This window comes from Scyliorhinus torazame, unplaced genomic scaffold (genome assembly GCF_047496885.1).
Source record: "Scyliorhinus torazame isolate Kashiwa2021f unplaced genomic scaffold, sScyTor2.1 scaffold_510, whole genome shotgun sequence".
Taxonomy (NCBI): domain Eukaryota; kingdom Metazoa; phylum Chordata; class Chondrichthyes; order Carcharhiniformes; family Scyliorhinidae; genus Scyliorhinus; species Scyliorhinus torazame.
Window position 1 is genome coordinate 27,137 of NW_027308237.1, and position 123,145 is coordinate 150,281.

At 49.2% G+C, this 123,145-nt stretch overlaps 1 protein-coding gene across 1 annotated transcript; it reads right to left on the reverse strand.

Annotated features, from left to right (window-relative positions):
- Positions 1 to 31,346: 31,346 nt before the first annotated feature.
- LOC140406370 (transient receptor potential cation channel subfamily V member 5-like) lies at positions 31,347 to 121,363 on the reverse strand (the record flags this gene model as incomplete). The annotated part of the gene is made up of 12 exons (XM_072494457.1): positions 31,347 to 32,224; positions 33,152 to 33,258; positions 81,282 to 81,550; positions 84,901 to 84,967; positions 100,615 to 100,780; positions 101,461 to 101,537; positions 104,812 to 104,898; positions 107,003 to 107,215; positions 107,308 to 107,457; positions 117,384 to 117,550; positions 119,723 to 119,821; positions 121,293 to 121,363. Coding segments are annotated over 12 exons (1,714 nt in total), but the record flags the coding sequence as incomplete, so codon positions are not given.
- Positions 121,364 to 123,145: the final 1,782 nt, after the last annotated feature.

Sequence of the window (123,145 nt, forward strand, 5' to 3'; positions counted from 1 at the left end):
CGTCAGGGGATTCAACGGCCCAGTGAAAAGCTCCAGAGTCTTCACCCATCTGAAAAGTATGAAAGCCAACATAGTCGTTTATGGTGATATGCCTGTGACAGTTCTACATATAGTTAGCAATGCAGCCTCCAACCAGCTGGTGGCAATAGAGATCCATCATGTGACTTAAGACATCTGCAGGTTGATAGTAAGTCATAGAAGAAGATAGTTGCACTTAGAGTAGCTCCAGGAGAATTCATTGAATTAATTTAGTAGCCATTGTCTGTATTATAGTTCGTTAGTTATCTTTCCACGTGTTTGCTAATAAATCATCTTCATAGTTAAACAACTAGATATTCTGTGCACATTAATAAAGTGGTTATATCACAGAACACAACATGGTATCAGGAGTCCAGAACACTAAAAGATAACAATGGAAAAGTCAGAGGCTGAAGAACGAAAAGAGAAGATTTTTCCGCCGACCTGGTGAACTACGGCCATCTGCAACTCAATGCAACAAAAGACTTGAAGTTCGAGATGGAAGGTTTGAAGGCACTCCACCAGCTTCAAGTCTCGGGTAACATAGATAAAATTGTCATGTGTTCAAGCAGCACTTTTGACTCTAGGTTGCAACCCTTGGCCTGCACACATAGCCTGACGAGAGGCGCATTACATTGCTGCTCACAGTAGCAGGTCCTCAAGCATTAGAAATCTACAATACCTTTGCTTTCAACAGTGAAGAGGGAAGCAAGAGATGCCATGAGGCGATAAAGTACGTCGATCGGCATTGCTCTCCGAAGAAAAACAAAACATTTGAACGTTATATGTTTCGCACGTGTTCCACAAAAGCAGGTGAATCTTTTGATAGCTTTGTAAACAACTTGTGCTTGAAGGCACAGTCATGCAGTTTTAGTACTCTGAAGTCATCGATGATCCATGACCAGATAGTGTTTGGGATATCAAATGATAAAGTACGTGAGAGGTTATTACGGGAAGAAATCCTCAAATTAGAAAATACTATCAAGGGGGAAAAAACTGAAAAGTGACGTCACAGGAAAGCTCTGACCTGATTGGCTGGTAGGGAATCTGCACTAAATTTAAAAATTAAACAGTGTTAAACTAATTAAACATAATTAATTAATTACTTAATCATAATTTAGAGGGGTATCTAAGCCAGAGACCGGAGGGTGCTCTATTTAGCATTTACATTTATAGTAGAAATCTACTGCTAGGAAACCTATAGTTTTTTTTTAATTTCATTTATTAATTAGTTAACGCAATGTCAGTTAGAGGGGTGCAGTGCTCTGACTGTGAGAAATGGCAGGTCCGGGAGGCTTCCAGCGTCCCGGATGGCTACATCTGCAGAAAATGCACCCAACTGCGGCTCCTCACAGACCGCATGGATTGGTTGGAGCAGCAGTTGGATGCATTTAGGAGCATGCAGGTGGCGGACAGCGTCATAGATAACAGTTATAGTGATGTGGTCACACCCAAGGTGCATGCAGAGAGATGGGTGACTACCAGGAGGGGCAGGCAGTCAGTGCAGGAATCTTCTGTGGTTGTCCCTCTCTCGAACAGGTATACCATTTTGGATACTGTTGGGGGGAATAGCCTATCAGGGCAAAACAGCAGCAGCCAGAGCAGTGGCACCACGGCTGGCTCTGATGTTCAACAGGGACGGTCAAAGCGCAGAAGAGAAATAGTCATAGGGGGCTCTATAGTCAGGGGCACAGATAGGCGCTTCTGTGGACATGAAAGAGACTCCAGGATGGTATGTTGCCTCCCTGGTGCAAGAGTCTAGGATGTCTCAGAACGAGTAGCAGGTATCGTGAAGGGGGAGGGCAAACAGGCAGAGATCGTGGCACATATTGGTACTAACGACATAGGTAGGAAGGGGCATAAGGTCCTGCAGCAGGAGTTCAGGGAGCTAGGCAGAAAGTTAAAAGACAGGACCTCTAGGGTTGTAATCTCGGGATTACTCCCTGTGCCACGTGCCAGTGAGGCTAGAAATAGGAAGATAGAGCAGCTAAACACGTCGCTAAACAGCTGGTGTAGGAGGGAGGCTTTCAGTTATCTGGACCACTGGGAGTTCTTCCGGGGCAGGTGTGACCTGTATAAGAAGGACGGGTTGCATCTAAACTGGAGAGGCATAAATATCCTGGCCGTGAGGTTTGCTAGTGTCACACGGGAGGGTTTAAACTAGTATGGCAGGGATGTGGGTACCGGAGCAATAGGTCAGAAGGTGAAAAAATTGAGGGAGAACTAGGGAATAGGGACAGTGTGGCTCTGAGGAAGACCAGACAGGGAGATGTTGCTGAGAACAGGCGGGCCTGTTTTAATGCAAGAAGTATAACAGGTAAGGCAGATGAACTTAGATCTTGGATTAGTACTTGGAACTATGATGTTGTTGCCACTCCAGAGACCTTGTTCAGGGAAGGACAGGATTGGCAGCTAAACATTCCAGAATTTAGATGTTTCAGGCGGGATAGAGGGGGATATAAAAGGGGTGGAGAAGTTGTGCTACTGGTTAGGGAGAATATCACAGCTGTACTGCAGGAGGACACCTCTGAGGGCAGCGAGGCTATATGGGTAGAGATCAGGAATAAGAAGGATGCAGTCACAATGTTGGGGGTTTACTACAGGCCTCCCAACAGCCAGCAGGAGATAGAGGAGCAAATAGGTAGACAGATTTTGGAAAGGAGTAAAAGGAACAGGGTTGTTGTGATGGGGGACTTCAACTTCGCCAATATTGACTGGGGCTCATTTAGTGCTAGGGGCTTGGATGGGGCAGAGTTTGTAAGGAGCATCCAGGAGGACTTCTCAAAACAATATGTAGATAGTCTAACTGGGGAAGGGACTGTACTGGACCTGGTATTGCGGAATGAGCCCAGCCGGGTGGTAGAATTTCAGTAGGGGAGCATTTTGGGAACAGTGACCACAATTCAGTAAGTTTTAAAGTGCTGGTGGACAAGGTCCTAGGGTGAATGTGCTAAATTGGGGGAAGACTAATTCTAACAATATTAGGCAGGAACTGATGAACCTAGATTGGGGGCGGAACTGACATCTGACATGTGGGAGGTTTCAAATGTCAGTTGAAAGGAATTCAGGACCAGCATATTCCTGTGAGGAAGAAGGATAAATATGGAAAATTTCGGGAACTTTGGATAACGAGAGATATTGTAGGCCTCATCAAGACAAAAAAGGAGGCATTTGTCAGGGCTAAAAGGCTGGGAACAGACGAAGCCTGTGTGGAATATAAGGAAAGTAGGAAGGAACTTAAGCCAGGAGTCAGGAGGGCTAAAAGGGGTCATTGGCAAATAGGGTTAAGGAAAATCGCAAGGCTTTTTACATGTGAATAAAAAGCAAGAGTGTAGCAAGGGAAAGAGTTGGCTCACTGAAGGACAGGGCAGGGAATCTATGTGTGGAGCCAGAGGAAATGGGCGAGGTACTAAATGAATACTTTGCATCAGTATTCACCAAAGCGAGGGAATTGGTGGATGTTGAGTCTGAAGAAGGGTGTGTAGATAGCCTGGGTTACATTGAGATCCAAAAAGAAGAGGTGTTGGGCGTCATGAAAAATATTAAGGTGGATAAGTCCCCAGGGCCTGAAGGGATCTACCCCAGAATACTGAACATAGAACATAGAACATACAGTGCAGAAGGAGGCCATTCGGCCCATCGAGTCTGCACCGGCCCACTTAAGCCCTCACTTCCACCCTATCCCTGCAACCCAACAACCCCTACTAACCTTTTTGGTCACTAAGGGCAATTTATCATGGTCAACCCACCTAACCTGCACGTCTTTGGACTGTTGGAGGAAACCGGAGCACCCGGAGGAAACCCACGCAGACACAGGGAGAATGTGCAGATTCCGCACAGACAGTGACCCAGCGGGGAATCGAACCTGGGACCCTGGCGCTGTGAAGGCACAGTGCTACAGTGCTTGCCTAAGGAGGCAAGAGAGAAAATTGCTGAGGCCTTGACAGAAAGCTTTGGATCCTCACTGTCTTCAGGTGATGTCCCGGAGGACTGGAGAATAGCCAATGTTGTTCCTTTGTTTAAGAAGGGTAGCAAGGATGATCCAGTGAACTACAGGCCGATGAGCCTTACGTCAGTGGTAGGGAATTTACCGGAGAGAATTCTTCGAGACAGGATCTACTCCCATTTGGAAGAAAGTGAACGTATTAGCGAGAGGCAGCACGGTTTTGTGAATGGGAGGTCGTGTCTCACTAACTTGATAGAGTTTTTCGAGGAGGTCATAAAGATGATTGATGCAGGTAGGGCAGTGGATGTTGTCTATATGGACTTCAGTAAGGCCTTTGACAAAGTCCCTCATGGCAGACTAGTACAAAATGTGAAGTCACACGGTATCAGAGGTGAGCTGGCAAGATGGATACAGAACTGGCTAGGTCATAGAAGGCAGAGAGTAGCAATGGAAGGGTGCTTTTCTGAATGGAGGGTTAGGGTTGTGACTAGTGGTGTTCCGCAGGGATCAGTGCTGGGACCTTTGCTGTTCGTAGTATATATAAATGATTTGGAGGGAAATGTAACTGGTCTGATTAGTAAGTTTGCGGACGACACAAAGGTTGGTGGAATTGCGGATAACGATGAGGACTGTCAGAGGATACAGCAGGATTTAGATCATTTGGAGACTTGGGCGGAGAGATGGCAGATGGAGTTTAATCCGGACAAATGTGAAGTAATGCATTTTGGAAGGTCTAATGCAGGGAGGGACTACACAGTAAATGTTAGAACCCTCAAGAGTATTGAAAGTCAGAGAGATCTATGTGTACAGATCCACAGGTCACTGAAAGGGGCAACACAGGTGGAGAAGGTAGTCAAGAAGGCATACGGCATGCTTGCCTTCATTGGCCGGGGCATTGAGTATAAGAATAGGCAAGTCATGTTGTAGCTGTGTAGAACCTTAGTTAGGCCACACTTGGAGTATAGTGTTCAATTCTGGTCGCCACACTACCAGAAGGATGTGGAGGCTTTAGAGAGGGTGCAGAAGAGATTTACCAGGATGTTGCCTGGTAAGGAGGGCATTAGCTATGTGTTCAGCATCACTGGAATTGTCCATCTGTTTTCGATGGTATCAGCTTCATCAGCACTATTGTCACAACTGGTAAGTGAGACTTCTTCACTTTTCATAAACTCGGTTTGTTCTCAGTATAACGATGGAGGTTGATGGGAAACCTGATAGAGGTCTACAAAATTATGAGGGGCATTGACAGAGTGAATAGTCAGAGACTTTTTCCCAGGGTAGAGGGGTCAATTACTAGGGGTCCTAGGTTTAAGGTGCAAGGGGCAAGGTTTAGAGGCGATGTACGAGGCAAGTTTTTTACACTGATGTTAGTGGATGCCTGGAACTCGCTGCCGGAGGAGGTGGTAGAAGCAGGGATGATAGTGACGTTTAAGGGACATCTTGACAAATACATGAATGGGATGGGAATAGTGTGATACGGAGCCCGGTAATGTAGAAGATATTAAGTTTAGACGGGCAGTATGGTCGGCGCAGGCTTGGAGGGCCAAAGGGCTTGTTCCTGTGCTGTACTTTTCTTTGTTCTTTGTTCTTTGTTCTAAGATCTGTCATGCAAGTGAGCTGGCTGAACAGCAAATCAGTACGCTCAACCTAAAAACCTTTGGCACCAATCTAGAAGAAGACGTTAGCGCCATCAGCACTGTGACGCAGTTCAATAAAAACGTGGTCTCAGTGCGGGCAGCCATTTTAAGCAGTCGACCAAGTCTGCCATCTTATGCCTGTGATAGAACAAAGAACAAAGAAATGTACAGCACAGGAACAGGCCCTTCGGCCCTCCAAGCCCGTGCCGACCATGCTGCCCGACTAACCTACAATCTTCTACACTTCCTGGGTCCGTATCCCTCTATTCCCATCCTATTCATGTATTTGTCAAGATGCCCCTTAAATGTCACTATCGTCCCTGCTTCCACCACCTCCTCCGGTAGTGAGTTCCAGGCACCCACTACCCTCTGCGTCAATAACTTGCCTCGTACATCTACTCGAAATCTTGCCCCTCTCACCTTAAACCTATGCCCCCTAGTAATTCACCCCTCTACCCTGGGGAAAAGCCTCTGACTATCCACTCTGTCTATGCCCCTCATAATTTTGTAGACCTCTATCAGGTCTCCCCTTAACTCCCCTTAATCCTACCAACTGTCCTGGCTTGATGTAATTCACACCTCTTTAACCTGGGGTTACCCCATTTCTGCATCTGTAAAGATTTAATCACCTGCTAATGGTCGCATTCCAAGCATTGTTTGGCATCTTTGAATTTGTCGATATATGTGTTTCTGGAACATACCTCTTCATTCACCTGACGAAGGAGCAGCGCTCCGAAAGCTAGTGACATCGAAACAAACCTGTTGGACTTTAACCTGGTGTTGTAAGACTTCGTACTGTGCTCACCCCAGTCCAACGCCGGCATCTCCACATCAGGTCTCCCCTCAACCTCCTTCGTTCCAGTGAGAACAAACCAAGTTTATTCAACCGCTCCTCATAGCTAATGCCCTCCATACCAGGCAACATTCTGGTAAATCTCTTCTGCACCCTCTCTAAAGCCTGTGTGGCCTAACTAAGGTTCTATACAGCTGCAACATGACTTGCCAATTCTTATACTCAATGCCCCGGCCAATGAAGGCAAGCATGCCGGATGCCTTCTTGACTACCTTCTCCACCTTTGTTGCCCCTTTCAATGACCTGTGGACCTGTACTCCTAGATCTCTTTGACTTTCAATACTCTTGAGGGTTCTACCATGCACTGTATATTCCCTACCTGCACTAGACCTTCCAAAATGCATTATCTCACATTTGTCCGGATTAAACTCCATTTGCCATCTCTCCGCCCAAGTCTCCAAACAATCGAAATCCTGCTGTATCCTCTGACAGTCCTCATCGCTGTCCGCAATTCCACCAACCTTTGTGTCGTCTGCAAACTTACTAATCAGACCAGTTACATTTTCCTCCAAATCATTTATATATACTACAAAGAGCAAAGGTCCCAGCACTAATCCCTGTGGAACACCACTGGTCACAGCCCTCCAATTAGAAAAGCATCCTTCCATTGCTACTCTCTGCCTTCTATGACCTAGCCAGTTCTGTATCCACCTTGCCAGCTCACCCCGATCCCGTGTGACTTCACCTTTTGTACTAGTCTACCATGAGGGACCTTGTCAAAGGCCGTACTGAAGTCCATATAGACAACATCCACTGCCCTACCTGCATCAATCATCTTAGCGACCTCCTCGAAAAACTCTATCAAGTTAGTGAGACACGACCTCCCCTTCACAAAACCATGCTGCCTCTCACTAATACGTCCATTTGCTTCCAAATGGGAGTAGATCCTGTCTCGAAGAATTCTCTCCAGTAATTTCCCAACCACTGAAGTAAGGCTCACCGGCCTGTAGTTCCCTGGATTATCCTTGCTACCCTTCTTAAACAGAGGAACAACATTGGCTATTCTCCAGTCCTCCGGGACATCCCCTGAAGACAGTGAGGATCCAAAGATTTCTGTCAAGGCCTCAGCAATTTCCTCTCCAGCCTCCTTCAGTATTCTGGGGTAGATCCCATCAGGCCCTGGGGACTTATCTACCTTAATATTTTTTAAGACACCCAACACCTCTTCTTTTTGGATCTCAATGTGACCCAGGCTATCGACACACCCTTTTCCAGACTCAACATCTACCAATTTCTTCTCTTTGGTGAATACTGATGCAAAGTATTCATTTAGTACCTCGCCCATTTCCTCTGGCTCCACACATAGATTCCCTTGCCTATCCTTCAGTGGGCCAACCCTTTCCCTGGCTACCCTCTTGCTTTTTATGTACGTGTAAAAAGCCTTGGGATTTTCCTTAACCCTATTTACCAATGACTTTTCGTGACCCCTTCTAGCCCTCCTGACTCCTTGCTTAAGTTCCTTCCTACTTTCCTTATATTCCACGCAGGTTTCATCTGTTCCCAGCCTTTTAGCCCTGACAAATGCCTCCTTTTTCTTTTTGACAAGGCCTACAATACCTCTCGTTATCCAAGGTTCCTGAAAATTGCCGTATTTATCCTTCTTCCTCACAGGAACATGCCGGTCCTGAATTCCTTTCAACTGACACTTGAAAGCCTCCCACATGTCAGATGTTGATTTGCCCTCAAACATCCGCCCCCAATCTATGTTCTTCAGTTCCCGCCTAATATTGTTATAATTAGCCTTCCCCCAATTTAGCACATTCATCCTAGGACCACTCTTATCCTTGTCCACCAGTACTTTAAAACTTACTGAATTGTGGTCACTGTTACCGAAATGCTCCCCTACTGAAACATCTACCACCTGGCCGGGCTCATTCCCCAATACCAGGTCGAGTACCGCCCCTTCCCTAGTTGGACTGTCTACATAAGAAGCCCTCCTGGATGCTCCTTACAAACTCCGCCCCGTCTAAGCCCCTGGCACTAAGTGAGTCCCAGTCAATATTGGGGAAGTTGAAGTCTCCCATCACCACAACCCTGTTGTTTTTACTCTTTTCCAAAATCTGTCTACCTATCTGCTCCTCTATCTCCCGCTGGCTGTTGGGAGGCCTGTAGTAAACCCCCAACATTGTGACTGCACCCTTCTTATTCCTGATCTCTACCCATATAGCCTCACTGCCCTCTGAGGTGTCCTCCCGCAGTACAGCTGTGATATTTTCCCGAACCAGTAGCGCAACTCCGCCTCCCCTTTTACATCCCCCTCTATCTCGCCTGAAACATCTAAATCCTGGAACGTTTAGCTGCCAATCCTGCCCTTCCCTCAACCAGGTCTCTGTAATGGCAACAACATCATAGTTCCAAGTACTAATCCAAGCTCTAAGTTCATCTGCCTTACCCGTAATACTTCTTGCATTAAAACATATGCACTTCAGGCCACCAGACCCGCTGTGTTCAGCAACTTCTCCCTGTCTGCTCTGCCTCAGAGCCCCACTGTCTCTATTCCCTAGTTCTCCCTCAATGCTCTCACCTTCTGACCTATTGCTCCCGTGCCCACCCCTCTGCCATACTAGTTTATACCCTCCCGTGTGACACTAGCAAACCTCGCGGCCAGGATATTTATGCCTCTCCGGTTTAGATGCAACCCGTCCTTCTTATATAGGTCACACCTGCCCCGGAAGAGCTCCCAGTGGTCCAGATAACAGAAACCCTCCCTCCTACACCAGCTGTTTAGCCACGTGTTTAGCTGCTCTATCTTCCTATTTCTAGCCTCACTGGCACGTGGCACAGGGAGTAATCCCGAGATTACAACCCTCGAGGTCCTGTCTTTTAACTTTCTGCCTAGCTCCCTGAACTCCTGCTGCAGGACCTCATGTCCCTTCCTGCCTATGTCGTTAGTACCAATATGTACAACGACCTCTGCCTGTTTGCCCTCCCCCTTCAGGATGCCCTCTACCCGTTCGGAGACATCCTGGACCCTGGCACCAGGGAGGTAACATACCATCCTGGAGTCTCTTTCATGTCCACAGAAGCGCCTATCTGTGCCCCTGACTATAGAGTCCCCTATTACTATTGCTCTTCTGCGCTTTGACCCTCCCTTCAGAACATCAGAGCCAGCCGTGGTGCCACTGCTCTGGCTGTTGCTGTTTTCCCCTGATAGGCTATCCCCCCCGACAGTATCCAAAGGGGTATACCTGTTCAAGAGGGGGACAACCACAGGGGATTCCTGCACTGACTGCCTGCCCTTTCTGGTGGTCACCCATTTCTCTGCCTGCACCTTGGGTGTGACCACATTTACATAACTGCGATCTATGATGCTTTCCGCCACCTGCATGCTCCTAAGTGCATCCAATTGCTGCTCCAACCGAACCATGCGGTCTGTGAGGAGCTCCAGTTGGGTGCACTTTCTGCAGATGAAGCCATCCGGGACGCTGGAAGCCTCCCGGACCTGCCACATCTCACAGTCAGAGCACTGCACCCCTCTAACTGACATTGCGTCAATTAATTTAAAAAAAAATTTTTTTAATTTTTTAATTTTTAAATATATATATTTTTAAATTTCAAAGTTACTGCTAACTATCTGTTTCCTAGCACTAGATTTCTAATAGAAATGCGAAAGCTAAATATAGTACTCTCCGATCCCTGGCTTAGATACCCCTCTAAATTATAATTAAGTAATTATGTTTAATTAGTTACCAATGCTTAATTTTTTTAATTTAATTAGATTCCCAACCAGCCACTCAGGTCACAGCTTTTCTGTGATGTCACTTCAGTTTCCCCCCCACACACACAATTTGAAAAAGGTATAAAAGTAAAAATGAGTAAAAATCACTTACTTACCTTCTTACCTTCTGAGTGTCTTAGATGTTCTCATGCTCTCTCCCTGACAGTGACTGCTCCTCCACCTCCGAACCTTGACCTGCACAATGCTAATAATATAATATAATAATAATATAATATGGCACTTACCTCACACCAATGGGTCTTATTATTAGGTTAGAGGAGGAGGGCGGGTGGGAGACACTACACGTGTAGTGTCTCGGGTTTCCTCTCCACCAGAATTTATTGGTTGGGGGGGGGGGGGGGCGGGTCTTCCCAGAAGTCCGCGGGTCGAAAAAAATAAAACAGAGAGGAAGTGTTTTTTTTAAAAGGATACACTTACCTCCCAGAAATCACTTGCGCACCGCTCCCGCTGAAATCGACTGGCCTGCTCCTGTGAAGGTAAGTGTTTTTAAAGGATACACTTACTTCCCTGAAATCACTTGCGCACTGCTCCCGCTGAAATCGACTGGCCTGCTCCTGTGAAGGTAAGAGATTTTAAAGGATACACTTAACTCCCAGAAATCACTTGCGCACCGTTCCCGCTGAAATCGACTGGCCTGCTCCTGTGAAGGTAAGTGTTTTTAAAGGATACACTTACCTCCCTGAAATCACTTGCGCACCGCTCCCGCTGAAACCCCGCAGCAATCATTATGGGCATGGCAATGTCCAGCATTTGGGAAAGTATGTTCCAAGTGTGGCCTAACAAATCATTTTGCGAAGAAATGTTTTTCATGTCCTACAGTGAACCAAACAGAGTCAATCAACGCAGTTGATGAGATGCCCTTTCATTGATTTGATTTCAACCAAGGACACGATGAGTCCGATTATGAAAAGTGAAGAAGTCTTATCGACCAGTTGTGACAATAGTGCTGATGAAGCTGATACCATCAAAGAACAAAGAACAAAGAACAAAGAAATGTACAGCACAGGAACAGGCCCTTCGGCCCTCCAAGCCTGTGCCGACCATGCTGCCCGACTAAACTACAATCTTCTACACTTCCTGGGTCCGTATCTCTCTATTCCCATCCTATTCATGTATTTGTCAAGATGCCCCTTAAATGTCACTATCGTCCCTGCTTCCACCACCTCCCCAGCCAGCGACTTCCAGGCACCCACTACCCTCTGCGTAAAAAACTTGCCTCGTACATCTACTCTAAACCTTGCCCCTCTCACCTTAAACCTATGCCCCCTAGTAATTCACCCCTCTACCCTGGGGAAAAGCCTCTGACTATCCACTCTGTCTATGCCCCTCATAATTTTGTAGACCTCTATCAGGTCGCCCCTCAACCTCCATCGTTCCAGTGAGAACAAACCGAGTTTATTCAACCGCTCCTCATAGCTAATGCCCTTCATACCAGGCAACATTCTGGTCAATCTCTTCTGCACCCTCTCTAAAGCCTCCACATCCTTCTGGTAGTGTGGCGACCAGAATTGAACACTATACTCCAAGTGTGGCCTAACTAAGGTTCTATACAGCTGCAACATGACTTGCTAATTTTTATACTCAATGCCCCGGCCAATGAAGGCAAGCATGCCGTATGCCTTCTTGACTACCTTCTCCACCTGTGTTGCCCCTTTCAGTGACCTGTGGACCTGTACCCCTAGATCTCTCTGACTTTCAATACTCTTGAGGGTTCTACCATTCACTGTATATTCCCTACCTGCATTAGACCTTCCAAAATGCATTACCTCACACTTGTCCGGATTAAATTCCATCTGCCATCTCTCCGCCCAAGTCTCCAAACAATCTAAATCCTGCTGCATCCTCTGACAGTCCTCATCACTATCGTCTGCAAACTTACTAATCAGACCAGTTACATTTTCCTCCAAATCATTTATATATACTACAAACAGCAAAGGTCCCAGCACTGATCCCTGTGGAACACCACTGGTCACAGCCCTCCAATTAGAAAAGCATCCATCCATTGCTACTCCCTGCCTTCTATGACCTAGCCAGTTCTGTATCCACCTTGCCAGCTCACCCCTGATCCCGTGTGACTTCACCTTTTGTACTAGTCTACCATGAGGGACCTTGTCAAAGGCCTTACTGAAGTCCATATAGACAACATCCACTGCCCTACCTGCATCAATCATCTTTGTGACCTCCTCGAAAAACTCTATCAAGTTAGTGAGACACGACCTCCCATTCACAAAACCATGCTGCCTCTCGCTAATACGTTCACTTTCTTCCAAATGGGAGTAGATCATGTCTCGAAGAATTCTCTCCAGTAATTTCCCTATCACTGAAGTAAGGCTCACCGGCCTGTAGTTCCCTGGATTATCCTTGCTACCCTTCTTAAACAGAGGAACAACATTGGCTATTCTCCAGTCCTCCGGGACATCACCTGAAGACAGTGAGGATCCAAAGATTTCTGTCAAGGCCTCAGCAATTTCCTCTCCAGCCTCCTTCAGTATTCTGGGGTAGATCCCATCAGGCCCTGGGGACTTATCTACCTTAATATTTTTTAAGACACCCAATACCTCATCTTTTTGGATCTCAATGTGACCCAGGCTATCTACACACTCTTCTCCAGACTCAACATCTACCAATTCCTTCTCTTTGGTGAATACTGATGCAAAGTATTCATTTAGTACCTCGCCCATTTCCTCTGGCTCCACACATAGATTCCCTTGCCTATCCTTCAGTGGGCCAACCCTTTCCCTGGCTACCCTCTTGCTTTTTATGTACGTGTAAAAAGCCTTGGGATTTTCCTTAACCCTATTTGCCAATGACTTTTCGTGACCCCTTCTAGCCCTCCTGACTCCTTGCTTACGTTCCTTCCTACTTTCCTTATATTCCACACAGGCTTCGTCTGTTCCCAGCCTTTTAGCCCTGACAAATGTCTCCTTTTTCTTTTTGACAAGGCCTACAATACCTCTCGTTATCCAAGGTTCCCGAAAATTGCCGTACTTATCCTTCTTCCTCATAGGAACATGCCGGTCCTGAATTCCTTTCAGCTGACAATTGAAAGCCTCCCACATGTCAGATGTTGATTTGCCCTCAAATATCCGCCCCCAATCTATATTCTTCAGTTCCCTAATATTGTTATAATTAGCCTTCCCCCAATTTAGCACATTCATCCTAGGACCACTCTTATCCTTGTCCACGAGCACTTTAAAACTTACTGAATTGTGGTCACTGTTCCCGAAATGCTCCCCTACTGAAACTTCTACCACCTGGCTGGGCTCATTCCCCAATACCAGGTCCAGTACCGCCCCTTCCCTAGTTGGACTGTCTACATATTGTTCTAAGAAGCCCTCCTGGATGCTCCTTACAAACTCCGCCCCGTCTAAGCCCCTGGCACTAAGTGAGTCCCAGTCAATATTGGGGAAGTTGAAGTCTCCCATCACCACAACACTGTTGTTTTTACTCTTTTCCAAAATCTGTCTACCTATCTGCTCCTCTATCTCCCGCTGGCTGTTGGGAGGCCTGTAGTAAACCCCCAACATTGTGACTGCACCCTTCTTATTCCTGATCTCTACCCATATAGCCTCACTGCCCTCTGAGGTGTCCTCCCGCAGTACAGCTGTGATATTTTCCCGAACCAGTAGCGCAACTCCGCCACTCCTTTTACATCCCCCTCTATCCCGCCTGAAACATCTAAATCCTGGAACGTTTAGCTGCCAATCCTGCCCTTCCCTCAACCAGGTCTCTGTAATGGCAACAACATCATAGTTCCAAGTACTAATCCAAGCTCTAAGTTCATCTGCCTTACCCGTAATACTTCTTGCATTAAAACATATGCACTTCAGGCCACCAGACCCGCTGTGTTCAGCAACTTCTCCCTGTCTGCTCTGCCTCAGAGCCCCACTGTCCCTATTCCCTAGTTCTCCCTCAATGCTCTCACCTTCTGACCTATTGCTCCCGTGCCCACCCCCCTGCCATACTAGTTTAAACCCTCCCGTGTGACACTAGCAAATCTCGCGGACAGGATATTTATGCCTCTCCAGTTCAGATGCAACCCGTCTTTCCTATATAGGTCACACCTGCCCCGGAAGAGCTCCCAGTGGTCCAGATAACGGAAACCCTCCCTCCTACACCAGCTGTTTAGCCACGTGTTTAGCTGCTCTATCTTCCTATTTCTAGCCTCACTGGCACATGGCACAGGGAGTAATCCCGAGATTACAACCCTAGAGGTCCTGTCTTTTAACTTTCTGCCTAGCTCCCTGAACTCCTGCTGCAGGACCTCATGTCCCTTCCTGCCTATGTCGTTAGTACCAATATGTACAACGACCTCTGCCTGTTTGCCCTCCCCCTTCAGGATGCCCTCTACCCGTTCGGAGACATCCTGGACCCTGGCACCAGGGAGGCAACATACCATCCTGGAGTCTCTTTCACATTCACAGAAGCGCCTATCTGTGCCCCTGACTATAGAATCCCCTATGACTATTTCTCTTCTGCGCTTTGACCCTCCCTTCAGAACATCAGAGCCAGCCGTGGTGCCACTGCTCTGGCTGCTGCTGTTTTCCCCTGATAGGCTATCCCCCCCGACAGTATCCAAAGGGGTATACCTGTTTGAGAGGGGGACAACCTCAGGGGATTCCTGCACTGACAGCCTGCCCTTTCTGGTGGTCACCCATTTCTCTGCCTGCACCTTGGGTGTGACCACATTTACATAACTGCGATCTATGATGCTTTCCGCCACCTGCATGCTCCTAAGTGCATCCAATTGCTGCTCCAACCGAACCATGCGGTCTGTGAGGAGCTCCAGTTGGGTGCACTTTCTGCAGATGAAGTCATCCGGGACGCTGAAAGCCTCCCGGACCTGCCACATCTCACAGTCAGAGCACTGCACCCCTCTAACTGTCATTGCGTCAATTAATTAGTAAATTAAAATTAAAAGTAAAAATATATATATATTTTTTTTTTTAAGTTACCGTTAACTATCTGTTTCCTAGCACTAGATTTCTAATATAAATGTAAAAGCTAAATATAGTACTCTCCGATCTCTGGCTTAGATACCCCTCTAAATTATAATTAAGTAATTATGTTTAATTAGTTACCAATGCTTAATTTTTTTAATTTAGTGTAGATTCCCAACCAGCCACTCAGGTCACAGCTTTTCTGTGATGTCACTTCAGTTTCCCCCCCCACACACACAATTTGAAAAAGGTATAAAAGTAAAAATGAGTAAAAATCACTTACTTACCTTCTTAGGGTCTGAGATGTTCTCCTCCCCCGAACGGCTCCCAAAACTAGGCCGCGATCTTTTTAAATCTCCGCTCCGACTCGCAGCTCCTGCTCTTTTTAAATCTCCGCTCCGACTCGCAGCTCCTGCTCTTTTTAAATCTCTGCTCCGACTCGCAGCTCCCGCGCTTTTTAAATCTCCTGCGCTTTTTAAATCTCCCGGCTCTCTCTCCTCTCGCGCTGTTTTCACTGTCCCGGCACTCTCTCCTCTCGCTCTGTTTTCAATGTCCCGGCTCTCTCTCCTCTCGCGCTGTTTTCACTGTCCTGGCACTCTCTCCTCTCGCGCTGTTTTCAATGTTCCGGCTCTCTCTCCTCTCGCGCTGTATTCACTGTCCTGGCTCTCTCTCCTCCCGCGCTGTTTTCACTGTGCCGGCTGTCTCTCCTCTCCCGCTGTTTTCACTGTCCCGGCTCTCTCTCCTCTCGCGCTGTTTTCAATGTCCCGGCTCTCTCTCCTCCCGCGCTGTTTTCAATGTCCCGGCTCTCTCTCCTCCCGCGCTGTTTTCACTGTCCCGGCTCTCTCTCCTCTCGCGCTGTTTTCAATGTCCCGGCTCTCTCTCCTCCCGCGCTGTTTTCACTGTCCCGGCTCTCTCTCCTCCCGCGCTGTTTTCACTGTCCCGGCTCTCTCTCCTCCCGCGCTGTTTTCAATCCAAAACAGATGGACAATTCCAGTGATGCTGAACACATTGATAAAATGCAAGCTCGACAAGGGAGTGAGGGCCAACCTCCTCAGTCTGTCCGATTTGCAAGGGCTGCGGGTTAAACTGAAAGTTGTCAATCAAATGAGACTACTGATGGACTACAGTGGGAATGAGATTGAGACGCTGGGTGCAAGTGAACTCAAAGCATGGTACACAACAGAAGTCACATCATACCATTCTCCATTGTGGACACAGAAGACGAGTCCATCATAGGCGCGGACGCATGTGAGGCCCTGAACCTAGTTGAGTGGCTGTACATTCCAGGCAGCGCGGCGATGGAAGATCGTTGTGACTGGCAATGAGAAATAATGACGCAGTTATCCGGATGAGATACAAGCAAAAGTCAAAGTGGAGGAAGATAAACCAGATGTAAAGATGGAGGAGCCAAAGGGAATTCTAGAATTCTGGTAGTCAGTCTTCAAAATTGTGGATTTGTTCAGTGGCATGATACAGGAGCATGATGAGTATCTACAAGATGTGAACGTTAAATGTTCAGAGCTTGAACAGCCAACAAGCTTCACTCTGGAGTTTACATTTCAGCCAAATGAATATTTCACAAACGAGGTAGTCATGAAAGCATACCAGATGGAATCCCGGCTGTTGTGTTATGTAATCTGGAATAACACAAGCTGCCACTTGATGCAGTTTTGAGTAAAAGATGCTCCAGACTTTGAAGTGAGTTCAATGTGTTTCATTGAACTATTAGCACCGTTCTCAATGAGTTCGACTCTCTGCTAATCTAAATGGAGTAACTCAGTCTAACTGAACCAGCCTTGCTCTAAGCCACGTGCTGGGGTGTGATGCTGAGGATACACCCTGTCTCACTCTGTAGATGTTGGTCTGTGGAAAGAGGCGGGGTGTGAGTGCCTCATTCCTTTTATAGTGAGATACCACCCCTGAGTGTCCTGACTGCTCATTGGTCATGTACTATTCTATGTGTTCATTAGCTGCATGTTTGCATATCATGACACCGGCCTGACGAGTTTGACTTTTTATTCTTTGACGAACCAGAAATCACATGATGCACAGGGTGCCAGATCGACTGGAAGAAAGGAAAATATGTCACACTGAAAATCATTAAAACGAAGCAGAAACATAAGGGTCAGGATCCTCGTGAAACAGTTACGAAAACTGTACCAAATGACTCTTTCTTCAATTTCTTCAGTCCTCCTGAAGTTCCAGAGCAGGGAGAGCTGGATGAAGGTTCTGCAGCAAGACTCGCTGCTGACTTTGAAATTGGTACCTCTTTTGTGAACACATAATTCCCTGTGCAATGTTCTACTTTCCAGGAGAAGCCATTGCGGGTGATACTGACTCCGAGGACGTTTACGACAGTGATATTTACAAAGACCGTGATTACAATGAGGTAGTGGAGACTCAGGTGGTGAACTAATGAAGATGACTATGAAACTCTGGAGGGAGTGACGAGGTGATCACAAGGGATGCCCAGTCTGCACAGCAAACCGAAAAGTGTGAAAGCTCAAAGATGGCATGTGCAGAGGCTGAAAGTGAGATTGCAGTAACAGACACATCAGATGACAGCAACGCAACTGCGAACAGACTGATAACTGAAGAAATAATCCCCATTTTGGAGAAACTGGCTCCAGAGGAAGATGAAGACAAATCTCATGCACACAAAATGGTTCCTGCAGATTATTCCCCAATACTCAAGGCCACTCCACCGAGAACATGCTAGAAGATGCATCTGCGTGCAGTTCTACAATGAAAGCTGAAACATATTGATGCACGATCAATTACACTCAAGACAAAGTGATTCCATAACTGAAGGCTTTAATCTGCTAGAACTCTTTCCCAGCAGCTTCGATACAGAAAGTGAAGGCTGCTGGGAAGGCACCGGTTCTTATACTCCACCTCTCAACCAATGGTAGACTCCTGGGTCTAAACAATGGTCATCCATCTCTTAGGTACCGCAATACCTGGTACTACCACATTCACCCCCTGTTCCAAAAAGAGCCCGGCGGAGGTGGTGGCCAGCATTAATAGTCGCCTTTTGCATGGTATGACCAGGTATGGAGGTACCATGATATCGAGGGTATTTACAAAGTGTTCATAGTGCAGAAATCAGTCGATCGGGTGGCCTGGTCGTCCTTCTGGAGCGTCTGGGCCTCGGCGATGATTCTGATGGGGGTCCCGGCGGTTGCGACTCCGGGAGCGTGATGTCGTCCTCCCTGCAGCTTCGTCATCCCTAGGCGGCGCTGTTGGGGCAAAAAGGTTGACAGGGGGGGAAAGCGCCTGTAGGGGGCGTCGGTGTGTGGTCGGGCCTAGACAGGAGCGGCAGGACTACTGACTCTCCAGTGAGGTGCTGTGGGGAGGGTGGGGGTGGGGGCAATGGTTCGGGTACGCGTGGGGATCCGACGGGCGCCAGGTCCCGAAGGGAGACTGTGCCCTGCCGGCCGTCAGGGAACGCTACGTAGGCGTACTGGGGGTTGGCGTGCAGCAGGTGGACCCTCTCAACCAACGGGTCTGACTTTTGCGCCCTCACATGTTTCCGAAGCAGGATGGGTCCGGGTGTCGCTAGCCAGGTTGGGAGCGAGGTCACGGAGGAGGACTTCCTGGGGAAAACAAGGAGACGTTCGTGAGGTGTCTGGTTTGTGGTAGTACAGAGCAGCGACCGGATGGCGTGGAGGGCCACCTGGCGGACCTCTTGCCAGCGGGAGACCGGGAGATTCCTGGACCGTAGGGCCAGTAGAACGGTCTTCCAGACCGCTCCGTTCTCCATCTCTACCTGCCGTTTCCCCGGGGGTTGTAACTTGTCTTCCTGCTCGAGGCGATGCCCTTGCTGAGCAGTTCGTCGCTCATAAAGGAGGACCCCCTATCACTGTGTGTGTACGTGGGGAAACCGAACAATGTAAAGATACCCTGGAGTGCCTTGATGACGGTAGTTGTGGTCATGTCTGGGCAGGGGATGGCGAATGGGAACCGGGAGGATTCGTCAATCACGTTCAGGAAGTACGTGTTGAGGTCGGTGGAGGGGAGGGGGCCTTTGAAGTCCATGCTGAGGCGTTCAAAGGGACGGGAAGCCTTTATCAGTTGCGCCCTCTCTGGCCGGTAGAAGTGCGGTTTGCACTCCGCGCAGATTTGGCAGTCTCTGGTGACGGTCCTGACCTCCTCGATGGAGTAGGGCAGGTTGCGGGCCTTGATAAAATGGAAAAAGCGAGTGACCCCCGGGTGGCAGAGGTCCTCGTGGAGGGATCGGAGGCGGTCCACTTGTGCGGTGGCACATGTCCCACGGGACAGGGCATCAGGAGGCTCGTTTAGGTTCCCCGGACGGTACAAGATCTCGTAATTGAAGGTGGAGAGTTCTATCCTCCACCGCATGATCTTGTCATTCTTAATCTTGCCCCACTGTGCATTATCGAACATGAAGGCAACCGACCGTTGGTCCGTGAGGAGAGTGAATCTCCTGCCGGCCAGATAATGCCTCCAGTGTCGCACAGCTTCTACTATGGCCTGGGCCTCCTTTTCGACCGAGGAGTGGCGAATTTTGGAAGCATGGAGGGTACGGGTGAAGAAAGCCACAGGCCTGCCTGCTTGATTTAGGGTGGCCGCCAGAGCTACGTCGGACGCATCGCTTTCGACCTGGAAGGGGAGGGACTCGTCGATGGCACGCATCGTGACCTTAGCAATGTCTGCTTTGAGGCGGCTGAAGGCCTGGTGGGCCTCCGTCGACAGGGAGAAGGTTGTGGACCTGATCAGGGGTCGGGCTTTGTCTGCGTAATTAGGGACCCATTGTGCATAATAGCTGAAGAACCCGAGGCAGCGCTTCAGGGCCTTGGGGCAGTGAGGGAGGCGGGACTCCATAAGGGGGCGCATGCGCTCAGGGTCGGGGCCTATGACTCCACTTCGCACTACGTAGCCTAGAATGGCTAGACGGTCGGTGCTAAACCCGCATTTATCCTTATTGTATGTCAGATTAAGGATTTTCGCGGTATGGAGGAATTTGCGGAGGTTGGTGTCATGGTCCTGCTGGTTATGGCCGCAGATGGTGACATTATCCAGATACGGGAACGTTGCGCGTAAGCCGTACCGGTCAACCATTCGGTCCATCTCTCGCTGGAAGACCGAGACCCCATTAGTGACACCAAAGGGAACTCTTAAAAATTGATAGAGCCGCCCATCTGCTTTGAAGGCAGTGTACTTACGGTCACTAGTGCTGGTGGTAGGTGGACTTGAGGTCCACCTTGGAGAAGACCTTGTATTGTGCGATCCTGTTTACCAGGTCGGCTATACGGGGGAGAGGGTACGCATCCAGCTGCGTAAACCTGTTGACAGTCTGGCTGTAGTCTATGACCATCCTATGCTTCTCCCCGGTCTTTACCACCACTACTTGAGCTCTCCAGGGACTGTTGCTCGCTTCGATAACCCCTTCCCCCAGCAGCCTTTGGACCTCAGACCTGATGAAGGTCCTGTCCTGGGCACTGTACCGTCTGCTCCTGGTGGTGACGGGTTTGCAATCCGGGGTGAGGTTCGCAAACAGGGAAGGCGGGCCGACCTTAAGGGTCGCGAGGCCGCAGACAGTAAGGGGGATATAGGGCCGCCGAATTTAAAAGTCAGGCTTTGCAAATGGCACTGGAAATCCAGCCCCAGGAGTGTAGCCGCGCAGAGGTGCGGCAGGACGTACAGGCGGAAATTGTTGAATTTCCTGCCTTGGACAGTGAGGTTCGCTAGGCAGAACCCCTGTATCTCCACTGAGTGTGACCCGGAGGCCAGGGAGATCCTTTGATTTACAGGGTGGGTTACAAGTGAACAGCGCCTTATCGTGTCGGGGTGAACAAATCTTTCCGTGCTCGCAGAGTCAATCAGGCGCGACGTCTCGTGGCCGTTGATGAGGACCATCGTTGTAGCCGTTGCGAGTGTCCGAGGTCGACTTTGTCCAGTGTTACCGAGGCCAGGTGAAGCAGTTGCGAATTCTGATCGGGCAACGTGTAGTCGACCGAGCTGGTGGCCTGGGGCCCCATCCAAGATGGCGTCACCCATGGGTCGCACATGGTGTCCGAGGATGAAGAAGATGGCGTCGGTGATGGACAAAATGGCGCCGCCCACCCGTCCAGCGTGGAGTCCGGGGGGCAAGATGGCCACGCCCGTGGGTCACATGTGGCGTTAGGATAGGGGGGGCAGTGAGCGCTGGCCAGTCGGGGCCTGAAGGGAGGGTTGCTGCGGCGGTCCATAGTCACTGGAGACCGCGGCCACGGCGCAGGCCTGGCAGACCCCCACAAAGTGGCCCTTCTTGCCGCACCCTTTGCAGGTGGTGGTGCGGGCCGGGCAGCGCGGGCCGGGATGATTCGCCTGCCCGCAGAAGAAACAGCGGGGTCCGGCGGCGTTAGCGGGCCATCTCACCGCGCAGGCTTGCAGGGACAGGGGGAAGGTCTGAGGGGCTGCCGCTGCGGGGTGCCACGCAGCCCAGGGGGCCGCCGCGCGATCGGATGCAAAGGACAGCGCGTTTTTATAGGCAACGTCCATGGACCCTGCCAGGGCCCGTGCCTCTGTAAGTCCCAGAGTGTCGCTTTCTAGGAGCCTTCGGCGGATATCGGGGGAGGTCATACCTGCAACGAAAGCCTCCCTGATTAAAAGTTCCGTGTGCTTGCTCCCCGAAACTTGCGGGCAGCCACGTTTCGGCCCAGCACCAGTAGCGCCTGGTAGAAATCTTCCAACGTTTCCTCGGGGCTTTGCCGCCTAGTCGCAAGCAGTTGACAAATGTAGACCTGGTTTACTGGGTGGGTGTAATATCCTTCCAGCAGTTTGATAGCAGCAGCATAGTTCTCCGCCTCCTCCATAAGGGGGTAGATCCCAGGGCTGACTGGGGAGCGCAGGAGATGCATCTTCTGTCCTTCCGTGGGGGTGCCTACGGCCCTGTCGAGGTAGCCCTTAAAGCACGCCAGCCAGTGTTTAAAAATAGCAGTGGGGGCTGAGCTGGAGGCACTCCGGTTTGATGCGGAGATCCATCCTTCCAACTGAAGTTGTAGCAGATTAAATTGATGCGCAATCAATTACACTCAAGACAAAGTGATTCCATAACTGAAGGCTTTAATCTGCTAGAACTCTTCCCCAGCAGCTTCGATACAGAAAGTGAAGGCTGCTGGGATGGCACCGGTTCTTATACTCCACCTCTCAGGGCGGAGCTATGTACAACAGCCAATGGTAGACTCCTGGGTCTAACCAATGGTCATCCACCTCTTAGGTACCGCAATACCTGGTACTACCACACATATATCATCCTATCAGATGAGGTTGAGCCACTAATCGGCTCCTCAGCAAAAGATGACCACAAGTGAGGATGAGTCACCAATTGGGGCTCAAACACAAGATGAAGGAGCAGCACCTAACGTTGGGGAAATTGATCCAGTGCAGACACCAGAGAGCGAGGCTTTGCAGACTGCTCCTGAAGTTGCAGACTTGACTGCAATCGTACAATCATCCAAAATTACACCGACACTGGCCGTTTCACAAGGTGATGGGCATGCAACTCAACGTGTGGACCCAACATGGATCGACCAAAACTCATCGGTCCAACTAGGCTCTCAAATCAACAATGATGGCTAAAACACGGCAAGCAAACAGTCCCATTCCGCAGTCCAGCGGGTGCCACCAAAGCAAAAAAGTAAAAGAGGCGCAGTCAAAAGACCCCTCCTATGAAAAGGAAGAGGAAGAAAAAGAGAGTGGAGGATACTGTAGGTCGCACCCGCAGTACTGAAGAAGAAGACATTGGCAATGTGGCCGCCAGGCAAGAAAGCACACGACAACACAGCAAGAAGCATTGTGTTAGAAAATTGAAAAGCTAGTCACGTAGAGAAGACCAGCAAGAAAACTGGTGTTTAGGATGCATCGCGTCAAAAGGCCAAACAAAGTGATAAGACAAAAAAGATCTGCCTGAAAACCAGTCTTCCAGAAGTTAAAGCGGCATCGAGCAGTGGACAAAAGTTCAGAAGACTAACAGGGCGATGTCGTTGTGAATATCCAATAAGCTGTGCATCAGGGACACGTTCATCAGGCGTATCATGTTGTGTGAAGCACAGTTGCATCTGTACATATGACATGTTTAAAATGACAATACAGATCATGTTTTGTTAGACACAGTTATACTTGAATGTAAATGTTAACACTTCCAGACGAAGGGGAATGTGATGATATGCCTGTGCACAGTTCTGTATATTGTTCGCAATGGTGGCGATAGAGATCTATCACATGACTTAAGACACCCACGAGTTGGTAGTAAGTCATAAAAGAAGATAGTCGCACTTAGAGTAGCTCCAGGAGAATTCACTGAATTCATTTAATAGCCATTGTCTGTATTAAAGTTCATTAGTTATCTTTCCATATGTTTATTAATAAATCATCTTTATATTTAAACAACTATATGTTCTGTGTACATCATTACAATGGTTTTATCACAGAACACAACACTCCAAGAGACGCACCTGAGAGAGAAGGACCGACAGGGGTAAGAAAGGGCTGAGTGAGACAGACGTACCATTCTAGCTATGGGGCAAGAGCAAGGGGATAGCCATAATGCTAAATAAGAGGACGGGGTTTGCAGCGACAAGGACGGTTATGGATTCAGACGGACGGTACGTCATGGTCAACAGTGTCCTGGATGGGGCACCATTGGTCGTTGTTAACATGTACGCTCCCAACTGGGATGACTGTAGTTCATAATGATGACCACGGCGGAAAACCCCGACATAGATACTCACTGACTAATCATGGGGGGGACTTTAATTGTGTATAGGACCCACGGACGGACAGATCATACCCAAAATGGGGAAACCTCAAATATGGTGAAAGAACGAGGCATGTTTGTGGAGTAAATGGGGGCATGGACCCGTGGAGGTTCACACAACCAGGGGAGAAGGAGTTCTCTTTCTTCTCCCAGGTACACAATTTTTGTGAGGGCCACGAAGAATCCAGCACGAGTTTGTAGAATAGAAAGAAATAACATTTATTTACAGTTACATATATATACAGCAGCAGCAGTACTCTCTTGCTGCTCACTCCTCTGGCTGGTTCCATATTGGCCAGCTCTATTTATGCAGGGACTCTGCTAATGATTTCTCCACCCCCACCTCATTGGAGAAGCTCATACTTAGGATGCATCGTGTCAAAAGACCAGCACGGGCAGCACGGTAGCCTTGTGGATAGCACAATTGCTTCACAGCTCCAGGGTCCCAGGTTCGATTCCGGCTTGAGTCACTGTCTGTGCGGAGTCTGCACATCCTCCCCGTGTGTGCGTGGGTTTCCTCCGGGTGCTCCGGTTTCCTCCCACAGTCCAAAGATGTGCAGGTTAGGTGAATTGGCCATGATAAATTGCCCTTAGTGTCCAAAATTGCCTTTAGTGTTGGGTGGGGTTACTGAGTTATGGGGATAGGGTGGCGGTGTTGACCTTGGGTAGGGTGCTCTTTCCAAGAGCCGGTGCAGACTCGATGGGCCGAATGGCCTCCTTCTGCACTGTAAATTCTATCAATACTCCCTAAGGATTGTGGGATTGCCATTAGTCCCCAGCCAGTGGTAAGCAGGCAGGTTATAACAACAATGTGTGCTCATGCATTAACTTCTTTGTGGTGGGAAAAGTTTGCTTCCAGGCATAGTAAGAGCGGAATATTCCACAATCGTAATCTCTGACCATGGTCCACATTACATGGATATGAGGTTGGAGACGGGCCGTGCCAAACTCACCCCATGCAGGTTGGATACGGCCCTCTTTGCCGACAAGGTCTTTAGCGAGAAAATATCACAAGCCATAGACGGCTATTTTATCAATAACCAGAACGGGGAGGTCTCACCCTCCACGTTCTGGGAGGCACTGATGGCTGTGATCAGGGGTCAGATTATTGTTTCTAAAGCAGGCAGACATGGCAGAGGAGGGTGGCTCGGCAACAACTGGTCAACTCATACTGGAGGTAGACCGGCAATACTCCAAGGCCCCGAGCGTAGAGCTTCTGGCGGAGAAGGTAAAGCTACAAATGGACTTTGACCTGCTCTCCACAGGGGAAGCAGTGCACCTACTCCACCAGACTTGGGGGTTTGTCGACGAACACGGAGACAAAGCTAGCTGCCTACAGCTCACCAGCTGAGAAAGCAGGCAGACACTAGGGAAATAGCATAGATTAGGGACAACAACGGCAGACTAGTAACCGAGCCGGAAAAGGTCAACAAAGCATTTGAGGCCTTCTACCAGGGGCTGTACTCTCCGAGCCCCCAGAAGAGGAGTCGAGGATGAAATAGTTGCTCGATGGACTGACATGCAAGTCTTGGGAGGGAATAGAAAACGGGGGATGGACTCATCATTATAACTGGGAGAAGTCGTGGAGAACATCAACGCCATGGAGGCGGGACCAGATCGATTCCCGGCAGACTTCTATAAAAGATTTGCACCAGCACGGGCCCCACACTTGTGGGAGATGTTCACAGTCTCGCTAGCAAGGGGCACCCTGTCTCCAACGCTAGAACAAGCCTCAATCTTGCTGATACCCAAGAAACACAAAGGGACGGTACGCGTAGCACAGTGGTTAACATTGCTGCCTTACAGCGCCAGGGACCTGGGTTTGATTCTGAACTCGGGGTAACTGTCTGTATGGAGTTTGCAGGTTCTCCGTGAGTGCGTGGGTTTCCTCCGGGTGCTCCGGTTTCCTCCCACAGTCCAAAGACGTGCAGGTTAAGTGCATTGGCCATGCTAAATTGTCCCTTCGGGTGAAGTTGCAGAAATGGGGTGGGAATTGGAGTGGTCTTTCGGGGGGTCGATGCAGACTCAATGAGCTGAATGGCCTCCTTCTGCACTGTAGGAATTCTACAACTGTTTCTATGACACCCGACCGAATGCGGTCCTACAGACCTATCTCGCTGCTCAATGTAGACGCGGAAATACTGTCCGAGATCCTGGCCAGACAACTAGAGAACTGTGTACCAGAGGTGGTCACAGAGGACCAGACATGCTTCGTTAAGGGCAGACAGCTAACATCGAATGTCAGAGACCTGCTGGAACATGATAATGACCCCTTCCGGGGAGAGAACACCAGAGGTGATCATCTCCCTAGATGCAGAAAAAACCTCCGACAGAGTCGCGTATAGGTACCTCATAAACGTACTGGAGGGGTTTGGGCTCGGAGCAGGGTTCACCGCCTGGGTGAAACCTCTGTACAACGCTTCCATGGTGAGCGTGCGGACCAACACGACTAGCTCTAAATACATCCAGCTGCACAGAGGCACAATGCAGGGATGGCTGCTGTCCGCATTTCTATTCGCCCTGGCAATCAAACCACTGACGATCGCCCTCAGAACGGAAAAAAATTGGAAGGGTATCCAGAGAGGGGACAGAGAGCACAGAACCTTATTCTATGCAGATGACCTGCTTCTCTACTTCTCAGACCCCCAAAGCAGCATGCAGTGGATCATGATGCTCCTGAAAGAGTTTGGAGCCTTCTCGCGCTACAAACCTAACTTGAGCAAAAGTGAAATCTTCCCTGTGAGCCCGCAAGGGTGAGGGGCAGAGCTGGAGGGAATCCCGTCTAAACGGGTCCAAAACAAATTCCGCTCCCTGGGGATTCAAATTGCCCACGACTGGACATGGATCCACAAATGAAACCTGACACGTCTGGTGGGGGAAGTAAAGACGGACCTGCAGAGGTGGGACACTGTCCCATTCTACCTGCCCAGGTTCCTGTTCCTGTTCAGATCCATATCGATCTACATCCCCAAGGCCTTTTTTAACACAGCAGATAACATTATCATGGTGTTTGTGTAGGGAGAGGCGGGGGGGGCCTGCCCAGGTTCCTGTTCCTGTTCAGATCCATATCGATCTACATCCCCAAGGCCTTTTTTAACAGAGCAGACAATATTATCATGGTGTTTGTGTAGGGAGGGGGGGGGGAGAGAGAGAGAGAGAGAGAGAGGAATCCAAGGATCTCCAAAAAAGTCCCACCGAGAAAGATAAGCATGGTAGGCCTGGCCCTCCCTAACCTGCAATACTACCACTGGGCGGCCACAGCAGAGGATGGGTAAGGGAGCCAGAAACAGAATGGCTAAAGATGGAGGGCAACTCCTTCATAGGAACATCCCTCCAGGTATTTGCCATAGCACCTTGCCCATCCCCGCCAGCCAAGCAGTCTACAAGCACAGTAGTAATAGTCATGTTTCGGACATGGAACCAGCTAAGGCTTGACCACCATAGGCCCAATCTGTAACAATCACAGGTTCGCGCCAGCCACAATGGACACCACCTTTAAAAGGTGGAGACAGGAGACAGAACAGGATAGGGGGGCACTGACAGTTGACACAGATGACAGACTAGCGACGTTAGAGCAGCTGATGGAGAGGTTTCAACTGCTCAAAGGGAATGAACTACGACACTTATAAATCAAAAACTCCGCAAAGAAACTACAGCGTAACACGGACGCCAGGACACTCACTGATAGAGAAGCTGTTGGACACGGGCGACTTTGAGAGGCGGAATTGCGGGGACTTGTGTCCCCTCTATGACTTGTATGGACAACTGTTAGAGAAGACACGTTTCCTGCTGGTTGAGACATGGAAAAATGGGAGAGGAAGAACTAGAGATAGAAATAGGGCGAGGACTCTGGAGCGAAGCACTGAACAGGGCAAACACCACCTCCACATGCGCAAAGCTAAGCCTCATGCAAATAAATGTGGTGCACAGAGAACACCTAACCAGAACCCAAATGAGCAGGTTCTTCTCAGAGGTGGAGGACAAATGTGAACGGTGCCAGGGAAGCTCAGCCAAACACACCACATGTTCTGGGCATGCCGAAGACTTGTCGGGTTCTGGACAGCCTTCTTTGAGGCAATGTCCAAGGTTGTGGGGATGAGGGTGGAGCCAAGCCCGAAAGTGGCAGTCATCGTGGTATAACTCTTCGTGGGGAGGGGGGACGCGCCCTAGCCTTTGCCTCCCTAATCTCCCACAAAAACAGTCTGCTCGTCTGGTGATCAGCAGCACTACTCAAAGCTGCATACTGGCTGGCCGACCCATCGCAAATTCTCCAACTGGAGAAAATCAAATTTGCAATCCGGGGGTCAGAAGAGGGCTTCCACAAGACGTGGAAGCCATTCACCAACTTGTTCCAGGACCTTTTTGTCGTCAACAGCCAATAGTGTTGGGGGGAGAGGGGGCACAGACGAGCCACCGATCGTAAAGGAAGGGGAATGGGGATGCAGATGGGCAAAAACCCATAAGAAGACCCAAATCACAAGGGACACAGCCGCAGGGGACAGATCCAAGGGCAAACGGAGGACAAGAGGAAGCAGTCACATGTGGGGAAACACAAGCTAGGGACCAACAAGAGGCAGGATAATTGAGGCAGACCAGCCAAATGGAGCCCACAGCCACCGAAGGGAGACGAAACAGGCAAATGTAAATATGTACAGCAATCCCCATTTGTTTGTGTTTTGTTGGCTTTTTAATTTTTCTCCAGTGTAATTATCTTGATTGCCTTTGTAAAATACCTCAGATGGGAACGACACTTTTAACTCAACATTCAAACTAAAATATGTAATGTCAATTGGGAGAACCAATAAAAACATAATAAAAAATTTAAAATAAAATGAAAAGGTTTTCCTCATGTGGCTGGTCACCTTAAATCCCCTGGTTCTTGAACCTTCCACCGATAGAAGCTATTTGTCCCTCTGTCCAGACTCCCTAATGATTTGAATGCCTTTCTGGCTTCACACATTTAAGGATAGAAATGGCAGGATTCGAGAATCATGGATGACAAGGGAAATTGTAAGCTTAGTCAAAAGGAAAAAGGTGCATACGATTGGTTTAGGCATTGAAAAACTGATGAAACCCTTGAGGAGTACAGTGAAAGTAGGAAGGAACTTAAATGTTGAATAAAGACGGCTAAAAGGGGCCATGAAATGTCTTTAGCAAACATGGTCAAGGAGAATCCCAAGGCTTTTTATTAATATATTAGGAGCAAGAGGGTAGCAAGAGAAGGAGTAGGCCCACTCAAGGACAATGGAGGGAAGTTATGCGTGGGACCACAGGAAGTGGGTGAAATCCTTAATGAGTAGTTTGTATCGGTATTCACCAGGGAGAAGGACTTGACAGATGTTGAGGTCAGGGATAGGTGTGTGAACGATCTTGAGAACATCAATATATCAAAGGAGGAAGTGTTGAGTATCCTAAATTGCATTAAGGTCGACAAGTCCCCAGGGTTGGTTGGGATCTATCCCAGGTTACTGTGGGATGCAAAGGGAGAAATAGCTGGGGCCTTAACAAATATCTTCATATTCTCTTTGACCACACACGAGATTCCAGAGGACTGGAGAATAGCCAATTGTTATTCCCTTGTGTAAGAAAGGAAGCAGGGACAATCCAGCAAATTATAGGTCAGTGAGCCTGATATAGGTGGTGAGGAAGGTTTTGGAAAAGTACTGAGGGACAGGATATATACACATTTGGAGGAAAATGGACTAGTTAGTGACAGGCAGCATGGTTTTGTATGGGGAAGGTCTTGTATCATCAATTTGAATGAGTTTTTTAAAAGGTGACAAAGAAAATTGATGAGGGAAAGGTTGTGGATGTAGTTTATATGGACTTTAGTAAGGCGTTTGACAAGGTCCCACATGGTAGACTGGTACAAAAACTAGGCTGGCTGGATGGATACAGAACTAGCTTGGTTATAGAAGACAGAGAGTAGTGGTGGAAAGGTGTTTTTCAGAATGGAGATCTGTAGCTAGCGGTGTTCTGCAGGGATCAGTGCTGGGACCTCTGTTGTTTGTAGATATATAAATGATCTGGAAGAAAATGTGGGTGGTCTGATTTGTAAGTTTACAGTCGATTCGAAGAGCGGCGGTGTTGCTGATAGTGCCGGGGATTGTCAGAGGATACAACAAGATATAGATAGACAGGAGATTTGGGTACAGAAATGGCAGATGGAGTAGGGGGCGGCACGGTAATGCAGTGGTTAGCACTGCTGCTTCACGGCACTGAGGACCCGGGTTCGATCCCGGCCCTGGGTCACTGTCCGTGTGGAGTTTGCACATTCTCCCCGTGTCTGCGTGGGTTTCACCCCCACAACCCAAAGATGTACAGGTTAGGTGAATTGGCCAGGCTAAATTGCCCCTTAATTGGAAAATATAATTGGTGCTCTAAATTTTTTTTTTTAAGAAATGGCAGATTGAGTTTAATCCGGACAAATGTGAGGTAATGCATTTTAGAGGATCAAAAATAAGTATGAATTATACTGTAAATGGCAGAATCCTTAGGAACATTAACACACAGAGGCATCTGGGTGTGCAGGTCCACAAATCCCTTAAAGTGGCATCACTAGGGGTTTTTCACAGTAACTTCGTTTGAAGCCTACTTGTGACAATGAGCGATTTTCATTTTCATTTTCACAGGTGGCCAAGGTGATTAAGGCATATGGCATGCTTGCCTTCATCAGACAGGGCATTGAGTGCAGGAGTAGGGAAATCATGTTGCAGCTTTATAATACTTTGGTAGGCCGCATTTGGAGTATTGCGTGCAGCTCTGGTCACCACATTATCAGAAGGATGTGGAAGCTTTGGAGAGAGTGCAAAAAAGGTTCACCAGGATGTTGCCTGGTCTCGAGGGTGTTGGCTATGAGGAGAGGTTGAATAAAGTAGGATTGTTTTCACTGGAAAGACAGAAGCTAATGGGAGACCTGATAAAGGTCTACAAATTTATGGGAGGCATAGACAGGGTGGATAGTCAGAGACTTTTTCCAAGGGTGGAGTGTCATTTACAAGGGGGCACAGGTTCAAGGTGAGAGGGGGAAAGTTTAAGGGAGATGTGCGGGGTAAGTTTTTCACGCAGAGAGTGGTGGGTGCCTGGAACGTGCTGCCAGAGGATGTGGTGGAAGCAGGCACATTAGCAACATTTAAGAGGCATCTCGATGGGTACATGAATAGGGAGGAAACAGAGGGATACGGACCGAGTCAGGGGAGAAGGTTTTTTTAGTTAGGGCATCATGATCGGCACAGGCTTGGAGGGCCGAAGGGCCTGTTTCTGTGCTGTACTTTTCTTTGTTCTTTGTTCTTATTCTCTGCTCTATAATTCAACCTAACCCCAGAAGTTAAATCTTCCCTGCACTGACCATCCAAGGAGAGTTAGCACTACTGTGGATGCAGAGGACTGGATGGCTTCCTTTTAGAATTGCTAAGATGTTCATCATAAACAAAGACACAAATTTGAATAGAGATTTATTAGATAAATGCATGTATATATATATGTATTTAAATATCACATTAATAAGTAGAATTTTCAATCCTCATGCTGTTCATCAGGTGGCCATCTTGTATGCACAGACAGTAATGCCATCAAGATGAGGAGCTCTGTATTCTCTCTGTGCACTTAGCCATCTTCAAACTCCCAGATATACATTATTCTATCTATAAGCCATCTGAAGGCCAAGATTAAATTAGCGGCTATCCGCCATCTTATATGTCACCATCTGAACCGCTCAATTAGAGCCTAACCTATAATTTACTCTGGGTATCTATTTTAAAGCATTTGAACCCCTCGATCAAAAGTAAGATTCTCTGAGTTTTCAGCGAAGGGGAAGGATAGATAGTAAATGTAGTGAAGTTCAGCAAGACTGGCAGAAAGATGAACTTCAGAAAATCCTCCCCATCAATTGTTCACCAAACCATGTTCAGTCTGAGCAGAACATCAGAGTGCCAATGGTCCTTTGCCACCTCAAAACCTTTAGGTTTATGTATGATAGGCCCCTTTGGCCCTCCAGTAGTAAATTTCCCAACACGTTTATAGGAGAATGGACAGATGTTCCACAGCATCGAAGCTCCAATGGTCGTTGACACAGAGTGTCTCTCAGAGTTTACAGAGAGCAATCCGCCTCTTTAACCTCATTGAAAGCTTCATTAGTACAGTGAATCCGGGACCTGCGTCGGAGGATGTGCAGCTCAATGCTGGAGTTCTGCTCTGCTTCATGCCCAATGGGGGATTGGTGGTTGCTTTTTTCTTTCTCAGTCTTGCTCCCAGATTCCTGATGCTGGTCTACCTTTGCATGCTTGGGACCGCTGCAGCTCTTCATATCACTATCGACCGTGTCTTCCACCCTGTAAGGCCAAAATAGAGAGGTCAAGCGATTAACAACTTGCTTTAGCCTCTCAAACATCTAAAGGCTTCCTATAGGGGACAAAGAGAAAGTGGATAATGAGTCTTTGTGGGAAGGTTGGGGAGGTGGCCTGAAAGACTGGTCGACAAGTTGGGCTTGAGGATTAACTGTGTGGGGCCTTGCAGTATAGGGTTCAATCCTGGTGCTGGAATAATGATGGCCAACACAGTCCCCAATATTGAACCTCATTTCCACCTGCAAGCTGCACAGAATTGCCGGCCAAGCATAATTGAGGATCATGGTCACCGTGACACGAGCAGGGATTCTGTGGTAAGTGGAGTGGTCAGGAAGGATGGGATGAGTTGGAATGCAATGGGGAGGGTGAGATGATGCTGTAGAGGTGATGGAAATGTGTGTAGTATAGAATTATAGAATCATAGAATTTACAGTGCAGAAGGAGGCCATTCGGCCCATCGAGTGTGCACCGGCCCTTGGAAAGAGCACCCTACCTAAGCCCCCATCCCCGTAACCCAGTAACCCCACCCAACCCAACTTTTTTTGGACACTAAGGGCAATTTAACATGACCAATCCACCTAACCTGCACATTTAATGACTATGGGAGGAAACCGGAGCACCCGGAGGAAACCCACGCACACACGGGGAGAACGTGCAGACTCCGCACAGACAGTGACCCAAGCCTCCAAATTCTGGTGCAGCTTTGTAAAACTGATCAATTCCCAGCCTCACACGACCTTGTCTGTCGACAGTGCACGACTTATCCAATCTTTATGGTTTGAATATCACATGCAATTCCAAATTCCCAGTTGTCTAATGTGGAAATCATTATGGGCCCCTTTGTCCAGAAGGAAATCTCAGGTGATTTCTTTCCCTGGTCTAATGCTGTTGGAATCACTTGCGAGCTCTCACCAGATGTACCAGTTGTTACCAAGACCCAACTTTCTCCCACAGATACCAGCACGAAACCAGAAATATTTCGGAAGCCACCGTTCCAGGTGGATCATCGACGCCGTAATCTGTTGTTGGGAGGAAAGAAACGCTGAATAGAGCACATTGGGGCATCCTGACATCATGAAAGACATTTGCAAATGCAGTATATTGCTTTCCTTCAAAACACCTATGATATCCCACAATGCACCGATTGTGTCTCCCACCACACACTGATTTTGTCCCCATAACACACTGATTGTGTCTTCCACAACATAACAATAACGTCCCCCATATCACACTGATTTCATCTCCCACAACACACTGATTGTGTCTCCCACAACACAATGATTGTTTCTTCCACAATGCACTAATTGTGACACTCACAATGCACTGATTGTCTCCCATAACATACCGATTTGGTCTCCCATAACACACTGATCGTGTCTCGCACAACACAATGATTGTATCTCCCACCACACAGTGATTGTATCTCCCACCACACACTGATTGTGTCTCCCTCAACACAATGATTGTGTCTCCCACCACACACTGATTGTGTCTCCCACAACACGCTGATTGTGTCCCCACCACACACTGATTGTATCTCCCACCACACACTGATTGTGTCTCCCTCAACACAATGATTGTGTCTCCCACCACACACTGATTGTGCCTCCCTCAACACAATGATTGTGTCTCCCACCACACACTGACTGTGTCTCCCACCACACACTGACTGTGTCTCCCTCAACACAATGATTGTGTCTCCCACCACACACTGATTGGGGGTGATTCTCCGATCCCCGCGTCTTGCCGGAGAATCAGACTAACCGCGCCCTGACGCCCTGATCCCGGCGCGCGATTCTCCGAGGTGTGGAGAATCGGCGCCATTTGCGCCGGCGCGTTTGGCGCAGCGTCCACCGCGGGCTGCTGGAATCCGTGGGGCCGGCGATTCTCCGGCCCGGATGGGCCGAGCAGCCGTTCCGACATGACAGAGTCCCGCCGGCGCCGTTCACCCCTGGTCGCTGCCGGCGGGAACTCTGCGGGAACGCAGGGGGGTGGCCTGTGGGGGGGGGGGGGGGGGGTGAGGGGGGGGATGGGGCTCCTTCACCCGGAGGGGGGGGGGCAGTGCTCCGAAGGGGCCTGGCCTGCGATCGGGGCCCACCGATCGGCGAGCTGGCCTCTCTGACGGCGGGCCTCCTTTCCTCCGTCGGCAATGTTATAGCCCGGCGCCATTGTTGTGCGGGGCGGCCTGGGGGAGGACGGCCACTGCGCATGCGCTAGTTGCCGCCTGCCCAACTGCGCATGCGCAGGACCCAAGGCGCTGCCCCTGCCAGCCTCACGTAGGCCCCAGAATAGCGGACTGGGAAAGGGTGCCGATGCCGGAGTAAAACACTCCGGCATCGGCACTTAGACTCCCGTTGGGAGAATCCCGCCCATTGTATCTCCCACAACACTGTGTCACCCACAACACACTGTTTGTGCCTCTTCTAACACACAATGTCTCTCACCACACACTGACTGTGTCACCCACAACACACTGATTGTGTCTCCCACCACACACTGATTTTGTCTCCCACAACACACTGTGCCTCTTCTAACACACTATGTCTCCCACCACACACTGACTGTGTCACCCACAACACACTGTTTGTGCCTCTTCGAACACACTATTTCTCCCACCACATACTGATTGTGCCTCTTCTAACACACTATGTCTCCCACCACATACTGATTGTGTCTCCCACCACTTATTGATTGTGTCTCCCACAACACACTGACTGTGTCTCCCACAACACACTGTTTGTGTCTCCCACAATGCACTGATTGTGTCTCTCACAATGCACTGATTGTGCCTCTTATAACACACTATGTCTCCCACAACACACTGTTTGTGCCTCCGATAACACACTATGTCTCCCACCACAGACTGATTGTGTCTCCCACCACACACTGATTTTGTCTCCCACAACACACTGATTGTGTCTCCTACAATGCACTGATTGTGTCTCCCACAATGCATTGATTGTGTCTCTCACAATGCACTGATTGTGCCTCTTATAACACACTATGTCTCCCACAACACAGTGATTGTGGCTCTCACAATGCACTGATTGTGTCTCTCACAACACACTGATTGTGCCTCCGATAACACACTATGTCTCCCACCACAGACTGATTGTGTCTCCCACCACACACTGATTTTGTCTCCCACAACACACTGATTGTGTCTCCCACAACACACTGATTGTGTGTCCCACAACACACTGATTCTGCCTCCTATAACACACTGACTGTGCCTCCCACAACACACTGATTGTGTCTCCCACAACACACTGATTGTGTCTCCCACATACACCGATTATGTCTCCCACCACACACTGATTGTGCCTCCCACAACACACTGATTCTGCCTCCTATAACACACTGACTGTGCCTCCCACAACACACTGATTGTGTCTCCCATCACATACTGATTGTGCCTCCCTCAACCCACTGATTGTGTCTTCCACATACACCGATTATGTCTCCCACCACACACTGATTCTGCCTCCTATAACACACTGACTGTGCCTCCCACAACACACTGATTATGTCTCCCACAAGACACTGATTGTGTCTCCCACAACACACTGATTATGTCTCCCACAAGACACTGATCGTGTCTTCCACATACACTGATTATGTCTCTCACTACACGCTGATTGTGCCTCCCTCAACACACTGATTTTGTCTCCCACAACACACTGATTGTGTCTCCCACAACACACTGACTGTGTCTCCCACCACACACTGATTGTGTCTTCCACAACACACTGATTGTGTCTCCCACAACACACTGATTGTGCCTCCCACAACACACTGATTGTGTCTCCCACAACACACTGACTGTGTCTCCCACCACACACTGATTTTGTCTCCCACAACACACTGATTGTGTCTCCCACAACACACTGACTGTGTCTCCCACCACACACTGATTGTGTCTTCCACAACACACTGATTGTGTCTCCCACAACACACTGATTGTGCCTCCCACAACACACTGATTGTGTCTCGCACAACACACTGATTGTGTCTTCCACAACACACTGATTGTGTCTCCCTCAACACACTGATTGTGTCTCCCACCACACACTGATTGTGCCTCACACAACACACTGACTGTGTCTCCCACCACACACTGATTGTGTCTTCCACAACACACTGATTGTGTCTCCCACAACACACTGATTGTGCCTCCCACAACACACCGATTGTGTCTCCCACAACACACTGATTGTGTCTTCCACAACACACTGATTGTGTCTCCCTCAACACACTGATTGTGTCTCCCACAACACACTGACTGTGTCTCCCACCACACACTGATTGTGTCTTCCACAACACACTGATTGTGTCTCCCTCAACACACTGATTGTGTCTCCCACAACACACTGACTGTGTCTTCCACAACACACTGATTGTGTCTCCCACAACACACTGATTGTGCCTCCCACAACACACTGATTGTGTCTCCCACAACACACTGATTGTGTCTTCCACAACACACTGATTGTGTCTCCCTCAACACACTGATTGTGCCTCCCACAACACACTGATTGTGCCTCCCACAACACACTGATTGTGTCTCCCACAACACACTGATTGTGTCTTCCACAACACACTGATTGTGTCTCCCACAACACACTAATTGTGTATTCCACATACACTGATTATGTCTCCCACCACACACTCATTGTGCCTCCCTCAACACACTGATTGTGTCTCCCACAACACACTGATTGTGTCTCCCACCACACACTGACTGTGCCTCCCACAACACACGGATTGTGTCTCCCACAACACACTGATTGTGTCTCCCACCACACACTGACGGTGCCTCCCACAACACACTGATTGTGTCTCCCACCACACACTGACTGTGCCTCCCACAACACACTGATTGTGTCTCCCACAGCACACTGATCGTGTCTTCCACATACACTGATTATGTCTCCCATCACACACTGACTGTGCCTCCCACAACACACTGATAGTGTCTCCCACAACACACTGATTGTGCCTCCCTCAACCCACTGATTGTGTCTTCCACATACACCGATTATGTCTCCCACCACACACTGATTCTGCCTCCTATAACACACTGACTGTGCCTCCCACAACACACTGATTATGTCTCCCACAAGACACTGATTGTGTCTCCCACAACACACTGATTATGTCTCCCACAAGACACTGATCGTGTCTTCCACATACACTGATTATGTCTCTCACTACACGCTGATTGTGCCTCCCTCAACACACTGATTTTGTCTCCCACAACACACTGATTGTGTCTCCCACAACACACTGACTGTGTCTCCCACCACACACTGATTGTGTCTTCCACAACACACTGATTGTGTCTCCCACAACACACTGATTGTGCCTCCCACAACACACTGATTGTGTCTCCCACAACACACTGACTGTGTCTCCCACCACACACTGATTTTGTCTCCCACAACACACTGATTGTGTCTCCCACAACACACTGACTGTGTCTCCCACCACACACTGATTGTGTCTTCCACAACACACTGATTGTGTCTCCCACAACACACTGATTGTGCCTCCCACAACACACTGATTGTGTCTCGCACAACACACTGATTGTGTCTTCCACAACACACTGATTGTGTCTCCCTCAACACACTGATTGTGTCTCCCACTACACACTGATTGTGCCTCACACAACACACTGACTGTGTCTCCCACCACACACTGATTGTGTCTTCCACAACACACTGATTGTGTCTCCCACAACACACTGATTGTGCCTCCCACAACACACCGATTGTGTCTCCCACAACACACTGATTGTGTCTTCCACAACACACTGATTGTGTCTCCCTCAACACACTGATTGTGTCTCCCACAACACACTGACTGTGTCTCCCACCACACACTGATTGTGTCTTCCACAACACACTGATTGTGTCTCCCTCAACACACTGATTGTGTCTCCCACAACACACTGACTGTGTCTCCCACCACACACTGATTGTGTCTTCCACAACACACTGATTGTGTCTCCCACAACACACTGATTGTGCCTCCCACAACACACTGATTGTGTCTCCCACAACACACTGATTGTGTCTTCCACAACACACTGATTGTGTCTCCCTCAACACACTGATTGTGCCTCCCACAACACACTGATTGTGCCTCCCACAACACACTGATTGTGTCTCCCACAACACACTGATTGTGTCTTCCACAACACACTGATTGTGTCTCCCACAACACACTAATTGTGTATTCCACATACACTGATTATGTCTCCCACCACACACTCATTGTGCCTCCCTCAACACACTGATTGTGTCTCCCACAACACACTGATTGTGTCTCCCACCACACACTGACTGTGCCTCCCACAACACACGGATTGTGTCTCCCACAACACACTGATTGTGTCTCCCACCACACACTGACGGTGCCTCCCACAACACACTGATTGTGTCTCCCACCACACACTGACTGTGCCTCCCACAACACACTGATTGTGTCTCCCACAGCACACTGATCGTGTCTTCCACATACACTGATTATGTCTCCCATCACACACTGACTGTGCCTCCCACAACACACTGATAGTGTCTCCCACAACACACTGATTGTGTATTCCACAACACACTGATTGTGTCTCCCACCACACACTGACTGTGCCTCCCACAACACACTGATTGTGTCTCCCACAACACACTGATTGTGTCTCCCACCACACACTGACTGTGCCTCCCACAACACACTGATTGTATCTCCCACAACACACTGATTGTGTCTCCCACAGCACACTGATCGTGTCTTCCACATACACTGATTATGTCTCCCACCACACACTGACTGTGCCTCCCACAACACACTGACTGTGTCTCCCACAACACACTGATTGTGTTTCCAACCACACACTGACTGTGCCTCCCACAACACACTGATTGTGTCTCCCACAATGCACTGATTGTGTCTCTCACAATGCACTGATTGTGCCTCTTATAACACACTATGTATCCCACCACAGACTGATTGTGTCTCCCACAAAACACTGATTGTGCCTCTTATAACACACTATGTCTCCCACAACACAGTGATTGTGGCTCCCACAATGCACTGATTGTGTCTTTCACAACACACTGATTGTGCCTCTTATAACACACTATGTCTCCCACCATAGACTGATTGTGTCTCCCACTGCACACTGATTTTGTCTCCCACAACACACTGATTGTGTCTCCCACAATGCACTGATTGTGTCTCTCACAATGCACTCTTTGTGCCTCTTATAACACACTATTTATCCCACCACAGACTGATTGTGTCTCCCACAACACACTGATTCTGCCTCCTACAACACACTGATTGTGTCTCTCACAACACTCTGATTGTGTCTCCCACAACACGCTGATTGTGTCTCCCACAACACACTGATTGTGTCTCCCACAACACACTGATTGTGTCTCCCACAACACACTGATTGTGTCTCCCACCACACACTGACTGTGCCTCCCACAACACACTGATTATATCTTCCACAACACACTGATTGTGTCTCCCACAACACACTGATTGTGTCTCCCACCACACACTGATTGTGTCTCCCACAACACACTGTTTGTGTCCCCACCACACACTGATTGTATCTCCCACCACACACTGATTGTGTCTCCCTCAACACAATGATTGTGTCTCCCACCACACACTGATTGTGCCTCCCTCAACACAATGATTGTGTCTCCCACCACACACTGACTGTGTCTCCCACCACACACTGACTGTGTCTCCCTCAACACAATGATTGTGTCTCCCACCACACACTGATTGGGGGTGATTCTCCGATCCCCGCGTCTTGCCGGAGAATCAGACTAACCGCGCCCTGACGCCCTGATCCCGGCGCGCGATTCTCCGAGGTGTGGAGAATCGGCGCCATTTGCGCCGGCGCGTTTGGCGCAGCGTCCACCGCGGGCTGCTGGAATCCGCGGGGCCGCTGATTCTCCGTCCCGGATGGGCCGAGCAGCCGTTCCGACATGACAGAGTCCCGCCGGCGCCGTTCACCCCTGGTCGCTGCCGGCGGGAACTCTGCGGGAACGCAAGGGGGTGGCCTGTGGGGGGGGGGGGGGGGGTGAGGGGGGGGATGGGGCTCCTTCACCCGGAGGGGGGGGGGCAGTGCTCCGAAGGGGCCTGGCCTGCGATCGGGGCCCACCGATCGGCGAGCTGGCCTCTCTGACGGCGGGCCTCCTTTCCTCCGTCGGCAATGTTATAGCCCGGCGCCATTGTTGTGCGGGGCGGCCTGGGGGAGGACGGCCACTGCGCATGCGCTAGTTGCCGCCTGCCCAACTGCGCATGCGCAGGACCCAAGGCGCTGCCCCTGCCAGCCTCACGTAGGCCCCAGAATAGCGGATTGGGAAAGGGTGCCGATGCCGGAGTAAAACACTCCGGCATCGGCACTTAGACTCCCGTTGGGAGAATCCCGCCCATTGTATCTCCCACAACACTGTGTCACCCACAACACACTGTTTGTGCCTCTTCTAACACACAATGTCTCTCACCACACACTGACTGTGTCACCCACAACACACTGATTGTGTCTCCCACCACACACTGATTTTGTCTCCCACAACACACTGTGCCTCTTCTAACACACTATGTCTCCCACCACACACTGACTGTGTCACCCACAACACACTGTTTGTGCCTCTTCGAACACACTATTTCTCCCACCACATACTGATTGTGCCTCTTCTAACACACTATGTCTCCAACCACATACTGATTGTGTCTCCCACCACTTACTGATTGTGTCTCCCACAACACACTGACTGTGTCTCCCACAACACACTGTTTGTGTCTCCCACAATGCACTGATTGTGTCTCTCACAATGCACTGATTGTGCCTCTTATAACACACTATGTCTCCCACAACACACTGTTTGTGCCTCCGATAACACACTATGTCTCCCACCACAGACTGATTGTGTCTCCCACCACACACTGATTTTGTCTCCCACAACACACTGATTGTGTCTCCTACAATGCACTGATTGTGTCTCCCACAATGCATTGATTGTGTCTCTCACAATGCACTGATTGTGCCTCTTATAACACACTATGTCTCCCACAACACAGTGATTGTGGCTCTCACAATGCACTGATTGTGTCTCTCACAACACACTGATTGTGCCTCCGATAACACACTATGTCTCCCACCACAGACTGATTGTGTCTCCCACCACACACTGATTTTGTCTCCCACAACACACTGATTGTGTCTCCCACAACACACTGATTGTGTGTCCCACAACACACTGATTCTGCTTCCTATAACACACTGACTGTGCCTCCCACAACACACTGATTGTGCCTCCCACAACACACTGATTGTGTCTCCCACATACACCGATTATGTCTCCCACCACACACTGATTGTGCCTCCCACAACACACTGATTCTGCCTCCTATAACACACTGACTGTGCCTCCCACAACACACTGATTGTGTCTCCCATCACATACTGATTGTGCCTCCCTCAACCCACTGATTGTGTCTTCCACATACACCGATTATGTCTCCCACCACACACTGATTCTGCCTCCTATAACACACTGACTGTGCCTCCCACAACACACTGATTATGTCTCCCACAAGACACTGATTGTGTCTCCCACAACACACTGATTATGTCTCCCACAAGACACTGATCGTGTCTTCCACATACACTGATTATGTCTCTCACTACACGCTGATTGTGCCTCCCTCAACACACTGATTTTGTCTCCCACAACACACTGATTGTGTCTCCCACAACACACTGACTGTGTCTCCCACCACACACTGATTGTGTCTTCCACAACACACTGATTGTGTCTCCCACAACACACTGATTGTGCCTCCCACAACACACTGATTGTGTCTCCCACAACACACTGACTGTGTCTCCCACCACACACTGATTTTGTCTCCCACAACACACTGATTGTGTCTCCCACAACACACTGACTGTGTCTCCCACCACACACTGATTGTGTCTTCCACAACACACTGATTGTGTCTCCCACAACACACTGATTGTGCCTCCCACAACACACTGATTGTGTCTCGCACAACACACTGATTGTGTCTTCCACAACACACTGATTGTGTCTCCCTCAACACACTGATTGTGTCTCCCACCACACACTGATTGTGCCTCACACAACACACTGACTGTGTCTCCCACCACACACTGATTGTGTCTTCCACAACACACTGATTGTGTCTCCCACAACACACTGATTGTGCCTCCCACAACACACCGATTGTGTCTCCCACAACACACTGATTGTGTCTTCCACAACACACTGATTGTGTCTCCCTCAACACACTGATTGTGTCTCCCACAACACACTGACTGTGTCTCCCACCACACACTGATTGTGTCTTCCACAACACACTGATTGTGTCTCCCTCAACACACTGATTGTGTCTCCCACAACACACTGACTGTGTCTCCCACCACACACTGATTGTGTCTTCCACAACACACTGATTGTGTCTCCCACAACACACTGATTGTGCCTCCCACAACACACTGATTGTGTCTCCCACAACACACTGATTGTGTCTTCCACAACACACTGATTGTGTCTCCCTCAACACACTGATTGTGCCTCCCACAACACACTGATTGTGCCTCCCACAACACACTGATTGTGTCTCCCACAACACACTGATTGTGTCTTCCACAACACACTGATTGTGTCTCCCACAACACACTAATTGTGTATTCCACATACACTGATTATGTCTCCCACCACACACTCATTGTGCCTCCCTCAACACACTGATTGTGTCTCCCACAACACACTGATTGTGTCTCCCACCACACACTGACTGTGCCTCCCACAACACACGGATTGTGTCTCCCACAACACACTGATTGTGTCTCCCACCACACACTGACGGTGCCTCCCACAACACACTGATTGTGTCTCCCACCACACACTGACTGTGCCTCCCACAACACACTGATTGTGTCTCCCACAGCACACTGATCGTGTCTTCCACATACACTGATTATGTCTCCCATCACACACTGACTGTGCCTCCCACAACACACTGATAGTGTCTCCCACAACACACTGATTGTGTATTCCACAACACACTGATTGTGTCTCCCACCACACACTGACTGTGCCTCCCACAACACACTGATTGTGTCTCCCACAACACACTGATTGTGTCTCCCACCACACACTGACTGTGCCTCCCACAACACACTGATTGTATCTCCCACAACACACTGATTGTGTCTCCCACAGCACACTGATCGTGTCTTCCACATACACTGATTATGTCTCCCACCACACACTGACTGTGCCTCCCACAACACACTGACTGTGTCTCCCACAACACACTGATTGTGTCTCCCACCACACACTGACTGTGCCTCCCACAACACACTGATTGTGTCTCCCACAATGCACTGATTGTGTCTCTCACAATGCACTGATTGTGCCTCTTATAACACACTATGTATCCCACCACAGACTGATTGTGTCTCCCACAACACACTGATTGTGCCTCTTATAACACACTATGTCTCCCACCATAGACTGATTGTGTCTCCCACTGCACACTGATTTTGTCTCCCACAACACACTGATTGTGTCTCCCACAATGCACTGATTGTGTCTCTCACAATGCACTCTTTGTGCCTCTTATAACACACTATTTATCCCACCACAGACTGATTGTGTCTCCCACAACACACTGATTCTGCCTCCTACAACACACTGATTGTGTCTCTCACAACACACTGATTGTGTCTCCCACAACACGCTGATTGTGTCTCCCACAACACACTGATTGTGTCTCCCACAACACACTGATTGTGTCTCCCACAACACACTGATTGTGTCTCCCACCACACACTGACTGTGCCTCCCACAACACACTGATTGTGTCTCCCACAACACACTGATTGTGTCTCCCACCACACACTGACTGTGCCTCCCACAACACACTGATTATATCTTCCACAACACACTGATTGTGTCTCCCACAACACACTGATTGTGTCTCCCACCACACACTGACTGTGCCTCCCACAACACACTGATTGTGTCTCCCACCACACACTGATTGTGTCTCCCACAACACACTGATTGTGTCTCCCACAACACACTGATTGTGTCTCCCACCACACACTGACTGTGCCTCCCACAACACACTGATTATATCTTCCACAACACACTGATTGTGTCTCCCACAACACACTGATTGTGTCTCCCACCACACACTGACTGTGCCTCCCACAACACACTGATTGTGGCTCCCACCACACACTGACTGTGCCTCCCACAACACACTGATTATATCTTCCACAACACACTGATTGTGTCTCCCACAGCACACTGATTGTGTCTCCCACCACACACTGACTGTGCCTCCCACAACACACTGATTATATCTTCCACAACACACTGATTGTGTCTCCCACAACACACTGATTGTGTCTCCCACCACACACTGCTTGTGCCTCCCACAACACACTGATTGTGTCTCCCACAACACACTGATTGTGTCTCCCACCACACACTGACTGTGCCTCCCACAACACACTGATTATATCTTCCACAACACACTGATTGTGTCTCCCACAACACACTGATTGTGTCTCCCACCACACACTGACTGTGCCTCCCACAACACACTGATTGTGTCTCCCACCACACACTGACTGTGCCTCCCACAACACACTTATTATATCTTCCACAACACACTGATTGTGTCTCCCACAGCACACTGATCGTGTCTTCCACATGCACTGATTATGTCTCTCACCACACACTGGTTGTGCCTCCCTCAACACACTGATTGTGTCTCCCACAACACACTGATTGTGTCTCCCACATCACACTGATTGTGTCTCCTACAATGCACTGATTGTGTCTCCCACAATGCACTGATTGTGTCTCTCACAATGCACTGATTGTGCCTCTTATAACACACTATGTATCCCACCACAGACTGATTGTGTCTCCCACAACACACTGATTGTGCCTCTTATAACACACTATGTCTCCCACAACACAGTGATTGTGACTCCCACAATGCACTGATTGTGTCTCTCACAACACACTGATTGTGCCTCTTCTAACACACCATGTCTCCCACGACAGACTAATTGTGTCTCCCACTGCACACTGATTTTGTCTCCCACAACACACTGATTGTGTCTCCCACAATGCACTGATTGTGTCTCTCACAATGCACTGATTGTGCCTCTTATAACACACTATGTATCCCACCACAGACTGATTGTGTCTCCCACAACACACTGATTGTGTCTCCCACAACACACTGATTGTGTCTCCCACAACACACTGATTGTGTCTCCTATAACACACTGATTATGTCGCCCACAACACACTGATTGTGTCTCCCACAGCACACTGATCGTGTCTTCCACATGCACTGATTATGTCTCTCACCACACACTGGTTGTGCCTCCCTCAACACACTGATTGTGTCTCCCACAACACACTGATTGTGTCTCCCACAACACAGTGATTGTGCCTCCCACAACACACAGATTGTGCCTCCCACAACACACTGATTGTGTCTCCCACAACACACTGATTGTGTCTCCCACAACACACTGATTGTGTCTTCCACATACACCGATTATGTCTCCCACCACACACTGACTGTGCCTCCCTCAACACACTGATTGTGTCTCCCACAACACACTGATCGTGTCTTCCACATACACTGATTGTGTCTCCCACAACACGCTGATTGTATCTCCCTCAACACACTGATTCTCCCTCCCACCACACACTGATTGTGTCTCCCACCACACACTGATTGTGTCTCCCACAACACACTGATTGTGTCTCCCACAACACACTGATTGTGTCTCCCACCACACACTGACTGTGCCTCCCACAACACACTGATTATATCTTCCACAACACACTGATTGTGTCTCCCACAGCACACTGATCGTGTCTTCCACATGCACTGATTATGTCTCTCACCACACACTGGTTGTGCCTCCCTCAACACACTGATTGTGTCTCCCACAACACACTGATTGTGTCTCCCACAACACACTGATTGTGTCTCCTACAATGCACTGATTGTGTCTCCCACAATGCACTGATTGTGTCTCTCACAATGCACTGATTGTGTCTCTCACAATGCACTGATTGTGTCTCCCACAATGCACTGATTGTGCCTCTTATAACACACTATGTATCCCACCACAGACTGATTGTGTCTCCCACAACACACTGATTGTGCCTCTTATAACACACTATGTCTCCCACAACACAGTGATTGTGGCTCCCACAATGCACTGATTGTGTCTCTCACAACACACTGATTGTGCCTCTTATAACACACTATGTCTCCCACGACAGACTAATTGTGTCTCCCACTGCACACTGATTTTGTCTCCCACAACACACTGATTGTGTCTCCCACAATGCACTGATTGTGTCTCTCACAATGCACTGATTGTGCCTCTTATAACACACTATGTATCCCACCTCAGACTGATTGTGTCTCCCACAACACACTGATTGTGTCTCCCACAACACACTGATTGTGTCTCCTATAACACACTGATTATGTCGCCCACAACACACTGATTGGGTCTCCCACAGCACACTGATCGTGTCTTCCACATGCACTGATTATGTCTCTCACCACACACTGGTTGTGCCTCCCTCAACACACTGATTGTGTCTCCCACAACACACTGATTGTGTCTCCCACAACACAGTGATTGTGCCTCCCACAACATACAGATTGTGCCTCCCACAACACACTGATTGTGTCTCCCACAACACACTGATTGTGTCTCCCACAACACACTGATTGTGTCTCCCACATACACCGATTATGTCTCCCACCACACACTGACTGTGCCTCCCTCAACACACTGATTGTGTCTCCCACAACACAGTGATTGTGCCTCCCACAACACACAGATTGTGCCTCCCACAACACACTGATTGTGTCTCCCACAACACACTGATCGTGTCTTCCACATACACCGATTATGTCTCCCACCACACACTGACTGTGCCTCCCTCAACACACTGATTGTGTCTCCCACAACACACTGATCGTGTCTTCCACATACACTGATTGTGTCTCTCACTACACGCTGATTGTATCTCCCTCAACACACTGATTCTCCCTCCCACCACACACTGATTGTGTCTCCCACCACACACTGATTGTGTCTCCCACAACACACTGATTGTGTCTCCCACAACACACTGATTGTGTCTCCCACCACACACTGACTGTGCCTCCCACAACACACTGATTGTGCCTCCCACAACACACTGATTGTGTCTCCCACAACACACTGACTGTGCCTCCCACCACACACTGACTGTGTCTCCCACAACACACTGACTGTACCTCCGACAACACACTGATTGTGTCTCCGATAACTTACTGTTTATGTCTCCGACAACACACTGATTGTGCCTCCCACAACACACTGATTGTGCCTCCCTCAACACACTGATTGTATCTCCCACAACTCACTGATTGTGTCTCCCACCACACACTGATTGTGTCTCCCAGAACACACTGATTGTGTCTCCCACAACACACTGATTGGGTCTCCCACACACACTGATTGTGTCTCCCACAACTCACTGATTGTGTCTCCCACAACACACTGATTGTGTCTCCCACAACACACTGATTGGGTCTCCCACACACACTGATTGTGTCTCCCACAACACACTGATTGTGTCTCCCACAACTCACTGATTGTGTCTCCCACAACACACTGATTGTGTCTCCCACAACTCACTGATTGTGTCTCCCACAACACACTGATTGTGTCTCCCACAACACACTGATCGTGTCTTCCACATACACTGATTATGTCTCTCACTACACGCTGATTGTATCTCCCTCAACACACTGATTTTGTCTCCCACCACTCACTGATTATGTCTTCCACAACACACTGATTGTGTCTCCCACCACACACTGATTGTGCCTCCCACCACACACTGATTGTGCCTCCGACAACACACTGATTGTGTCTCCGATAACTCACTGTTTATGTCTCCGACAACACACTGATTGTGTCTCCCACAACACACTGCTTGTGCCTCCCACAACACACTGATTGTATCTCCCACAACTCACTGATTGTGTCTCCCACAACACACTGATTGGGTCTCCCACAACTCACTGATTGTGTCTCCCACAACACACTGATTGTGTCTCCCACAACACACTGATTGTGTCTCCCACAACACACTGATTGTGTCCCCACCACACACTGATTTTGTCTCCCACAACACACTGATTGTATCTCCCACAACACACTGTTTGTGTCTCTCACCACACACAGAGTGTGTCTCCCACCATACACTGATTGTGTCTCCCACCACACACTGATTGTGTCTCCCACCACACACTGATTGTGTCTCTGATAACTCACTGTTTATGTCTCCGACAACACACTGATTGTGCCTCCCACAACACACTGATTGTGCCTCCCTCAACACACTGATTGTATCTCCCACAACTCACTGATTGTGTCTCCCACCACACACTGATTGTGTCTCCCACAACACACTGATTGTGTCTCCCACAACACACTGATTGGGTCTCCCACACACACTGATTGTGTCTCCCACAACTCACTGATTGTGTCTCCCACAACACACTGATTGTGTCTCCCACAACACACTGATTGGGTCTCCCACACACACTGATTGTGTCTCCCACAACACACTGATTGTGTGTCCCACAACTCACTGATTGTGTCTCCCACAACACACTGATTGTGTCTCCCACAACTCACTGATTGTGTCTCCCACAACACACTGATTGTGCCTCCCACAACACACTGATCGTGTCTTCCACATACACTGATTATGTCTCTCACTACACGCTGATTGTATCTCCCTCAACACACTGATTTTGTCTCCCACCACTCACTGATTATGTCTTCCACAACACACTGATTGTGTCTCCCACCACACACTGATTGTGCCTCCCACCACACACTGATTGTGCCTCCGACAACACACTGATTGTGTCTCCGATAACTCACTATTTATGTCTCCGACAACACACTGATTGTGCCTCCCACAACACACTGCTTGTGCCTCCCACAACACACTGATTGTATCTCCCACAACTCACTGATTGTGTCTCCCACAACACACTGATTGGGTCTCCCACAACTCACTGATTGTGTCTCCCACAACACACTGATTGTGTCTCCCACAACACACTGATTGTGTCTCCCACAACACACTGATTGTGTCTCCCACAACACACTGATTGTGTCCCCACCACACACTGATTTTGTCTCCCACAACACACTGATTGTATCTCCCACAACACACTGTTTGTGTCTCTCACCACACACAGAGTGTGTCTCCCACCATACACTGATTGTGTCTCCCACCACACACTGATTGTGTCTCCCACCACACACTGATTGTGTCTCCCACAACACACTGTTTGTGTCTCCCACCACACACTGATTGTGTCTCCCACCACACACTGATTGTGTCTCCCACAACACACTGTTTGTGTCTCCCACCACACACTGATTGTGTCTCCCACCACACACTGATTGTGTCTCCCACAACACACTGATTGTATCTCCCACAACACACTGATTGTGTCTCTCACCACACACAGAGTGTGTCTCCCACCATACACTGATTGTGTCTCCCACCACACACTGATTGTGTCTCCCACCACACACTGATTGTGTCTCCCACAACACACTGTTTGTGTCTCCCACCACACACTGATTGTGTCTCCCACCACACACTGATTGTGTCTCCCACCACACACTGATTGTGTCTCCCACAACACACTGATTGTGTCTCCCACAAGACACTGATTGTGTATCCCACAACACACTGATTGTGTCTTCCACCACACACTGATTGTGCCTTCCACAACACACTGATTGTGCCTCCCACCACACACTGATTGTGCCTCCAACAACACACTGATTGTGTCTCCCACAACACACTGATTGTGTCTCCCACAACACGCTGATTGTGTCTCCCACAACACACTGATTGTGTCTTCCACATACACTGATTATGTCTCTCACCACACACTGATTGTGCCTCCCTCAACACACTGACTGTGCCTCCCACAACACACTGATTGTGTCTTCCACAATACACTGATTATGTCTCTCACCACACACTGATTGTGCCTCCCTCAACACACTGATTGTGTCTCCCACAACACACTGATTGTGTCTCCCACAACACACTGATTGTACCAACCACAACACACAGAGTGTGTATCCCACAACACACTGATTGTGTCTCCCACCACACACTGACTGTGTCTCCCACCACACACTGATTGTGTCTCCCACCACACACTGATTCTGCCTCCTACAACACACTGATTGTGTCTCTCACAACACACTGATTGTGTCTCCCACAACACGCTGATTGTGTCTCCCACAACACACTGATTGTGTCTCCCACCACACACTGACTGTGCCTCCCACAACACACTGATTGTGTCTCCCACAACACACTGATTGTGTCTCCCACCACACACTGACTGTGCCTCCCACAACACACTGATTATATCTTCCACAACACACTGATTGTGTCTCCCACAACACACTGATTGTGTCTCCCACCACACACTGACTGTGCCTCCCACAACACACTGATTGTGTCTCCCACCACACACTGATTGTGTCTCCCACAACACACTGATTGTGTCTCCCACAACACACTGATTGTGTCTCCCACCACACACTGACTGTGCCTCCCACAACACACTGATTATATCTTCCACAACACACTGATTGTGTCTCCCACAACACACTGATTGTGTCTCCCACCACACACTGACTGTGCCTCCCACAACACACTGATTGTGTCTCCCACCACACACTGACTGTGCCTCCCACAACACACTGATTATATCTTCCACAACACACTGATTGTGTCTCCCACAGCACACTGATTGTGTCTCCCACCACACACTGACTGTGCCTCCCACAACACACTGATTATATCTTCCACAACACACTGATTGTGTCTCCCACAACACACTGATTGTGTCTCCCACCACACACTGCTTGTGCCTCCCACAACACACTGATTGTGTCTCCCACAACACACTGATTGTGTCTCCCACCACACACTGACTGTGCCTCCCACAACACACTGATTATATCTTCCACAACACACTGATTGTGTCTCCCACAACACACTGATTGTGTCTCCCACCACACACTGACTGTGCCTCCCACAACACACTGATTGTGTCTCCCACCACACACTGACTGTGCCTCCCACAACACACTGATTATATCTTCCACAACACACTGATTGTGTCTCCCACAGCACACTGATCGTGTCTTCCACATGCACTGATTATGTCTCTCACCACACACTGGTTGTGCCTCCCTCAACACACTGATTGTGTCTCCCACAACACACTGATTGTGTCTCCCACAACACACTGATTGTGTCTCCTACAATGCACTGATTGTGTCTCCCACAATGCACTGATTGTGTCTCTCACAATGCACTGATTGTGCCTCTTATAACACACTATGTATCCCACCACAGACTGATTGTGTCTCCCACAACACACTGATTGTGCCTCTTATAACACACTATGTCTCCCACAACACAGTGATTGTGACTCCCACAATGCACTGATTGTGTCTCTCACAACACACTGATTGTGCCTCTTATAACACACTATGTCTCCCACGACAGACTAATTGTGTCTCCCACTGCACACTGATTTTGTCTCCCACAACACACTGATTGTGTCTCCCACAATGCACTGATTGTGTCTCTCACAATGCACTGATTGTGCCTCTTATAACACACTATGTATCCCACCACAGACTGATTGTGTCTCCCACAACACACTGATTGTGTCTCCCACAACACACTGATTGTGTCTCCCACAACACACTGATTGTGTCTCCTATAACACACTGATTATGTCGCCCACAACACACTGATTGTGTCTCCCACAGCACACTGATCGTGTCTTCCACATGCACTGATTATGTCTCTCACCACACACTGGTTGTGCCTCCCTCAACACACTGATTGTGTCTCCCACAACACACTGATTGTGTCTCTCACAACACAGTGATTGTGCCTCCCACAACACACAGATTGTGCCTCCCACAACACACTGATTGTGTCTCCCACAACACACTGATTGTGTCTCCCACAACACACTGATTGTGTCTTCCACATACACCGATTATGTCTCCCACCACACACTGACTGTGCCTCCCTCAACACACTGATTGTGTCTCCCACAACACACTGATCGTGTCTTCCACATCCACTGATTGTGTCTCCCACAACACGCTGATTGTATCTCCCTCAACACACTGATTCTCCCTCCCACCACACACTGATTGATTCTCCCACCACACACTGATTGTGTCTCCCACAACACACTGATTGTGTCTCCCACAACACACTGATTGTGTCTCCCACCACACACTGACTGTGCCACCCACAACACACTGATTATATCTTCCACAACACACTGATTGTGTCTCCCACAGCACACTGATCGTGTCTTCCACATGCACTGATTATGTCTCTCACCACACACTGGTTGTGCCTCCCTCAACACACTGATTGTGTCTCCCACAACACACTGATTGTGTCTCCCACAACACACTGATTGTGTCTCCTACAATGCACTGATTGTGTCTCCCACAATGCACTGATTGTGTCTCTCACAATGCACTGATTGTGTCTCTCACAATGCACTGATTGTGTCTCCCACAATGCACTGATTGTGCCTCTTATAACACACTATGTATCCCACCACAGACTGATTGTGTCTCCCACAACACACTGATTGTGCCTCTTATAACACACTATGTCTCCCACAACACAGTGATTGTGGCTCCCACAATGCACTGATTGTGTCTCTCACAACACACTGATTGTGCCTCTTATAACACACTATGTCTCCCACGACAGACTAATTGTGTCTCCCACTGCACACTGATTTTGTCTCCCACAACACACTGATTGTGTCTCCCACAATGCACTGATTGTGTCTCTCACAATGCACTGATTGTGCCTCTTATAACACACTATGTATCCCACCTCAGACTGATTGTGTCTCCCACAACACACTGATTGTGAATCCCACAACACACTGATTGTGTCTCCTATAACACACTGATTATGTCGCCCACAACACACTGATTGGGTCTCCCACAGCACACTGATCGTGTCTTCCACATGCACTGATTATGTCTCTCACCACACACTGGTTGTGCCTCCCTCAACACACTGATTGTGTCTCCCACAACACACTGATTGTGTCTCCCACAACACAGTGATTGTGCCTCCCACAACACACAGATTGTGCCTCCCACAACACACTGATTGTGTCTCCCACAACACACTGATTGTGTCTCCCACAACACACTGATTGTGTCTCCCACATACACCGATTATGTCTCCCACCACACACTGACTGTGCCTCCATCAACACACTGATTGTGTCTCCCACAACACAGTGATTGTGCCTCCCACAACACACAGATTGTGCCTCCCACAACACACTGATTGTGTCTCCCACAACACACTGATCGTGTCTTCCACATACACCAATTATGTCTCCCACCACACACTGACTGTGCCTCCCTCAACACACTGATTGTGTCTCCCACAACACACTGATCGTGTCTTCCACATACACTGATTGTGTCTCTCACTACACGCTGATTGTATCTCCCTCAACACACTGATTCTCCCTCCCACCACACACTGATTGTGTCTCCCACCACACACTGATTGTGTATCCCACAACACACTGATTGTGTCTCCCACAACACACTGATTGTGTCTCCCACCACACACTGACTGTGCCTCCCACAACACACTGATTATGTCTCCCACAACACACTGACTGTGTCTCCCACAACACACTGATTGTGCCTCCCACAACACACTGATTGTGTCTCCCACAACACACTGACTGTGCCTCCCACCACACACTGACTGTGTCTCCCACAACACACTGACTGTGCCTCCGACAACACACTGATTGTGTCTCCGATAACTCACTGTTTATGCCTCCGACAACACACTGATTGTGCCTCCCACAACACACTGATTGTGCCTCCCTCAACACACTGATTGTATCTCCCACAACTCACTGATTGTGTCTCCCACCACACACTGATTGTGTCTCCCACAACACACTGATTGTGTCTCCCACAACACACTGATTGGGTCTCCCACACACACTGATTGTGTCTCCCACAACTCACTGATTGTGTCTCCCACAACACACTGATTGTGTCTCCCACAACACACTGATTGGGTCTCCCACACACACTGATTGTGTCTCCCACAACACACTGATTGTGTCTCCCACAACTCACTGATTGTGTCTCCCACAACACACTGGTTGTGTCTCCCACAACTCACTGATTGTGTCTCCCACAACACACTGATTGTGTCTCCCACAACACACTGATCGTGTCTTCCACATACACTGATTATGTCTCTCACTACACGCTGATTGTATCTCCCTCAACACACTGATTTTGTCTCCCACCACTCACTGATTATGTCTTCCACAACACACTGATTGTGTCTCCCACCACACACTGATTGTGCCTCCCACCACACACTGATTGTGCCTCCGACAACACACTGATTGTGTCTCCGATAACTCACTGTTTATGTCTCCGACAACACACTGATTGTGTCTCCCACAACACACTGCTTGTGCCTCCCACAACACACTGATTGTATCTCCCACAACTCACTGATTGTGTCTCCCACAACACACTGATTGGGTCTCCCACAACTCACTGATTGTGTCTCCCACAACACACTGATTGTGTCTCCCACAACACACTGATTGTGTCTCCCACAACACACTGATTGTGTCTCCCACAACACACTGATTGTGTCCCCACCACACACTGATTTTGTCTCCCACAACACACTGATTGTATCTCCCACAACACACTGTTTGTGTCTCTCACCACACACAGAGTGTGTCTCCCACCATACACTGATTGTGTCTCCCACCACACACTGATTGTGTCTCCCACCACACACTGATTGTGTCTCCGATAACTCACTGTTTATGTCTCCGACAACACACTGATTGTGCCTCCCACAACACACTGATTGTGCCTCCCTCAACACACTGATTGTATCTCCCACAACTCACTGATTGTGTCTCCCACCACACACTGATTGTGTCTCCCACAACACACTGATTGTGTCTCCCACAACACACTGATTGGGTCTCCCACACACACTGATTGTGTCTCCCACAACTCACTGATTGTGTCTCCCACAACACACTGATTGTGTCTCCCACAACACACTGATTGGGTCTCCCACACACACTGATTGTGTCTCCCACAACACACTGATTGTGTGTCCCACAACTCATTGATTGTGTCTCCCACAACACACTGATTGTGTCTCCCACAACTCACTGATTGTGTCTCCCACAACACACTGATTGTGCCTCCCACAACACACTGATCGTGTCTTCCACATACACTGATTATGTCTCTCACTACACGCTGATTGTATCTCCCTCAACACACTGATTTTGTCTCCCACCACTCACTGATTATGTCTTCCACAACACACTGATTGTGTCTCCCACCACACACTGATTGTGCCTCCCACCACACACTGATTGTGCCTCCGACAACACACTGATTGTGTCTCCGATAACTCACTGTTTATGTCTCCGACAACACACTGATTGTGCCTCCCACAACACACTGCTTGTGCCTCCCACAACACACTGATTGTATCTCCCACAACTCACTGATTGTGTCTCCCACAACACACTGATTGGGTCTCCCACAACTCACTGATTGTGTCTCCCACAACACACTGATTGTGTCTCCCACAACACACTGATTGTGTCTCCCACAACACACTGATTGTGTCTCCCACAACACACTGATTGTGTCCCCACCACACACTGATTTTGTCTCCCACAACACACTGATTGTATCTCCCACAACACACTGTTTGTGTCTCTCACCACACACAGAGTGTGTCTCCCACCATACACTGATTGTGTCTCCCACCACACACTGATTGTGTCTCCCACCACACACTGATTGTGTCTCCCACAACGCACTGTTTGTGTCTCCCACCACACACTGATTGTGTCTCCCACCACACACTGATTGTGTCTCCCACAACACACTGTTTGTGTCTCCCACCACACACTGATTGTGTCTCCCACCACACACTGATTGTGTCTCCCACAACACACTGATTGTATCTCCCACAACACACTGATTGTGTCTCTCACCACACACAGAGTGTGTCTCCCACCATACACTGATTGTGTCTCCCACCACACACTGATTGTGTCTCCCACCACACACTGATTGTGCCTCCCACCACACACTGATTGTGCCTCCAACAACACACTGATTGTGTCCCCCACAACACACTGATTGTGTCTCCCACAACACGCTGATTGTGTCTCCCACAACACACTGATTGTGTCTCCCACAGCACACTGATCGTGTCTTCCACATACACTGATTATGTCTCTCACCACACACTGATTGTGCCTCCCTCAACACACTGACTGTGCCTCCCACAACACACTGATTGTGTCTTCCACAATACACTGATTATGTCTCTCACCACACACTGATTGTGCCTCCCTCAACACACTGATTGTGTCTCCCACAACACACTGATTGTGTCTCCCACAACACACTGATTGTACCAACCACAACACACAGAGTGTGTATCCCACAACACACTGATTGTGTCTCCCACCACACACTGACTGTGTCTCCCACCACACACTGATTGTGTCTCCCACCACACACTGATTGTGTCTCCCACAACACACTGACTGTGTCTTCCACAATACACTGATTGTGTCTCCCACCACACACTGATTGTGCCTCCCACAACACACTGATTGTGTCTCCCACCACACACTGTTTGTGTCTTCCACAACACACTGATTGTGTCTCCCATCACATACTGATTGTGTCTCCCACCACACACTGTTTGTGTCTCCCACCACACACTGATTGTGTCTCCCACAACACACTGATTGTGTCTCCCACAACACACTGATTGTGTCTCCCACAACACACTGACTGTGTCTTCCACAATACACTGATTGTGTCTCCCACCACACACTGATTGTGCCTCCCACAATACACTGATTGTGTATCCAACAACACACTGATTGTGTCTTCCACCACACACTGTTTGTGCTTTCCACAACACACTGATTGTGCCTCCCACAACACACTGATTGTGCCTCCGATAACACACTGATTTGTGTCTCCCACAACACACTGATTGTGTCCCCACCACACACTGATTGTGTCTCCCACCACACACTGATTGTGTCTCCCTGAACACACTGATTGTGTCTCCCACAACACACTGATCGTATCTTCCACATACAGTGATTATGTCTCTCACCACACACTGATTGTGCCTCCCTCAACACACTGATTGTGTCTCCCACCACACACTGATTGTGTCTCCCACAACACACTGATTGTGTCTTCCACCACACACTGATTGTGCCTCCCTCAACACACTGATTGTGTCTCCCACAACACACTGATCGTATCTTCCACATACAGTGATTATGTCTCCCACAACACACTGATTGTGTCTGCCACAACACACTAATTGTGCCTCCTATAACACACTGATTGTGTCTTCCACATACACTGATTATGTCTCCCACCACACACTGATTGTGTCTCCCACAACACACTGATTGTATCTCCCACAACACACTGATTGTGTCTCTCACCACACACAGAGTGTGTCTCCCACCATACACTGATTGTGTCTCCCACCACACACTGATTGTGTCTCCCACCACACACTGATTGTGTCTCCCACAACACACTGTTTCTGTCTCCCACCACACACTGATTGTGTCTCCCACCACACACTGATTGTGTCTCCCACCACACACTGATTGTGTCTCCCACAACACACTGATTGTGTCTCCCACAACACACTGATTGTGTCTCCCACAAGACACTGATTGTGTATCCCACAACACACTGATTGTGTCTTCCACCACACACTGATTGTGCCTTCCACAACACACTGATTGTGCCTCCCACCACACACTGATTGTGCCTCCAACAACACACTGATTGTGTCCCCCACAACACACTGATTGTGTCTCCCACAACACGCTGATTGTGTCTCCCACAACACACTGATTGTGTCTCCCACAGCACACTGATCGTGTCTTCCACATACACTGATTATGTCTCTCACCACACACTGATTGTGCCTCCCTCAACACACTGACTGTGCCTCCCACAACACACTGATTGTGTCTTCCACAACACACTGATTATGTCTCTCACCACACACTGATTGTGCCTCCCTCAACACACTGATTGTGTCTCCCACAACACACTGATTATGTCTCCCACAACACACTGATTGTACCAACCACAACACACAGAGTGTGTATCCCACAACACACTGATTGTGTCTCCCACCACACACTGACTGTGTCTCCCACCACACACTGATTGTGTCTCCCACCACACACTGATTGTGTCTCCCACAACACACTGACTGTGTCTTCCACAATACACTGATTGTGTCTCCCACCACACACTGATTGTGCCTCCCACAACACACTGATTGTGTCTCCCACCACACACTGTTTGTGTCTTCCACAACACACTGATTGTGTCTCCCATCACATACTGATTGTGTCTCCCACCACACACTGTTTGTGTCTCCCACCACACACTGATTGTGTCTCCCACAACACACTGATTGTGTCTCCCACAACACACTGATTGTGTCTCCCACAACACACTGACTGTGTCTTCCACAATACACTGATTGTGTCTCCCACCACACACTGATTGTGCCTCCCACAATACACTGATTGTGTATCCAACAACACACTGATTGTGTCTTCCACCACACACTGTTTGTGCTTTCCACAACACACTGATTGTGCCTCCCACAACACACTGATTGTGCCTCCGATAACACACTGATTTGTGTCTCCCACAACACACTGATTGTGTCCCCACCACACACTGATTGTGTCTCCCACCACACACTGATTGTGTCTCCCTCAACACACTGATTGTGTCTCCCACAACACACTGATCGTATCTTCCACATACAGTGATTATGTCTCTCACCACACACTGATTGTGCCTCCCTCAACACACTGATTGTGTCTCCCACCACACACTGATTGTGTCTCCCACAACACACTGATTGTGTCTTCCACCACACACTGATTGTGCCTCCCTCAACACACTGATTGTGTCTCCCACAACACACTGATCGTATCTTCCACATACAGTGATTATGTCTCCCACAACACACTGATTGTGTCTGCCACAACACACTAATTGTGCCTCCTATAACACACTGATTGTGTCTTCCACATACACTGATTATGTCTCCCACCACACACTGATTGTGCCTCCCTCAACACACTGATTGTGCCTCCCTCAACACACTGATTGTGCCTCCCACAACACACTGATTGTGTCTCCCATCACATACTGATTGTGTTTCCCACCACACACTGTTTGTGTCTCCCACCACACACTGTTTGTGTCTTCCACAACACACTGATTGTGTCTCCCATCACATACTGATTGTGTCTCCCACCACACACTGTTTGTGTCTCCCACCACACACTGATTGTGTCTCCCACAACACACTGATTGTGTCTCCCACAACACACTGATTGTGTCTCCCACAACACACTGACTGTGTCTTCCACAATACACTGATTGTGTCTCCCACCACACACTGCTTGTGCCTCTCACAATACACTGATTGTGTATCCAACAACACACTGATTGTGTCTTCCACCACACACTGTTTGTGCTTTCCACAACACACTGCTTGTGCCTCCCACAACACACTGATTGTGCCTCCGATAACACACTGATTTGTGTCTCCCGCAACACACTGATTGTGTCCCCACCACACACTGATTGTGTCTCCCACCACACACTGATTGTGTCTCCCTCAACACACTGATTGTGTCTCCCACAACACACTGATCGTATCTTCCACATACAGTGATTATGTCTCTCACCACACACTGATTGTGCCTCCCTCAACACACTGATTGTGTCTCCCACCACACACTGATTGTGTCTCCCACAACACACTGATTGTGTCTTCCACCACACACTGATTGTGCCTCCCTCAACACACTGATTGTGTCTCCCACAACACACTGATCGTATCTTCCACATACAGTGATTATGTCTCCCACAACACACTGATTGTGTCTGCCACAACACACTAATTGTGCCTCCTATAACACACTGATTGTGTCTTCCACATACACTGATTATGTCTCCCACCACACACTGATTGTGCCTCCCTCAACACACTGATTGTGCCTCCCTCAACACACTGATTGTGCCTCCCACCACACACTGTTTGTGTTTCCCACCACACACTGTTTGTGTCTCCCACCACACACTGATTGTGTCTCCCACAACACACTGATTGTGTATCCAACAACACACTGATTGTGTCTCCCACAACACACTGATTGTGTCTCCCACCACACACTGACTGTGTATCCCACAACACACTGATTGTGTCCCCACCACACACTGACTGTGTCTCCCACCACACACTGATTGTGTCTCCCACAACACACTGATTGTGTCTCCCACAACACACTGATTGTGTCTCCCACAACACACTGATTGTGTATCCAACAACACACTGATTGTGTCTCCCACAACACACTGATTGTGTCTCCCACAACACGCTGATTGTGTCCCCACCACACACTGATTGTGTCTCCCACAACACACTGATTGTGTATCCAACAACACACTGATTGTGTCTCCCACAACACACTGATTGTGCCTCCCTCAACACACTGATTGTGCCTCCCTCAACACACTGATTGTGTCTCCCACAACACACTGATTGTGCCTCCCTCAACACACTGATTGTGTATCCAACAACACACTGATTGTGTCTCCCACAACACACTGATTGTGTCTCCTATAACACACTGATCGTGTCTTCCACATACACTGATTATGTCTCTCAACACACACTGATTGTGCCTCCCTCAACACACTGATTGTGTCTCCCACAACACACTGATTGTGCCTCCCTCAACACACTGATTGTGCCTCCCTCAACACACTGATTGTGTATCGAACAACACACTGATCGTGTCTTCCACAACACACTGATTATGTCTCTCAACACACACTGATTGTGTCTCCCACAACACACTGATTGTGTCTCCCACAACACACTGATTGTGTCTCCCACAACACACTGATTGTGTCTCCCACAACACACTGATTGTGTCTCCTATAACACACTGATCGTGTCTTCCACAACACACTGATTATGTCTCTCAACACACACTGATTGTGTCTCCCACAACACACTGATTGTGCCTCCCTCAACACACTGATTGTGCCTCCCACAACACACTGATTGTGTCTCCCACAGCACACTGATTGTGTCTCCCACAGCACACTGATCGTGTCTTCCACATACACTGATTATGTCTCTCACCACACACTGATTGTGCCTCCCTTAACACACTGATAGTGTCTCCCACAACACACTGATTGTGTATCCAACAACACACTGACTGTGTCTCCCACCACACACTGATTGTGTCTCCCACAACACACTGATTGTGTATCCAACAACACACTGATTGTGTCTCCTATAACACACTGATTGTGTCTCCCACAACACGCTGATTGTGTTTCCCTCAACACACTGATTGTGTCTCCCTCAACACACTGATTGTGTCTCCAACAACACACTGATTGTGTCTCCCACAACACACTGATTGTGTCTCCCACAACACACTGATTGTGTCTCCCACAACACGCTGATTGTGTCTCCCACAACACGCTGATTGTGTCTCCCACAACACGCTGATTGTGTCCCCACCACACACTGATTGTGTCTCCCACAACACACTGATTGTGACTCCTAAAACACACTGATTATGTCTCCCACAACACACTGATTGTGTCCCCATCACACACTGATTGTGTCTCCCACAACACACTGATTGTGTATCCAACAACACACTGATTGTGTCTCCCACCACACGCTGTTTGTGTCTCCCACAACACGCTGATTGTGTCCCCACCACACACTGATTGTGTCTCCCACAACACGCTGATTGTGTCTCCCACAACACGCTGATTGTGTCTCCCACAACACACTGATTGTGTCTCCCACAACACGCTGATTGTGTCTCCCACAACACGCTGATTGTGTCTCCCACAACACGCTGATTGTGTCTCCCACAACACGCTGATTGTGTCTCCCACAACACGCTGATTGTGTCTCCCACAACACGCTGATTGTGTCTCCCACAACACGCTGATTGTGTCTCCCACAATACGCTGATTGTGTCTCCCACAACACACTGATTGTGTCTCCCACCACACACTGTTTGTGTCTCCCACAACACGCTGATTGTGTCCCCACCACACACTGATTGTGTCTCCCACAACACGCTGATTGTGTCTCCCACAACACGCTGATTGTGTCTCCCACAACACACTGATTGTGTCTCCCACAACACGCTGATTGTGTCTCCCACAACACGCTGATTGTGTCTCCCACAACACACTGATTGTGTCTCCCACAACACACTGATTGTGTCTCCCACAACACGCTGATTGTGTCCCCACCACACACTGATTGTGTCTCCTATAACACACTGATTGTGTCTCCTAAAACACACTGATTGTGTCTCCCACAACACACTGATTGTGCCTCCCTCAACACACTGATTGTGTCCCCATCACACACTGATTGTGTCTCCCACAACACACTGATTGTGTCCCCACCACACACTGATTGTGTCTCCCACCACACACTGATTGTGTCTCCCACCACACACTGATTGTGTCTCCTAAAACACACTGATTGTGTCTCCCACAACACACTGATTGTGTCTCCCACAACACACTGATTGTGTCCCCACCACACACTGATTGTGTCTCCCACAACACGCTGATTGTGTCTCCCACAACACAATGATTGTGCCTCCCTCAACACACTGATTGTGTCTCCCACAACACACTGATTGTGTCTCCCACAACACGCTGATTTTGTCTCCCACAACACACTGATTGTGCCTCCCTCAACACACTGATTGTGTCTCCCACAACACACTGATTGTGTCTCCCACCACACACTGATTGTGTCTCCCACCACACACTGTTTGTGTCTCCCACCACACACTGACTGTGCCTCCCACAACACACTGATTGTGTCCCCACCACACACTGATTGTGTCTCCCACCACACACTGATTGTGTCTCCCTCAACACACTGATTGTGTCTCCCACAACACACTGATCGTATCTTCCACATACAGTGATTATGTCTCTCACCACACACTGATTGTGCCTCCCTCAACACACTGATTGTGTCTCCCACCACACACTGATTGTGTCTCCCACAACTCACTGATTGTGTCTTCCACCACACACTGATTGTGCCTCCCTCAACACACTGATTGTGTCTCCCACAACACACTGATCTTATCTTCCACATACAGTGATTATGTCTCTCACCACACACTGATTGTGCCTCCCTCAACACACTGATTGTGTCTCCCACAACACACTGATTGTGTCTGCCACAACACACTAATTGTGCCTCCTATAACACACTGATTGTGTCTTCCACATACACTGATTATGTCTCCCACCACACACTGATTGTGCCTCCCTCAACACACTGATTGTGCCTCCCTCAACACACTGATTGTGCCTCCCACAACACACTGATTGTGTCTCCCATCACATACTGATTGTGTTTCCCACCACACACTGTTTGTGTCTCCCACCACACACTGATTGTGTCTCCCACAACACACTGATTGTGTATCCAACAACACACTGATTGTGTCTCCCACAACACACTGATTGTGTCTCCCACCACACACTGACTGTGTCTCCCACAACACACTGATTGTGTCCCCACCACACACTGACTGTGTCTCCCACCACACACTGATTGTGTCTCCCACAACACACTGATTGTGTCTCCCACAACACACTGATTGTGTCTCCCACAACACACTGATTGTGTATCCAACAACACACTGATTGTGTCTCCCACAACACACTGATTGTGTCTCCCACAACACGCTGATTGTGTCCCCACCACACACTGATTGTGTCTCCCACAACAGACTGATTGTGTATCCAACAACACACTGATTGTGTCTCCCACAACACACTGATTGTGCCTCCCTCAACACACTGATTGTGCCTCCCTCAACACACTGATTGTGTCTCCCACAACACACTGATTGTGCCTCCCTCAACACACTGATTGTGTATCCAACAACACACTGATTGTGTCTCCCACAACACACTGATTGTGTCTCCTATAACACACTGATCGTGTCTTCCACATACACTGATTATGTCTCTCAACACACACTGATTGTGCCTCCCTCAACACACTGATTGTGTCTCCCACAACACACTGATTGTGTATCGAACAACACACTGATCGTGTCTTCCACAACACACTGATTATGTCTCTCAACACACACTGATTGTGTCTCCCACAACACACTGATTGTGTCTCCCACAACACACTGATTGTGTCTCCCACAACACACTGATTGTGTCTCCCACAACACACTGATTGTGTCTCCTATAACACACTGATCGTGTCTTCCACAACACACTGATTATGTCTCTCAACACACACTGATTGTGTCTCCCACAACACACTGATTGTGCCTCCCTCAACACACTGATTGTGCCTCCCACAACACACTGATTGTGTCTCCCACAGCACACTGATTGTGTCTCCCACAGCACACTGATCGTGTCTTCCACATACACTGATTATGTCTCTCACCACACACTGATTGTGCCTCCCTCAACACACTGATAGTGTCTCCCACAACACACTGATTGTGTATCCAACAACACACTGACTGTGTCTCCCACCACACACTGATTGTGTCTCCCACAACACACTGATTGTGTATCCAACAACACACTGATTGTGTCTCCTATAACACACTGATTGTGTCTCCCACAACACGCTGATTGTGTTTCCCTCAACACACTGATTGTGTCTCCCTCAACACACTGATTGTGTCTCCAACAACACACTGATTGTGTCTCCCACAACACACTGATTGTGTCTCCCACAACACACTGATTGTGTCTCCCACAACACACTGATTGTGTCTCCCACAACACGCTGATTGTGTCTCCCACAACACGCTGATTGTGTCCCCACCACACACTGATTGTGTCTCCCACAACACACTGATTGTGTCTCCTAAAACACACTGATTGTGTCTCCCACAACACACTGATTGTGTCCCCATCACACACTGATTGTGTCTCCCACAACACACTGATTGTGTATCCAACAACACACTGATTGTGTCTCCCACCACACACTGTTTGTGTCTCCCACAACACGCTGATTGTGTCCCCACCACACACTGATTGTGTCTCCCACAACACGCTGATTGTGTCTCCCACAACACGCTGATTGTGTCTCCCACAACACACTGATTGTGTCTCCCACAACACGCTGATTGTGTCTCCCACAACACACTGATTGTGTCTCCCACAACACGCTGATTGTGTCTCCCACAACACGCTGATTGTGTCTCCCACAACACGCTGATTGTGTATCCCACAACACGCTGATTGTGTCTCCCACAACACGCTGATTGTGTCTCCCACAACACGCTGATTGTGTCTCCCACAACACTCTGATTGTGTCTCCCACAACACGCTGATTGTGTCTCCCACAACACAATGATTGTGCCTCCCTCAACACACTGATTGTGTCTCCCACAACACACTGATTGTGTCTCCCACAACACGCTGATTGTGTCTCCCACAACACACTGATTGTGCCTCCCTCAACACACTGATTGTGTCTCCCACAACACACTGATTGTGTCTCCCACCACACACTGATTGTGTCTCCCACCACACACTGTTTGTGTCTCCCACCACACACTGACTGTGCCTCCCACAACACACTGATTGTGTCCCCACCACACACTGATTGTGTCTCCCACCACACACTGATTGTGTCTCCCTCAACACACTGATTGTGTCTCCCACAACACACTGATCGTATCTTCCACATACAGTGATTATGTCTCTCACCACACACTGATTGTGCCTCCCTCAACACACTGATTGTGTCTCCCACCACACACTGATTGTGTCTCCCACAACACACTGATTGTGTCTTCCACCACACACTGATTGTGCCTCCCTCAACACACTGATTGTGTCTCCCACAACACACTGATCGTATCTTCCACATACAGTGATTATGTCTCTCACCACACACTGATTGTGCCTCCCTCAACACACTGATTGTGTCTCCCACAACACACTGATTGTGTCTGCCACAACACACTAATTGTGCCTCCTATAACACACTGATTGTGTCTTCCACATACACTGATTATGTCTCCCACCACACACTGATTGTGCCTCCCTCAACACACTGATTGTGCCTCCCTCAACACACTGATTGTGCCTCCCACAACACACTGATTGTGTCTCCCATCACATACTGATTGTGTTTCCCACCACACACTGTTTGTGTCTCCCACCACACACTGATTGTGTCTCCCACAACACACTGATTGTGTATCCAACAACACACTGATTGTGTCTCCTATAACACACTGATTGTGTCTCCCACAACACCCTGATTGTGTTTCCCTCAACACACTGATTGTGTCTCCCTCAACACACTGATTGTGTCTCCAACAACACACTGATTGTGTCTCCCACAACACACTGATTGTGTCTCCCACAACACACTGATTGTGTCTCTCACCACACACTGATTGTGCCTCCCTCAACACACTGATAGTGTCTCCCACAACACACTGATTGTGTATCCAACAACACACTGACTGTGTCTCCCACCACACACTGATTGTGTCTCCCACAACACACTGATTGTGTATCCAACAACACACTGATTGTGTCTCCTATAACACACTGATTGTGTCTCCCACAACACCCTGATTGTGTTTCCCTCAACACACTGATTGTGTCTCCCTCAACACACTGATTGTGTCTCCAACAACACACTGATTGTGTCTCCCACAACACACTGATTGTGTCTCCCACAACACACTGATTGTGTCTCCCACAACACACTGATTGTGTCTCCCACAACACGCTGATTGTGTCTCCCACAACACGCTGATTGTGTCCCCACCACACACTGATTGTGTCTCCCACAACACACTGATTGTGTCTCCTAAAACACACTGATTGTGTCTCCCACAACACACTGATTGTGTCCCCATCACACACTGATTGTGTCTCCCACAACACACTGATTGTGTATCCAACAACACACTGATTGTGTCTCCCACCACACACTGTTTGTGTCTCCCACAACACGCTGATTGTGTCCCCACCACACGCTGATTGTGTCTCCCACAACACGCTGATTGTGTCTCCCACAACACGCTGATTGTGTCTCCCACAACACACTGATTGTGTCTCCCACAACACGCTGATTGTGTCTCCCACAACACGCTGATTGTGTCTCCCACAACACGCTGATTGTGTCTCCCACAACACGCTGATTGTGTCTCCCACAACACGCTGATTGTGTCTCCCACAACACGCTGATTGTGTCTCCCACAACACGCTCATTGTGTCTCCCACAACACACTGATTGTGTCTCCCACCACACACTGTTTGTGTCTCCCACAACACGCTGATTGTGTCCCCACCACACACTGATTGTGTCTCCCACAACACGCTGATTGTGTCTCCCACAACACGCTGATTGTGTCTCCCACAACACACTGATTGTGTCTCCCACAACACGCTGATTGTGTCTCCCACAACACGCTGATTGTGTCTCCCACAACACACTGATTGTGTCTCCCACAACACGCTGATTGTGTCCCCACCACACACTGATTGTGTCTCCTATAACACACTGATTGTGTCTCCCACAACACACTGATTGTGCCTCACTCAACACACTGATTGTGTCCCCATCACACACTGATTGTGTCTCCCACAACACACTGATTGTGTCCCCACCACACACTGATTGTGTCTCCCACCACACACTGATTGTGTCTCCCACCACACACTGATTGTGTCTCCTAAAACACACTGATTGTGTCTCCCACAACACACTGATTGTGTCTCCCACAACACACTGATTGTGTCCCCACCACACACTGATTGTGTCTCCCACAACACACTGATTGTGTCTCCTAAAACACACTGATTGTGTCTCCCACAACACACTGATTGTGCCTCCCTCAACACACTGATTGTGTCTCCCACAACACACTGATTGTGTCTCCCACCACACACTGATTGTGTCTCCCACAACACGCTGATTGTGTCTCCCACAACACAATGATTGTGCCTCCCTCAACACACTGATTGTGTCTCCCACAACACACTGATTGTGTCTCCCACAACACGCTGATTGTGTCTCCCACAACACACTGATTGTGCCTCCCTCAACACACTGATTGTGTCTCCCACAACACACTGATTGTGTCTCCCACCACACACTGATTGTGTCTCCCACCACACACTGTTTGTGTCTCCCACCACACACTGACTGTGCCTCCCACAACACACTGATTGTGTCTCCCACAACACACTGTTTGTGCCTCCCACAACACACTGATTGTGTCTCCCACACACACTGTTTGTGTCTCCCACACACACTGATTGTGTCTTCCACAACACACTGATTATGTCTCCCACACACACTGATTGTGTCTCCCACACACACTGATTGTGTCTTCCACAACACACTGATTGTGTCTCCCACCACACACTGACTGTGCCTCCCACAACACACTGATTGTGTCTCCCACAACACACTGATTGTGCCTCCCTCAACACACTGATTGTGTCTCCCACAACACGCTGATTGTGTCTCCCACAACACACTGATTGTGCCTCCCTCAACACACTGATTGTGTCTCCCACAACACACGGATTGTGTCTCCTATAACACACTGATTGTGTCTCCCAAAACACACTGATTGTGCCTCCCTCAACACACTGATTGTGTCTCCTATAACACACTGATTGTGTCTCCCAAAACACACTGATTGTGTCTCCCACAGCACACTAATCGTGTCTTCCACATACACTGATTGTGTCTCCCACCACACACTGATTGTGTCTCCCACCACACACTGTTTGTGTCTCCCACCACACACTGACTGTGCCTCCCACAACACACTGATTGTGTCTCCCACAACACACTGTTTGTGCCTCCCACAACACACTGATTGTGTCTCCCACACACACTGTTTGTGTCTCCCACACACACTGATTGTGTCTTCCACAACACACTGATTGTGTCTCCCACACACACTGATTGTGTCTCCCACACACACTGATTGTGTCTTCCACAACACACTGATTGTGTCTCCCACCACACACTGACTGTGCCTCCCACAACACACTGATTGTGTCTCCCACAACACACTGATTGTGTCTCCCACACACACTGATTGTGTCTCCCACACACACTGATTGTGTCTCCCACAACACACTGTTTGTGTCTCCCACCACACACTGTTTGTGCCTCCCACAACACACTGATTGTGTCTCCCACAACACACTGTTTGTGCCTCCCACAACACACTGATTGTGTCTCCCACACACACTGTTTGTGTCTTCCACAACACACTGATTGTGTCTCCCACACACACTGATTGTGTCTCCCACAACACACTGTTTGTGTCTCCCACCACACACTGTTTGTGCCTCCCACCACACACTGATTGTGTCTCCCACACACACTGATTGTGTCTTCCACAACACACTGTTTGTGTCTCCCACAACACACTGATTGTGTCTCCCACAACACACTGATTTTGTCTCCCACACACACTGATTGTGTCTTCCACAACACACTGATTGTGTCTCCCACACACACTGATTGTGTCTCCCACAACACACTGTTTGTGTCTCCCACCACACACTGTTTGTGCCTCCCACAACACACTGATTGTGTCTCCCACAACACACTGATTGTGTCTCCCACAACACACTGACTGTGTCTCCCACAACACACTGATTGTGTCTCCCACAACACACTGATTGTGTCTCCCACACACACTGATTGTGTCTCCTATAACACACTGATTGTGCCTCCCTCAACACACTGATTGTGTCTCCCACAACACACTAATTGTGTCTCCCACAACACACTGATTGTGCCATCCACAACACACTGTTTGTGTCTCCCACAACACACTGATTGTGTCTCCCACAACACACTGTTTGTGCCTCCCACAACACACTGATTGTGTCTCCCACACACACTGATTGTGTCTTCCACAACACACTGATTGTGTCTCCCACACACACTGATTGTGTCTCCCACAACACACTGTTTGTGTCTCCCACCACACACTGTTTGTGCCTCCCACAACACACTGATTGTGTCTCCCACAACACACTGATTGTGTCTCCCACAACACACTGATTGTGTCTCCCACAACACACTGATTGTGTCTCCCACACACACTGATTGTGTCTCCTATAACACACTGATTGTGCCTCCCTCAACACACTGATTGTGTCTCACACAACACACTAATTGTGTCTCCCACAACACACTGATTGTGCCATCCACAACACACTGATTGTGTCTCCCACAACACACCGATTGTATCTCCCACAACACATTGATTTTGTCTCCTATAAAACACTGAGTCTCCCACCACACACTGATTGTGTCTCCCACACACACTGATTGTGTCTCCTATAACACACTGATTGTGCCTCCCTCAACACACTGATTGTGTCTCCCACAACACACTAATTGTGTCTCCCACAACACACTGATTGTGCCATCCACAACACACTGTTTGTGTCTCCCACAACACACTGATTGTGTCTCCCACAACACACTGTTTGTGCCTCCCACAACACACTGATTGTGTCTCCCACACACACTGATTGTGTCTTCCACAACACACTGATTGTGTCTCCCACACACACTGATTGTGTCTCCCACAACACACTGTTTGTGTCTCCCACCACACACTGTTTGTGCCTCCCACAACACACTGATTGTGTCTCCCACAACACACTGATTGTGTCTCCCACAACACACTGATTGTGTCTCCCACAACACACTGATTGTGTCTCCCACACACACTGATTGTGTCTCCTATAACACACTGATTGTGCCTCCCTCAACACACTGATTGTGTCTCACACAACACACTAATTGTGTCTCCCACAACACACTGATTGTGCCATCCACAACACACTGATTGTGTCTCCCACAACACACCGATTGTATCTCCCACAACACATTGATTTTGTCTCCTATAAAACACTGAGTCTCCCACCACACACTGATTGTGTCTCCCACCACACACTGATTGTGTCTCCTATATCACACTGATTGTGTCTCCCAAAACACACTGATTGTGTCTCCCACAGCACACTGATCGTGTCTTCCACATACACTGATTGTGTCTCCTATATCACACTGATTGTGTCTCCCAAAACACACTGATTGTGTCTCCCACAGCACACTGATCGTGTCTTCCACATACACTGATTATGTCTCTCACCACACACTGATTGTGTCTCCCAACACACACTGTTTGTGTCTCCCACCACACACTGATTGTGTCTCCCACAACACACTGATTGTGTCTCCCACAACACACTGATTGTGTATCCAACAACACACTGATTGTGTCTCCCACCACACACTGTTTGTGTCTCCTATATCACACTGATTGTGTCTCCCAAAACACACTGATTGTGTCTCCCACAGCACACTGATCGTGTCTTCCACATACACTGATTATGTCTCTCACCACACACTGATTGTGTCTCCCAACACACACTGTTTGTGTCTCCCACCACACACTGATTGTGTCTCCCACAACACACTGATTGTGTCTCCCACAACACACTGATTGTGTATCCAACAACACACTGATTGTGTCTCCCACCACACACTGTTTGTGTCTCCCACCACACACTGTTTGTGTCTCCCACCACACACTGTTTGTGTCTCCCACAACACACTGATTGTGTATCCAACAACACACTGATTGTGTATCCAACAACACACTGATTGTGTCTCCCACAACACGCTGATTGTGTCTCCCACAACACACTGATTGTGTCTCCTATAACACACTGATTGTGCCTCCCACAACACACTGACTCTGTCTCCCACAACACACTGATTGTGCCTCCCACAAGACACTGATTGTGTCTCCCACAACACACTGATTGTGCCATCCACAACACGCTGATTGTGTCTCCCACAACACACTGATTGTGTCTCCCACAACACACTGATTGTGCCATCCACAACACGCTGATTGTGTCTCCCACAACACACTGATTGTGCCTCCCACAACACACTGATTGTGTCTCCCACAACACACTGATTGTGCCTCCCACAACACACTGATTGTGCCTCCCACAACACACTGATTGTGTCTCCCACAACACACTGATTGTGTCTCCCACAACACACTGATTGTGCCATCCACAACACGCTGATTGTGTCTCCCACAACACACTGATTGTGCCTCCCACAACACACTGATTGTGTCTCCCACAACACACTGATTGTGCCTCCCACAACACACTGATTGTGTCTCCCACAACACACTGATTGTGTCTCCCACCACACACTGATTGTGCCTCCCACAACACACTGATTGTGTCTCCCACAACACACTGATTGTGCCTCCCACAACACACTGATTGTGTCTCCCACAACACACTGATTGTGCCTCCCACAACACACTGATTGTGTCTCCCACAACACACTGATTGTGTCTCCTATAACACACTGATTGTGCCTCCCACCACACACTGATTATGTCTCCCACAACACACTGATTGTGTCTCCCACCACACACTGATTGTGCCCCCCACAACACACTGATTGTGTCTCCCACCACACACTGATTGTGTCTCCCACCACATACTGATTGTGCCTCCGATAACACACTGCTTGTGTCTCCCACAACACACTGATTGTGCCTCCGATAACACACTAATTTGTGTCTCCCACCACACACTGATTGTGTCTCCCACCACACACTGATTGTGCCTCCCACAGCACACTGATTGTGTCTCCCACAAGACACTGATTGTGTCTCCCACAACACACTGATTGTGCCATCCACAACACGCTGATTGTGTCTCCCACAACACACTGATTGTGCCTCCCACAACACACTGATTGTGTCTCCCACAACACACTGATTGTGTCTCCCACCACACACTGATTATGTCTCCCACAACACACTGATTGTGTCTCCCACCACATACTGATTGTGCCTCCGATAACACACTGATTGTGTCTCCCACAACACACTGATTGTGCCTCCGATAACACACTAATTTGTGTCTCCCACCACACACTGATTGTGTCTCCCACCACATACTGATTGTGCCTCCGATAACACACTGATTGTGTCTCCCACAACACACTGATTGTGCCTCCGATAACACACTAATTTGTGTCTCCCACCACACACTGATTGTGTCTCCCACCACACACTGATTGTGTCTCCCACCACACACTGATTGTGTCTCCCACCACATACTGACTGTGTCTCCCACAACACACTGATTGTGTCTCCCACCACACACTGATTGTGTCTCCCACCACATACTGACTGTGTCTCCCACAACAAACTGACTGTGTCTCCCACAACAAACTGACTGTGTCTCCCACAACACACTGACTGTGCCTCCCACCACACACTGACTGTGTCTCCCACAACACACTGACTGTGTCTCCCACCACACACTGACTGTGCCTCCCACCACACACTGACTGTGTCTCCCACAACACACTGACTGTGTCTCCCACAACACACTGATTGTGTCTCCCACCACACACTGATTCTCTCTCCCACCACACACTGATTGTGTCTCCCATATCACGTTTATTTGTGTCTCCCACAACACACTGATTGTGTCTCCCACAACACACTGATTGTGTCTCCCATCGCACACTCATTGTGTCTCCCACCACACACTGATTGTGTCTCCCACCACACACTGATTGTGTCTCCCATATCACGTTTATTTGTGTCTCCCACCACACACTGACTGTGTCTCCCACCACACACTGACTGTGACTCCCACCACACACTGATTGTGTCAGTTATGGACCAGTCTCAATCCACGTCAGAGTGTTACTGATCTCTCCACGGGGACTGGGATATAAAGGATTGCAAAGAACATCAGACCTGGTCGTAATAACCGAAAATAGGAAATCAACTTGCGTGGGATCGGCGGGATTAACACAAAATCTTTTTACAATTATGTTCAAAGAGACAGGTTAGCATGGGCCGTTTAGAAACAGATGAGGGTGATATTACAAATTATAAGTAAGGAAATAGCAGAATTGTTGAATACATACTTGGTGCTCACCTCTGTTGCAGAATAAGGGGATAACCTACCTGACATTCCAGAGAAATGAATAATTAATCAAGGACATAGGGTCAGTTAAATGAAGGATAAAATAAACCTCTCTGTACAATAAAGTAAATTAGTGCAGACACGAAAAATGTAATGTATATATACAACTGTTTATAAATATGAGAAATGCCAATAAAAATATATATTTTTTAAATGATTGAAATCCAAGGTCACAGTTGAGGCCGTACTCATGTGTGCGGACCGGGACCTTGGATTCATGTCGCATTACATTCACCCCCCTCCATCTGGCCTGGGCTTGCGAAATCCTACCAACTGTCCTGGTATGAGACAATTCACTCCTCTTTAACCTGGAGTTACCCCTCTCTCCATTTGCTCCGTTTGGACCTGTAAAGACTTAATTACCTGCAAAGACTCACATTCAAAGTATCACATTACATCTTTGACTTTGTCTGTATATATGTTTCTGGAACATACCTCTTCATTCACCTGAGGAAGGAGCAGTGCTCCGAAAGCTCGTGATTCGAAACAAACCTGTTGGACTTTAACCTGGTTTGGAAGATTTCTTACTGTGCTCACTCCAGTCCAACGCCAGCATCTCCACATCACGAAGAACAGAGTTACTGAGTCCTTTGAGAAATCAGAGCTGATTGGAGGCAGCCAAGATTTGCAAAGAGCAGGTCATGTCTAATGAACCCTAATTGAATTATTTTGAGGAAGTAGTTAAGGTGGCGGACAGGAGCATGTTTATAGATTATGGGTGCAATTCTCCGGCCTCGTTGTGCTCTCGCTCGAGCGAAACGAGGCCGGTGAATAGCGGAAGAGGCAGAAAATGAGAACCGCACTAGGCGCCAAACTGTTTGCGATGCAACCGGCCTGCTCCAGTAGGCAAAATCGGGATCTCACCAATTCTCACCACTTAAGCCCTGTTTCCATGCAATTAACGAGAGCCACTCATATCGAGTGGCCTCCTGTGATTCATCGGCCTCCCCAGTAACTGGTCACGCTGATGCCAATTAGTAATCCTTTTAAAAACATGAACCTGGCAGAAGGGCTTCTGTGGGGAGTCGAGGAGGTGAGTGGCCATCTTTGCCATGGGGGCTTGCCACTCCACTGCTCGGCAGGGGATCGGGGGGATCCTCGGCTGGGGGTGGGGACCCTCTGCAGGTGTGGGCCACCATGTGAGGGTGGAGGTGTTGGCGCTGGGGGGGCAATCAGGGGGCAACTGCATGTGGCACCACCATATCAACCCCTGGATCGTGTGTACCATTCTGGGAGGCAACTGCCGTCCCTGCCTATCTGCCCCACTGACCACCTATAACACCCAACAACTGCTGAGGCCTTTGGCTGTGCGGCTGAAAGTTATTGCTAATAGGGAATTGGTAATCATGGTTAAGTGAACACTACACACAACCCAAGTGAATTCCCATGGGTGGACGGGCCATGTAGTATGTGAGAGTCATTGCCTAGCATCCTAATCACATCTTGATGCCTGGACACTGTGCTTGAACACTGCGGGAGGCAACACCACACACGCAGCAGCCAACATCCGAACACCCAGGGCATGGGACACAGCACTGGGGACATGTTCACAGCCGGAGGGTGGGTGAGTGTCATGGGCAGGGGAGTTGCCTGGAGTGATGGGCCAAGGGATCGGAGGTTAGGCCGCATTGCATAAGAAAGTGACAGAGGCAACGCACTAAAGAACAAAGAACAATACAGCACAGGAACAGGCCCTTTGGCCCTCCAAGCCTGTACCGGTCATGATACCAACCTTTGCCAAAAACCCTCAGCACTTCCTTGTGCCATATCCTTCTATACCCATCCTATCCATGTGTTTGTCAAGATGCCTTTTGAACGTTGTTAATGTATCTGCTTTCACAACCTCCCCTGGCAGCGCGTTCCAGGCACTCACCACCTTCTGCGTACAAAACCTGCCTCACACATCTCCTCAAAACTTTGCCCCACATACCTTAAACCTGTGCCCCCTGGTGAGTGACCCCTCCACCCTGGGAAAGAGTGAAAATGAAATGAAATGAAATGAAAATCGCTTATTGTCACAAGTAGGCTTCAAATGAAGTTATTGTGAAAAGCCCCTAGTCGCCACATTCCGGCGCCTGTTCGGGGAGGCTGTTATGGGAATTGAACCGTGCTGCTGGCCTGCCTTGGTCTGCTTTCAAAGCCAGCAATTTAGCCCTGTGCTAAACAGCCCCTATAAAGTTACTGTAAAAAGCCCCTAGTCGCCACATTCCGGCGCCTGTTCAGGGACGCTGGTACGGGAATTGAACCGTGCTGCTGGCCTGCCTCGGCCTGCTTTAAAAGCCAGCTATTTAGCCCTGTGCTAAACCAGCCCCTTCTCGTCTACCCGTCCACTCTATCCATGCCCCTTATAATCTTGTAGACCCCTATAAGGTCACCCCTCAACGTCCGTCTTTCTAATGAAAATAGTCCGAGTCTATTCAACCTCTCCACATAGCTAACACCCTCTGGACTAGGCAACATCCTAGTAAACCTCCTCTGCAACCTCTCCAAAGCCTCCACATCCTTCTGGTAGTGTGATGACCAGAATTGTGCGCAATATTCCAAGTGCGGCCGTACCAAGGTTCTATACAACTGCAGCATGACTTGCCAGTTTTTATAATCGATGCCCCGTCCAATGAAGGCAAGCATTCTATATGCTTTCTTGACTACCTTGTCCACTTGTGTTGCCACTTTCAAAGATCTGTGGACCTGCACGCCCAGATCTCTCTGGCTTTCCATATTCCTAAGAGTTTTACCATTTACGGTATATTTCCCCTCTATGTTAGACCTAGCAAAATGCATTACCTCACATTTGTCCGGATTAATCTCCGTTTGGCTTTTCTCTGCCCAAGTCTCCAACCTATCAATGGCCTGCTGTATCTTCTGACAATCCTCAACACTATCCACTCCACCAACCTTGGTGTCATCCACAAACTTACTAATCAGACCGGCTACATTTCCTCCAAAACGTTTATGTGCACTACAAACAACAGAGGCCCCAGCGCAGTCACAACCTTCCACTCAGAAAAACACAATGCTGGTGTGATCTCTTCCAATGTTGGATTCTTGATTGTTTGATTAAGATCTTTGGGATCCAGGCAAGTGCTTAGCCATTCTTTTAGCTTCTCTCTCATCGTGATGGAATTTATCCAATCTGTAGGCTCTATGACTCCAGCATTCAACTCACTTTCTTCCACCTCCTGGAGTTCTCTTCCAAGTTTTCCTTTTAATTCTATTGTTGCTTTACATGGGTGATGAATCATTGATTTCATCGCTGGATCAAGAGTGATGTGATACTCAAAACCTTCAAAACATCCAACTATCATCGAAAGATTCTGCGTACATTTGTACCAGATCTTCTATAATTTGCTCTTTATGAGCTAGACGAGTCATGCTTTTATTTTGTTTTTTTTGTTATAAATTTTGAGTACCCAATTCATTTTTTCCAATTAAGGGGCAATTTAGCGTGGCCAATTAACCTATCCTGCACATCTTTGGGTTCTGGGGGCGAAACCATTGCAAATCCAGGGAGAATGTGCAAACTCCACATGGACAGTGACCCAGAGCCGGGATCGAACCTGGGACCTCGGCATTATGCAGTGGTGACCCCCTATGCCATCGTACTGCCCTAGACTTACGGTACAGCTTAATGCTGTTGGAATCATGGAATCATAGAAAAGTTACAGCACAGAAGTAGGCCATTCAGCCCATCTTGTCCATGCCAGCCCAAGGACACCCAGGTACCTTTTCTAATCCCACCTTCCTGCACCCATGGGGAATGTTATGGATGTTATATTTGGACAGTTCTTTGTGAGCCCAGCCGGTCATTTCACTTGTCTGTCCACACTGGCATGGTCCATGATATGTTCACATATTCCACTTGCCAATGGTAAGCAGTGATACTTTCGCCATCTTTATACTTGTTGCTAACTGCTGTAACGGGATCCCATCAGTGGTGCGGAAACTGGCCAGGTTATGTGAAGCTGGTAATGTTTCAGATGCCGTTTTTTTTAGCCCTTTTCTCGCACCATGGAGGTGAGCAATGTCATTCTGAAGAAGATTGTTCAGTAACTCAGGGGGGTGCTGAGGTTCACTGCAATAACCCTATAGCGTGGGTGGTGTGTCTGCAGGACTGTGGTTACAGCTCCCAGTGTATCCTCACCTGCTGGCCCATCACCTGCCCCCCCCCCCCCCCCCCCGCTCCTATCATCATAGGACTCGACAGCTGTATGAGATGAATTGGTAGGTGATGTGTCATAACTAACACGTGAAACAGGTTATAGTGAATGAGAGTCACCCCTATCAGCCTCACGCTCTCATGCAGGCACATCTGAATAGCACAGTGAATAGCCAGTCGGAATGGCTGGAGATGACTCTGGAGATCATGGGTGACCTTGGTACCTTGAATACCTGACCACACTCTTAGTGCTCCACAACACTTTGCTTAATCACGTTTGTGACCTTTGAATTTCTATTGAAAGCTTCTTCCCACTCTTTTGAGTAACACTTTGCTTACAAGGCTAGGCAAATCCTAACTCACCGATGGGGAGGCACATTAGCTACCCTCATCTTTCTTTGTCTGCCTATTGAGATAGTGTTCCATGCTGTCACATGCAAACAACTAGCTGGGGCTGTAGTGATCTCGGTCTATCAATATACATGATCAATATATGTAATGCTAGTACAGGCAATATTGAATACTAGATGTCTCACTGTCAGGACCTATATTAATAGCTTTCCCACTCTTTCTGATGGTGTGTGTATCAGGAGTGCAGAGAGAACAGACACAGGAAAGCTGTGAAGAGAAGTTATTAGTTATCAAAGCATTGTGTTGTATAATTTAATTAGTTATCTCTACAATTGTTTCTTTGTTTTACTAGTTGAGTATTAAGGAAAAAGAACTTACAATATTTATTTATATTACTCAATAAATTAGTTTATCTTTATAAGAAGATTACTGCTCATTTCAACAACTCGGCTGGTTCAAAAGAGTAATATATATATTACACAAAGTAATATAACGGGCCACAAGTGAAGCTTGGGAGCAGGGCAGGAGCAATGAAAGGTGAACTGCTCCAAAGAGTGCAACAGCCCCCCCCCCCCCCCCACTTTAACAGAGGTATGAATTATCCTAGATGCATCCCATACAGGCAGGGGTTGGTTTGCTCAAATGGCTGGATGGCTGGCGTATGGTGCAGAGTCGCACCAACAGCGCAGATTCAAATCCTGTACTAACGAGGTGAGCCTTGAGGCCTACCTCCTTGCCTTGCCCATTGTGATATTGCAGCACAATCATGATTAACAGCCCTTGGACATTGAGGAGACTGGATTAAAAGTGTGAGTGACTGCCTTCACAAGAAAAGGGTAAGAAAGAAAATCAAAAGGAAAACAGTGCTGAAGAACTGCTGTATTGTTGGAGATGGCATCCTTTGAATGAGACATTATGGCCAGCATTTTACTCTCCCGTTTTCATCGAACATGAATGGCGATGGGGGTGAAAAGTCGCAAGAGGCATTTTGCATTGGCAGGAATTCCAGTGGCAATTGTCCCCACCCCCCACCCCCCCACCAGTGACCGAACGGGATTTCCAACATTGAATGTCAGAAACCCCATCAGAATAAATTTAAATCTAACTATCAGGCTCTGCGTCTGACCATTCCACCCCCTCCCTTCACATTTATGACTGTTGCCCCACAGCGTGCATCTGGCGGGCAGAACCTGCCAGATGAGCTCAGGTTAATGCATCGCTCAGGAGCGAGAGAGTCATACCCAGGCATGACGCCCTGGCACTGCCCCCCCAGCACTGCCCCGTGATACTGCCCCCTGGCATGGGGGGGATACTGCATGGGGGGGAGGGGGGGCATAGGGGAGGGTGCATCGTGTGAGTGTTTTGTTTTTACCTTTGGGTATCGGAGCAGCCTTTAAAAATAGCAGCCTAAACTTTTAAAAAGCCAAGTTGCTGGCGGGGCAGGCTCAATGAAGTTGTGGGACCCAACACTTGGGTTTTCTCTTTTCAGAGTTCCTCATGATACGGCAGTGAAAGCAGCCACTGAGGTCGGCAGCTGCAATGCCGCTTTCCGCACCCACTGCGACACTCTGCATGAAAATGAGAAAATTCCATCCTAAACCCTGTCGGCCCTCTCAGGTGGATGTAAAAGGTCTCATGGCAAAATTTTGAGGAACGGTCGATGCCCTTACCAATATTAATCCCTTAATCAACATCAATTCAAAAATAAAATGGCTTTATCATTATTGGCCTTGCTGTGCACCAATTGCCTGCCATGTCCTACAATACAACAGTGACAATACCTCAAAGTACTTAATGGGCTGTAAAGAGCTTTGGAACCACCTGCGATTGTGAAAGTTGCTGTATAAATGCAGGTAATTCTTTCTTTTCCTTGCACCTGTTGGGAACGTGGAGTTAGGCCCATTGATGTAAGAGGACAGCATGCCCAGAAAATCTCATTTCTCTTCCTTTCTTTCCTACACAAGCAGACAAATGAACATGTATGAACTCAGTACCTGTGCTAGCCAGAGTACATCCAGATTCTTCATCACCCGCCGTAGTGTCTGAGCAATCAAGAAGATGAAGAGAATAGCCATCAGCTGAAAAGTCATCATAATGTAGGACACATACAAGATCTTCACCATGAAAGGCGTGTACTTTTCATAATTTAGTGGGATGTCGAGGAGTCCAAAAAAGAGCATGAACATCAGGAAAATCAGATTCTTATAGTCATTAAAGCGAATCCACTGGGAAGGATCGAGCTCCTGAAATGACATGTATATGGCTGGAATGAAACAAAATCACTGTCAGCACCAAACTCGGAACCTCGCTGCCAAATTAAAACATTCATCAAAAAAAAACACACACGAGACTTGCGGTGAAGATAATATTGCATGTAATCAAGGGGAGCTTGGCCATTTGGATAGAGGGAGCAGGGGAGTAGGAAACAAGGAGCATGCCACAATTCCAAAATTTGCAGATGACATTAAACATGGAAGCAAAGCCATCAGTAGGACATAGGCAGGTTGGTGGAATGGACGGACCCATGACAGATGATATTTAATGCAGAGAAAGTGTAAAGTGATTCATTTTGGTAGGAAGAACAAAGGATTCCATTATAAAATAAAGGGTGGAATTCTAATGGGGTTGCAGCAGGAGGGAGACCTGGAGGGTTTATGCACAGATATTATTGAAGATGGCAGGGCAGGTTGAGAAAGAGGCACAATGGATCGTAGGGCTTATAACTAGAGTGAAAAAGAAAGGAAGTTATGATGAACCTGGGCAGAATTCTCTGCTCCCGCCACTATCAATGGGAATTTCCATTGAAGCCACCCCACGCTGTCGGGAAACCCATGGGCGGGGGTGCATTGCTGCCGAGACCATGGATCCCACCGCCAGTGAAAGGCAAGAGAATTCTGGACACTGGTTCAGCCTCAAGTAGAATATTGGATCCAATTCTGGGCATGTGACGGGTTTAGAGAGAGCACAAGAAAGATGTGTGAGAATGTTTGAGAGACTCCAGTTATATAGATAGATGGGGAAGCTGGGATTTTCTCCTCACAGAAGGTTGAGAGGAGATTTGATCGAGGTGTTCAGAATCATGAGGGAGCTGGACAGAGTAAATAGGAGAAAACGTCCCCGTTGGCGAAAGGGGTGAGAACCAGAACACATGGATCTAAGGTGATGGGGCAAAGAACTACTCAGAAAAATGTTTTATGCAACGAATGTTTAGACTCTGGAATACACAGCCCGAGAGTGTGGTGGATTCAATAGTGGCTTTCCAAAGGGAACGGCATTGGCCCTGAAGGGAAAACTTTGCAGGGCCACAGGGAAAAGGCAGGGGTGTGAGACTAGTTAAACTGCTCTGCAGAGAACCGGCATAAACTCCTCCTATGCTGCAACAATTCTTAGATTCTAATTCCATAAAAGGTGTTTTCTTGGAAAGGGCGGGGGTGGGGGGAAGGGGGGCGGTCGGTGAGCAGTGTTCCTCAGAGGTCTTCTGTGACATCTATACACAAACATCGAGTCATAGGAATTGGCAGAAGAATACAGAATTTGCAAATAACACCGAATTGCAGAGCTTGGCTCTGTGTAACTGCGTAAAATATTGCCAAAGATAGAGGAAGGACAGAGATAGGGCAGATAAGTGGTGAATACAGTCTGATGCAAAATAAAAAGGTGAGCAATTCCATGAAATAAAATGCATCATTTAAAGTGGAGTAGAAGAGGCAACCTAATGGGAAGCTACACAAGTCAAAAAAAAGATTTCGCAAACAGGAAAGGCAAATCTAATCATGATTTTTGTTTAGAAATAGGTGAGAATGTTGAACTTATACAGTGCCTTTGTTATCATAGAATCATAATAGTGTTGGAAGAGGCCATTCGGCCCATTATGCCATCGTTAGCATGTTTTTCTTTTCACTTACGGAACATGGATGTCACTGGCCTAGACAGGAGGGGGTTAAGCACCAGGTGAGGGCGGAATCCTTCCATACTTGCATTTTTTGGGACAAGTCCCCTGTCTGCATGTTGGCTTGGTACAGTCAGGCAGGCAGAGTCCTGGGAAAGGCTGCACGCCAAGGTAGGTACGATCCCCAGTTTGGGAAGAGTTTGACTCCAGGAATGTAGAGATGTTTGATCTCAAACCCCAGGAGTGCAGGAAAGTCTGATTTTGGATCCCAGGGGTCTTTCAATGGAAGGGAAGGGTTCAGGTGCAAGGGGCAGAGATTGAGGGGCCGGCTGATGCAAGCATTTCTTTTTTTGTAAATTCATTTTTACGGGATGCGGACTTCGCTGGCTGGGCCAGCATTTGTTGCCCATCCTTAATTGCCCTTGAGAAGGTGGTGGTGACCTGCCTTCTTGAACCGCTGCAGTCCATGTGGTGCAGGTACACCACAGTGCTGTTAGGGAGGGAGTTCCAGGATTTTGATCTAGTGACAATGAATATTGTCAATATATTTCCAAGTCAAGGTGGTGAATGATTTGGAGGGGAACTTCCAGGTGGTTGTGTTCCCATGTATCTGCTGCCCTTGTCTTTCTAAATGGCAGTGGTCGTAGATTTTGAAGGTGCTGCCTAAGGAGCCTTGGTGAGTTGCTGCAGTGCATCTTGAAGATGGTACACACGGCTGCTACTGTGTGCCGGTGGTGGAGGGAGTGAATATTTGTGGATGGGGTGCCAATCAAATGGACTGCTTTGTCCTAGATGATGCAAAACCTCTTGAGTGTTGTTTGAGCTGTTCTCCTCCAGGCAAGGGTAGAGAATTCCATCACACTCCTGACTTGTGCCTTATAGATGGTGGGCAAGCTTTGGGGAGTCAGGAGGTGAGTACACATCACAGGATTCCTAGCCCCTGACCTGCTCTTGTAGCCCCAGTATTTATTTTAGTACCGTTCAGTTTCTGGTCAATGGTAGCCCTTAGGATGTTGCCAGTGGGGGATTCAGCAATGGTAATGCAATTGAATGTCAAGGGGCGGTGGTTAGATTCTCTCTTGTTGGAGATGGTCATTGCCTGGCACTTGTGTGATACAAATGTTACTTAACCCTTGTCAGCCCAAGCCTGGTTATTGTCCAGGTCATGCTGCATTTATGCGAGCACTGCTCCAGTGTCTGAGGAGTTGTGAATGGTGCTGAACATTGTGCAATCATCAGCAAATACCTCCACATCTGACCCACAAGAAGTGCTGTAAAGACACGCCCCTTCACCTCAGATGCTCCCCTCTCGCTGTTAGGTTTCTCGAAACTGGGCAGGTCGCAGTTAACTTAGCAAACTGATTAAATCAGAGTCTGCCAGCCTCACCTATGCATTGGAATTGCCAACTTGATTTCTGGTAATGGACTGGCTGACTTGGGTTTGAACCAGAATTGGGCAAGTTGGATTCCTTTCTTCCAATCTGATCCTGACCCAGCTGTTTTTGTGTGTTAATATCCAGAGCGGGAGGGCGAGGGCTCTGTTGGAGAATGTTGACAGGATATTTGATGGGGGCCAATTTCCAAGTTGTAACATTGTGATTATATGATACCATTGTAGTAAATTCTTCAGTTAAAACCCTAAACAGAAAAGTGGAGAATGTCGCGTTTATTGTTTTAACAAAATTACAATCAAAATGGGGCAATACATCACTTTGGATAATTACCTGTTGTAAATCCGATAAGCACCATCACCATTAATATCACAAACGTCAAGAATTTCTCCAAAATAATCTGAGAAGCAATTAAAGAAAGCTTTTCATTGACATTTTCTGCAAAGGATGTTGCATATTGTCTGGGTCTACATTGCTAATGTTGCCTAGCGACAACATATATTGAAAATTCAGGACACAGCTGCTCGTGAATTTCCTGACCATAAACAACGGGCTGGATTCTCCCAAAATGAGACTATGTTCCCACGCCGGCGTAAAAATGGTGGAGCTTTACTCCCGAAATTCCGATAAAAATGTTGAGCTAATTCAATGCCCTGCAGGGGGCTAGCAGGGACCCGGAGCAAATCTCGCAGCTTTAGCTGCGGATACGGGCCCCCGCACATTCGGTTTGGATGCACAGGGCAGCGGCCTCCAGCGGCAGCGTCGATTTCTGTGCCACGCACAGAAAGGAGACCCTCCCGATTGGCCGCGCGCCCGAGCTTCTAACCCCGCAGATTTAATCCCCGGCCGGCTACAAGGTCCCCCCTGGCCTCCGATCCCCCTTAGTCCCCGCTGAGTCCACAGCCTCCACACCAGCATCCCGATCGGCAATAGGTGGTTAGTTCCACGCCGTCGGGAATTCAGCCAGTCGGGAGCGGAGGAATGCTGGGCGGGCCTCTGTCAATGGGCCCCCGGCCGCAGGCCCCGGAGAATCACCGAACCGGCGCCAGGCTGATTACAGCACGAAAGTGGATTCTCCGCCCCCGCGTTTGCCGCGATTTTGGCGCGGGGCTGCGGAGAATCCAGCCCAATATATATGGAAATGCCTCCATTAAAGAAATAAACAAAGCAACGTTGCACAAATGCATCAACACTATTAAATGTGAATGTCACCAGAGTCCTCGAAAACCATAAGCTGCTTTCCCCTTTGAGGGGGAGAGCTGACTGGTTCTGATTTAACCTGAGGGTCGCCACACCTCAGGCAAGGGTCAAGGTTGGAAATGCGGAGCCTTCACGGATAACCTCGGGAATTGAACCCGGGCTGTTGGTTTTACTCTGCATCTCAGACAAGCCGTCAAACCGATTGAGCTAACCAGACTCCTTGATCACTATTTACTGACCAACAGTCACTTGTGGTCTGAGAGGTTTTCATTCCATTTCATTTTAACAGTCTTTCACCATTTCTTTCTCTCTTGTGTTTCTTTATATATATTTAACACCCCCCCCCCACACACACACACACATCTTATCCACCTTCCCTTACCCTTTCTCCCCTTTGCTTCCCCCTTCCCCTCCCCCCACATCTACATCTGTCACAGTTCATCCTCTGATGTTATTTTTCTGCTGTTTGGCCTTTCACACCTTTTGTTCTCTCTGGGGACTGCCATTAGCACTCTTTCCCTTGGTTTCTGTGGCCATTAGCACCTGGTTTCCCTGGGTTACTGTGGCTATGACTCACCTTTCATTCTCACTCCACAGTGTAAATATTTCCCACTTTTTCTGTATTATAACTTTGACAAAGGATCACCTGGACTCGAGACGTTAGCTCTTTTCTCTCCCTACAGATGCTGTCAGACCTGCTGAATTTTTCCAGCACTTTCTCTTTGGTTTCAGATTCCAGCATCCACAGTAATTTGCTTTTATTAAATGTCATCTAACTCACTGATCTTCCGTGGCCTCCCGCTCCTTCTCGGTGTTCCCCCGATTGCAAATCAGGAGTGGAAGTGGCCTGCTGCTTAACTCGTCCTCTGCCCTGTGATGCCATTGGAGGCCTTCCTTTGGAGGGCCTGGGCCTGGATAGGTACGGCCGACTTTTGAGTCTTACGGGTGACGATGATGTTTCAGCCTGTTTTACCCGCTGCCCAGCAAATGTGCCAGTGTCAGTGTAGCACCATCGATCACACACGAGGCGAGACGTAAAGAACTTCAATCGAGGCTTTATTGAGCAGACTTGTTCAGACTCGTTCCCCAGCAGCTCAGTCACAGAATGCAGCTGCGGGGGATTAAACCCAGGTTCTTATACCCCGCCTATCTGGGTGGAGCCCAGTAGGCGGCGGATCCAATCGGGATCCAGCATCTGTCCTCCAATGGCTCCTCGGCATTTGTGGTGTACCATATTACCCTTAATACATATCACCACATTCTCCCCTTGTTAAAAAAGAACCCGGCCGGGTGGTGGGTGGTATGGTGGTAGGGGTTTACAGGGTCGGTACCTTAACCATTGAACTATATACAATCATGCCGCTTTTACTGGGCCATCGAATTATTCACATTTTACCCGATTTGCAGCGTTAACTATTTACAACAATGCCGCTTTACTGGGCACCTGAATTATATACATCTTAAGCCGATTCGATGAGTCGAGATGGTGCTCTGGTCGCCCTTTCCGATCGTCTCAGCCTGGGTGGTGGTGGTGGTGCTGGCTCGGGTCCGGTCGACTCTGGGAGCATCGCGCTGTCCCCTTCTGTTTCCTTGCTCCTGGACGGGCCTGGGAGGAGAACCGATCCCCCCGGGAAGGGGGTGGCTGTGGGGTGCACCAGCGGGAGTGAGAGGGAGGTGATTTGTATTGGGGGGGGGGAGCTCCAGCGGGCGGCCGGTCCCGCAGAGAGACCGTGTCCTGTCGGCCGTCTGGGTACGCCACGTAGGCGTACTGCGGGTTTGCGTAGAGTAGATGTACCTTTTCCACCAGCGGGTCTGATTTGTGCGCCCGCACATGTTTCCGGAGCAGGATGGGTCCCGGGGCTGCCAGCCAGGTCGGAAGTGACGTTCCAGAAGCGGACCTCCTGGAGAAGACAAGGAGGCGCTCGTGAGGCGTTTGGTTAGTGGTGGTACACAGCAGGGACCGGATAGAGCGAAGGGCATCCGGGAGGACTTCCTGCCAGCGGGAAGTTGGGAGACTCCTAGATCGTAGGGCCAGTAGGACGGTCTTCCAGACCGTTCCGTTCTCCCTCTCTCCCTGCCCGTTCCCCCGGAGGTTGTAGCTGGTCGCCCTGCTCGAGGCTATGCCCTTGCTGAGCAGGAATTGACGCAGCTCGTCACTCATGAAGGAGGACCCCCTGTTGCTATGGATGTAGGCGGGGAAACCGAACAGGGTAAAGATGGTGCCGAGGGCTTTAATGACCGTGGCCGCGGTCATGTCGGGGCAGGGGATGGCGAAGGGGAAGCGGGAGTATTCGTCAACGACGTTAAGAAAGTACGTGTTGCGATCGGTGGAGGGGAGGGGGCCTTTGAAGTCCAAACTGAGGCGTTCAAAGGGACGGGAAGCCTTTATCAGGTGCGCTCTATCTGACCTGAAAAACTACGGTTTGCATTCTGCGCAGATTTGGCAGTTCCTGGTGACTGTTCGGACGTCCTTGACGGAGTAAGGGAGGTTGCGGGCCTTTATGAAGTGGTAGAAACGAGTGACCCTCGGGTGGCAGAGGTCCTCGTGGAGGGCTTGGAGACGGTCCACTTGTGCGTTGGCACAAGTGTCGCGAGATAGGGCATCGGACGGCTCGTTCAGCTTTCCGGGACGGTACAAGATCTCATAATTGCAGATGGAGAGTTCGATCCTCCACCACCGGATCTTGTCGTTCTTTATCTTGCCCCGCTGTGCATTATCGAACATGAAGGCTACCGACCGTTGGTCAGTGAGGAGAGTGAATCTCCTACCGGCCAGGTAATGCCTCCAATGTCGCACAGCTTCCACTATGGCTTGGGCCTCCTTTTCTACTGAGGAGTGACGAATTTCTGAAGCGTGTAGGTCCGGGAGAAAAAGGCCACGGGTCTACCCGCTTGGTTGAGCGTGGCCGCCAGAGCTACGTCGGACGCGTCGCTCTCGACTTGGAAGGGGAGGGACTCGTCAATGGCGCGCATCGTGGCCTTTGCGATATCCGTTTTGATGCGGCTGAAGGCCTGGCGGGCCTCTGTCGACAGGGGAAAAGTAGTGGACTGGATTAGTGGGCGGGCCTTGTCTGCGTACTGGGGGACCCACTGGGCGTAATAAGAAAAGAAGCCCAGGCAGCGTTTCAGAGCTTTGGTACAGTGGGGGAGAGGGAACTCCATGAGGGGGCGCATGCATTCGGGGTCGGGGCCTATCACTCCATTACGAACTACGTAGCCAAGGATGGCTAGACGGTCGGTGCTAAACACGCATTTTTCCTCGTTGTAGGTGAGGTTGAGGGCATTAGCGGTCTCGAGGAATTTGCGGAGGTTGGCGTCGTGGTCCTGCTGGTCGTGGCCGCAGATGGTGACGTTGTCAAGGTACGGGAACGTGGCCCGTAAACCGTGCTGGCCGACCATTCGGTCCATCTCCCATTGGAAGACCGAGACTCCGTTCGTGACGCCGAATGGAACCCTTAAGAAGTGGTATAGCCGCCCGTCTGCTTCGAAGGCAGTGTACTTGCGGTCACCGGGGCGAATGGGGAGCTGGTGGTAGGCGGACTTAAGGTCCACGGTGGAGAAGACCTTGTACTGTGCAATCCAATTGACCATGTCGGATATGCGGGGAAGAGGGTATGCATCTAGCTGCGTGTACCTGTTGATGGTCTGACTGTAGTCTCCGACCATCCTTTGCTTCTCCCCTGTCTTCACTACTACCACCTGGGCTCTCCAGGGACTATTGCTGGCCTGGAGTATGCCTTCCTGAAGCAGCCGCTAGACTTCGGACCTGATAAACGTCCAGTCCTGGGTGCTGTACAGTCTGCTCCTCGTGGCGACGGGTTTGCAATCTGGGGTGAGGTTCGCAAACAGGGAGGGCGGTTCGACCTTGAGTGTCGCGAGGCCGCAGATAGTCAGTGGGGGTATAGGGCCGCCAAATTTGAATGTTAAGCTCTGGAGGTTGCATTGGAAGTCCAACCCCAGGAGGGTGGGAGCACAGAGGTGGGGAACGACGTACAGCTGGTAATTTTTGAACTCTCTCCCCTGCACCGTTAGGTTTGCGATGCAGAACCCTTTGATTTCAACGGAGTGGGACCCGCCGCCAGGAAGATTTTTTGGGTGCTTGGCCGAATTACAGCGTCTTACCGTGTCCGGGTGAATAAAACTCTCTGTGCTCCCCGAGTCGATCAAACACGGCGTCTCGTGCCCGTTCACCAGCACCTTTGTCGTTGTTGTCTGGAGCATCCGGGGCCGCGACTGGTCGAGGGTCACCGATGCCAAACGTGGTTGGTGTATCAGATCGTTGTCTTCAGGCAGTGTGGAGCCGTCCACGCTGGGGTCCTTGCCTGACAGCCAAGATGGCGGCGTCCATGGATGGCACGCGGTTGGGGCTGGACAAAATGGCCGCTCCCATGAGTCGCACGCGGCCGGGGGTGGACAAAATGGCCGCTCCCATGGATCGCACGCGGCCCGTGGGTAGGAAGATGGCGGCGCCCGTCCCCCCTCGTGGTGTCCGGGGTCCAAAATGGCGGCGCCCGTTGGCTGCCCGTGGGTCGCTGGGGGGGTTGAGCCCGTGGTCCCATTTGTTCCCCGGAGATAGCGGCAACCCCACGGGACTGGCACACCGCTGCCTAGTGCCCCTTTTTACCGCAGCTTTTGCAGGTGGCCGAGCGGGCCGGGCAGAGCTGGTGGGGGTGTTTTGGCTGCCCGCAAAAGTAGCAGCGGGGCCCCCCCCGGGTGGTCTGGCTGCGCACGCTTGCGGAGGGGTTGGGGTTGCCGGGGAGTCGGTTGCGGCGGGGGTCCACGGAGCCCAAGGGGCTGCAGCGCGGTCGGGGGCATAGGCGCGGGCGTTTTGGGAGGCCACGTCGAGGGAGGCTGCGAGGGCCCGTACCTCTGTGAGTCCGAGAGAGTCTTTCTCTAAAAGTCTCTGGCGAATTTGCGACGATGCCAAACCTGCTACGTAAGCGTCTCTGATCAGGAGGTCCGTATGTTCGTTCACCGTAACCGCTGGGCAGTTGCAGTTTCGTCCCAGGATCGCTAGAGCATTGAAGAAATTGTCTAGCGATTCCCCGGGGATTTGTCATCTCGTCGCGAGCTGGTAGCGTGCGTAGACCTGGTTGACGGGCTTAATGTAGATTTCCGTCAGCAAGTTGAGCGCCGCTGGGAATTCTTCCGCGTCCTCGATGAGTGAGTAGATTTCGGGACTCACCCTGGAATGCAGGACCTGCATCGTCTGGTCTTCTGTTGGTCTGCCGGGGGCCGTTCGGAGGTATCCCTCAAAGCACGCCAGCCAGTGTTTAAACGCCGATGTTGCATTAGCTGCGTGGGGGCCGATTCGCAGGCACTCCGGGGTGAACCGGACCTCCATATTCCTTTTTAAGTCTGCTCAATAAATTGTAGCACCATCGATCACACACGAGGCGAGACGTAAAGAACTTCAATCGAGGCTTTATTGAGCAGACTTGTTCAGACTCGTTCCCCAGCAGCTCAGTCACAGAATGCAGCTGCGGGGGATTAAACCCAGGTTCTTATACCCCGCCTATCTGGGTGGAGCCCGGTAGGCGGCGGATTCAATCGGGATCCAGCATCTGCCCTCCAATAGCTCCTCGGCATTCGTGGTGTACCGTATTACCCTTAATACATACCACCACATTCAGGTGAGGGGAATTCAGAAGGGCTGCACTGTTCCAGTGCCTCCCTGCCGGAGGCCCCGGATAGGCCCCATCTCTTCCTCCTCCCTCAGGATGCTCGCTAGCCTCCAGGCAACTGCATGAAATGGAGGGGTAGCTGGAGTCAGCTCTAGTGGTTTCAATGTCATCTGGCACTGCTCGTCCTGGATGCCCGCCATCGTCTGACCGTGGTGTCAGTGCCCTCAGCTATGTTGCTCTGTGACTGGGACATGTCCCTCAGTGAGTTAGCCACATCCCTCGTTGCCTCAGTCATGTCCCTCTGTGACTGTGATATCCATCTGTGACTGGCTATGGTCAGTCAGCACCCGGCAAATGCATTTGATGTCCTCACCCATGACCCTTTGTGAATGGGCCAAGATCTGGAGCGCTGCTGCAATGTTCTTCTGCATCCAGGACATGTCCTCCTGTGTCTGGGCTGTCCTCTCCTGCACCTCAACCGTGGACAGCACAGTGTGTTCCAAGTCTTGGACATCCTGACACATGGCTCTGACTTCTTTCCACAGGCCTTCCACCTCAGACGCCACCCTTTCAGAGTTACCCTGGGTGCCCCCCATATCTCCTGTATCTGAAGGCGAGTGGACTCCTCCAGCTGTCCTTGCAGGCACTGGAATATCGCTGTCACCCCCTGGGTTTGGGCAGCTCTACAACCGTCCATGCCCTCGGGAGTCCCCGCCTCCACCTGATGTGCTGCAGCATGTGTGTGGTGCTCACCAGAGGGTGACCCAGGCACCTGATCGCTACCATTACCGACCGAGGTTGTAGTCTCTGCGCTGTGGGATGGTGCTGGGGAAAGATGTGTCGAGAAATCGGTGTCTCCCCAGAGGCCTGCTCCGGAGTGTTCTGTGGATCTGCAGGGGGGCTGCGACCCCAGATGATCCAGCTTCGTCTGATGGGAATCCTGGAAGACATGTTGGGAAGGCGTGGGAACGCTGTGGGAGAGGAAAGACTCACTTGAGATAGGACATCTGGATAGGACAAGCTACATTGGACTCTCACTTTTTCGGTGCCTGCTGAATTCCATGTCAGCCACTGCCCTCTCCTTGGCTTCCCCCGCGGGTTCCATGACCCTTTCTTCAAAGTGGGGTGTAGACCCGTATGTCAGACATGCCCCCACCCGTCTTCTGATGCTCCCCTCTATTATGGTCCACTTTATCCTTGGTGAGACAGAAAGAAAATTGTGAGATGCCGGCACGTCAGTTTTATTGGGATGTGGTTTGTAGCTGGTGGCTTATGTGGGTAAGGCGTCAGGGCAAAGAGGGCATGAAATGTGTTGGGGGTTCTGGAGGATAGGTTCTGAGGGACCCAAAAAGACCAGGGGCGAAATTCTCCGGAAACGGCGCGATGTCCGCCGATTGGCACCCAAAACGGCGCAAATCAGTCGGGCATCGCGCCGCCCCGAAGGTGCGGAATGCTCCACATCTTGGGGGGCCGAGCCCCAACCTTGAGGGGCTAGGCCCGCGCCAGACGAATTTCCACCCCGCCAGCTGGCGGAAAAGGCCTTTGGTGCCCCGCCAGCTGGCGCGGAAATGACATCTCCAGGCGGCGCATGCGTGGGAGCGTTAGCAGCTCACGGCATTCCCGCGCATACGCAGTGGAGGGACCCTCTTCCGCCTCCGCCATGGTGGAGACCGTGGCGAAGGCGGAAGGAAAAGAGTGCCACCACGGCACAGGCCCACCCACGGATCGGTGGGCCCCGATCGCGGGCCAGGCCACCGTAGGGGCACCATCCGGGGCCAGATCGCCCCAGGACCCCGGAGCCCGCCCGCGCCGCCTTGTCCCGCCGGTAAGAGAGGTGGTTTAATCTACGCCGGCGGGACAGGCATTTTAGTGGCGGGACTTCGGCCCATACGGGCCGGAGAATCGCGGGGGGGGGCCCGCCAATTGGCGCGACGCGATTCCCGCCCCCGCCGAATATACGGTGCCGGAGAACTCGGCAACCGGCAGAGGTGGGATTCACGCCAGCCCCCGGTGATTCTCTGACCCGGCGGGGGGTCGGAGAATCTCGCCCCAGGTGTTGGGCGTCTTGAAAAATATTCAGGTGGATAAGTTCCCAGGACCTGATGGGATCTACCCCAGAATACTGAAGGAGGTTGGAGAGGGAACTGCTGAGGCCTTTACAAAAACCTTTGGATCCTCACTGTCTTCAGGTGATGTCCCGGAGAATAGCCAATGTTGTTCCTTTGTTTAAGAAGGGTAGCAAGGATAATCCAGGGAACTACAGGCCGGTGAGCCTTACGTCAGTGGTAGGGAAATTACTGGAGAGAATTCTTCGAGACAGGATCTACTCCCATTTGGAAGCAAATGGACATATTAGCGAGAGGCTGCACAGTTTTGTGAATGGGAGGTCGTGTCTCACTAACTTGATGGAGTTTTTCGAAGAGGTCACAAAGATGATTGATGCAGGTAGGTCAGTGGATGTTGTCTATATGGACTTCAGTAAGGCCTTTGACAAGGTCCCTCATGGCAGACTGGTACAAAAGGTGAAGTCACACGGGATCAGGGGTGAGCTGGCAAGATGGATACAGAACTGGCTAGGTCATAGAAGGCAGAGAGTAGCAATGGAAGGATGCTTTTCTAATTGGAGGGCTGTGACTAGTGGTGTTCCGCAGGGATCAGTCCTGGGACCTTTGCTGTTTGTAGTATATATAAATGATTTGGAGGAAAATGTAACTGGTCTGATTAGTAAGTTTGCAGACGACACAAAGGTTGGTGGAATTGCGGATAGCGATGAGGACTGTCAGAGGATACAGCAGGATTTAGATTGTTTGGAGACTTGGGCGGCGAGATGGCAGATGGAGTTTAATCGGGACAAATGAGGGGGTTAGATAGGGTGGACAGTGAGAGCCTTCTCCCGCGGATGGAAATGGCTGGCACGAGGGGACATAGCTTTAAATTGAGGGGTAATAGATATAGGACAGAGGTCAGAAGTAGGTTCTTTACGCAAAGAGTAGTGAGGCTGTGGAATGCCCTACCTGCTACAGTAGTGAACTCGCCAACATTGAGGACATTTAAAAGTTTATTGGATAAACATATGGATGATAATGGCATAGTGTAGGTTAGATGGCTTTTGTTTCGGTGCAACATCGTGGGCCGAAGGGCCTGTACTGCGCTGTATCGTTCTATGTTCTATGTTCTAAATGTGAGGGAATGCATTTTGGAAGGTCTAATGCAGGTAGAGAATACACAGTGAATGGTAGAACCCTCAAGAGTATTGACAGTCAGAGAGATCTAGGTGTACAGGTCCACAGGTCACTGAAAGGGGCAACACAGGTGGAGAAGGTGGTCAAGAATGCATATGCCATGCTTGCCTTCATTGGCCGGGGCATTGAGTATAAAAATTGGCAAGTCATGTTGCAGCTGCATAGAACCTTAGTTAGGCCACACTTGGAGTATAGTGTTCAATTCTGGTCGCACACTACCAAAAGGATGTGGAGGCTTTAGAGAGGGTGCAGAAGAGATTTACCTGGATGTTGTCTGGTGTGTAGGGCATTAGCTATGAGGAGAGTTTGAATAAACTTGGTTTGTTCTCACTGGAACGACGGAGGTTGAGGGGCGACCTTATAAAGGTCTACAAAATTATGAGGGGCATAGACAGAGTGGATAGTCAGAGGCTTTTTCCTAGGGTAGAGGGGTCAATTACTAGGGGGCATAGGTTTAAGGTGCGAGGGGCAAGGTTTAGAGGAGATGTACGCGGCAAGTTTTTTGCACAGAGGATAGTGGGTGCCTGGAACTCGCTGCCGGAGGAGGTGGTGGAAGCAGGGACGATAGTGACGTTTAAGGGACATTTTGACAAATACATGAATAGGATGGGAATAGAGGGATACAGACCCCGGAAGTGCAGAAGATTTTAGTTTAGATGGACAGCATGGTCGGTACAGGCTCTGTCTGTACCACTGACGTAATCGGCGTTGTCTCTGGGCGATTATCTGCAGAAGTACTTCCTGTGTGCCTGCTTTCCTTGGGACTTCCTCGTTACTTGCCTGTGCTGTCCAACTAATCATCAGAAACCATAGGCTCGATTTTACCTTTGTAGGTGGGGTGAGTCCAACAGAAACTGAAGGGGTCACCTGTCGATTGTAGTCATTGTTGTAATGTAGGAAACATGGCAGCCATTCTGTGCACATTGAAACATAGAAAATAGGAGCAGGATTGGATTGGATTTGTTTATTGTCACATGTACCGAGGTACAGTGAAAAGTATTTTTCTGCGAGCAGCTCAACAGATCATTAAGTACATGAAAAGAAAAGGAAATAAAATAAAATACATAATAGGGCAACACAAGGTACACAATGTCACTACATAAGCACTGGCATCGGGTGAAGCATACAGGGTGTAGTGTTAATGAGGTCAGTCCATAAGAGGGTCATTTAGGAGTCTGGTAACAGCGGGGAAGAAACTGTTTTTGAGTCTGTTCGTGCGTGTTCTCAGACTTCTGTGTCACCTGCCCGATGGAAGAAGTTGGAAGAGTGAGTAAGCCGGGTGGGAGGGGCCTTTGATTATGCTGCCCGCTTTCCCCAGGCAGCGGGAGGTGTAAATGGAGTCAATGGATGGGAGGCAGGTTCGCGAGATGGACTGGGCGGTGTTCACGACTCTGAAGTTTCTTGCGGTCCTGGGCCGAGCAGTTGCCGTACCAGGCTGTGATGCAGCCTGATAGGATGCTTTCTATGCTGCATCTGTAAAAGTTGGTAAGAGATAATGTGGACATGCCGAATTTCCTTCGTTTTCTGAGGAAGTATAGGCGCTGTTGTGCTTTCTTGGTGGTAGCATCGACGTGGGTGGACCAGGACAGATTTTTGGAGATGTGCACCCCTAGGAATTTGAAACTGCTAACCATCTCCACCTCGGCCCCGTTGATGCTGACAGGGGTGTGTACAGTACTTTGCTTCCTGAAGTCAATGACCAGCTCTTTAGTTTTGCTGGCATTCAGGGAGAGATTGTTGTTGCTACACCACTCCACTAGGTTCTCTATCTCCCTCCTGTATTCTGACTCGTCGTTATTCGAGATCTGCCCACTATGGTCGTATTGTCAGCAAACGTGTAGATGGAGTTGGAACCAAATTCTGCCACGCAGTCGTGTGTGTACAGGGGGTAGAGGAGGGGGCTAAGTACGGGGCCCCGGTATTGAGGACTATTGTGGAGGAGGTGTTGTCATTCATTCTTACTGATTGTGGTCTGTTGGTCAGAAAATCGAGGATCCAGTTGCAGAGTGGGGAGCCAAGTCCTAGGTTTTGGAGTTTTGATATGAGCAGGTTTACGATATGGTACAGGTTTACTGGAGCTGATGGAGATGTTAAGGTGCGGCAGGACTTTCAGAGGGCGATGTCGCGACACTCCAGCAGATCCATAGGCAATTGGAGGAGTTCTAGAGGCTACAGGTGCTGGAGATGTCGCCGGCAATGCTAGGCACTGAGGCCAACACTGCAAGGGTTGGCAGAATGAGTAAAGGTGTCCAAGTTATTGCGCAGTCAGTGATGACCATGGCTGAGGGTCTCAGCAGAATGTCCAACTCGCTTGGGTTATAACCCAGGACCAGGCCGACCTTAATGAGGTGCTGCTGACATGTCCCCCAAACTGCAGAGTTTGTCCCAGTCACAGGTGGGCACATTGTCTTGGCCCTGCAGAGCATGGCCCAATCACTGAGGAGCATCGCCAAGGTCATCAACACCATGGTGCAGACATCGGGGAGCTGGCAGAGCCACTTTACGCAAGTGCAGCCGGGGCTTGAACCAGCTGAGCTTCCGTCCCAAGATGAACCCTGGGGCCCTATGGGCACCGGGCGGGAGGAGGGGGCACTGGGTGCTAAACTGTACCCGTCCCATGGAGTGGGAATGGTGGCTGCCAGCTCCCCCAAGTTCCACCACTCTGATGAGGCCACGTCTCGAGCTCAGCACATGGGACAAGGCGGCAGGCACGGCTGTGCATGTGCCATCAACAAGTGCGCCGGGGCCCCCGATCCCAGAACCCCCAGAGGACGCCAGCCAGGGCATCAAAGGCCACCAGACGTGGTAAGCAGCTGGCTGCCTCCACCTCAGGTGTCCTTCCTGGGGAGACACCTAGATGTAGTGGTAGAGCTGGGAAGGTGAAGCACGTTATCACTGAGGGCACCGGAGGGAGGGGGAGAGGGTGGGTAGGTAGGGGTGATGGGGGCTTGAGGGGGTGGTGGGCAGAGTGGTGCGGCACCATCAGGAATTGTATGACAACTGTGGCTCATTAAAAACCCTTGAGAACAACCAGTGTGATGCCTCTGTCACTTTATTCTGCCATGTGGGCCGACCTCCGAACTCTTGGCCCAACTCTCCAGGCATCACCCCCTCTCTGTTGCACTCACCCAACCTCCAGCCATAGCCATGTCCCCAGTGCTGTGTCCCATCCCCTGGGTGTTCGGATGTTGGCTGCTGCGGGTGTGGTGTTGCCTCCCGCAGTGTTCAGGCACAGTGTCCATACATCAAGGTATGATTAGGATGCTAGGCAATGACTCCCACATGCTACATGGCCCGTAACCCCATGTGAATCCACTCACGATTGCCAATTCCCTATTAGCAATAGCCTTCAGGCTCATGGCGAGAGGCCTCAGCAGTCAGTAGGGATTATGGGTGTTCGGTGGGGGTTATGGGTGTTCGGTGGGGGTTATGGGTGTTCGGTGGGGCAGATGGGCAGGGTCCAGGGTTGGCCCCGGAACGGGTACACACATTCCAGGGGTTGGCATGCTGGTGCCGCGCGCTGTTGTCCCCCCCCCCCCCCCCCCCCCACCCCCACAGTGCTTCTCCCCCTCCCCCCTTCCCTTGGCAGCCCACCCAGTCGAGGTCCCCCGTCGGGATCTTTGTCTGTGAGCAAAGTTGGCTACTCACCTACTCAGCTCCCCGCGGAAGCTCTTCCGCCAAGTTCATGTTTTTCAAAATGAGGAATAATCGGCGCAAGCGTGAACACTTTCTGGGGAGGCCGATAAAACACGGAAGGCCATTGGATATGGCCATTGGGGCTCCCGTTAATTCTATGGAAATAGGGCTTAATTGTGATTATGGTTTAAGTGTTGATGCTGGGGCAGGTTTAATGGACTTCTCCGACAGCAAACTTGGCGCCGCACCTGAACCAATTCAAGGACCATTAACGGGCTTGCACCGGCGCCACGCTAACACGATCGATTCCAATGAGAAACGGTGCCGGATTCGCCCGGTTCGGGATTGGCACTCAGGAGGCTGACAAGCTGCAGCTGCATCTACACACTTCACTCCCCACACACATCGTCCCAGCTAACAAGATGGCAGCAAAACGAGCGGCACCAGGTTTTACCGACGCAGAACTGGGGACACTGCTGGATGCCATGGAGCAGAGGCAGGCGACCCTGTACCCTGAGGTGGGAAGGAGGTGGCCAGGCCTGGGCGCAGGTGGCAGAGGTCATCAGCGCCATTGGCAACACAGTCAGGACTGACCAGCAGTGCCAAAAGAAACTACACAACCTCCTCAGGCAGCCAGGGTGCCTCGGCAAACTGTGCTCCTAGCACCAACCCCCGTCCCACACACCCATAATCTCTCCCCCCCCACCCAGACGGTAGCCGAACCCCCACCCTGCGCCACATGCCGGCTCTCATACCGGCCGCCATGCACCCCCCCCCACCCCGGCAGAAGGCCGCTCACAACTGCCGAGAGTGGGAGAAGACTCGAGGAGGACTGTTGGACCAGCAGCCCCTCACTGCAGCAGAACAGAGGACATTGGGCGTGGTCGGAGGGCCCGAAGAAAGGGCAGTAGCTGAGGCGGAGATCGGCATTGGGCAAGTAAGTGAGACCTCTCTAGGTTGCGGTTCCCATGGCATGTGTGTCACCCTCCCCAACCCCCCCACCACCACCTCCACCCCCACCCTCACACCACACCACCCCACTATCACGCCATATCACCACTACACCACCATCAACCCCACATCCCCTCTCCACCACCACCACCCCTCCCCCCACACCTCCCTCCCCGCACACTCCCCCACTCCCCTCCAACCGTGATGCAATTAAACGTCCTGTCTTGTACCTTGCATGAGCTGCTGCTCACCACCAAGGGTCCTGTCAGTGACCGGCACCACAGGGACCTCTGGTGCCCATCCCTGCTGCCTGATGTACCATTGGCTGGCACTGCCCTTTCCAGTGGTACGTTCCACAGCCCCCGTCTAGCACCCTCCTGTAGGGGTTACTGTGGGCACTTGGATGGGCCGTGTGATGCACTTCTGGCAGGTGGCGGCCAGTTGGTGGGGGGGGGGGGGGGCAGTTGGAATGTTGGAGGGTGGGTGCAGGGGTGATGGGGTGGAGGGAGGCGGCTGGGGTGCAGGGAGTGGAGGGGTGGGTGCACCCATTTGGCAGGTGTCACTCTGCAGGACCACGGGCCAAGATGGGTAGTCATTGGGATGCGCAGCAAGATGTTTGCCTTGCAGGCCATGGTAATGGGGGTCCATGCATGGACACTCTGGTCTCGTGGGGGGTTACCCTGGCCCCACAGCCCGTCCCCTGGTCACCTGCACACCCCCAGCCCGCCCAGCCAGTGTCGGGACTGGCAACCCACGATCATGCCTCTGCATGTCCTACCTCCTCTCTCTCCCTCATCAGCCACGGCGCCTGTTTCTCGATTTTTAACAGCACAAGTGAACCTCGCCGTCGGGAATTCCCCCGGAGGAGCAGATCATCGCAGAGACCCCAGAGAATACCTGGTCAGGCCAGCTAATGAGTTGAAAACGGTGTTTACTGTACGTGCAGAGTACATCTCATTGACACCGCTATCGAGGCACCGGAGAATTGCAATTTGGTGTTAACCTGGCGCCAGCGGCGGCCACGTTTCGGCGTCAAGTCCGATTTTCTGCCTAATCGCCTTTCCTGATTTTGCCGTCGGCCACCGAAGAATCCCACCCCCTATGCCTGCTGTCTGGTACTGACATTGGGCTATGAAATCCCTTGATTCACATTCTCAGTAAGATCGGCCAGTATACTAGAGGGAATCTCTTCCCCTCACGCACCACTCCCTCTTTGCCAAACATAGTGTAAATTAGTTCGCTTTCTTTGCCTTTGCACAGAAACCTCACTTGCAGTGACGCTTTGGAGCACCCTGTTCCTTCCTGTTTCAATGCGTTCCCTGCTCAATATTAAAAGAACATTTCGGTCTAGAACTATGGACTGTTTGTCCCAAGCGGAGATTCGGTTTGTTTACCTTCTGGAGGAGGATGGCAAATGGCCCAAGTATCCGGAATGCCCGAGCAAAGTATATGGAATTGCACCAGGCCAGGACGATGGCGAGAGCCATGAAGAATCCCTCGGCACCTGCACTTGTCAGCCTTAGAATGGCAATCAGTAGCACCAGGAATGCATAGCAGATTCTGTCAAGGGAAAAGCGGGATCACAAAGATTAAAGTGAGGGAACAAAACTATGGCAGATGGAGAAGTGGAAAAGTATGAAGTTGTCCACTTCGGAACCAAGAAAGACAGACCTGTGTATTTTCTAAAGCGTAAGAAGCTGGCATTTGTGGAGAAGCAGATAGATTTAAGGGTCCCTGTAGACAAATCAGTAAAAACTAGCGGACAGCTCCAATATATAATGAATAAGGAGAATGGAATGTTGGCTTTTACCCCGTGATGTTTGGATTACAAAGGAGTGGAGGTTATGCTCCAGTTATATAATGGTCTGGTTAGACCCCATCCGACATTATTCCATTCAGTTATGGGAATCGCACTTCAGGAAGGACATAAAGGACGGCATTCCCCGGCCTCCCAACCGCATGTTTCTCGGCAGCGGGAGGCGGTACACTGTTCACTGACGGTGAGATTCTGCTCCAGCCGCTGTTAATGGGAATTCCTATTGAAGCCACCCCACACCACTGGGAAACCCGCAGGTGGGGGTTGCGGGGACCAGAGAATCCCGCCGCCAGCGAATGGCCAGTGAATTCAGGCCATATTGAGGAAGCGGGTAAACTGAAGGTATAAATATCTGCAATTTTCCACATTAATATCAGGTTGAACTGGATTTTTTTTATGGCAGACATATTGTTATTCTGCTTACAGTATACCATGGAATGGTCCTCCCAGGACAGTTTTCCCAAAATATCCGGCTGTTCCATATCGTAAGATGTCAGCACTCTAAGGAGAAAAAGATAAAATAAGCAACACAGCTTCGCTGGCTAGGCCAACATTTATTGTCCATCTCTAATTGCCTTTGAGAAGGTGGTGGTGAGCTGTCTTCTTGAACCGCTATAGTCCATGTGGTGTAGGTACACCCACAGTGCTGTTAGGGAGGGAGTTCCAGGATTTCGACCCAGCAACAGTGAAGGAACAGCAAACATATTTCCAATTCAGAATGATGAGTGACTTGGAGGGGAACCTCCAGGTGGTGGTATTCCCATGTGTCTTCTGCCTTCTCCTGCTAGGTAGTAGAAGTTGCAGGTTTGGATGGCGCTGTTAAAGGAACCTTGATGAGTTGCTGCACTGCATCTTGTAGATGGTACACACAGCTGCCACTGTGATATTTCTTAAAATGTAGGGCAGATTTTCAATGATGGAACACTAGAAATAGTAGATGGCATGCCTCAGTCATAGCTCAGTGGCTCACTGTCTCAATCCAAACTCTTACTCCAGAGATTTGACTGCATGATGCAGGTCAATACTCCAGTGCAGTACTGAGGGACTGCAGCACGACTGGAAGTGCCATCTTTCAAATGAGACTTCAAACTTAGGCCCAGCACCCTAAGGGGAACATAATGAATCATATGGCTACCCCAATAACCTGACCAATATTTATCCCTCAACCAATATCATTAAAAAAGGTTGTTCTGCCCATTATCACATCGCTGTTTATGGCTGTTGACTTTGCACAAATTGGTTACCGTGTTTCCTTCATTATCGCACTTCAAAAATAAAAGTACTGCATTGGTTATAAAGCACGTTGAAATGCCCTGAGACTGTGAATCATAGAATGGTTACAACACAGAAGGAGGCCATTTGGCCCATTGAGTCTATGCCCCTGCCAGAGCAACCTGGAGTATCATTTCCTGGTCCTCTCCCTGTAGCCTTACAAATATCTTTCCTTCAGGTACCTAACCAATTCCCTTTCAAAATCCCCGATCGAACGTGCCCCCTCGGCAATCCCAGGCACTGAATTCCAGGTCTAAAACACTTGCTGCTTGAAAACATTTTTCCCCATGTCACCTTTCATACATTTGCAATCTATTTAAATCCACATCCACTGCTTCTCAACCTTTCCCTGAATGGGAGCCGGTTCTCTCTATCTACTCTGTCTATAATTTTAAAATCCTCCATCAAATTTCCTCTCAATTTCCAACAAATAAGCTCCTATGGTCCATCCATGTAACTGAAGTCCCTGTAACCTGTCATCCCTGGAACCAATTGAGTAAATCTTTTCTGCACTCTTCCTAGGGTTTTCACATCATTCCAATAGCGCAGAATTGGATACAATACTCAAGTCAAACTGATGCCTTTAGGTTTATCATAACTTGATTTATTTTATGTCTCTATCTATAAAGTCCAGGATCCAATAAGCTTTTTTAACCACTTTTTCAATCTGCCCTTTCACCTTCAACAATTTGTACACATATATCCCCTGGTCTCCCTGTTGCTGCATTCGCTTTTTGTATTGTATCCTTTATTTTCTGGCTTCTCCAGATTATCCGGGTTCTCCGGCCTCCCAGCCACATGGTTCTTGGCAACAGGAGATGGTGGGCCATTTGCTGGTGGGGGATTCTCTGCTCCCGCTGCTGTCAATGGGAATTCCCATTGAAGCCACCCTAAGCCATTGGGGTGCACTGCCGTCAGGACCAGAGAATTCTGTCGCGGCGAACAGCTGGAGAATTCCGGCCATAATCTCTCCCCATTCTTCCCGCCAAAATGTATCACTTTGCACTTCACTGTGGTAAGTTTCACCTGCCACATGATTGGCCATTCCACCCTTCGATATCCTTTCGAGGTCCATCACTACCCTCCTCGCCGTTGACAATACTTCCGGGTTTTGTGCCATCACCATTTATTTTAATTCTGCCGCGTCTAAGTCATTAAAAAGGTCAAGAAAAGCAGTAGTTCCAGTATCAGCCCCTGGGTACACCACTCTATACCTTCCTCCAGTACATCAGTAAACCACTGCTACTCTCTGTTTCCTGTCACTCAGCCAACTTGGTATCATGTTGTCGTTTATTCCATGGGCTTCACTTTTGCTGACAAGCCTATTGGATAGGATCTTGTGCCCTCTCCCATGGTGAGTTTGGTGGCAGAGGGCATTTAATTGGGTGGGAATGTTAGTTCAGCAAAAGTCTGTCAGACAAAGGAAGAAGCTGGAGCCAGTTGTCGGCATTTTCCAGCTTCTCCCAGTGTGGCGGGATCTTCCTGTCCCACTGAGGGTAACCCCCCTCTGTCGGTTCCGCAGCGACGGAGGATGAGAATAACAGGAAAGCCCATCGACAGCGGCAGGACTGGAAGATCTCACCGGCAGCCAATGCCGGGCCACTTCCGCCACCACAAAATACACCGAGGGGTGGGGGGCGGGGAGTGGATCCCAGCCAGTCTGCCATAGAACCATAGAGCTCCGACAGTGCAGAGGGAGGCTATTTGGCCCAAAAAGTTGGCACTGACCCTCTGAGAGAGCACCCTACGTAGTCCACTCACCCGTCCTACTCCCTTAACTCCATAATTTCACCTAACCTGCACCTCTTTGTACACTAAGGGGCAATTTAGCAAGGCCAATTCACCTAACCTGCACCTCTTTGTACACTAAGGGGCAATTTAGCAAGGCCAATTCACCTAACCTGCACCTCTTTGAACACTAAGGGGCAATTTAGCAAGGCCAATTCACCTAACCTGCACCTCTTTGAACACTAAGGGGCAATTTAGCATGGCCAATTCACCTAACCTGCACCTCTTTGAACACTAAGGGGCAATTTAGCAAGGCCAATTCACCTAACCTGCACCTCTTTGAACACTAAGGGGCAATTTAGCAAGGCCAATTCACCTAACCTGCACCTCTTTGAACACTAAGGGCAATTTAGCATGGCCAGTTCACCTGACCTGCACATCTTTGGACTGTGAGAGGAAACCGGAGCGCCCGGAGAAAACCCACACAGACACAGGGAGAACGTGTAAACTCCACACAGACAGTAAGAAGTTTGCCAGTGCCTGTCAATGGTTAATTTTATCCAGTTAAAGCAAAGCTCTCTCGCACTTGGAACTCTCCAGGGGTGACACAAGTTGATGCATCCCCGTAGAGAGAAGCTCCACTCCATATCAGAGAAATAGAAGCTTGGCTCGTATCGATTTCACTGAAGATTTTCACTGGGATATTTTTTAAGTGTGGTGACAGTTTCCATTCCCCGCACACACCCAACCGAGCAAATAAAAATACTTTCCTTACTTCAACCAGGAGGATGGCAATGGCTCCAAAGACAGAAATGATCTCCCCCACCAAACGGATGTAATCTTTGTTTGATACGTAGCACAGCTGGGATCAAGAGGCAGAGAGTGAGAGTTACATCCATTGCATTGTGACAAAGGATCAACAAGAGGTTAGTGTAGGTGGAATGATTCTAATACAGAAAGCGACTTGCATTGTACTTCTTCACTGGGAGGCGGTTAGGCCCTGTGCAAACCAAAGATGTGGCAGATACTTTAGTCCTTGTATACAACCAGAGGGTGAAGAGTTCTGTGCTTTTTAGTTCTGTCAGTGATACCATAAGCGGGTTTAAAAAATAATAAAACTTCACAAATGTTCCCTTGAAGTCACTATGCCACAGCCACAATCTCTGTGTCAAACATCCAAACAACTTTTTAAACATAACACAAAGAGCAATTGCACATGACTATGTTAAGAGTCTGGATGATAACATCGTTCAAATCTTTCTGTTTCTCTTTTCTCCTCTGTCTCACTGCCTGAATACACTCGATGTAAACAGGATACTCGGGCGGCATTCTCCGACCCCCCGCCGGGTCGGAGAATCGCCGGGGGCTGGCGTGAGTCCCGCCCCCGCCAGTTGCCGAAGTCTCCGGCACCGGATATTCGGTGGGGGCGGGAATCGGGCCGCGCCAGTTGGCGGGCCCCCCCCGCTGGATTCTCCGGCCCGGATGGGCCGAAGTCCCGCCGGCGTGGATTAAACCACCTTTTGAACGGCGGGACAAGGCGGCGTGGGCGGGCTCCGGGGTCCTGGGGGGGCGATCTAGCCCCGGGGGGGGGGCCCCCACGGTGGCCTGGCCCGCGATCGGGGCCCACCGATCTGCGGGCGGGCCTGTGCCGTGGGGGCACTCTTTCCCTTCCGCCTCCACCACGGTCTCCACTGTCAGCGGACGCTGACGCTCCCGCGCATGCGCCGCCCGGGGATGTCATTCCCGCGCCAGCTGGCGGAGCAACAAAGGCAGTTTCCGCCAACTGGCGGGGCGGAAATTCCTCCGGCATCGGCCTAGCCCCTCAATGTTGGGGCTCGGCCCCCAAAGATGCGGAGCATTCCGCACCTTTGGGGCGGCGCAATGCCCGTCTGATTGGCGCCGTTTTGGGCGCCAGTCGGCGGACATCGCGCCGTTTCGGGAGAATTTTGCCCCTGGTTCTGCATCAGCTGGTGGTAACACCTCAAAAGTTTGAATTGTATCAGCGGGAAGGTAACCCAAACTGCACTTTACTGTTTATTTAGTTCGATTTCTACTTGAGAAAAGATGGCACTTGGGAATTATAATATTCATGGACTCATGGAATCATAGAATTTACAGTGCAGATGGTGGCCATTCGACCCACTGAGTCTGCACCAGCCCTTGGAAAGAGCACCCTACTTAAGCCCACACCTCCACCCTATCCCCGTAACCCAGTAACCCCACCTAACCTTTTTGGACACGAAGCATGGCCAATCCACCTAACCTGCACATCTTTGGGCTGTTGGAGGAAACCAGAGCACCCGGAGGAAAACCAAGCAGACACAGGGAGAACGTGTAAACTCCAGGCAGACAGTCACCCAAGGCCGGAATTGAACCCAGGTGCCTTGAGCTGTGAGGCAGCAGTGCTAACCACTGTGCCACCATGCCGCCCCTAATTCAACAGGTAACGTTCAGGTTTGGTGGTCCCAGTGGGTAGGTGCATGTATTGTTGTATGTAACTAACACACCCTGAATTCTGATACGTGGTCCCTTGAGGGAGGTATCCTGCTGGCAGTGGAAACCCAGAAATTCCTCCCCACCTTGATCCAAACAGTAGCTGGTACAACTCTACCACAGAAGTCATAGAATCTCTCCAGTGCATAAAGAGGCCATTCAGCCCATTGAGTCTTCACCTACCCTCTGGAGGGGCACACCACCTAGGTCCACACCCCCACCTATCCCCGTAACCTCAACAAACCTATTTCGACCGAAGGGGAAAAAACATTTTTAAGCATGGCCAATCCACCTAACCTGCACATCTTTGGACTGTGGGAGGAAAGCGGAGCACCCGGAGGAAACCCACGCACACACGGGGAGGATGTGTAAACTCCACACAGACAGTTACCCAAGGTTGGACTTGAACCCGGATCCCCAGTGCTAACCACTGTGCTGCCATGCCACCACTGGCACATGGCTATGGTACTAACATTTAATGGTGCCTCTTCCAGAATCTGTGTGTCTCGCGGGTCTGTGATATTGTCCCGCCGTGGTATAAGAGGTCGAAAGATGCAACAGGTGGTGAATATGATAATGTAGATGAAGTAGAAAAGAGCGAGTGCGCGGAAATAATACTTTCCATATTTGTTCCACTTGAAATGGATCAGTGTTTTGATCGCCGGGAGGTCGAGGATTTTCAGGGCCTGCAAAGACAGAACAGCACAGAAACACTCAGCGTTTAAACTTTACTCAGCCACCTTCAGAGGATGCTTTTGTCTGGAACATCTTGGCTCACCTCAACTTCGTTACTGCACACAACCAGATCAAGGACAGAGTGGTCATCATCCCAGGAATCGATACCAGAGAGGTCGTAGAAGGTAGCAGAAATAGATTTGAAAAACCATTGAATGTGGTATTTCCGCTTTCTCATTAAATGTTGGAAGAGCTGAAAATACAATACAAATCCGACATGTTAGTTACTGCCTGCTTGAGAATGAGGCCATGTGCTCAGTGGGTCCCAAAGTATGAATCAGTGAAGGAACATTTCCAGCCGCTGGATCTCTCTTTTCCCCTCAGCAGAGCACCCCCGGCCGCGGGTCTCCAGGGGATGGGATGGCTTCAATGGGAAATCCCATTGACAAGCGGCGGGAAGAAAGAATTGCCACATTGATTGGTGCACCTCCGAGAAACAATGTGCGGGGTGATCGGTGAATCCCGCCCCATGTTTACAGAGGATTTGGATTTTGTTTATTGTCACATGTTCCGAGGTACAGTGAAAAGTATTTTTCTGCGAGCAGCTCAACAGATCATTAAGTACATGAAAAGAAAAGGAAATAAAAGAAAATACATAATAGGGCAACACAAGGTACGCAATTTAATTAGATAACACCAGCAATGGGTGAAGCATACAGGGTGTAGTGTTAATGAGGTCAGTCCATAAGAGGGTCGTTTAGGAGTCTAGTACAGTGGGGAAGAAGTTGTTTTTGAGTCTGTTCGTGCGTGTTCTCAGACTTCTGTGTCACCTGCCCGAAGTTGGAAGAGTGAGTAAGCCGGGTGGGAGGGGTCTTTGATTATGCTGCCCGCTTTCCCCAGGCAGCGGGAGGTGTAAATGGAGTCAATGGATGGGAGGCAGGTTTGTGTGATGGACTGGGCTGTGTTCACGACTCGCTGAAGTTTCTTGTGGTCCTGGGCCGAGCAGTTGCCATACCAGGCTGTGATGCAGCCAGATAGGATGCTTTCTATGGTGCATCTGTAAAAGTTGGTAAGAGTCAATGTGGACATGCCGAATTTCCTTAGTTTCCTGAGGAAGTATAGGCGCTGTTGTGCTTTCTTGGTGGCAGCATCGACGTGGGTGGACCAGGACAGATTTTTGGAGATGTGTACCCCTAGGAATTTGAAACTGCTAACCATCTCCACCTCGGCCCCGTTGATGCTGACAGGGGTGTGCACAGTACTTTGCTTCCTGAAGTCAATGACCAGCTCTTTAGTTTTGCTGGCATTGAGGGATAGATTGTTGTCGCTGCACCACTCCACCAAATTCTCAATCTCCCTCCTGTATTCTGACTCGTCATTATTCGAGATCCGCCCCTTGTATCAGCAAACTTGTAGATGGAGTTGGAACCAAATTTTGCCATGCAGTCGTGTGTGTACAGGGAGTATAGTAGGGGGCTAAGTACGCAGTCTTGCAGGGCCCCGATATTGAGTACTATTGTGGAGGAGGTGTTTTCATAGAATTTACAGTGCGGAAGGAGGCCATTCAGCCCATCGAGTCTGCACCGGCTCTTGGAAAGAGCACGACACCCAAGCCCACACCTCCACCCTATCCCCATAACCCAGTAACCCCACCCAACACTAAGGGCAATTTTGGACACTAAGGACAATTTAACATGGCCAATCCACCTAACCTGCACATCTTTGGACTGTTGGAGGAAACCGGAGCACCCGGAGGAAACCCACGCACACACGGGGAGGACGTGCAGACTCCGCACAGACAGTGACCCAAGCCGGGAATCGAACCTGGGACCCTGGAGCTGTGAAGCAATTGTGCTATCCACTATGCTACCGTGCTGCCCCGTGTTGTTGTTTATTCTTACTGATTGTGGTCTGTGGGTTAGAAAGTCAAGGATCCAGTTGCAGAGTGGGGAGCCAAGTCCTAGGTTTTGGAGCTTTGACATGAGCTTGGCTGGGATTATGGTATTGAAGGACAAGAAGCCAGGGATTAGGGATGGAGATGTGAAGATGGGCAAATAATTTGGAGATTACAAATTCATCGACTGACAGTTCAGTTTTGGAGATTAATTTAAAAGAATATGTTAGAATATATGATGGTGTAGACTGTGGATGAATTATTTTAAAGCAGGAACACTCTATAACACTTTTTATTATCACTGGATGTCCCACAGAACTTCACAGCCAACTAAATACTTCTGAACTGCAGCTAGTGTAGTAACATGGGAAACACAGCAGCCAATATGTACACAGCGAGGCCCCACAAATAGCTGTTGCCAATCGGCACCGGAGTAATGTTGCCAATTAATAATGATGCTCTTTAGATTCGCCAGGTATCAAATGTTACCACCACGAGGCTTTACCAGATATCGATCAAAGGACCACACAACCAGTTAGTCAATTCAAGTTCAAAGATGGTTTATTTAAACACAAGGATTCCTTTGACATGCAACACAAAACACTACAAGTTAAACTACTCCTAACAACTACAATAACCTATACTTAACCTCAGGGCAACTGGCTCTATGCAGCTGGACAAGGCCTTTGTCTGGATCTTGCGTGGCTGGGTGGAAGAAGTGGCTCTGTTTCTGCTGGGCTCATCCGCCTGGTAGCGATCGTTGGTCTTGAACTTGTCTGTCTGGTCGTTATGCTGCACTTGGGTTGGCATAGGCCGGATCCAAGAGAGACCGAGCACATGGCTGTGTCTCTTCTTATCCCTCTGGGATTTCCTCTTTGGGGCAGTCCTTAACTTGGACCGAATAATTCGACAGGCTTCGATCACTGCCTTTGATTTTGGACAATAAAGGGGCGGGCGCCTTGATGGCTGGACATATCCTTAGTGGTCACTGACCTTGCAGTTTGGGCTCCCTGAGCAAAGGAAGTGGTGCCGATGAGTCTGTGTCTGTATCAGTTCCCTGAGTACAGTACTTTTGTTCTGGGGAAATGGGCCATTAGAATGCAAACGAGCGGGGGTTTCGATTGCGTCTAGCTATCTGGGTTGCAGATACATACACAAGCTCTGAGTCTGTCTGAGTCCTGGGTTGGCCTTAATTCCCATGGTCCTTTGCAGGTGGCCATCTGAGATGGCTACATCCCATCCTCTTGATCCTGAACGTGAAGCGTTGTGGATCACACTGTTGATCCCTTATCCATCCCTGGTGTGCCGGTTACCCTTGGTCAAGGACAGGTTCTACACTACTCTGTCTTATGTTTTTGGAGCATTTACCTAACATTTTTATTAACACATCATACATTCATAATTTCTAACGGGTCACTATAAACATTTCACTATTACACATTTAACTTAATCGCACAATTGAATATCTAACTAATACTATCTAAGCTACTCTCATGCTGCTGGCAAATATCAAAAAGAACTTATGTACAATACAAGATTTCAAAACAGCAGCATCACATTTCTCTTTAATCTATCAAAGTTACAGAGGTATACGGTCTTTATTTTTATCAGCGATTACAGTGTTTGCTGAGCTGGGTAAATTCCAAAGAAGGGGGCTGGGAGTGTATATGTCGGGGAGTGGGAGGCTCTTTTTCACCATTTGCAGAGTCTAAGTGTCTGGATGACACTGCAGATTATTGCAATTACCAGAAGGGCCTCTACTGTGTATGAAAGGGGGTACCATTTGCAATGTTTTCGCACCAAGTGGGGGTTTCAGTGTCTATCTCTATGTGTGGTGTGGTGTCCGGACTAGGGGTGTCATGTTGTGTGGTGGTGTTCGGGGCTGGTGTAAATGCAATCGGGCTCCTCCCGATCCGATGACTTGCGCTGTGTGGTGACCGGATTCATGGGGGTGTGTGCTACCTGTGCAGTCGGTGGTGTGAGTGCTTTCCTTTTCGGGGCTAGGGGGGCTCTATTGTGATTTTCTGTGTGCTCCACATATCTCTGGGCGATTTCATTTAGTTGTTGCCAATTGGGGGCACCTTCCTCAACTAAATTTTGTCCAAAGGTATCTCTAAATCCGTTTTGCACTGAAAGCAGTGACTGCTTATCTCTAAATCCATTTTGCACTGAAAGCAGTGACTGCAACTTCTCTATTTGTTGTCTACATTTCACGTGGTCTACTGTGCTCTGTCTTTGTTCTGTAGTGGAGCTATGGAGCGCTCGTAAAGCTGCCTTTAAATCCGTGCATTTACCCGTTAACTGTGCTACCTGCTGTTCTGTCTCTTCTCGTACCAAGACTGCGGGCTGTGTATCTTGGTAGGCTTTATCGTACTGGGTCTGAAAGCTGCTAAGGTGAACTATACAAGATTGGTGTGCCCGTTTGGCATCAGCCATCTCTTTATCTTTAGCTGCCAACTGATCCCAGAGTTGCTCAATTATCTTTTTGCTTTCACTTTTTAAAATAAATATATATTTATTCAAATTTTTCAATAGATTTTCAACAAAACCGCCCCCCCAACAAAAAGAAAGAAACAAGAACACAACAATCAGAAATTATACATTGGATTTCCCCCATATACAATAACCCCCCATATAACATTTAAAACTACAAATAGGGAAAAAAACACCTTCACCCAAACGCCACCCCAAAGGAACCCCCCCCCCCTTGCCCTTGGGCTGCTGCTGCTGCTGCTGACCTCCTCCTAACGCTCCGCGAGATAGTCTAGGAACGGTTGCCACCGCCTGAGGAACCCTTGCACAGACCCTCGCAAGGCAAACTTTATCCTTTCCAGCATGATGAACCCTGCCATGTCTTTGATCCAAGCTTCCACACTAGGGGGTTTCGCATCTTTCCATAGTAGCAAAATCCTCTGCCGGGCTACCAGGGATGCAAAGGCCAGAATACCGGCCTCTTTCGCCTCCTGCACTCCCGGCTCGTCCGCTAACCCAAATAGTGCCAATCCCCAGCTCGGCTTGACCCGGGCGTTCACCACCTTGGACATAGTCCTCGCAAAACCCCTCCAAAACCCATCCAGCGCCGGGCACGATCAAAACATATGGACGTGATTTGCCGGGCTCCCCAAGCACCTCCCACATCTGTCCTCCACCCCAAAGAACCTACTCAACCTCGCCCCTGTCATATGCGCTCTGTGAGTAGCTTTGAACTGTATTAGGCTGAGCCTGGCGCAAGAGGAGGAAGAATTAACCCTACTCAGGGCATCAGACCACAGACCCTCATCTATCTTCTCCCCAAGCTCCTCCTCCCACTTGCCCTTTAACTCCACCACCGATGCCTCCTCCTCTTCCTTCAGCTCCTGGTAAATCGCTGAAACCTTGCCTTCTCCAACCCATACACCCGAAATCACCCTGCCCTGAATCCTGCGTGCCGGAAGTAGCGGGAATTCCCTCACCTGCCGCCTCACAAACGCCCTCACTTGCATGTACCTGAAAGCGTTTCCCGGGGGTAGCCCAAACTTCTCCTCCCGCGCCCCTAGGCTCGCAAACGTCCCATCGATGAACAGGTCCCCCATTCTTCTAAACCCCGGCCCGATGCCAGCTCCGAAACCCCCCATCCATCCTTCCCGTGACGAACCGATGATTCTCCCGAATCAGGGACCAAACCGAGGCTCCCACCTCGCCCCTGTGTTGTCTCCACTGCCCCCAGATCTTCACCGTCGCCGCCACCACCGGACCCGTGGTGTACCTTGTCGGCGAGAGCGGTAACGGTGCCGTCACCAGTGCCCTCAGGCTCGTGCCCACACAGGACGCCATCTCTAGCCTCTTCCACGCCGCACCCTCTCCCTCCATTACCCACTTGCGGTTCATCGCCACATTGGCTTCCCAATAATAGCCACACAAATTCGGCAGCGCCAGCACCCCCCTGTCCCTGCTACGCTCCAGAAACACTCTCTTCACCCTCGGGGTCTTATTCGCCCACACATATCCCATGATGCTCCTGCTTACCCGTTTGAAAAAGGCCTTGGGGATCATAATGGGAAGGCACTGGAACACAACGAGAAACCTCGGGAGGAACGATATTTTGACCGACTGCACCCTACCCGCTAGTGAGAGTGGCAACATATCCCATCTTTTAAAATCGTCCTCCATCTGCTCCACCAACCATGTCAAATTGAGCTTGATCAGGGCCCCCCAACTCCTAGCTACTTGGATCCCCAGGTACCAAAAGCTCCTTTCCGCCCTCTTCAGCGGTAGCTCGTCTATCCTCCTTCCCTGGTCCCCTGAATGCACCACAAAGAGCTCACTCTTCCCTACTTTGAGTTTATATCCCGAAAAGTCCGCAAACTCCCTAAGGATCCACATGACCTCCGCCATTCCCTCCATTGGATCCTCCACATACAACAACAGGTCGTCGGCGTACAACGACACCCGGTGTTCCTCTCCCCCCCGAACCAGTCCCCTCCATTTCCTGGACTCCCTCGGTGCCATGGCCAGCGGCTCAATTGCCAGTGCAAACAACAAGGGGGATAAGGGGCACCCCTGCCTCGTCCTCCGGTACAGCCGAAAGTATTCCGACCTCCGCCGGTTCATAGCCACACTCGCCACTGGGGCTCTATATAGCAGCCTGACCCAAGTGATGAGCCCCTCCCCGAACCCAAACCTCCACAACACTTCCCAAAGATACTCCCACTCCACCCGATCAAAGGCCTTCTCCGCGTCCATAGCTGCCACTACCTCCGCTTCCCCCTCCACCGAGGGCATCATAATCACATTGAGGAGCCTCCGTACATTTGTATTTAGCTGCCTACCCTTCACAAATCCCGTCTGGTCCTCATGAATCACCCCCGGGACCAGTCCTCAATTCTCGTAGCCAGCACCTTCGCCAGCAACTTAGCGTCAACATGGAGGAGCGAGATCGGTCCAAACGACCCACATTGCAATGGATCCTTGTCCCGCTTCAAGATCAAAGAAATTAGCGCCCTGGACATTGTCGGGGGCAAGGTTCCCCCCCTCCCTCGCCTCATTAAAAGTCCTCACTAGCTACAGGCCCAGCAGGTCCACGTATTTCCTGTAGAATTCAACCGGGAACCCATCCGGCCCCGGGGCCTTCCCCGCCTGCATGCTCCCCAATCCTTTAACCAGCTCCTCCAGCCCAATCAGCGCCCCAAAACCAGCCACCTCCTCCTCCTCCACCCTCAGGAACCTCAGCTGATCGAGAAATCGTCGCATCCCCTCCTCCCCCGCTGGGGGCTCAGACCTGTACAGATGACACTCCCGTAAGTCAGCTGATTCCTTCTGACCCCAGCCTCTCCGGCCAATCTTTTCACTTTCACTATTGTTTCCCTCATTTTTCTCTTCTTTCTCAACTAGCTGCCTGCGGAGCGTTCTCACAACCTCCTCTGTGCCTCGCAACTGTGCCAAACAGGACACTATTGCCATCGGCTTTTACACTTTCGCTGCATTTTTCTTATGCACCTCGGTTAGGTTGTCCCACAAAGTTTGTCCTGGACCTGACTCTTCATTTGAACAAAAATCGGACCAAAGGGGCCATCGTTTCCCCTTTAAATACTTCCCATATGGGGCACTGCTCTGCTCTGTTGGCCGCTGCGACCTTGGGTTCCTGTGGGTTCTTTAAACGTTCCATTGCTTTTGTGGCCATTGCTTCTGATCTCTCTTGCTCTACTTTTAATCTCTGTTTCCTACCATAAATTTTTCTTCACTGCCTTCGATTTTGGCCAATAAAGGGGCGGGCGCCTTGATGGCTGGGCGTGTCCTTAGCGGTCATTGACCTTGCGGTTTGGGCTCCCTGGACAAAGGGAGTGGCGCCGATGAGTCTGTGTCTGTATCGGTTACCTGAGTACAGTCCTTTTGTTCTGGGGAAATGGGCCATTAGAAAGCAAACGAGCGGGGGTTTCGAACGCGTCTAGCTATCTGGGTTGTAAATACAAACACAAGCTCTGAGTCTGTCTGAGTCCTGGGTTGGCCATAATTCCCATGGTCCTTTGCAGGTGGCCATCTGAGATGGCTACACAGCACTGTGATAAATGATCAGAAAAGCTATTTTGTTGATCTTGGTTGATGGATGAACATTGCTATTCCCTCAGCCTTCCTTTGAAAGATGCCTTTGGATCTTTTATGTACACTTAAGAGGACAAATAATGCCTAGGTTTAATGTCTCCTCTGAAAGCATATCTGTCAGTGCAGCACTCCCCCGCGTACTGAAAAGCCACAGGCGGGATTTAATGGGCCCGTTAGCCATGGGCACAAATCCCATCATGGCCGCAAAATATCGCAAGAGGCCAAAAACGGGATTTGCGCCGGCAAAATTTCCAATCCCAGGGTGTTCTAACCCCAGTAAAGATCACGGGATAGGAACAGGTTTAGTCCCTCGAGTATAAGAAGGAGGGCGCCCGGGGAGCAGTGATGATTGGACTGTAAGTAATAATAAACCTCTTTGTGCTCTAACCTATTGTTTATGCATGGCTGCTTATCTCAGTTCTAACACCGATGTTCCCGGGCCCTCCCTGATGACATGTTCAGGTTCATGCACAAGAAGAACGAAAACCTGATTTGCATCAATAAGAATGCATTAAAAGGTTCTTAGCGAGGTTGAAGTCGAATCTTCAGACCGAACTGGCTCTTCCCACCCAACAGGAGTGATGTCACATGGGCACGAATTACTGCTGCTTTTTAAAAACGGGATCTAGGTGCGTGAATTCTATTATATAGTCTTCCATGGAGATATCCTCCATTTTCCAGAACTTATCAAAATCCGCCCATGCTTCATACGCACTTAACAAGTCATCTTTCTTATAAATCTTATCCATATAATGTAATATAGTCTCCAGACCTTCTTCTGAGTCTAACTCTTCCAATTCCAGCTCAGAAAGCACTTTGTTTTGGATTTTACTGCCATATGGTAGAGAAAGAGCCAATGCCATACCTTGTTTTCTCTTTCCCAAAGCAGTTACCTTAGTCCACATAACTACTGCACTTCTCCATTGGTCGTACGATTCCGTTTCAGAAAATAAGGGAGGATAGTCATATCCAGCCATCTTTATCCTGGGTTCAGCCATATATCCCTTTTTTTTTTAATTTTCTCACTCACTCCTTGGTTTGATCTGGAAAAGTTCTATCTTTCAACCCTTCACATTTACACAGCAACCATCCTCTGCTACCAATTATTAGACGTTTTAGTTGCTGTGATATGAAGAGTCTAAAGTTCTGTTCCTTTTTCACAAACACACATTTATTTCATTCCAACAGCCTTTTCAGAAAACTCTAACTATACATCACCTGACAGAGGCCACCTGAAGCCCCTTTACATATCAGTGTCAATTAATGGATACTTAACATAAATGAGACAACTAATTGCAATGTCTCTTAGCCCATTACTTAACATTCGTCTCGGAGACCTCAGGTGAGCGCGGTTCAGTACTGGTCCCAACAAACGGAAACGGCACTCGTGGGGATCTCCCAGGGGACCGGAGGCCCCCAGCTACATGTCCTTCAGGCAGGGTGGTGCCCTGGCACTGCTGGTGCACTCTGACAGTGCCACCTGGGTGCCAGCCTCGCACACCCAAGGTGCCCAGGTGGCACTGCGAGCTGGCATGGGCACTGCCAGTGTGCCAGGTTGGCACTGCCAAGGTGCCAAGCAGGCACTTTGTGCACGCTCGATCAGGCTGGGGTTGTCCGGCGTGGGTGTTGGGGGCTCTGTCGCATCTGGGGACCCTCCCATATTGCGCTCGAGCTGGGGGATTAGTCGGGGATTGTTTCGGGGTCCTTGGAGTTCGGGGATCGTTACCCGTTCAGGCCTCTTCTTAAGGCGAGCCGCGTTGAATAATCATCTGTTTCTTGGCACTGCGACTGCTGGGAAACAAGTGGCTAAACGTGCTCGCTGGGGGATTTTGTTGTCTTTTGGGAGAATCGTGCCCATTAAGTTTTTAACTATTTCCAGCTCCGAGCAAAGGCCATTGACCTGAAACATTAACCCTGTTTAGCGCACCACAGACGCTGCCTGACCTGCTGAGTATTTTCAACATTTTCTGTTTTTATTTTGGATTTGCAGCTTCTGCTGTATTCTGCCAGAGTAACTGAGTGTTAATCGGTGTTTGGATAACCACACATTATTGAGTTGGAGCTCTGTTTTTTGAGGGTTTAGGTTCTGTATAATATTAAACGGTACAGAGAACTCACTCTCATGCCCATTCCATACTTCTTTCTGTGACTTAGATTATCCCTTTCATGAAAAATGTAAGGATGATAAAGTTCGGCTACTCCCTCACCTGGACATTTCCTTCCAAGGCAGCAAGTTTGAAGGGAGTCAGCCCATCTTTATTTGTAATCATTTCCACTGGATTCCCATTCTCTGGATCGAGGGACAGGATGAAATCGTACATGTGTGCTGTGTAACGCTGCGCCTGGAGTGCTAGGTGATGTAGAACGGTGTTACCTGAAATAGACCAATCGGAGAAAAGAAATGACAAAGACTGGCATTTATATCCTGCTTTTCACGTTTTCATTTCACCTCAGAGCTTTATGGAAATACCTGGGAAATGTGGTCACAGCTGTCATGTAGGAAGCACAGCTGCCAACCTGTGCATGGCAAGATCCCTCTAATAGTAAAGTGACAATGGCCAGATCATCTGTTTTCAACAGTGTCCAAACAGGATTATTATTGACCAGGAACAAACAGGAGAACTTGCCTGCTCTTTTCCCAACTAATGTCACAGGATCTTTTACGTCCACCTGAGCAAGCAAAACGGGCCTCATCCATTAATGTCTCATCCAAAAGACCACACCTCTAGAAATGCAGCACTTCCTCTGGAATGCTCGGCTAGTGTCAGCCTAGATATTGTGCTCAAGTCTTTGGAATGGGATTTACACCCATGAGCATCTAACTCAGAGACAAGAATGATACCAACATAGCCACAGTTGACACCTAATAACTCAGTACATTATGAATCTGGGTGCTGGGTTCAATTAAAAAAATTAGCTTTGGGTTTCTAGAAGTGAAGGTGCTGCACCTCCCAATCTACTACAACAGATCAGACCTTCACTCCTCTCAGGTTACACCAGAGTGGGATATTATTCTGTGTAAGTCGCTCCATTCACAAAATCATCCTGACTTAGAGTAATTTGTGATCTCCGACGAGACCCATAAATTCATCACCTGGATTAATTTCTGGGCACTGCACTTCAGAAAGTGAAACCTCCGAGTGTGTCCGGCCCCAGATTCAACAGAATCATATCGCGGCAAAATTGGTTAAATTATGAGGACAGGATACATTGACAAGGCTTGTATTCCCTTGCATTAGGAAGATTAAGGGGTAATCTAATTGAGGTGTTGAGGATGACTAAAAGATCTGGAATTCCCCGGACATTCACCGGCGGTGGAATTCTCTGGTCTGGCTGGCAGTGCACCCCTACCTGCGGGTTTCCTGGCGATGTCAGTGACGTCAATGGGAATTGCCACTGACCGGTAGAGGCAGAGAATCCCGCTGCCAACAAACCAGTGCGCCGCCTCCCACTGGCAGGGATCACATGGCTGAGAGGCCGGGAGAATCCCACCCCTGATAGCATAGATGGACGTAAACTATTTCCTCTGGGAAAGGGCCCTAAACGAGGAAACACCTTCAAATTAAGGAGGGTGATGGCAGGAAGCACTTCTTCAAGCAGAAGTCGTTGAAATTTGAAAATCTGAGTTACAGCCTGTGGTCATTGGACAATTTTAAAACTGAGATTGATGGAGTTTTGTGAATCACAGAGTCAAAGGCCTGAATTTTCACAATGACAGAGAGCCTACCAGTCTTTAAAAAATGGCTCCAGAGGCCCAATGTGGAAGTCCGGTCCCTGAATACAACACCTAGCATTTTTACAAGGGATGATGGGGGTGGATTCCAAATTACCCAACCATGGAGGCAGCTCTTTATATAAAACAGCTGCTTCCTCTTGCCAGGTCTGATTTTCACCAGCTCGGAGTGGGAAACAAGATGTGTGCAGATTAGACCTCGTAGGAGCTGGTCAAAACTTTGTGGAGTTAGGGTACCCTATTGGAGAGGTACGATATCCTTTTAGATGTGGTCCTTGGGGAGGTCAGTTGCCCTTTGGGAGAGGTAAGCTGCCATTTTGGAGTGGTAAGATTCCTTTTGGGATTGTTAACTATAGATATAAATGTGTATAAAAAATGCATGGACTCAATGAAACTGGAGAGCTCATTGGAACTCCCAAGGGACCTGGCAACAGAGCTGTCAAAAAGAACTGTCAAAAGGATCTGTCAAAAGGACCAGTCTAAAAGAGCTGTCAAAAGGAGCTGTCAAGTTATTTAAAACATCTACGCTTTAAATATGGGGTGGGGGGGCTGTGCAGTATTTTAAAAGATCAGAACTTGCTATTTCACACTGTTGACAAAAGCCTGATGGTTATCATACAGAATAAGCACTGTATGACTGATGTTAAAACCTTCCATTATCACAGTGGGGTGTCTCTCAGTTCAAAGTTTGATTGACAACTCCAAGTGGTTAAAACTCAGCAGGTCTGGCAGCATCTATGGAGAGAGAAATAGAATTAAAGTTTCAAAGCTAATATGATTCTAAATCAATAGCACTTCATTTCTGACCCTTACCAAGGTAATCCTGAGCCTTAATGTCTGCACCATTTTCGATCAGGAACTGGACGATCTCTTTATTCCCAACACAAGCAGCAAAAGACAGCACGTGCTCTCCTGAAACAAAGTGACAACAACTGAAAAGAACGAACTGCAGAGAAATAAATCGACCACAAAACACTTTGTGTTTTTTGGGATGTGTGTGTTTCTGGTTGGGACAGCATTTATTTCCCACCCCTGAGGGCACTTAAGAGTCAAACACATTGCTGTAGGTTAGAAGTCACATGTCGGCCAGACCAGGTAAGGATGGCAAATTTCCTTCCCTAAAGCTCATAAGTTAACCAGATGGGTTTTTATGACAATCGACAATGGTTTTGTGGTCATCATTAGACTTTTAATTTCAGATTTTTATTTAATTCAAGTTTTATTTAATTGAAATTTCACTATCTGCCCAGGTGGGGTTCGAACCCCGGTCCCCAAGCATTACCCTTGGTCTCTGGATTAGTAGTCCAGTGACAATACCACTACGCCACTGCCTCCTCAAATTGCCTGTGAACAATATAGAGAAATTTAACATAGATGAGCTGGTCTCACAATAAATGAAAATTGCTGAATCATCAAGAGTTATATAATCCCGACAGTGCAGAAGGAGGCCATTCTCCAGGCCAACTCCCCATCCGTCAAGGGGAAATTTAGCATGGCCAGTCCACCGAACCTGCATATATTTGGACTTTGGGAGGAAACCGGAGCACCCGGAGGAAACACACACCGACACAGGGAGAACATAAAAACTCCACACAGACAGTCACTCAAGATTGGAATTGAACCTCGTTCCCTAGCATTGTGAGACAGCAGTGCTAACCACTGTGCCACCCACCTGAAAAGTGAGAAAATTTCCATTCACATCATTAAAAATATTTGAACCCAACTGCATGTCAAAAATAGGTTGGGAGAGTTACAAGTCAAAGGCGTAATCTTCAGTTTTGTCGAGTAGCTTTCTGTGATCCTTGACTATTACCCAGTTGTGTTCCTTACAGGAAGAGAAGACTTTTCACACATATCTTCTAGAGTTACAAGCAGAACATCCCAGAGATCAGACTTAAGAACTTTATGTAAGTGATTCATGAAACTTTTGAGTGATTTTCATGTCGAACGATTGATACTTGCAGCTTCTGTCTACCATTACTCCCATATTACACACACCCACTGACCCCTATTCCCCGGAATGCCTTTTGCTATATCACATTTCCTGCCATGACTGATTGTTCTCATACCTTACTGACGTTTTAGTTGCTGTGAAATGAAGAGTCTAAAGTTCTTGTTCCTTTTCACCAAACACCATTTATTTCACTTCCACAGCCTCTGCACAAAACTCTTAACAACACACCACCTGACAGAGGCCACCTGAAGCCCCTTTACATATCAGTGTCAATTAATGGATACTTAACATAAATGAGACAACTAATTGCAATGTCTCTTAACCCATTACTTAACAACCGAGAGTTGCATGAAACCCATCAAGTGGTTTCTCTATTTAGATTCCCACTGCTTCCCATTCCTTCTGAGATTGTACACCTCCAACTGTTACCTGAGCTCCAGGCATCCATACCTTTCCCTAAAGCATCACTAATGCTCTGAGGGATATTTTCTTTATCCCACCTATCGATTAATACATCTTAATATCTTATGAAAGAATACTGCAGGCAAGGCTTCCAGCATTTGGAGAAAAGGCAAACATGAGAAGCAACAGATATAATTAAGGTATCAGGAATTTTAGTTAGGAGCAAAGGTTAAGGAAGCATTGGAAAGGGTGCAGAGGAGATTTACCAGAATGTTGCCTGGTATGGAGGAAAGATCTTATGAGGGAAGGCTGAGGGACTTGAGGCTGTTTTCGTTAGAGAGAAGAAGGTTAAGAGGTGACTTAATTGAGGCATACAAGTACATCAGAGGATTGGATAGGGAGGACAGTGAGAGCCTTTTTCCTCGAATGGTGATATCTAGCTTTAAATTGAGGGGAGATAGATATAGGACAGATGTCAGAGGTAGGTCCTTTACTCAGAGAGTAGTAAGGGCGTGGAATGCCCTGCCTGCAACAGTAGTGGACTCACCAACACTAAGGGCATTCACATGGTCATTGGATAGACGTATGGACGATAAGGGAATAGTGTAGATGGGCTTTAGAGTGGTTTCACAGGTCGGCGCAACATCGAGGGCCGAAGGGCCTGTACTGCGCTGTAATGTTCTACGTTCTATGCTCTAAGTTGGATGTTTTTCTGTGGAAAAGCTTTCAAGGTTATAAGAGAGACTGAATAAATTGACCTTTGAAATGAAGGGGCAACATGTCAAAAGTTAGAAATTTATGGACTGGAATTCTCCAGCATATTGCAATTCACCTTTCCTGCCGGGAGTGGACCCCCGTCTACAGGTTCCCGGTGTCGTGGGGCAGCTTCAATGGGAAATCCCATTGACAAGCAGCAGGCGTAGAGAATTCTGGCACCGGCGAACAGCGCGCCACTGAGAAGCACGCTGTTGGGGAACTGGACAATCCAGCCAATGATGCGAGCAACAAGATGGAGAGAATGTAATTTTAAGTAAAAACAGTGATGGACCTTTAGAATAAGTTTCTGGGGAAGATCAGCGAAGTGGACAACAGGTGAAATCCAGGCACAACTAGGTTTTTTTGGCAAGAGAATGGGTCGAGGGTGAAGAGGGGAAGGTTGTTAGAGATAATTTTTAAAAGGTATGGCTTTTCCCATAGCAATGGAGCAGTAAATATGGGTAAGTCAATGGCCACTGGACAGGAAATGAGAAATTATGGAGAAAACTAATGGGGCAAAAGAATCATAGAATCATAGAATTTACAGTGCAGAAGGAGGCCATTCGACTCATCGCGTCTGCACCGGCCCTTGGAAAGAGCACCATACCCAAGCCCACGCCTCCACCCTAGCCCCGTAACCCAGTAACCCCGCCTAACCTTTTTAGACACTGAGGGTAATTGTGCATGGCCAATCCACTTAACCTGCACATCTTTGGTCTGTGGTAGGAAACCGGAGCACCCGGAGGAAACCCACGCAGACACAGGGAGAACGTGCAGACTCCACACAGACAGTGAGCCAAGCCGGGAATCGAACCTGGGACCCTGGAGCTGTGAAGCAACAGTGCTAACCACTGTGCTATCGTGCCGCCGAAAACGGACATGACTAAATTATCTTTTCTTTAATTCATTTACGGGATGTGGACATCGCTGGCTAGGCCAGCATTTATTGCCCATCTCTAATTGCCCTGAACATGGTGCTAGTGTAGGGGAAGGAGAGGTGAGACAGTGGCATAGCTGTATTGTCATTGGGCTAGCAATCCAGAGACCAGGACAATGCACTGGGAACCCGGGTTCAAATCCCACTGCAGTGAGCATTTGGAACGCCATAGCATGCAAGGCTAGAC